Source organism: Syngnathus scovelli, chromosome 19 (assembly GCF_024217435.2).
Source record: "Syngnathus scovelli strain Florida chromosome 19, RoL_Ssco_1.2, whole genome shotgun sequence".
In the NCBI taxonomy this organism is placed as follows: domain Eukaryota; kingdom Metazoa; phylum Chordata; class Actinopteri; order Syngnathiformes; family Syngnathidae; genus Syngnathus; species Syngnathus scovelli.
Genome location: NC_090865.1, coordinates 8,241,032 through 8,360,726, shown reverse-complemented (window position 1 = coordinate 8,360,726; position 119,695 = coordinate 8,241,032). Strand labels below are relative to the sequence as shown.

The 119,695-nt window shown below is 48.4% G+C and overlaps 9 protein-coding genes and 1 long non-coding RNA gene across 19 annotated transcripts; 9 read left to right on the top strand and 1 right to left on the bottom strand.

The window, feature by feature from the left end:
• The first annotated feature begins 2,235 nt into the window (after positions 1–2,235).
• LOC137839546 (ankyrin repeat and IBR domain-containing protein 1-like) lies at positions 2,236–11,693 on the top strand. The gene is made up of 15 exons (XM_068649065.1): positions 2,236–2,423; positions 3,124–3,295; positions 3,379–3,510; positions 3,590–3,784; positions 4,054–4,171; positions 4,263–4,483; positions 9,419–9,507; positions 9,585–9,729; positions 10,304–10,464; positions 10,544–10,632; positions 10,717–10,847; positions 10,926–11,060; positions 11,127–11,213; positions 11,330–11,396; positions 11,545–11,693. Exons 1-15 carry the CDS (start codon positions 2,236–2,238, stop codon positions 11,691–11,693), a joined length of 2,079 nt encoding a protein of 692 aa, XP_068505166.1.
• A 16,127-nt stretch (positions 11,694–27,820) lies between these two features.
• On the top strand, positions 27,821–42,167 carry LOC125987507 (ankyrin repeat and IBR domain-containing protein 1). Its single transcript, XM_049751925.2, has 20 exons — positions 27,821–28,008; positions 28,709–28,880; positions 28,964–29,095; positions 29,175–29,369; positions 29,639–29,756; positions 29,848–30,068; positions 34,976–35,064; positions 35,142–35,286; positions 35,861–36,021; positions 36,101–36,189; positions 36,274–36,404; positions 36,483–36,617; positions 36,684–36,770; positions 36,887–36,953; positions 37,102–37,247; positions 37,700–37,878; positions 37,952–38,003; positions 38,127–38,183; positions 38,297–38,420; positions 38,519–42,167. Exons 1-20 carry the CDS (start codon positions 27,821–27,823, stop codon positions 39,499–39,501), a joined length of 3,471 nt encoding a protein of 1,156 aa, XP_049607882.1. The 3' UTR covers positions 39,502–42,167.
• Positions 42,168–45,737: 3,570 nt separating this feature from the next.
• Positions 45,738–53,936, bottom strand: LOC125986945 (uncharacterized). The gene is made up of 2 exons (XR_011085831.1): positions 50,755–53,936; positions 45,738–50,568 (listed from the first exon to the last, which is right to left on the bottom strand). It is a non-coding gene; the product is annotated as an uncharacterized lncRNA (long non-coding RNA).
• Positions 53,937–57,532: 3,596 nt separating this feature from the next.
• Positions 57,533–59,296, top strand: snrpd1 (small nuclear ribonucleoprotein D1 polypeptide). The gene is made up of 4 exons (XM_049750884.1): positions 57,533–57,691; positions 58,077–58,153; positions 58,655–58,846; positions 59,043–59,296. Exons 1-4 carry the CDS (start codon positions 57,678–57,680, stop codon positions 59,117–59,119), a joined length of 360 nt encoding a protein of 119 aa, XP_049606841.1. The 5' UTR covers positions 57,533–57,677; the 3' UTR covers positions 59,120–59,296.
• A 249-nt stretch (positions 59,297–59,545) lies between these two features.
• LOC125986921 (gamma-glutamylcyclotransferase) lies at positions 59,546–71,944 on the top strand. 3 transcript variants are annotated; one of them, XM_049750881.2, is made up of 5 exons: positions 59,546–59,777; positions 60,336–60,481; positions 60,551–60,686; positions 60,842–60,993; positions 69,695–71,944. In XM_049750881.2, the coding sequence occupies exons 1-4, from the start codon at positions 59,652–59,654 to the stop codon at positions 60,971–60,973; spliced, it is 540 nt and encodes a 179-aa protein (XP_049606838.1). In that variant the 5' UTR covers positions 59,546–59,651; the 3' UTR covers positions 60,974–60,993; positions 69,695–71,944. The 3 variants fall into 3 exon arrangements, with proteins under 3 accessions (XP_049606838.1, XP_049606837.1, XP_049606836.1); XM_049750880.2 differs by lacking the exon at positions 69,695–71,944 and adding an exon at positions 61,071–63,261; XM_049750879.2 differs by lacking the exon at positions 69,695–71,944 and having other exon boundaries at positions 60,842–61,036.
• Positions 71,945–73,012: 1,068 nt separating this feature from the next.
• LOC125986909 (antizyme inhibitor 1) lies at positions 73,013–81,056 on the top strand. Of its 2 annotated transcripts, none has more exons than XM_049750855.2 (11): positions 73,013–73,246; positions 73,976–74,119; positions 74,201–74,418; positions 74,561–74,734; positions 74,818–74,990; positions 76,202–76,415; positions 76,609–76,683; positions 76,958–77,123; positions 77,257–77,369; positions 79,643–79,863; positions 80,270–81,056. In XM_049750855.2, the coding sequence occupies exons 3-11, from the start codon at positions 74,314–74,316 to the stop codon at positions 80,331–80,333; spliced, it is 1,305 nt and encodes a 434-aa protein (XP_049606812.1). In that variant the 5' UTR covers positions 73,013–73,246; positions 73,976–74,119; positions 74,201–74,313; the 3' UTR covers positions 80,334–81,056. The 2 variants fall into 2 exon arrangements, with proteins under 2 accessions (XP_049606812.1, XP_049606811.1); XM_049750854.2 differs by having other exon boundaries at positions 73,014–73,246; positions 77,254–77,369.
• A 1,009-nt stretch (positions 81,057–82,065) lies between these two features.
• Positions 82,066–87,304, top strand: adnp2b (ADNP homeobox 2b). 4 transcript variants are annotated; one of them, XM_049750817.2, is made up of 5 exons: positions 82,066–82,518; positions 82,981–83,101; positions 83,161–83,280; positions 83,426–83,932; positions 84,086–87,304. In XM_049750817.2, the coding sequence occupies exons 2-5, from the start codon at positions 82,994–82,996 to the stop codon at positions 86,177–86,179; spliced, it is 2,829 nt and encodes a 942-aa protein (XP_049606774.1). In that variant the 5' UTR covers positions 82,066–82,518; positions 82,981–82,993; the 3' UTR covers positions 86,180–87,304. The 4 variants fall into 4 exon arrangements, with proteins under 4 accessions (XP_049606774.1, XP_049606773.1, XP_068504953.1 ...); XM_049750816.2 differs by having other exon boundaries at positions 82,067–82,361; XM_068648852.1 differs by lacking the exons at positions 82,066–82,518; positions 82,981–83,101 and having other exon boundaries at positions 83,175–83,280; positions 83,426–83,462; positions 83,753–83,932.
• A 3,820-nt stretch (positions 87,305–91,124) lies between these two features.
• Positions 91,125–97,809, top strand: LOC125986912 (V-type proton ATPase subunit C 1-A). 2 transcript variants are annotated; one of them, XM_049750860.2, is made up of 13 exons: positions 91,127–91,332; positions 92,074–92,257; positions 92,376–92,443; positions 92,699–92,784; positions 92,860–92,954; positions 93,026–93,117; positions 93,188–93,286; positions 95,068–95,136; positions 95,236–95,328; positions 95,411–95,504; positions 95,575–95,672; positions 96,671–96,794; positions 96,884–97,809. In XM_049750860.2, exons 2-13 carry the CDS (start codon positions 92,126–92,128, stop codon positions 96,980–96,982), a joined length of 1,149 nt encoding a protein of 382 aa, XP_049606817.1. In that variant the 5' UTR covers positions 91,127–91,332; positions 92,074–92,125; the 3' UTR covers positions 96,983–97,809. The 2 variants fall into 2 exon arrangements, with proteins under 2 accessions (XP_049606816.1, XP_049606817.1); XM_049750859.1 differs by having other exon boundaries at positions 91,125–91,332; positions 96,671–97,809.
• A 219-nt stretch (positions 97,810–98,028) lies between these two features.
• Positions 98,029–100,197, top strand: si:ch211-215i13.3 (brain and acute leukemia cytoplasmic protein). Its single transcript, XM_049750882.2, has 3 exons — positions 98,029–98,379; positions 98,747–98,880; positions 99,328–100,197. The coding sequence occupies exons 1-3, from the start codon at positions 98,250–98,252 to the stop codon at positions 99,436–99,438; spliced, it is 375 nt and encodes a 124-aa protein (XP_049606839.1). The 5' UTR covers positions 98,029–98,249; the 3' UTR covers positions 99,439–100,197.
• Positions 100,198–100,371: 174 nt separating this feature from the next.
• Positions 100,372–117,244, top strand: spire1a (spire-type actin nucleation factor 1a). 3 transcript variants are annotated; one of them, XM_049750828.2, is made up of 19 exons: positions 100,372–100,905; positions 108,076–108,110; positions 109,817–110,071; positions 111,245–111,370; positions 111,625–111,699; positions 111,775–111,939; positions 112,010–112,096; positions 112,165–112,294; positions 113,388–113,435; positions 113,543–113,676; positions 113,740–113,818; positions 113,906–114,054; positions 114,185–114,205; positions 114,491–114,523; positions 115,194–115,331; positions 115,411–115,481; positions 115,565–115,592; positions 115,658–115,815; positions 115,881–117,244. In XM_049750828.2, the coding sequence occupies exons 1-19, from the start codon at positions 100,626–100,628 to the stop codon at positions 116,146–116,148; spliced, it is 2,280 nt and encodes a 759-aa protein (XP_049606785.1). In that variant the 5' UTR covers positions 100,372–100,625; the 3' UTR covers positions 116,149–117,244. The 3 variants fall into 3 exon arrangements, with proteins under 3 accessions (XP_049606785.1, XP_049606786.1, XP_049606787.1); XM_049750829.2 differs by lacking the exon at positions 114,185–114,205; XM_049750830.2 differs by lacking the exons at positions 114,185–114,205; positions 114,491–114,523 and having other exon boundaries at positions 100,373–100,905.
• Positions 117,245–119,695: the final 2,451 nt, after the last annotated feature.

The window sequence follows — 119,695 nt, the reverse complement described above, 5'->3', positions numbered from 1 at the left end:
GCAGGGTGAAGAGCAGTGGACTGAGCACGCAGCCCTGGGGGGCCCCTGTGCTCAGCGTGATGCTAGCGGAGATTTTGTCGCCAACACGCACCACCTGAGGCCTCTGACAGAGGAAGTCCAGTATCCAGTTGCAGAGGGAGGTACTGAGGCCCAGCTCGTCGAGTTTGCGGATGAGTCGCTGCGGCACAATGGTGTTGAAGGCAGAGCTGAAGTCCACAAACAGCAACCTCACATATGAGTCCTTTCTCTCCAGGTGGGTGAGGGCCGAGTGGAGGGCAGAGCAGATGGCATCCTCAGAGGACCGCTTGGCACGGTACGCAAACTGGAAAAGGTCAATGGTGGGGGGGAGAACGGACTTGATGTGCTCCATGACCAGCCGCTCAAAGCGCTTCATGATGATGGGCGTCAGTGCCACAGGGCGGTAGTCATTGAAGCAGGACGGTGCAGGTTTCTTCGGCACAGGAACGATGGTGGCAGCCTTGAAACACGAGGGGACGATGGCCTGCTGCAGGGAAACGTTAAAGATGTCCGTGAAGACACCCGACAGCTCCCCAGCGCAGTCCTTCAGCGCTCGACCCGGGATGTTGTCAGGGCCCGCCGCCTTACGGGTGTCAATAGCGGCAAGCGCCCTCCTCACAACGTCGGCAGAGAGACGCAGGGGCTGCTCGTGTGGGGGGGGAGTGGACTTCAGCGGGCAAGTGCTGTTCTGGGCGTCGAAGCGAGCAAAGAAGCGGTTCAGATCGTTCAGCAGACGGACGTCGCCCTCACAGCTCCTCGGCGCGGGCTTGTAGTCCGTGATGGTCTGAATGCCCCGCCAAAGGCTACGTGCGTCCTTGCTGTCCTTGAAGTGGGTGGAGACCTTGCACGAGAACGCCTTCTTCGCTTCTTTGATGCCTCGGGACAGGTCGGCCCTCGCTGTCCTCAAGCCAGCCTCATCCCCCGCTCTGAAAGCCTTGTCCCTGGCCCTCAACAGTCTGAGGACAGCCCCCGTCAGCCACGGCTTCCAGTTCGCGCGAGTGACGACGGATTTCGAGCAAGTCACATCATCGATGCACTTCGTGATGTAAGAGGTAACAGAGTCTGTATACTCCTCTATGTCCGTCCAATCGTTGTAGGTGGCTGCCTGCTTAAACAAGTCCCAGTCAGTGGTGTCGAAGCAGTCACGAAGTGCATCGGAGGCACCCTCAGGCCACACTCGAACCTGCCTCCGAACCGGCCTGGATGCCTTTACCAATTGTCTGTATGCGGGCAAAAGCAAAACGGTGAGATGGTCAGAAAGCCCCAGATGGGGGAGGGGGGTGGCTTTGAAAGCTCCCTTTTGCGCCGAGTAGACTAGGTCCAGGAAGCTGTCTCCACGTGTCGGAAAGGGAACATGCTGGTGAAGCCTCGGGAAAACAGACTTCAGGTTGGCATGATTGAAGTCTCCAGCGAAGATGGTGAAACCGTCAGGGTGCGCTGTTTGCTGTTCACTGACAGCCTGGTACAGTTCACCAAGCGCCGCGATCCTGTCTCCTTCGATGTTGGAAGGCGGGATGTATACCGCGACTAGCAGAATCGCGGTAAATTCCCTCGGCAGATAAAAAGGACGGCAGTTAATGATCACAAACTCCACAAGCGGCGAGCAATGCTTACATACCACCACAGAGTCCCGGCACCATTCTTCTCGGATGTAGACGCATATTCCACCTCCACGCGACTTTCCCCCTCGTACAATGGCACGGTCCGCCCGATAGCACGCTAGCCGCTCCAGATGCACTGCAGAGTCCGGAATGTTGTCACTCAACCAGGTCTCGGTGAACACGAGCACACAGCAGTTCCGCACCGTCCGATTCGTAGACCTCAGCAGGCGAACGTAATCCATTTTGTTGTCCAGCGATCGAACATTCGCCGGTAAGATAACACGCAAAGCTGATAGATTGATATATTCGTCTGCTGCCTCCATCTTTTTTTTTCGCCGCCTCCTTTCCTTCACCGGTTTCTCTCATCTGTCTTTCCATTTTCTTGATTGTCTAATCACACTGACTATGCTACGCCTCTTTTGCGCTGTCTCACTCTCCCTCGCTCACTCTTGTGCTCTCTCTCTTGCTCACTCTTGTGCTCTTTCTCTTTTTTCCCCTTCTCAGGGCAGGGCAGGACCGCCGAGCCATGTTGCAGTGACTTGTGAGCTGTTCCTGAGCAGGGGAAGCGGAGGGCAAAGAAGAACTTTGCCACTCATCCCGCCGGGGCGCCGGCGCCATGGGCAACGCGGCCACCAAGTTCCGGAAGGCGCTGGTAGGCGGTGACGAGGCGCTGGCCTGGCAGCTGTACGAGGGCAACCCGCAGTTCCGTGACGGCCTGGACCCCAACGCCTCATACGGCGAGCAGTACCAGCACAACACGCCGCTGCACTATGCGTGCCGTCACTCCATGACGCGGCTGCTCAGGTGAATGGGACTTTTTGCTCGCTAGCTCGCTTTGGTGGCTGAAGCCGGGCCACACGCTAATAACCAGTTCGGCGGGCCGCCCATATTTGACTGAATGAGAATTAGCAGTTTAACAAAGAGGCGTATCCTTTTCTCGCACTTTTTTTACTCTCACGCTGGCTTCCCTGCACGTTACATTCGGTCCACTTGCACAGTTTAAGGTAATGAGCTGACTTCATGAAAAATGGACAATGGATGAAATTTTTTTCAGCTCAGCTGTTAAAATTGTACAACAATTTCTTTGCCATATGTTTCATTTCTTCCCAAATACAAAATGTGTTTTAGTTCCTGTAGATTTAAGAAATAAAACAAAAAAATGTTTTCGTGTACATTTTAGTCAGAATCTGGCCACATTTTCCCCATGCAAGGTATATTTATATTTTATCTCACTTTAACAAAAGTTTAAAAAATATATATTGTTCACCACAGTACATGTTGGTTTCGGACAACCTAGTAACACACATCTTTTTTTTCCCTGAGGTTTAAAACCAAAAGTCTGTTTCATCTCGAGGATCTCTCTTTTCTCCTAGACAAATGGAAAGTCATAATTGGGAGCGCGTCGGGCCTCATGTCAATTATCTTGGAGATACAAAAGAAGAAGCATGGCCGCAACTCGTCGCGCTATGTGCCATCAATCTCCATCTGCTCCTTCCTTGCGCAGGTCCTTTTTATTCAGCAAGGAGGGCAACCCCAACAAGCGAAACGTGCGCAACGAGACGTGCCTCCACGTGCTGTGCCAGAGCCCACTCATCCTGCTGTTGCCCGAGGGGGCCCTGTCGCCACGCCTGGTCCGCCCTCAGCGGGACGAGCAGCGGCGGGCCGACTGCTTGCAGGTACGACCTGCAAAACGAAAAGCCATCGAGGGTAGGAGGTCATGTTACGTTTTGGACCGCGCTTTTTGGGGACTTTGCGCCAGATGATCCTGAGCTGGACGGGGGCTCGGCTTGAGGGAGGCCAGTATGAGAAGGCCAACGTCAACGCCACTGACAACCGCCGCAGCACATGCCTCCACTACGCCGCCGCGTCGGGCATGAAGAGCTGCGTGGAGGTGATTCCTTTGCGTTGTCCACTTGTCTGTAAGCATGGTGTAGAGCGGCGTGATGTTTCATTTTGCCCGCGTCCTCCAGTTGCTCATCCGGAGCGAGGCTGACCTGTTCATCGAGGATGACGACAAGCTGACTCCGTGCGACCACGCCGAGCGCCACCACCACACCGAGCTGGCTCTCAGCCTGGAGTCGCAGATGGTCTTCTCCTCGTCGCCGCTAGCGACGCGCTCGGACGCAGACGCGCGCGGCCAAGTCAAGCTGCTGCAGCACAAAGAGGTGAGCGGGCTGGTGAAGGTTTGTTGCTTTAAATTTATTGTCATGCATTAGTTTTGAGATTTTCTAACATATTTATAGTAAAATCTCTAAATCACTACAAATATTATAACTTCTTTTTTGTGTTAAATTTATTGTACTTCAGTTATGTATTTTTTCTTTAATTGATTTAGTTTATGATCCAGAAACACTATTAAGGGTCTTTTGGAGGATGAGTAAGTAGAAATTTAACAATAGCCACATTTAATTTCGTGTGACAAAATGTCTTGTAGCCGTACGAGGGCCTGAAGCTGCAAGACCTTCGTCGGTTGAAGGACATGCTGATCGTGGAGACGGCCGACATGTTGCAAGCACCCCTCTTCACTGCAGAGGCCTTGCTGAGAGCGCACGGTACGCTCCGCCCCTCTTGCAAATCTCTCTTTTTTTTTTATTTATTTAATTTTTTATGGTTTTTCTGACCGCACTCAACTATTGTCTCCAGACTGGGACAGAGAGAAGCTGCTGGAGGCGTGGATGTCAGATGCCGAGGGCTGCTGCCAGCGCTCGGGCGTGGCCATGCCTACGCCGCCGCCTAGCGGCTGCAACGCCTGGGACACGCTGCCCTCGCCTCGCACTCCCCGTACGCCGCGCTCGCCCGTCACGCTCACCTTCACCTCCCCCACCGACAGCTGCCTCACGCCTGCCGACGAGGGCATGGCCACGGTGAGACCCAAAACGAAAACTGAGTAAATACAGTAATCCCTCGTTTATCGTGGATAATTGGTTCCAAAAAACACCCGCAATAAATGAAATCCATGAATTACGGTCACCAACAAGAAGGACTGGGCTGGCTAACGAGTTAGCGGAAAGATGCTAACACGCGAAAACGGACTTCTAAAGGAATGTAAACGAACATTTGGAGCAATACTCCATTCAGGGATGAGAATCTTACACGGATCCACGGATTTCCGTGTTTTTTTCCGTCGGGAGTATCATTTTCGTGAATTGTGTAGATCCGTTGAGAAAAAAAAACATTTATATGGGGGGGTAGCGGCTGGCAGCAGTATTGCAACAACAGCCGCTTTATTTTCAAAAGTCAAAGTCTGCTTTATTGTCAATTCCTTCACATGTCAAGACACACACAGAGATCGAAATTACGTTTTTCGGTAGCATTTTGGCGCTACTTTCGTCACATCATTTGCCTACTCATTTGCCTAATTCGCAAAAGTTTTACCCAGCATGGCGAACGTTTTAGAGAAAAAAGACGAAGATCCATCCATCCATCCATCCATCTTCTTCCGCTTATCCGGGGTCGGGTCGCGGGGGCAGCAGCTTTAGGAGGGACTCCCAGACTTTCCTCTCCCCAGCCACTTCATCCAGCTCATCCCGGGGGATCCCAAGGCGTTCCCAGGCCAGCTGAGAGACATAGTCTCTCCAGCGCGTCCTGGGTCGTCCCCGGGGTCTCCTACCGGTGGGACATGCCCGGAACACCTCCCCAGGGAGGCGTCCAGGAGGTATCCTGATAAGATGCCCGAGCCACCTCATCTGGCTCCTCTCAACGTGGAGAAGTAGCGACTCTACTCCGAGTCTCTCCCGGATGACCGAGCTTCTCACCCTATCTCTAAGGGAGAGCCCGGACATCCTGCGGAGAAAACTCATTTCGGCCGCTTGTATCCGAGATCTCGTTCTTTCGGTCACGACCCATAGCTCGTGACCATAGGTGAGGGTAGGAGCGTAAATCGACCGGTAAATTGAGAGCTTTGCCTTTTGGCTCAGCTCTCTCTTCACCACAACGGACCGGTACAGGGTCCGCATTACTGCCGACGCTGCACCGATCCGCCTGTCGATCTCACGCTCCATCCTCCCCTCACTCGTGAACAAGACTCCAAGATACTTGAACTCCTCCACTTGGGGCAGGATCTCATCCCCGATCCGGAGAGGGCATTCCACCCTTTTCCGATCGAGGACCATGGACTCGGATTTGGAGGTGCTGACCCTCATCCCGACCGCTTCACACTCGGCTGCGAACCGTTCCAGCGAGAGCTGGAGATCACGGCCTGAAGAAGCCAACAGCACCACGTCATCTGCAAAAAGCAGAGACGCGATGCTGAGGTCCCCAAACCGGACCCCCTCAATGCCTCGGCTGCGCCTAGAAATTCTGTCCATAAAAATTATGAACAGAATCGGTGACAAAGGGCAGCCTTGGCGTAGTCCAACCCTCACTGGGAACGAATCCGACTTACTGCCGGAAATGCGGACCAGACTCTGGCATCGGTGATACAGGGACCGAACCGCCCTTATCAGTTGGCTCGGCACCCCGTACTCCCGAAGCACCCTCCACAGAACCTCCCGAGGGACACGGTCGAACGCCTTCTCCAAGTCCACAAAACACATGTGGACTGGTTGGGCGAACTCCCATGCACCCTGGAGGATCCTGCCGAGGGTGTAGAGCTGGTCCACTGTTCCACGGCCAGGACGAAAGCCACACTGCTCCTCCTGAATCCGAGGTTCGACCTCCCGACGGACCCTCCTCTCCAGCACCCCTGAATAGACCTTACCAGGGAGGCTGAGGAGTGTGATTCCCCTGTAATTGGAACACACCCTCCGGTCCCCCTTCTTAAAGAGGGGAACCACCACCCCAGTCTGCCAATCCAGAGGCACTGTCCCCGATGTCCACGCAACGTTGTAGAGGCGTGTCAGCCATGACAGCCCCACAACATCCAGAGCCTTTAAGAACTCTGGGCGGATCTCATCCACCCCCGGGGCCTTGCCACCGAGGAGTTTTTTAACTACCTCAGTGACTTCGACCCCAGAGATTGGAGAATCCGCCTCAGTCTCCAGGCCCTGCTTCCTCAATGGAAGGCGTGTAGGTGGAATTGAGGAGGTCTTCGAAGTATTCTCCCCACCGACTCACGACGTCCCGAGTCGAGGTCAGCAGCACGCCATCCCCACTGTAAACAGTGTTGACGTTGCACTGCTTCCCCCTCCTGAGACGCCGGATGGTGGACCAGAATTTCCTCGAAGCCGTCCGAAAGTCATTCTCCATGGCCTCACCGAACTCCTCCCACGCCCGGGTTTTTGCCTCAGCAACCGCCGAAGCCGCGTTCCGCTTGGCCATCCGGTACCTGTCAGCTGCCTCCGGAGTCCCGCAGGCCAAAACGGCCCGATAGGACTCCTTCTTCAGCTTGACGGCATCCCTTACCGCCGGTGTCCACCAGCGGGTTCGGGGATTGCCGCCACGACAGGCACCAACGACCTTACGGCCACAGCTCCGGTCGGCCGCCTCAACAATGGAGGCACGGAACATGGTCCACTCAGACTCAATGTCCCCCGCCTCCCCCGGGACGTGGGAAAAGCTCTGCCGGAGGTGGGAGTTGAAGCTCTTCCTGACAGGAGATTCTGCCAGACGTTCCCAGCAGACCCTCACAGAGCGTTTGGGTCTGCCAGGTCGGACCGGCATCTTCCCCCACCATCGGAGCCAACCCACCACCAGGTGGTGATCAGTTGACAGCTCCGCCCCTCTCTTCACCCGAGTGTCCAAAACATGCGGCCGCAAATCCGATGACACGACTACAAAGTCGATCATCGAACTGCGGCCTAGGGTGTCCTGGTGCCAAGTGCACACATGGACACCCTTATGTTTGAACATGGTGTTCATTATTGAAAATCCGTGTCGAGCACAGAAGTCCAACAATAGAACACCGCTCGGGTTCAGATCAGGGGGGCCGTTCCTCCCAATCACGCCCTTCCAGGTCTCACTGTCATTGCCCACATGAGCATTGAAGTCACCCAGTAGAACGATAGAGTCCCCAGAAGGAGCGCTCTCCAGCACTTCCTCCAGGGACCCCAAGAAAGGTGGGTACTCTGAGCTGCTGTTTGGTGCATAGACACAAACAACAGTCAGGACCCGTCCCCCCACCCGAAGGCGGAGGGAGGCTACCCTCTCGTTCACCGGGGTGAACCCCAATGTACAGGCGCCCAGCCGGGGGGCAATAAGTATACCCACACCTGCTCAACGCCTCTCACCGTGGGCAACTCCAGAGTGGAAGAGAGTCCAGCCCCTCTCGAGAGGGCTTGTACCGGAACCCAAACTATGTGTGGAGGCTAGTCCGACTATATCTAGTCGGAATCTTTCTGCCTCGCACACCAGCTCGGGCTCCTTTCCAGCCAGAGAGGTGACATTCCATGTCCCAAGAGCCAGCTTCTGCAGCCGGGGATCAGACCGCCAAGGTCCCCGCCTTTGGCTGCCGCCCAGCTCACATTGCACCCGACCCCTTCGGCCCCTCCCACAGGTGGTGAGCCCATGGGAAGGGGGACCCACGTTTCCATTTCGGGCTATGCCCGGCCGGGCCCCATGGGCGAAGGCCCGGCCACCAGACGCTCGCCTTCGAGCCCCGCCTCCAGGCCTGGCTCCAGAGGGAGGCCCCGGTGACCCGTGTCCGGGCGAGGGAAAACTAAGTCCATTTATATCACTCATCATAAGGGGCTTGGGTGAGCCGTGCTTTGTCTGACCCCTCACCTAGGACCCGTTTGCCATGGGTGACCCTACCAGGGGCATGAAGCCCCCGACAACATGGCTCCTAGGATCATAGGGGCACGCAAACCCCTCCACCACGATAAGGTGACGACTCGCGGAGGGGAGACGAAGATCGTGCCAGGAAAATAGACAAGTCGAACGAGATCAGGAACTGCTTTAGATGGGCATGGCTCGAGAGCAGCGTCATCTTACAACTCGGAACACAGTCCGTAACCACCTGCCCGACGGAACATATCCGTAAATTAGATGTCCCGGGGATGGTTTTGTGCATTCTTTGTCAAGATGTGATAAGCTATGGAGGTCGCGGCGCTTCGAACATTAAGGAGCACATCAAAACAAAAAAAAACACAAAGGTACGTTTTTACTTTTACAAGCATGTGGGTAACATGTTATATGTAAGCTAATGTTAGGCTATTGTCATGATATCGTTAAAGAATAAATCTTCATAGATAGATAGATAGATAGATAGATCGATAGATAGATAGATAGATAGATAGATAGATAGATAGATAGATAGATAGATAGATAGATAGATAGATAGATAGATAGATAGATAGATAGATAGATAGATAGATAGATAGATAGATGTTGCAAAAAATTAACAATTTTCATCAAAAGGAAAAACTCCAGGATTGATTGTGCCATTTTGATGTATTATATTCACCTTGGTAGCCCACCAAGCAGGAATATTTTTTTAACAAAACTGTTGAAATTGAGTGATGAAATTAATGATTTGGGGGTTTCTATACTGCCAAAATCCAGGAGTTTCCAGGGAGCTTTGCCCCCTGAGCCCCCTCTGGGGCGTTGCCCCCTGCGGCCCCCAATGGGGACCTGTGGGTCCTGTGGCCCCCAATAGGGTCCTGTGGCCCTTTGGGGCCTGCGGCCCCTGGCCCACTGCGGCCCCTACTTCTCAGTGTTTTTTTTTCATTTGCCGTTCTCATCCCTGTACATTATCCTAAAGGTTAGACACGTTTCCTCAATTTTATTTTGACTTTTAAATGTTTTTTTAATTTTGAAAAAAAATCCGCGATCTGGTCAAGCCGCGATAAACAAAACGCGAAGTAGTGAGGGATCACTGCACCTCAAAATTCAGGAAAATAGCTAACAACATATTTCTACAGTGTGGCATCTGCCTGTGCTCCATCTCCGTCTTTGAAGATCCTGTGGACATGTCCTGCGGCCACGAGTTTTGCCGGGCCTGTTGGGAGGGGTACGTGTAAACCCTGCAATGGCTTCTGTGCAGCCCACGTCGACGCCATTTAACATTGCCCCATCCTTCTGTCGCAGGTTCCTGAACGTGAAGATCCAGGAGGGCGACGCCCACAACATCTTCTGCCCCGCCTACGAATGCTACCAGCTGGTGCCTGTCCACGTAATCGAGAGCGTGGTCTCCCGAGAGATGGACCAGCGCTACCTGGAGTTTGACATCAAGGTGCCACCGCCACGAACAGCTACAACGGTTGAATTAGTATTTGTTAGAGTGGTGCTCACTCTAACTTATTTTTGCAAGAACCACACGGGAGACAGTATGCCCTTTTTAAGCACTTGCAAGTGGAGAGTCATTCGTCGCTGTGCGTACAGCGATGATCGAATGAGGTCTGACTCAGGCCTCTTGCAAGAGCATTATTGAGAGAAACAGGGTGGGGGTGAGAGTGGAGGTGAGAGTGGACAGGATGGGGTTGAAGCCCCTGGCCTCTGGTCAAAGCATAGCAGGGTTTTTTTACGACGTTGTGTAAACAGAACAACTTTGATTGCTTCCTCTGCAACTGGTCAATCAGTTCAAAAGATCTTAGCATTTTGTTCTACTACTTTTGCTAAGACAGGACAAGCTAGGTTAATTATTACAGGTTACATTCCAACATAAGCATAGGATCAAACTAATCTATCAACCCTAACAGTATTTTAATTAGTATTTATCATTTATTAAAATTAATATGCTAGTAGGACAAAATTATTATACAGTTTGTTTTCTCTTTTCCATTCTCAACCTTCTTCCTGGACTGCAGGCCTTTGTAGAGAACAATCCGGCCATCCGCTGGTGTCCGGCGGCGCGCTGTGAGAGGGCCGTGCGACTTACTCGGCCCGGCCCGGGCGAGAGCGACCCGCACGGCTTCCCGCTGCTGCCCTCCCCGGCCGTCGACTGCGGCAAGGGCCACCTCTTCTGCTGGTAAACTCCCGATTCCAGCACCGGATCTGATGTCAAGACAAGACACTGCAGAATCAGCTATTTCTTCCGCGCTCCCCAGGGAGTGCCTCGGCGAGGCCCACGAGCCATGCGACTGCCACATGTGGAGGAACTGGCTCCAGAAAGTCACCGAGATGAAGCCCGAGGAGCGTAAGTGTCGCCAAAGATGGATGGTGTGGCGGCGTGCCGCTTTGAGATCCCTCAAATGTTCGCGTATACGCGTCCTGCCGCCAGTGGCAGGTGTGAGCGAGGCTTACGAGGATGCTGCCAACTGCCTGTGGCTGCTGTCCAACTCCAAGCCCTGCGCCAACTGCAAGTCCCCCATACAGAAGAACGAGGGCTGCAACCACATGCAGTGTGCCAAGGTGAGATTGTGCCAAGGAACGCGACGCACACATGCACATGCTTTGTTTTTTTTTAACGCTGTGATGACACTCTCCCAGTGCAAGTATGACTTCTGCTGGATCTGCCTGGAGGAGTGGAAGAAGCACAGCTCATCGACGGGAGGCTACTACCGCTGCACGCGCTACGAAGTGATCCAGCAGCTGGAGGAGCAGTCCAAAGAGATGACAGTCGAGGTTGGCAAACACTCACGTGCCAACCTTTGTCTTGTAATATTATGACGTCTTCAAAAATGTTGATAGGCGGAGAAGAAGCACAAAAGCTTCCAGGAGCTGGACCGCTTCATGCACTACTACACTCGATTCAAGAACCACGAGCACAGTTACAAGGTGACCATCACATGTGCACGCGCGCATGCACACACATACACACTCACACACACACTTCACAAAATCATGTCGTATCTGTGGACCCTTCAAAATCATTTTCCCCTCATGTTTGCTAGCTGGAGCAGAAACTGCTGAAGACAGCCAAGGAGAAGATGGAGCAGCTGAGCAGAGCTTTCATTAGTCGTGAGTCGCTTTCACTCCCAACAAAAAGTTGTTGTGGGACTGCTTTACTCCGCCCAGCCCAGAGTGTTGTCAATCTCTTCTGAGAAATGTGTGTTGCCCACCGGGCCAATATTAAGGCGCGTCCTCTCAAATTGTGTGTCTGCACAAGGTGAGGGTGCCCCGCCAGACACGCGCTTCATCGAGGATGGCGTCAGTGAGCTGCTGAAGACGCGGCGCGTGCTCAAGTGCTCGTACCCGTACGGCTTCTTCCTGCAGCAGGGAAGCACCTCATCATGCCCGTTTGCGCTGCAACTCTAAAGTGTGAACCCCCCCCCCACCCCATACACACACACACACACACACACACACACACGTCTTTAGCGCGACTGCATGAAAACTTGAGGTGGGAGTGACAGAGGAGGGCGAAAAAGACACTCCCAATGTCAAACAGGTACATACACAAAGGGCGCGACTGCTTAGAGGAATGCGCCAGAGGCATCTCGCCACACCTTCCCCCCCCCCCCCCCCCCCCCCCCATTCCTCGGCCCTCCCTCCTGCCATCTTGCCTCGGCTGAGTCACCCGCTCAACCAGTATATGTGCAAGTACGGGCTGGAAGTCCAAATCCCGACTGCACACGCCTCCAAATGCAAGCATACTTGAAAAGTGGCTGGCTGGGGTGGCCGTTCCTTTACTACTTAACTGCAGCTGGGACAGCCGTCTATTTGGGAGTTACCCACACACGGTGTACCTTTATTTACGATTCAAGTCCAGAGTACTGCAGGATATCGTTTTTCACCTGCTGAACTTCCTCATCTGCGTTCCCCACCCCTCTGCGAGCTTTCCCAGCATGCCTTTCTCATGCTGTAATGTCACACCTGAGTATAAGGTGACTCTGCACAGCCACGGGTCATCTTGACACCATTCTAGCGCCAAGCTCCATTTGGTCCCCTTTAACGAGCCTGCAGTCTGCGCGACGCGCGGGGGCGGATGCCGGGCCACATTTTGTGCCAATTAACACCATATGGGAAACGCGAGCTGCCAAATAACAGAGACCCTCTCAACGATAAGATCTCAACTAACCTAACCCCCCCCCCCCCCCCAGGCGTGTTAAAGGACAGGCGAATGGTGCGAGGCCAAGCCCACGGCCCTAAAGAAGATTAATAAGGTTAAGAAAAAACAAGCAAAAGGAAAGACACCTGAGGTTAGTGATGGAAAATCATCAAATGGGAAGTGCATTTTCCCCATTTATTACATTCTCACAGTGCAGGGAGAAGCAGCCGTGTTATACTGCTCCCTATTGTGCATAACTGGCATCCAAAAATTGTGAAAATGTTTTGGGTTACTGAAATCAAGCCTATCGTGTAAATAATACGATAAAGGAAAACACGTATTTGCAAATGTGAACGCTTCTAAAATGTGTTGAATTGTTTGCAGTAGTGCTTGTCATATTTTAGTAACACTCTGGAGCAAATAATTTAACTTATTCATCCGATTTTACTTGCACTTGTTATTATGAACCTATTAATCACTGTGAGCTCTCATGTGATTATATAGCTATGCAATTATATGAAAATGTACAGATTATATGTTTTTAGTAATGCAGCCATAAGCCAGTGCCTTTCCTGTGCCGGTCCCAAGCCCGGGTAAATGCAGAGGGTCGCGTCAGCAAGGGCTTCCGGCGTAGAAATTTGCCAAAATTTCTCATGCCGCGAACCCAGTCTGTTATTTCCAAACCATGGAAACAGATGGTTCGCTGTGGTGACCCCTGAGGGGAAAAGACGAAAGGAAAAGGAGATCTACATATTTTTAGTAGTTTCTATTATTTTACTGGTTCTTTTATCACAAACAAATTATGTAGGTTTCATTACCTGACATGTTTCGGCTATCACTTCCGCGAAACATGTCAGGTATCAGGTAATGAAACCTAAATAATTTGTTTGTGATAAAAGAATCAGTAAAATAATTGACAATTGAAAACAAGATGAACATAGTACAACAATTTAGTAGCGTCTATTTTGCTTTGTTTTACTTTGCTGTCTGCTACCACATTGGCATTGAAAATGAGAAGCTGCTCTCAATCACCGTTACTTGGCGGAGTTATTTTTTTTTTATTATTATTTATTTTAATCTTCGAATAGGTGCCGAACCGCCAGTATGTGGAGGTCTAATCTAGACAGCGGGCCGAAGGCGATTTAAGTGAACTTGATCGATCTGCATCGAGGGAGTACACAATTCTTTGTGTGTGATATCTAGATATTATATTAAGTAAAAAAAAAATAATGTTGGCAGCTAATTTTTGGTCATCCTTTTTCACAATCTTACATTTTAATGAAATGTTTTTGCATTCAAATCGATGGACACCTGTAGCTGATAAACCAATGACAATTCGCCTACGGCAGACCCGGGCAAAATACGGCCCGCGGGCCATATCCGGCCCTTTGTGCGTCTCTGTCCGGCCCGCAATCGTAAATTACATTTGATTGCATCTTAATAAATTTAAAAAATCAGTGTCGTACATGCAATACAACTGTGCTGCTTTTATTTTGAAAGGCGTCGCACTTCCGTGTAGCGTGCGTGCATGTGAGCTGTGCGTGTAGGTGAACAGCGCGAAGTAATGCTGCCCTCAAAATGTGTGCTGACGCGAAGAAAAGAAAAGTTGACAAGAAGCGCCGTGTTTTCAACAAGACATGGACTGCCAAGTATTTCTTTACAGAACTGAAAGGTAAAGCCGTGTGTCTGGTTTGTGGCACACAGGTCGCTGTGTTTAAAGAATATATTGTGAGTCGCCACTACACGACCAAGCATGAGGAAAATACAGAAATCTGTCTAATAAAGAGCCTGATGCATTGCTAGCAAAACTGCAAGCCCAACAAGGACTTTTTATCAAACTTCACACCCACAGAGATGCAGCGGTCAGGACAAGTTTTGTCATTTCCTGCAAAATTTCCAGAAAACGTAAGCCGTTTACTGACGGAGAGTTTATTAAGGAGTGCTTATTGGACTCTGTTGCACTTATATGCCCGGAGAAAAAGAGCGCATTTGAGAATGTGTCACTCTCCCAACGTACCGTAACAAGGCGGGTTGAGGTCACATTGATATGTTTCTATAAATGTGTTGTAATTCACAGTTTGAGGAAAAGTTGAAGTTAAGAATAAATTGTACTGATTAATGATTTTTTTATTTGACCTATACACCACAATTTCACATAGCCTAATATAAATATAAACAGAATAATTGTATTCTTCTAATTACCAGTGCCAGCCATTTAAAATATAGTGCATATTACAATGGAATAAAGTTGAGCAGGTTTAAGTTATTGTTGGTGTGGCCCTCTGACATAACTCAGGTTTTTCATGTGGCCCCTTGTAAAAATTAATTGCCCACCCCTGGCCTACGGGGATTAAGGACACCCCCCCCCCCCCCCCCCCAAATGTAAATAAGACGGAACTGCATACTGTCATTGGAAGACAGTAAATACAATTCTAATAAAACTTTCAAGACTATGATCCAACTTGTGTAGTGTTTTTATTAAATTCTACTGAGATAGTTAGCTTGCTTGCAATTAACCTACCGTAATTTGCGGTGTATAAGCCGCGACTTTTTTCCAAAATGTTTAACCCTGCGGTGGCTTATATAATATTTTTTTCGTGATTTTGGTGATGACTTGATCACTTTTACTCTTAACACTATTATATACAGTAAAAGCTACAAAACAAACTGACAAATAACTCGTTTTCAAATCAGACAAGTAAAAACCGGTCAAATATTTAAAAACAAAGATATTATTAAAAGTGAAGACAATTTGCAATTCCAGTAATGACACACGAATTTGATGCACAATTTGTCTTCGCGGGCCACATAGAATGATGTGGCGGGCCGTATCTGGCCCCCGGGCCTTGAGTTTGACACCTGTGCTCTAAACCCTTTCTCTTACTCTGCCATGTGACTCAGAGATTACACAAAGCAGTGGCGCTGTTTGGACCATCTGCATTGTATTAAAACCCAATCAATCAGCATTTAAATTCAAATTTTCTGACATTTTGCTCACCAAAAACAAGTTGTAATGAATGTGAACTTTTAATGTATTTTATTCAGAAGGTTACTTTGAACCCTGAGGCTTAAATGGCGGCGCGGCGTACTTATGGATTTTTCCGGCCTCCAGGGGGGCGCTCTAACAGGAAGCAAGAGCGAGACAGGCGAAGAAGAAATAATGCGCCGAAGAAGACGTGCTAGTTTGTGTTTACAACATTTCGCGCATCACGTAGAACGCGATCAAGGCGGACATTACTGAAAGGAAGCTTTTATACACGAACCGTCATTATGGGGGACAAAAGAAATGCATATGATGCCGCTTTTAAGCTAAAGGCAGTCGATGTTGATGACATTGTGTTGCGGCACCCTTTTCTTTATTTCGTGGTCCCGTCTACTCTGGAGCGACACGTGTCGCTCGCTAGTTTAATGTAATTTAGCGCTTCGTGCATGAATAAGATTAGCATGAACAGGAAAATGCTAGAAGAAATGGATGAAAACGACGACGAAAGAGATACTGAGAAAGTGTGTGGCGAAGGATATCTAACGCTATTCCAATCAGAAATTGAGGAGGAAGACTTCGATGGTTTCACTGCACAGGAGGAAGATGAAGACGATGAAGCTCTTTTTTTTTACGTTTACTTTAACCAGCCCTGTTAGTGCTGTGCTACCGCCGCGCCTCAGTGACTTTTACCGGTATGTTTTATTTAATCAAACCCTATTAGTGCTGTGTTACTTTCGTGTTGCTGCGGTATTACTGCCGCGTCACAGGCAGTGTTTGGAAAGAAATGTTAAGGTATGTTATTAAAACTTTAAAAAAGCTTTCTGTGTCCAGAATTTCTTTGTTAATAACTCGCGTGCACACTTCCGTGTTGCTGCGGTACTACTGCTGCGTAGCAGTAGTACCGCAGCAACACGGAAGTGTGCATGCGAGTTTAGAACGTTTAGAAAGACATGTTAAAGTATGTTATTAAAACTTTTTCCGTGTACTGTCTTTCGTTGTAAAAAAACGTGTGTGCACGTGCGGCTTATGTAAGAATTTTTTTTAAAAATTCCCGAATTTTAGCTGGTGCGGCTTATACACCGGAAATTACGGTAGATGGCTAACGTTAACGTGATATGAACGGTAGTGCTTGTGACGTTACTAGGTGGCATATTTATTTAGGTATTTACAGTGAGAACGATGGAGTGCTGCATGCATGTGTGCAAATCCTGTAAAGAGCCCACTAAAATAATTCCTTTTTCACGGATAAACTGGGAGAAATGTATTACTTGTTCTTTGCAGTGGGCTAATTTGGACGGCCCAGAGAGTGCAATAGCACAATTTGCAATTAAAACATTCAATTTAAAAGTTAACAGCCCGATTCCGGATGCTCAAGCTAATGCAGGTTACCACAGGGAATGCTACGTGCAATTCGCAAATGTACGGAATATAGAGCCTGCCCGCAAGAGGAAGAAAAAAATGACAGTGACAGCAAAAGGTTCGTACCAAATGCACTTTATTTCAAAAATTTGACACATGATTACTGTATTTTATTTTACTGGACTGGGCGTAAAATTTGCCCTGGTTTTTCTTTTCAGGAGAAAGCTATCAATATGGGTGTGAGAGATGTGTATTAGTCTTGTAACATGGACACAGCATCTTAATCCTGTAACATGGGCACAGCATGTATGAGTCATGGTCATATCTAGCCTGGAATAGACAGGAATCAACAGAATGTTGATTTTGTGATGTGTAACTACAGTGCAGGGGTGTCCAGCTCAATCTTTGATCTTGCAAGATTACGAACCCCTCAGGCTATTTTAGATTAGATTAGGCCTAGAAGATATCTGTAGTGTTGTCCAAGGATGAGCATCTGGGGAAACAGACAAACAATACATTTTGGAGCATTGCTACTACAATACAAAGTTAGTCATCACATTATCTCTATCTACCCCCCCCCCCCAAACACCATTTTTTTCCCCTTTCAAATGTAGAAGACGCAGAGGCACACGTAACTGAGCATGATACAGGACTACCAAAGAGTAGACTCCTCCGCTCAGCAACGACCACTACCACCAACAAAAAAAATCCCATCTCCTTCCAGTCTTATGCATAATATGCAGACGAGATAAATACTGGAAGAAGGTCAAAGATGAGAGGCTCACATCTTGTGAAACATTGACAGCTAGTAGGCTGTGTGATGCAGCAGAGGCCCGCAAAGATGAGAACCTGCTCATCCACATACGTGGGGTAGATCTGGTTGCTGCAGAAGCAAAGTACCATTTTAGATGCTACAGAGACTACACACGTTTTCTGCACAAGAGAAATGACCAAGACAAGAGCACAGGGTACACACTGTATCAAAAAGGATACAAGCACTTTTGTGAAACGGTGGTGGAGGAGAGGTTTTTAAAGGAACGGAAGTTGCTTAAGCTCTCAAAGTTAACAGCCCTGTTTAGGAAATCTGTACTTGACACCGAAGGCATTGACATTTCCTCTTAAAAATCTGCTTCCTTGAAAGTGAGACTCCAAACCGCCTATCCTCTTCTCAAATTCCAGAAGCTGTCAAAACATGACTTTGTCTTTGTTGAGGATTTGACACCGTATGATGTAGTCCACTATAAAATACAAATAAAAGGATAAAAGGAGACTTCTTTGAGATTGACTGGATGTCACTTCCTCCAGCCCCAGTCGGAATCCTGAAACTTGTGTACTGCTCCTGCAAAACAACACAATGTATGAACGGGAGATGCATGTGCAAATCAAACGACCTACCTTGTACAGACATACGTGTGTGTGTTTGGAATGTCCGAACATTGTTAATAATAAATGGTAATGTTATTGTGTTACAAATATAAATGTTCTCTACCACTATGATCCTCCTCTCTTTGGTCTTGTTTAATGGTATTCCACTACCCACAACATGCTAGCGTAACACCCAACAAGAATGTGAAACAACTATTATTAGCATTGGGTTAGGGTTGTTTGACTAACGTTTATGTTAGATTACTATCTGAGAAAGACTGTAAGGCAAAACCAGGAGTTATTGCAGCTACTATCTGTAACGAAAATTAGTGATGTGTGATCTCTGAAGCCAAAATGGACTCCATATAAACTGCTGATGACTCCTAACATCCGATCACATTTTAGGGCTTTTCACACTGCACGTTCTTAGCCCCGGGGCTATCCTTAGCCATTTTCAATATGAATTTATATTAAATAAGAACTTACCAAGTGGGATCAAAGTCCATTGTTGTCAATCGAGCGGAGGCAATATTTACTTCCTTGTTCCTGAGTTGGAGGAATGCCATTGGGAGACACCTTATGAGTTTTGATTGGTTCTGCAACAAGGACCCCTTTGCAGCAGTGCCTGTTGCGTTTCGAAATTAAACATTGATTTTCATAAAACGATGACCGAAAAACAGCTACCAACAATCAGAAATGTGTTAATAAAAATCAATGTAGGTCATATTAAAATATCACATCCTCCCTTTAACCAGATCAATCATTTCACAAAAGAAAGCCTCTAGCGAGCTTCGGCCCGCCACCTATACAAGTATTTACAGTAACTGAGCGTAACCAATAAGACAACGCCACCCGCGCATGCGCCCTTGCTCTCTTCCTCGCAGCAACAACAGTGAAGCGGACAGCAGTAGCATCAGCAACCGTAACCCACTCCGGTCAACCGCCAGTCTCGCCTATCTGTCAGCAACCACCTCACCGTCGTCGCCACCCTAACACCGCCCAGCCCCGCCCGCCCGCCGGCCGGCTGCCTCCCAGTGGCTGCGAGAGCATGCTCGAGCGGAGGAGCTGTGAATGACGGCGAGTTATGAGCCAGCAATAGCTTTCAGTTCTACTACTGCGGAGCAAGTGAATAGGGCGCCAAGGGTGAGTTGAAAACGGCTGTGATTTCATGTCGAAGGGCTAGCGCAACACGTTAGCATCCGGAAGCTAACCAGCAGATAGCAGCTCCGGTCCCTTTTTCGGGCTTAGGAGAGCGCACGGCCGGCTGGCTTGTTGAATAAAAGCGCGTGGCCGAGTGGAAACAGACGCCCCGGGAGACGTGCATAATTGTCGGGCTTTTATTACCCACTTTACCACCATCACGACTAACCCAATTTTTTTTAGCATACGTTGCTAAACTGTTGTTGCTAACCCTATGGCTAAACGAACTTTTTAACAACACAACACGCCAACGAGACGTTAGCTATTTGTCTTTCATGTTGTGATGCATCAAAGCAAGCAAATATTTGTTGCTTGTCAAGCCATGTGGTCGGTGTGCAACATTCGTTGTTGATGAAAGGAGCACTTGGCATGAGGCTCGGAGCTGATTGACACCTTTAGAGAAGCGTTGTTGTCGTGGTTGTGCGACTGCACTGCATTAGAACGAGTGGTTCCAATAAAACAAAGAATTCCAAAAGACATTACTAATAAATATCAGTCAAAACTGCAGTGTGACGTATTCATTACCTAATAAGAAAAGCCTCCAACAGTGTTTCCCAACTCTTATTGACATATTTTCATTTACATAGTAAAAAAAACAATAACTCAGGAATCTGCTTACAGTGACTTCTGATCTCAGTTTATTCTTTAATTGACTATCTAGACCAGGGGTGTCCAAACTCTTTGCAAGGAGGACCAGATTTGATAAAGTGAAAGGCCCCGGGGGCCAATAGTTTTTTCAGGACATTTTTTAACTACAAAAATTTCATGCAAATACACACTGTTTTAAAACAAATTTCATTGTCCCAATTGTCTTTTTTTTTTTAATGACAAAATAACCAAATATAAGCCACTCAGACAGATGTGCACAACTCTAAAAACACAAATTCTGCCTTTCATTCATATTTGAAGAGTCAGATAACATTGAACAAACTGTATGAAATATCTTAAATTTACATGAGTTTAAAATTATTTTTGCCTCATGAACATTTTAAACGGGAGTTATAAGTAATCCAAAGTTGTCTGTTATTATTAAAACTTAAAACAAGTGAATTTTGCTCTTGTCAGTTACTCTTTTGACTCACAGCCCTGCGTGAAGAATTGCTGTTGAGATGCCACTTCCGCTTGAAGCTGCTTCACTTTATCAGTGTGGTCACTCCCTGTTAGCTTGTCGTATAGGTTAGCATGTTTAGTCTGATAGTGTCTCTAGGTTGAAATCCTTAAACAAGACAAATTTTTTACAAATTACAAATGAACACAATTGCCTTGAGTTTCAGTGAAGAAGTATCATAATTCCCATTTCTCTTGAAAGCGACGGCCCTCAATGTCAACTTTCCTCGTTTTCTTTGCAGTGCCATCCCAGAAATGTGCAGAGATGGGTGGTGCTGCCACCCTTTGGTAATAGGAGGAATTACAGTTTCAAGTTTCATGATTTTATTATTCAGTTTGACAGTGCAGGCGGGCCATAAATAATATGTTATAAGACCGAAGCTGTGAGCCGTATGAAATCTGACCGGGGGCCGGATTTGGCCCGCGGGCCGGACTTTGGACATGCCTGATCTAGACCTCTTGACGCATCCCAAGCTATTTTGCAACAAGTGGATACAGGTTAATTGTTTCTGCTGCCCTCTAGTGGAAGAGGGCTTCATTTTTTTGCCTGTCACTAAACATTGTTGACAAAGATGATCTTCGTAAGGTACAGTCAAGTGCAAATCAGTCGTGTCAGGTGCCTGATCTTGTTCAACTTGCGGCGTGTTTGGGCAATGATAAATACAGGGTCCGGCATAATGATCTAACATTTGTAGGTTTAATAAAATGCAAATAAATTAAAGAAACATAAAAGTTTTTTTTATTTTCAATATAATGCCGTTTTGTTTCGTTTCGTTTTTGAGTTATGTTATTTTGTTTCCTTTCAGTTGCTAACATGAATTGGACCGGTGAGCATCGCGCTTTCATTGTGGAAACGATTATCAAGAACGAACCTGTGACTGCAACACAACAAGTGTTCCGTTCCGTTTGCACTTCAGACTTGGTAGACATAATCCCATACTGGCTTGAAACACGATCTTGTTATGGGTTACCAACTTCAGAGCCAGTGGATCAGCATTGAAACAAAAATCAACCCACCGACCTCGCTGCGCCACAACTCCAGAAAATGTGGCAGCGGTAAGACCAAAATAACATTATTCGAAAATGAAATGGAACGGAACAAAACAAAATGGCATTGTACAGGACTGTCTCAGAAAATTAGAATATTGTGATAAAGTTCTTTATTTTATGTAATGCAATTAAAAAAACATGTCATTACAAATCAACTGAAATATTGCAAGCCTTTTATTATTTTAATATTGCTGATTATGTCATACAGCTTAAGAAAACTAAAATATCCTATCTCAAAATATTATAATATTTCCTCAGACCAAGTTAAAAAAAAGATTTATAACAGCAAAATAAAATCAAACATTTGAAAATGTCCATTAATGCACTCAGTACTTGGTTGGGAATCCTTTTGCACGGATTACTGCATCAATGCGGCGTGGCATGGAGGCAATCAGCCTGTGGCATTGCTGAGGTGTTATGGATGCCCAGGATGCTTCAATAGCGGCCTTTAGCTCATTTGCATTGTTGGGTCTGGTGTCTTTCAGCTTCTTCTTAGACTTAGACTTAGACTTAGACTCAACTTTATTAATCCCTCAGAATACCTCACAAATTCTCTATGGGGTTCAGGTCAGGGGAATTGACAGGCCAATCGAGGACAGTAATGCCATGGTCAGTACGCCATTTACTGGTGGTTTTGGCACTGTGGGCAGGTGCCAGATCATGCTGGAAAATGAAATCATGATCTCCATAGAGCTTTTCAGCTTTTCTGCTCTAAAATCTCTTGGTACACATCTGCATTTACTCTGAACTTGATGAAACACAGTGGACCAACACCAGCAGCTGACATGGCTCCCCAAACCATCGCTGACTGTGGGAACTTCACACTGGATTTCAAGCAACTTGGATTTTGCTCCTCTCCAGCCTTTCTCCAGACTCTGGCGCCTTGACTTCCAAATGAAATACAAAACTTGCTTTCGTCTGAAAAGAGGACTTTGGACCACTCTGCAACTGTCCAGTGCTTCTTTTCCATAGCCCTATTCAGACGTTTCTTCCGTTGTCTCGAGTTCAGAAGTGGCTTGACCATGGGAATACGGTTATTGTACCCCATTTCCCGGACACGTCTGTGAACAGTGGCTTTTGATACCTGGACTCCAGCTTCAGTCCACTGTCTTTGAAGCTCCCCCAAATTCTGGAAGCAACTCTTCTTCACAATGCTGTTAAGGCTGCGGTCATCTCTCTTGGTTGTGCAGCGTTACCTGCCACATGTGCTTTGAAACTGCCCTCTGTGAACAGCTTGCTCTTTGAGAAATTTCTTTTTGTGTCTTACCCTCCTGACGGAGGGTGTCAATAATGGTCCTCTGGACAGCAGTCAGATCAGCAGTCTTCCCTATACTTGTGATTTAGGGTGTTTTCACACTTGGTCCCTTTCAGCCCTCGAAGCGAACGCAGATCGATGACTCAGCATTTTTTGCGCAGATGTGAACGCGCCAACCGTACTCAGACCCCTTTAAAACGAACCGTACTGAGACCACCTCAGGAGGTGGTCTCAGTACGGTTCGCTAAAAAGTCAACGGTACGGTTCACCTAATCTGTGCATTGTGAACACAAAGCGCACTGGGTTCACTTCGCCTTTTTGCACTGTATTGTAACCTCCTTGGCTTGCCGTAGATTGGTAACGTGACTGCAGGCACAAAAACAAAATTGTAGAGAACAGAGAATCCAAAGTATAGCAGCAGCAAGTCATGGTCGTGACCGTGGTGTATGACATATTTGTTTTTTTAATTGCATTACAGAAAATAAATAACTTTATCACAATATTCAAATTTTCCGAGACAGTCCTGTATGTACCTACTTTTTGAAAATAAAAATAAAAACTTGTTTGTTTCTTTCATGTATTTGCATTTTATTAAACCTACAAATGTGTCCGATAATTTTGCCAGACCCTGTATAAAGGTCGATGGTGTATCTGTTATCAGGTGTGGTTGTCATTTAAAACATTGCTAAGCAAATATTTGGCTGTCAGTGAAAACACAGCGCCGTGACACTTCCTTATCTTGATTTGAGTGTCGATTATTAGAAGAGGCGCTACCTTGCCAGATTAAGGTTACCAAATCAGGTTAACACTTCTTGTTGCGTGCCCGCATGAATAGCGTCGCACAAGAATTTCAGCGCTGCTTCCAGCATGTCCAGACTTACTACCCCGGTTTAGCATGTACACGTGCACACACAGAAGAGTGAAGCGGACTAGAAGTTAAGTGGACGTGCTGGACTTTTCACTGCACCCACAAAAAAAAAAGACAATTTCCAAACATGTAGGGAAAGTTCTGTATGTGTCCCGTCTGGCGCTTGATGAAATGGAGAGGGGGAGGAGGCCTCGAGAGAAAAAAAAATGCAGGGCGGGTACACTTTGGCCGCTCGCTGCTTTATTCAAGCTGACCTTAAAAAAAAAGAGGCTCTTATTGAGAGGCCAGACAGATGGGTTTAGACCCAACACTGTAATGATGGCCTCTGCGCACACACAGTGGCGGAGAGGTGGGCACAGACGCGGGAAATGAAGCGAGAGGCGATCTTTAAAGATGGTGATTATGCTTCAGGCGAGTGACGAGAAGACCTTTTTTTTTTTTTTTTTAACTGCATCACGGAGCTGTTATTAAGCACATTTGTTTCTTTGTCACCAAAGGCACAGTAGCTGGGCGAGAAAGCAAATTTACATTTCATTTAGAAAGTAAAAGATTTTTTAAAATGGACTTGCCTTGAAAGGAAACTAGCAATGTAAAAGGGAGTGTCACTCATTTTCTAATCTCAAAAATAATCTTAAAGTAATACAAAACATGTCGATTGAATATAAACAGCTTATTTTATCAAAATGTATACATTCTTGGAACAAAAATGTGCTGGCAACACCTGTTGCAGGCACTCAACTCTTCCGTCTCGATGAAGAATCTAACACACACAGACACACAGATGCAAATCCAGTTGCGGTATAGAGCGTGTGGTGTCTTTCATCAATGCTGGGAGAAGAATGCATGGCGGGTGTATGATTTACTTCCCCCTCTCTTGCATACCCCGCTTTATAATTATCTGTCGTATTTTTTTCTTTCTCCTGCTACTTACCCAACCCTACCTTAGCTCGCCCCACGCAGTCTTTCAAAGTCAAAGTCAAAGTCAGCTATATTGTCAATTTCCCCACATGCCAAAGACACACAAAGAAACCGAAATTTCGTTCCCCCCTATCCCACGGTGACAAGACATGGCTCACAACAGACAAACAAGTAAACAAGTATAACAAAAGTGTGCTGAATAAATAATGAATAAATAACACAACAATGAATAAATAAATAAGGGGAGCAGAAAAAAAAAGGAGCAAGTGCGCGTACAGCAGACATTCCCGAAAATAGCGCAACAGTGCCGCACGCTACGCAGAAGGGGGTAGCGAGTTCAGGGCCCTAACAGCCTGGAGAAAGAAGCTGTTGGCGAGTCTGGTGGTGCGGGAGCGCAGGCTCCTGTACCTCTTCCCAGAGGGCAGAAGGTCAAACAAAGAGTGAGCCGGGTGACTCACATCTCTGGCAATCGAGGTTGCCTTGCGGGTGAGATGGGAGGTGTAAATGTCTTTCAGGGAGGGGAGCGAAGCACCAATAATCTTACCAGCCGTATTCACTATGCGCTGCAGTGCCTTCAAGTTCTGTTCAGTGCAGTTACCACCCCACACAGCGATGCAACTGGTGAGGACGCTCTCAATGGTCCCACGGTAGAATGTAGACAGGACTGCCTGAGGAGCACATGCGCGCCTGAGCTTCCGCAGGAAGTACAGGTGGCGCTGAGCTTTCTTTGCCAGTGACGAGGTGTTTGCGGACCAGGAGAGGTCCTCACTGATGTGCACCCCCAGGAACTTGGTGCAGCTCACCCTCTCCACCACAGCACCGTCAATGATCAGCGGCAGGTGTGTTGTGTGACCCTTCCGGAAGTCAACAATGATTTCCTTGGTCTTCTTGACGTTCAGCAGGAGGTTGTTGTCCCTGCACCACGTGGTCAGAAGGTCAACTTCCGACCTGTACCGAGTCTCGTCGCCATTCGTGATGAGACCCACCAGAGTCGTGTCGTCAGCAAACTTCACTATGCGGTTGTCGCTGTAGGTCGCAGTGCAGTCATGCGTCAGCAGGGTGAAGAGCAGTGGACTGAGCACGCAGCCCTGGGGGGCCCCTGTGCTCAGCGTGATGCTAGCGGAGATTTTGTCGCCAACACGCACCACCTGAGGCCTCTGACAGAGGAAGTCCAGTATCCAGTTGCAGAGGGAGGTACTGAGGCCCAGCTCGTCGAGTTTGCGGATGAGTCGCTGCGGCACAATGGTGTTGAAGGCAGAGCTGAAGTCCACAAACAGCAACCTCACATATGAGTCCTTTCTCTCCAGGTGGGTGAGGGCCGAGTGGAGGGCAGAGCAGATGGCATCCTCAGAGGACCGCTTGGCACGGTACGCAAACTGGAAAAGGTCAATGGTGGGGGGGAGAACGGACTTGATGTGCTCCATGACCAGCCGCTCAAAGCGCTTCATGATGATGGGCGTCAGTGCCACAGGGCGGTAGTCATTGAAGCAGGACGGTGCAGGTTTCTTCGGCACAGGAACGATGGTGGCAGCCTTGAAACACGAGGGGACGATGGCCTGCTGCAGGGAAACGTTAAAGATGTCCGTGAAGACACCCGACAGCTCCCCAGCGCAGTCCTTCAGCGCTCGACCCGGGATGTTGTCAGGGCCCGCCGCCTTACGGGTGTCAATAGCGGCAAGCGCCCTCCTCACAACGTCGGCAGAGAGACGCAGGGGCTGCTCGTGTGGGGGGGGAGTGGACTTCAGCGGGCAAGTGCTGTTCTGGGCGTCGAAGCGAGCAAAGAAGCGGTTCAGATCGTTCAGCAGACGGACGTCGCCCTCACAGCTCCTCGGCGCGGGCTTGTAGTCCGTGATGGTCTGAATGCCCCGCCAAAGGCTACGTGCGTCCTTGCTGTCCTTGAAGTGGGTGGAGACCTTGCACGAGAACGCCTTCTTCGCTTCTTTGATGCCTCGGGACAGGTCGGCCCTCGCTGTCCTCAAGCCAGCCTCATCCCCCGCTCTGAAAGCCTTGTCCCTGGCCCTCAACAGTCTGAGGACAGCCCCCGTCAGCCACGGCTTCCAGTTCGCGCGAGTGACGACGGATTTCGAGCAAGTCACATCATCGATGCACTTCGTGATGTAAGAGGTAACAGAGTCTGTATACTCCTCTATGTCCGTCCAATCGTTGTAGGTGGCTGCCTGCTTAAACAAGTCCCAGTCAGTGGTGTCGAAGCAGTCACGAAGTGCATCGGAGGCACCCTCAGGCCACACTCGAACCTGCCTCCGAACCGGCCTGGATGCCTTTACCAATTGTCTGTATGCGGGCAAAAGCAAAACGGTGAGATGGTCAGAAAGCCCCAGATGGGGGAGGGGGGTGGCTTTGAAAGCTCCCTTTTGCGCCGAGTAGACTAGGTCCAGGAAGCTGTCTCCACGTGTCGGAAAGGGAACATGCTGGTGAAGCCTCGGGAAAACAGACTTCAGGTTGGCATGATTGAAGTCTCCAGCGAAGATGGTGAAACCGTCAGGGTGCGCTGTTTGCTGTTCACTGACAGCCTGGTACAGTTCACCAAGCGCCGCGATCCTGTCTCCTTCGATGTTGGAAGGCGGGATGTATACCGCGACTAGCAGAATCGCGGTAAATTCCCTCGGCAGATAAAAAGGACGGCAGTTAATGATCACAAACTCCACAAGCGGCGAGCAATGCTTACATACCACCACAGAGTCCCGGCACCATTCTTCTCGGATGTAGACGCATATTCCACCTCCACGCGACTTTCCCCCTCGTACAATGGCACGGTCCGCCCGATAGCACGCTAGCCGCTCCAGATGCACTGCAGAGTCCGGAATGTTGTCACTCAACCAGGTCTCGGTGAACACGAGCACACAGCAGTTCCGCACCGTCCGATTCGTAGACCTCAGCAGGCGAACGTAATCCATTTTGTTGTCCAGCGATCGAACATTCGCCGGTAAGATAACACGCAAAGCTGATAGATTGATATATTCGTCTGCTGCCTCCATCTTTTTTTTTCGCCGCCTCCTTTCCTTCACCGGTTTCTCTCATCTGTCTTTCCATTTTCTTGATTGTCTAATCACACTGACTATGCTACGCCTCTTTTGCGCTGTCTCACTCTCCCTCGCTCACTCTTGTGCTCTCTCTCTTGCTCACTCTTGTGCTCTTTCTCTTTTTTCCCCTTCTCAGGGCAGGGCAGGACCGCCGAGCCATGTTGCAGTGACTTGTGAGCTGTTCCTGAGCAGGGGAAGCGGAGGGCAAAGAAGAACTTTGCCACTCATCCCGCCGGGGCGCCGGCGCCATGGGCAACGCGGCCACCAAGTTCCGGAAGGCGCTGGTAGGCGGTGACGAGGCGCTGGCCTGGCAGCTGTACGAGGGCAACCCGCAGTTCCGTGACGGCCTGGACCCCAACGCCTCATACGGCGAGCAGTACCAGCACAACACGCCGCTGCACTATGCGTGCCGTCACTCCATGACGCGGCTGCTCAGGTGAATGGGACTTTTTGCTCGCTAGCTCGCTTTGGTGGCTGAAGCCGGGCCACACGCTAATAACCAGTTCGGCGGGCCGCCCATATTTGACTGAATGAGAATTAGCAGTTTAACAAAGAGGCGTATCCTTTTCTCGCACTTTTTTTACTCTCACGCTGGCTTCCCTGCACGTTACATTCGGTCCACTTGCACAGTTTAAGGTAATGAGCTGACTTCATGAAAAATGGACAATGGATGAAATTTTTTTCAGCTCAGCTGTTAAAATTGTACAACAATTTCTTTGCCATATGTTTCATTTCTTCCCAAATACAAAATGTGTTTTAGTTCCTGTAGATTTAAGAAATAAAACAAAAAAATGTTTTCGTGTACATTTTAGTCAGAATCTGGCCACATTTTCCCCATGCAAGGTATATTTATATTTTATCTCACTTTAACAAAAGTTTAAAAAATATATATTGTTCACCACAGTACATGTTGGTTTCGGACAACCTAGTAACACACATCTTTTTTTTCCCTGAGGTTTAAAACCAAAAGTCTGTTTCATCTCGAGGATCTCTCTTTTCTCCTAGACAAATGGAAAGTCATAATTGGGAGCGCGTCGGGCCTCATGTCAATTATCTTGGAGATACAAAAGAAGAAGCATGGCCGCAACTCGTCGCGCTATGTGCCATCAATCTCCATCTGCTCCTTCCTTGCGCAGGTCCTTTTTATTCAGCAAGGAGGGCAACCCCAACAAGCGAAACGTGCGCAACGAGACGTGCCTCCACGTGCTGTGCCAGAGCCCACTCATCCTGCTGTTGCCCGAGGGGGCCCTGTCGCCACGCCTGGTCCGCCCTCAGCGGGACGAGCAGCGGCGGGCCGACTGCTTGCAGGTACGACCTGCAAAACGAAAAGCCATCGAGGGTAGGAGGTCATGTTACGTTTTGGACCGCGCTTTTTGGGGACTTTGCGCCAGATGATCCTGAGCTGGACGGGGGCTCGGCTTGAGGGAGGCCAGTATGAGAAGGCCAACGTCAACGCCACTGACAACCGCCGCAGCACATGCCTCCACTACGCCGCCGCGTCGGGCATGAAGAGCTGCGTGGAGGTGATTCCTTTGCGTTGTCCACTTGTCTGTAAGCATGGTGTAGAGCGGCGTGATGTTTCATTTTGCCCGCGTCCTCCAGTTGCTCATCCGGAGCGAGGCTGACCTGTTCATCGAGGATGACGACAAGCTGACTCCGTGCGACCACGCCGAGCGCCACCACCACACCGAGCTGGCTCTCAGCCTGGAGTCGCAGATGGTCTTCTCCTCGTCGCCGCTAGCGACGCGCTCGGACGCAGACGCGCGCGGCCAAGTCAAGCTGCTGCAGCACAAAGAGGTGAGCGGGCTGGTGAAGGTTTGTTGCTTTAAATTTATTGTCATGCATTAGTTTTGAGATTTTCTAACATATTTATAGTAAAATCTCTAAATCACTACAAATATTATAACTTCTTTTTTGTGTTAAATTTATTGTACTTCAGTTATGTATTTTTTCTTTAATTGATTTAGTTTATGATCCAGAAACACTATTAAGGGTCTTTTGGAGGATGAGTAAGTAGAAATTTAACAATAGCCACATTTAATTTCGTGTGACAAAATGTCTTGTAGCCGTACGAGGGCCTGAAGCTGCAAGACCTTCGTCGGTTGAAGGACATGCTGATCGTGGAGACGGCCGACATGTTGCAAGCACCCCTCTTCACTGCAGAGGCCTTGCTGAGAGCGCACGGTACGCTCCGCCCCTCTTGCAAATCTCTCTTTTTTTTTTATTTATTTAATTTTTTATGGTTTTTCTGACCGCACTCAACTATTGTCTCCAGACTGGGACAGAGAGAAGCTGCTGGAGGCGTGGATGTCAGATGCCGAGGGCTGCTGCCAGCGCTCGGGCGTGGCCATGCCTACGCCGCCGCCTAGCGGCTGCAACGCCTGGGACACGCTGCCCTCGCCTCGCACTCCCCGTACGCCGCGCTCGCCCGTCACGCTCACCTTCACCTCCCCCACCGACAGCTGCCTCACGCCTGCCGACGAGGGCATGGCCACGGTGAGACCCAAAACGAAAACTGAGTAAATACAGTAATCCCTCGTTTATCGTGGATAATTGGTTCCAAAAAACACCCGCAATAAATGAAATCCATGAATTACGGTCACCAACAAGAAGGACTGGGCTGGCTAACGAGTTAGCGGAAAGATGCTAACACGCGAAAACGGACTTCTAAAGGAATGTAAACGAACATTTGGAGCAATACTCCATTCAGGGATGAGAATCTTACACGGATCCACGGATTTCCGTGTTTTTTTCCGTCGGGAGTATCATTTTCGTGAATTGTGTAGATCCGTTGAGAAAAAAAAACATTTATATGGGGGGGTAGCGGCTGGCAGCAGTATTGCAACAACAGCCGCTTTATTTTCAAAAGTCAAAGTCTGCTTTATTGTCAATTCCTTCACATGTCAAGACACACACAGAGATCGAAATTACGTTTTTCGGTAGCATTTTGGCGCTACTTTCGTCACATCATTTGCCTACTCATTTGCCTAATTCGCAAAAGTTTTACCCAGCATGGCGAACGTTTTAGAGAAAAAAGACGAAGATCCATCCATCCATCCATCCATCTTCTTCCGCTTATCCGGGGTCGGGTCGCGGGGGCAGCAGCTTTAGGAGGGACTCCCAGACTTTCCTCTCCCCAGCCACTTCATCCAGCTCATCCCGGGGGATCCCAAGGCGTTCCCAGGCCAGCTGAGAGACATAGTCTCTCCAGCGCGTCCTGGGTCGTCCCCGGGGTCTCCTACCGGTGGGACATGCCCGGAACACCTCCCCAGGGAGGCGTCCAGGAGGTATCCTGATAAGATGCCCGAGCCACCTCATCTGGCTCCTCTCAACGTGGAGAAGTAGCGACTCTACTCCGAGTCTCTCCCGGATGACCGAGCTTCTCACCCTATCTCTAAGGGAGAGCCCGGACATCCTGCGGAGAAAACTCATTTCGGCCGCTTGTATCCGAGATCTCGTTCTTTCGGTCACGACCCATAGCTCGTGACCATAGGTGAGGGTAGGAGCGTAAATCGACCGGTAAATTGAGAGCTTTGCCTTTTGGCTCAGCTCTCTCTTCACCACAACGGACCGGTACAGGGTCCGCATTACTGCCGACGCTGCACCGATCCGCCTGTCGATCTCACGCTCCATCCTCCCCTCACTCGTGAACAAGACTCCAAGATACTTGAACTCCTCCACTTGGGGCAGGATCTCATCCCCGATCCGGAGAGGGCATTCCACCCTTTTCCGATCGAGGACCATGGACTCGGATTTGGAGGTGCTGACCCTCATCCCGACCGCTTCACACTCGGCTGCGAACCGTTCCAGCGAGAGCTGGAGATCACGGCCTGAAGAAGCCAACAGCACCACGTCATCTGCAAAAAGCAGAGACGCGATGCTGAGGTCCCCAAACCGGACCCCCTCAATGCCTCGGCTGCGCCTAGAAATTCTGTCCATAAAAATTATGAACAGAATCGGTGACAAAGGGCAGCCTTGGCGTAGTCCAACCCTCACTGGGAACGAATCCGACTTACTGCCGGAAATGCGGACCAGACTCTGGCATCGGTGATACAGGGACCGAACCGCCCTTATCAGTTGGCTCGGCACCCCGTACTCCCGAAGCACCCTCCACAGAACCTCCCGAGGGACACGGTCGAACGCCTTCTCCAAGTCCACAAAACACATGTGGACTGGTTGGGCGAACTCCCATGCACCCTGGAGGATCCTGCCGAGGGTGTAGAGCTGGTCCACTGTTCCACGGCCAGGACGAAAGCCACACTGCTCCTCCTGAATCCGAGGTTCGACCTCCCGACGGACCCTCCTCTCCAGCACCCCTGAATAGACCTTACCAGGGAGGCTGAGGAGTGTGATTCCCCTGTAATTGGAACACACCCTCCGGTCCCCCTTCTTAAAGAGGGGAACCACCACCCCAGTCTGCCAATCCAGAGGCACTGTCCCCGATGTCCACGCAACGTTGTAGAGGCGTGTCAGCCATGACAGCCCCACAACATCCAGAGCCTTTAAGAACTCTGGGCGGATCTCATCCACCCCCGGGGCCTTGCCACCGAGGAGTTTTTTAACTACCTCAGTGACTTCGACCCCAGAGATTGGAGAATCCGCCTCAGTCTCCAGGCCCTGCTTCCTCAATGGAAGGCGTGTAGGTGGAATTGAGGAGGTCTTCGAAGTATTCTCCCCACCGACTCACGACGTCCCGAGTCGAGGTCAGCAGCACGCCATCCCCACTGTAAACAGTGTTGACGTTGCACTGCTTCCCCCTCCTGAGACGCCGGATGGTGGACCAGAATTTCCTCGAAGCCGTCCGAAAGTCATTCTCCATGGCCTCACCGAACTCCTCCCACGCCCGGGTTTTTGCCTCAGCAACCGCCGAAGCCGCGTTCCGCTTGGCCATCCGGTACCTGTCAGCTGCCTCCGGAGTCCCGCAGGCCAAAACGGCCCGATAGGACTCCTTCTTCAGCTTGACGGCATCCCTTACCGCCGGTGTCCACCAGCGGGTTCGGGGATTGCCGCCACGACAGGCACCAACGACCTTACGGCCACAGCTCCGGTCGGCCGCCTCAACAATGGAGGCACGGAACATGGTCCACTCAGACTCAATGTCCCCCGCCTCCCCCGGGACGTGGGAAAAGCTCTGCCGGAGGTGGGAGTTGAAGCTCTTCCTGACAGGAGATTCTGCCAGACGTTCCCAGCAGACCCTCACAGAGCGTTTGGGTCTGCCAGGTCGGACCGGCATCTTCCCCCACCATCGGAGCCAACCCACCACCAGGTGGTGATCAGTTGACAGCTCCGCCCCTCTCTTCACCCGAGTGTCCAAAACATGCGGCCGCAAATCCGATGACACGACTACAAAGTCGATCATCGAACTGCGGCCTAGGGTGTCCTGGTGCCAAGTGCACACATGGACACCCTTATGTTTGAACATGGTGTTCATTATTGAAAATCCGTGTCGAGCACAGAAGTCCAACAATAGAACACCGCTCGGGTTCAGATCAGGGGGGCCGTTCCTCCCAATCACGCCCTTCCAGGTCTCACTGTCATTGCCCACATGAGCATTGAAGTCACCCAGTAGAACGATAGAGTCCCCAGAAGGAGCGCTCTCCAGCACTTCCTCCAGGGACCCCAAGAAAGGTGGGTACTCTGAGCTGCTGTTTGGTGCATAGACACAAACAACAGTCAGGACCCGTCCCCCCACCCGAAGGCGGAGGGAGGCTACCCTCTCGTTCACCGGGGTGAACCCCAATGTACAGGCGCCCAGCCGGGGGGCAATAAGTATACCCACACCTGCTCAACGCCTCTCACCGTGGGCAACTCCAGAGTGGAAGAGAGTCCAGCCCCTCTCGAGAGGGCTTGTACCGGAACCCAAACTATGTGTGGAGGCTAGTCCGACTATATCTAGTCGGAATCTTTCTGCCTCGCACACCAGCTCGGGCTCCTTTCCAGCCAGAGAGGTGACATTCCATGTCCCAAGAGCCAGCTTCTGCAGCCGGGGATCAGACCGCCAAGGTCCCCGCCTTTGGCTGCCGCCCAGCTCACATTGCACCCGACCCCTTCGGCCCCTCCCACAGGTGGTGAGCCCATGGGAAGGGGGACCCACGTTTCCATTTCGGGCTATGCCCGGCCGGGCCCCATGGGCGAAGGCCCGGCCACCAGACGCTCGCCTTCGAGCCCCGCCTCCAGGCCTGGCTCCAGAGGGAGGCCCCGGTGACCCGTGTCCGGGCGAGGGAAAACTAAGTCCATTTATATCACTCATCATAAGGGGCTTGGGTGAGCCGTGCTTTGTCTGACCCCTCACCTAGGACCCGTTTGCCATGGGTGACCCTACCAGGGGCATGAAGCCCCCGACAACATGGCTCCTAGGATCATAGGGGCACGCAAACCCCTCCACCACGATAAGGTGACGACTCGCGGAGGGGAGACGAAGATCGTGCCAGGAAAATAGACAAGTCGAACGAGATCAGGAACTGCTTTAGATGGGCATGGCTCGAGAGCAGCGTCATCTTACAACTCGGAACACAGTCCGTAACCACCTGCCCGACGGAACATATCCGTAAATTAGATGTCCCGGGGATGGTTTTGTGCATTCTTTGTCAAGATGTGATAAGCTATGGAGGTCGCGGCGCTTCGAACATTAAGGAGCACATCAAAACAAAAAAAAACACAAAGGTACGTTTTTACTTTTACAAGCATGTGGGTAACATGTTATATGTAAGCTAATGTTAGGCTATTGTCATGATATCGTTAAAGAATAAATCTTCATAGATAGATAGATAGATAGATAGATCGATAGATAGATAGATAGATAGATAGATAGATAGATAGATAGATAGATAGATAGATAGATAGATAGATAGATAGATAGATAGATAGATGTTGCAAAAAATTAACAATTTTCATCAAAAGGAAAAACTCCAGGATTGATTGTGCCATTTTGATGTATTATATTCACCTTGGTAGCCCACCAAGCAGGAATATTTTTTTAACAAAACTGTTGAAATTGAGTGATGAAATTAATGATTTGGGGGTTTCTATACTGCCAAAATCCAGGAGTTTCCAGGGAGCTTTGCCCCCTGAGCCCCCTCTGGGGCGTTGCCCCCTGCGGCCCCCAATGGGGACCTGTGGGTCCTGTGGCCCCCAATAGGGTCCTGTGGCCCTTTGGGGCCTGCGGCCCCTGGCCCACTGCGGCCCCTACTTCTCAGTGTTTTTTTTTCATTTGCCGTTCTCATCCCTGTACATTATCCTAAAGGTTAGACACGTTTCCTCAATTTTATTTTGACTTTTAAATGTTTTTTTAATTTTGAAAAAAAATCCGCGATCTGGTCAAGCCGCGATAAACAAAACGCGAAGTAGTGAGGGATCACTGCACCTCAAAATTCAGGAAAATAGCTAACAACATATTTCTACAGTGTGGCATCTGCCTGTGCTCCATCTCCGTCTTTGAAGATCCTGTGGACATGTCCTGCGGCCACGAGTTTTGCCGGGCCTGTTGGGAGGGGTACGTGTAAACCCTGCAATGGCTTCTGTGCAGCCCACGTCGACGCCATTTAACATTGCCCCATCCTTCTGTCGCAGGTTCCTGAACGTGAAGATCCAGGAGGGCGACGCCCACAACATCTTCTGCCCCGCCTACGAATGCTACCAGCTGGTGCCTGTCCACGTAATCGAGAGCGTGGTCTCCCGAGAGATGGACCAGCGCTACCTGGAGTTTGACATCAAGGTGCCACCGCCACGAACAGCTACAACGGTTGAATTAGTATTTGTTAGAGTGGTGCTCACTCTAACTTATTTTTGCAAGAACCACACGGGAGACAGTATGCCCTTTTTAAGCACTTGCAAGTGGAGAGTCATTCGTCGCTGTGCGTACAGCGATGATCGAATGAGGTCTGACTCAGGCCTCTTGCAAGAGCATTATTGAGAGAAACAGGGTGGGGGTGAGAGTGGAGGTGAGAGTGGACAGGATGGGGTTGAAGCCCCTGGCCTCTGGTCAAAGCATAGCAGGGTTTTTTTACGACGTTGTGTAAACAGAACAACTTTGATTGCTTCCTCTGCAACTGGTCAATCAGTTCAAAAGATCTTAGCATTTTGTTCTACTACTTTTGCTAAGACAGGACAAGCTAGGTTAATTATTACAGGTTACATTCCAACATAAGCATAGGATCAAACTAATCTATCAACCCTAACAGTATTTTAATTAGTATTTATCATTTATTAAAATTAATATGCTAGTAGGACAAAATTATTATACAGTTTGTTTTCTCTTTTCCATTCTCAACCTTCTTCCTGGACTGCAGGCCTTTGTAGAGAACAATCCGGCCATCCGCTGGTGTCCGGCGGCGCGCTGTGAGAGGGCCGTGCGACTTACTCGGCCCGGCCCGGGCGAGAGCGACCCGCACGGCTTCCCGCTGCTGCCCTCCCCGGCCGTCGACTGCGGCAAGGGCCACCTCTTCTGCTGGTAAACTCCCGATTCCAGCACCGGATCTGATGTCAAGACAAGACACTGCAGAATCAGCTATTTCTTCCGCGCTCCCCAGGGAGTGCCTCGGCGAGGCCCACGAGCCATGCGACTGCCACATGTGGAGGAACTGGCTCCAGAAAGTCACCGAGATGAAGCCCGAGGAGCGTAAGTGTCGCCAAAGATGGATGGTGTGGCGGCGTGCCGCTTTGAGATCCCTCAAATGTTCGCGTATACGCGTCCTGCCGCCAGTGGCAGGTGTGAGCGAGGCTTACGAGGATGCTGCCAACTGCCTGTGGCTGCTGTCCAACTCCAAGCCCTGCGCCAACTGCAAGTCCCCCATACAGAAGAACGAGGGCTGCAACCACATGCAGTGTGCCAAGGTGAGATTGTGCCAAGGAACGCGACGCACACATGCACATGCTTTGTTTTTTTTTAACGCTGTGATGACACTCTCCCAGTGCAAGTATGACTTCTGCTGGATCTGCCTGGAGGAGTGGAAGAAGCACAGCTCATCGACGGGAGGCTACTACCGCTGCACGCGCTACGAAGTGATCCAGCAGCTGGAGGAGCAGTCCAAAGAGATGACAGTCGAGGTTGGCAAACACTCACGTGCCAACCTTTGTCTTGTAATATTATGACGTCTTCAAAAATGTTGATAGGCGGAGAAGAAGCACAAAAGCTTCCAGGAGCTGGACCGCTTCATGCACTACTACACTCGATTCAAGAACCACGAGCACAGTTACAAGGTGACCATCACATGTGCACGCGCGCATGCACACACATACACACTCACACACACACTTCACAAAATCATGTCGTATCTGTGGACCCTTCAAAATCATTTTCCCCTCATGTTTGCTAGCTGGAGCAGAAACTGCTGAAGACAGCCAAGGAGAAGATGGAGCAGCTGAGCAGAGCTTTCATTAGTCGTGAGTCGCTTTCACTCCCAACAAAAAGTTGTTGTGGGACTGCTTTACTCCGCCCAGCCCAGAGTGTTGTCAATCTCTTCTGAGAAATGTGTGTTGCCCACCGGGCCAATATTAAGGCGCGTCCTCTCAAATTGTGTGTCTGCACAAGGTGAGGGTGCCCCGCCAGACACGCGCTTCATCGAGGATGGCGTCAGTGAGCTGCTGAAGACGCGGCGCGTGCTCAAGTGCTCGTACCCGTACGGCTTCTTCCTGCAGCAGGGAAGCACCCAGAAGGAGATCTTTGAGCTCATGCAGGTACGCCGTCGCGAACAAACACCACAATTAGGGAGTTCCTCAAAACTTTAGAATTGCCGTCAGTCAGAGTCAAAACACTAACTTGACCCCAAACTATGATCGAGACGCACTTATGTTGGCTTTCTGTTTGTGTAGCAGTTGTTCTCTTGCACACCTTTTCCATCTACTGTATTTTCTGGACTATAAGCTGCTCCTTTTTGCACAAGCTTTGGACCCTATGGATTTTTAATGATTTTTGTGCTGTCTAATATACTTATACACTCATTAGTAAAAAGGTTGTGGACCGCTGTTGTGCGGCACCGCTTTGCTAAGCGGAGGGATATGTGGGTCACTGGGGAGAAGAGTGGTGTGTTGATCGCATGTCTGTCCGCCAGGCGAATAGTGCCGCACAGTTGACACGATATATTTAGCGTTAGTGGCATCATGACGTTGCCGCCATTTGTCCCGGCCAGACGGACCTGGAGATGGTGGTGGAGGACCTGGCGCAGAAGGTCAACCGGTCCTACCTGAGGACGCCGTGCCATAAGATTGTCAGCGCCGCCCGCCTGGTCCAGCAGAAGCGGCAGGAGTTCTTGGCGTCTGTGGCCCGCGGTGTGGCACCCAACGACTCGCCCGAGCTCCAGCGAAGGAGGTAAGCAGCGGGGTAAACAAGGCAAATGGATTACCGGCCACTCCCATGAAATATCGCTTCTGTTTTGTTCCAGCTACGCCGGAGGATCGTGGGATTGGGAATACTTGGGCGTCGCCTCTCCTGAGGTAAACTCAGCTTTTTCCCTCCAGTATTAGTTGAAAGTGAATGGTTGTCTTTCTGGCGATGAAAACAAGATTATGTTTGAGAGCATTTCATGCTAAATGCTGTCGTGCTTGCGTGTGTCCTAGATGGGGAGTCGCCACTCTGTGCTGGCAGCAGGAGACCAAAGAGACCGAGCGTCACAGGTAGACTGCCTCCTTATTTTACTTTTTTTTTTTTTTTTTTTTTTTTTTTTGGGTCGTGTGTGTTGTTCTTGTCGTGTAGAAAATTGACTTATGGCTGCTTTGGCGCCTGTCAGGATTTTTCTGACATTCAGTATCGCCGGCGGCACCGAGCACGACACAGGGGAGACATGCTGAGTCTGCACACTCTTCGGAGCAGCAGCAACACGCCTGAAAGCAGCAGAAGGAGCGACAGCACAGGTCCTACATTTGCTGCACACGCGACCTCAAAACAGCCTCATGTGTGCGCCATATTTTCTATGAGCTTCAATGTTTTTTTTCCCCTCCACCCCTTCCAGATGGCCCAGAGAGGAGCGAGGGCCGGCGTAGAGCGCTGGGCTCCCTGGACGAGGACGACCCCAACATCCTGCTGGCCATTCAGCTGTCCCTTCAGGAGTCTCGGCGAGAGCGAGGCCCCGAGGGCAGCCCTGACTTGGAGCGCAGCCTAGAAGGTCCCCTCCCCAGCGATGTCCAAGCAGGAGCGACAAGGGGCTCGCATTCCCACCCCGACCCTCCACGCCCTCCCCACAGGACAGACCCCTTGTGTTGTTCTTCTTCAGCTCCGTTGTCTGCCACCTTACCCCTCCCTCCACCGCCTCCCCCGCTCAGCGCCGAGCTGCTGAAGCTGGGGGACAGCCTTATGAAACCCGGGAACCTGGCGTCTCCCACTGCGGACCCTCAGAGTCACTGCCTTGGAAGCGCACGTCCGGCCGAGGCTGAACACACTGCCCGCGAGAGTCCGACCGACTACGCGATCCGATGCTCCCCCGCCCAGTTGTACCTGCCGTCTCCGGAACTTGAACCCGAGCTGCTGCTGCTGTCACCTGTTATCCCGCCAGGGGGGGCGTTCACGCCCAGTGACCCGCAGAGCCTGGAGGCCCTGGATCCCGCTGCCAGCGCCCAGCTGCTGGACAACATCATGGCCTGGTTCAACCACAACATCACCCCACAGAACAACCCTCAGAGCCTGGCCCTCATCCCCTCGCCACCTACCACCGAGAGTGACTCATCCCCAGACGTGCTCACGGATGCGGGCGCCGAGAACGTCGCCGCCCGGCAGCCCCCAGAGGGCCAGCCAGACACGCCGCCACACTCTTGCCCAAGCAGACCCAGCACGCTGGAGCTAGACAACAGAGCAGCCCAGGAAGAGGAGGAGCAGAGTGGCGCAGGGGCAGTAGATGCGTCTCCTTATGGAGATGGCGCCACAGACTCTGACCTTGTCCTCATGCTGGAGGAGGACCTGTCCCCGGTAGAGTGGGAGGAGAAAGTCCACCTGGTGTGATCTTATAGAAGAGAGCTGCGTGTATTGTGATGATTCTCACTATTATCTGCTGAAATCTCGGTTCACAAATAAGATATTTTGCTTCGCTTTACAAACATTGCACGCTCCAAGTGTCACCTTTCTCACATGGAGCTATTTCATTTTTTATTTCATCCACATTCTGGCTCCTCTAAAACAAATGCAAAGAGCACATGACAGTGCACTTCGGAAGTCAAATCAAATTAGTGATGGAAAACAGAGGAATTAATAGCTAAATGTGGCAATGGCGTTTGTATTCCTGAGCTTCAGAATAGTTCATATATTTTTGAAAAAAACAAACAAATTGATCATAACGTTGTAGGGCTTCAACCCATGAATTCCATTAATTTGTGAACCAAGGTTTATTCTGATTCTAATGATTTATCTAATGAAGGATGTGAAGCATGCAGCAAAGCTGTCACAGGCAGGTTTTTTTCCATTTTTTATTTAGGTTTGTTTAAAAATCAAAACAAATCACGGCAAAGCTCTCAGTCACATAAAATGCTGCACATTGTTTTAATTTATTCCCGTGAATCATTTGTCCAAGTATAATCAAGTTTTTTTTTTTTTTTATCTGGAAGTGTTTTTCTCATATTTATTTTACTTCATATTTCCAGCTATAACAAAATTATTTCAATTAGAATGGTTGCTTATACATGATGGTGTCCATTTTAGTTTACGCAAAGCGTTGTGGCGTCTTTTTTGTTTTACCTACGAACGTTCAGTGCCTTGAAAGGCCCACATGCACCTAAGAGCTCTCTATTTGTCAACGTTGCATCCAAAAGCAGGCAGGTGGCGCTCTAACGCCTATAAATGTATTGGCCAGTGAGAAATCTGAAGAACGCTATTTCTGAAAGACAAAAAAAGACAATAGTATAACATAGTATAATATACATGGCACCGGAAAAAGTAACAATTTTCTCGTCTACCGCCCAAAAATCTATTTTTGAATGCATGTGTTTGTACCAGTGGGGCATCTGTGTTGATTTCCATCACTAAATATGGTTATTCACTTTTTGGTGTACATTCAAGGTTATTTTTTTTTCAAAATATTCATCTACGTGAGCAGTGTATGCCAAAGCAACTGTTGGCACTGTAACTCCTGTAAATGGAGGTTTCGTCCGATTAGCCATCTCAAGAAAAGGCACAAAACCTGAAATAACACAACAATAACAAACTTTCTTGGAAATGTGAACAATTTTCAAAAGTTTTTGGGATATTACTTTCTTTTATTTTCTCCAATACCTGTCTTTCTGTGGACATCGCCTCAAGTGTTCAGTGGTGTTTTGGTGCTTGAATCCAAACAATCTTTTTTTTTTTTTTTTTTTGGGCCCATCCTCCCCAAAAAAGGGGGTCCAACAATTAGCTTTTGAAGCTAACATTACCATTAGTTAGCGTACTGTACAATCAAGAGGGCCTCATTTTGATACTGGACCTTCAAGCACACTGTGCCTGCAAGAGATAAACACACACTGGGTTTGCTGTTTTGTTAATTGTTTTTCCCCCATTTTTGTTTGCCAACAGATCCACCACCTAGAAATACCACAGTTACAAGACCAGCCTTTTTTTTTTTTTTTTTTTCTGGAGGCTAGTGTCATTTCCCAAGTGCCATCAATCTTCATCTACACAATTGCCATTGGTGGAGTATTTTGATTGTAGCAATTTTTTTATGACAGATGTCCATGTTGCCACACAGTACCACAGTTTGCAAAAATGTCACTGCTTTTAGATTTGCAAGATTAAAAATTAAGCTGTCAGTTTTTTATTTAAATTTTTTGCCTCTGTACTAAAATGATAATGTTAATTGACATACTTTTGTCTGTGTGCCTTCTTTAAAAGTTAACTTCCTGTGTGCTTTTTTTTTTAAGCTATTGTTTGTTTTAAAACAGAATTTAACACTTCAGATTGCAGTGGGCCACAATATTCCTCCATGCCCCTGACTTGAACTTTTGGGACCAATCATGTAGCCTCAAAAATGTTTTTTGACGTCAAAATACAATTCTGTACTTTGATTTCCTCTTAAAAAGCCGGCAAATTTGGGGATTACGATGTGGAAATCAGAAATGTTAATTTCCAACAAGAACATAGGCAGCACGGCCCTTTCATGACTCGGGATTTTTGTCTGTTAAAGTGACATTGGTTAAAATATTTCTTTGGTAATTTGGTAACAGTTATTTTGCGAAACCTCAAATGTAACAGGACAGTCATTTCACGCTCACCTATGATACTTGATACATTCCCACTCGCATCCGTATGAATAGTTACAGCTCAGTGGCCTAGTAGTAGAGTGTCCGCCCTGAGACTGGAAGGTTGTGGGTTCAAACCCCGGCCGGGTCATACCAAAGACTATAAAAATGGGACCCAAAGCCTCCCTGCTTGGCACTCAGCATTAAGGGTTGGAATTGGGGGGTTAGATCACCAAAATGATTCCCGAGCGCGGCACCGCTGCTGCTCACTGCTCCCCTCTCCCCCAGGGGATGGATCAAAATCACATGGGGATGGGTTAAATGCAGAGGACAAATTTCACCACACCCAGATGTGTGTGTGACGATGATCATTGGGACTTTAACTTTAGTTCTTCAAGGTGTGGCTTAAAATAAAAAAGTGTCAAATGAAAGTTTACGTTCAATTAAAAAAATGCTCCAAGATGCTTGAGTGCTTTGTTGTGCTTTTTTTTTTTTATTCACACTAAAATAATTTTTTGTGCCATGTTTAGACGCACACTCCAAAAAGGTTGGGGGTTGAGTTACTGTTGCTTTAATCAACCTCATTATTACCTCCAAATTTTGCAAGACAAATTTCAGGAAGTGTTGAATGAAGATGCATTGTGAGAAATAATCAGATAACTCCAGACTGCACATTTAACATCAAAATGGCCTGTTACACTATACAGGACTGTCAGAAAATTAGAATATTGTGATAAAGTTCTTTATTTTCTGTAATGCAATTAAAAAAAACAAAAATGTCATACATTCAGGATTCATCGCAAATCAGCTGAAATATTGCAAGCCTTTTATTATTTTAATATTGCTGATTATGGCATACAGGTTAAGAAAACTTAAATATCCTATCTAAAAATGTTAGAATATCGCGAAAAAGTATACTAGTAGGGTATTCAACGAATCACTTGAATCGTCTAATTAACTCGAAACACCTGCAAGGGTTTCCCGAGCCTTGAAAAACACTCAGCTTGGTTCAGTGAACTAAATCACAAGTATGGGGAAGACTGCTGATCTGACTGCTGTCCAGAGGACCATCATTGACACCCTTCATCAGAAGGGTAAGACACAAACAGAAATTTCTCAAAGAGCAAGCTGTTCACAGAGTGCAGTTTCAAAGCACATCCACAAAAAGTATGTTGGAAAGAGGAAATGTGGCAGGAAACGCTGCACAACCAAGAGAGATGACCGCAGCCTCAACAGCATTGTGAAGAAGAGTCGCTTTCAGAATTTGGGGGAGCTTCAAAGACAGTGGACTGAAGCTGGAGTCCAGGTATCAAAAGCCACTGTTCACAGATGTGCCTGGGAAATGGGCTACAATAACCGTATTCCCATGGTCAAGCCACTTCTGAACTCAAGACAACGGAAGAAGTGTCTGACTTGGGCTATGGAAAAGAAGCACTGGATAGTTGCAGAATAGTCCAAAGTCCTCTTTTCAGTCGAAAGCAAGTTTTGTATTTCATTTGAAAGTCAAGGTGCCAGAATCTGGAGAAAGGCTGGAGAGGAGCAAAATCCAAGTTGCTTGAAATCCAGTGAGAAAGTTCCCACGGTCAGCGATGGTTTGGGGAGCCATGTCAGTTGCTGGTGTTGGTCCACTGTGTTTCCAGTCCAGAGTAAATGCAGCTGTGTATCAAGAGATTTTAGAGCACTACATGCTTCCGTCTGCTGAAAAGCTCTATGGAGATGATGATTTCATTTTCCAACATGATCTGGCACCTGCGCGCAGTGCTAAAACCACCAGTAAACGGTGTACTGACCATGGCATTACTGTCCTCAATTGGCCTGTCAATTCCCCTGACCTGAAGCCCATAAAGAATTTGTGGGGTATTGTGACGAAAAAGCTGACAGACACCAGACCCAACAATGCAAATGAGCTAAAGGCTGCTATTGAAGCATCCTGGGCATCCATAACACCTCAGCAATGCCACAGGCTGATTGCCTCCATGCCACGCCGCATTGATTCAAGTCAAGTCAAGTTTATTTGTATAGCCCTAAATCACAAACAGTCTCAAAGGGCTTCACATAGCCAAAATTGACAATTATTCTCAAAGCATCCCCTGATCTTAAGCTCCCAAAAGGGCAAGGAAAAACTAAAAAAAAACCTGCCAGGGGAAAATGAGAAACCTTGAGAAGGGACCACAGATGGAAGGATCCCCCTTTCAGGATCACCAGGTTGTAATGGATGCAGAGAGGGCACAAGTAATACATACCGTATTTGCCGGTGTACAGGTCGACTCGGTGTATAAGTCGACCCCCTAAAATTCGACGGAAATTTACGATTTTATGATATATTCTTTGTATAAGTCGAGCTCAATTGTTGCATTATATTAAACTTCAAAATTCAATATGCGAAATTTATTGACGAAATATGTTCAAATTCCGGGAGGCCGTGCGCATGCGGCTGTTTATAAGCACCGCGGAGGAGATCGCAGAGCCTCATTCGACTTCCAGCGGCCGGCGAGCTCGCGCACGCCGCCCGGCACTAATGGGAGGCCGGAAATAGCTCCAAGCCGAGCGGATCGGCACTTTATAAGCACCGCGGAGGAGATCGCGGAGCCTCATTCGACTTCCAGCGGCCGGCGAGCTCGCGCACCCGCCCGGCACATCCGGGAGGCCGTGCGCACGCGCCAAGTGGCCGAAAATAGCCCCCGCCGAGCGGATCGGCTGTTTATAAGCACCGCGGAGGAGATCGCGGAGCTTCATTCTACTTCCAGCGGCCGGCGAGCTCGCGCACCCGCCCGGCACATCCGGGAGGCCGTGCGCACGCGCCAAGTGGCCGAAAATAGCCCCCGCCGAGCAGATCGGCTGTTTATAAGCACCGCGGAGGAGATCGCTGAGCCTCATTCGACTTCCAGCGGGCCGCGCACTCGCGCACGCCGCCCGGCACATCCGGGAGGCCGTGCGCACGCGCCGAGTGGCCGAAAATAGCCCCCGCCGAGCGGATCGGCTGTTTATAAGCACCGCGGAGGAGATCGCTGAGCCTCATTCGACTTCCAGCGGGCCGCGCACGCGCCGAGTGGCCGAAAATAGCCCCCGCCGAGCGGATCGGCTGTTTATAAGCTCCGCGGAGGAGATCGCTGAGCCTCATTCGACTTCCAGTTGGCCGCGCACTCGCGCAAGCCGCCCGGTTCAAATTTTCTAAGTGCAACGCACAATGAGATGCATGAGAAACGGCCTTGGTTACCATCACATTTGAAGCGATGAATACGAAGTTAAATTTTATGACTCGGTGTATAAGTCGAGGTCGATTTTTTTCGGTCGATTTTGGATCGAAAAAGGTCGACCAATACACCGGCAAATACGGTAATATGAAAATCAATGAAAAAATGGATGTCGGAGGTGCCCTCGATTGTCCTGGCAGTGTCTTCAAGGAGGTTGAGCTGCAGTTTCTTCATCTTGAATTGGTCCCTGAGAATCCAGCTAGCCGCTATCAGCTTTTGAGCCACCTAACCCCCTCCCCAGCCAGGGAGGGGGTGGGCAGAGAGAACAAAACAAACTCCGGCCAAATCGGTTGATGCAGTAATCCGTGCAAAAGGATTCCCAACCAAGTACTGAATACATTAATGGACATTTTCAAATGTTTGATTTTGTTTTGCTTTTGTTTTTTTAACTTGGTCTGAGGAAATATTCAAATTTTTTGAGATAGGATTTTTGTTTTCTTAAACTTTAAGCCATAATCAGCAATATTAAAATAATAAAAGGCTTGCAATATTTCAGTTGATTTGTAATGAATCCAGAATGTATGACATTTTTGTTTTAATTGCATTATAGAAAATAAATAATTTTATCACAATATTCTAATTTTCTGAGACAGTCCTGTATATACAGTCGTATGCAAAGGTTTGGGCACTGTTAGGTTACGGATTCTAGTTATTGATCTGACTCCAAATTGCGATCAACACTTAACACATAAATTGCTATGTCCTAATCCACACACTGGCGCACCTAACAATTTTGCGAGTTCGTTCTGTCAAAGAGAAGACCAGTAGATCAATCAGACCAAATTTACCAATTATTTATTCCTGACAAAGCGCACTAATACAGGCCTGGGTCCCGGGTCCCTCACACTAAAACTCGTGCGTTTTTGTGACCACCAAAAGACGACACATTCTTCCGGGTTGGCCAGTTTTAAAGAAACACAATATGAATATTAAAGCATGCAAAATATTGTGAGATGATTGGTGGATGGCCATCTCCTCCCCGTGTCGGTGCTATCGCGGAGGTCAGGTGGTTGGAATTTCCCGCGAAGTCCGAGACACATAGACGTGCTGTTGTTCTCATTCCCGACCTTGAGATTATCTCGTCTGGTACTCCCTGTCTGGGCCTATACACAACACTTCCAAGAAAACAAGTTCATGCAGTTTGCCTGCACATTCTTCGCCCCCCCACCAATCCACACGTACACTCTAATACTAGATATTAATATGATTATAAGTTTGACACAACCTTAAAAAATATGTTTGCAAACTCCCAAAAGCACATTTCCCTTTATTCCCTCTCATGACCTCATTTATGAGGTCATCACCCTAGCAAACAGCTACCAGCGCGCTGTCGATCCTTCCTTCCCCCGGCTGCTCATGTTGAGTCACCAGGGTATATTGGCCCATCGGTGGCAACGGGTCAACGGTTTTCTCGATCAACCGGACAGTGAGTGACCTAATACATGGAATACAACAACAATCGCATAAAATCATAATTGTAGTAAAAATAGCTACAGCAACAAGCACAGACATGATGAGGCCTTTCCAGCTTCCGAACGTTTTCATCCAATCAGACCAAATATCGGTGTGTACACCTGAATGATCTTTCATCTTTTTGTTCAGTGTCCTTAGTCCTTCCAACGCCCTGGTCAGTCGGCCTCCTGGCGCCGTGTTGTTTGGGATGAAAGTACAACATGCATCACCAAACATTCCACACACACCATGTTCCTTAGCCAATAGCATGTCCAACGCAATTCTATTTTGGAACGCCATTAACGACGTTGCAGCCAATTGTTCATGAACTGCGGCGAATGATTCAGCTGTATAATTACCCAGCCGTTGGACATTGTAATGAACGTAATTAATACGGTCTACATTTTTATTGGGGGTGATCCATAGGAAGATACTTTCGAATCCCGAGGACACTTGATTAACGAGTTTATACTTATCTGGCACACCCCGGGGCACTCCTATAGTGTCAATATATGTTGGATCGTCGTCGCTCAACCACGGGGGCAAAATGTCTCTTTTGGCTCGCTTCAGGAGCCCCGCCAGTGGGGACTCCAGGTTCCAATTGAGATTCTGTATTTCAATGGGGACAACCACCACAGGCATTATCAACGACACGAGGACACAGATACCTGATGCATTCTTCGGCAAGCGATTCTATAATTTGTCATCTCCACACCACAACCAGATGTCACTGGTCTTCCTCTGCTCCTTCCATCATTGCTGGGTGAATTCTGGCATGTCCTGTTAAAGCTTGAAAGCAAGTGAGTTTGGAAAAACAACTTTGTATATCACAATTACAAATTGAAACCTACTCACCCATTTCTATTTTACCACTCCCCCCTTTTGACACATTCACCCAATGTGTCATTACGTATCAAAAGGAACCTGCAAAGCGTCCCCTCTCATCACCACACTCATTGTAGCCAGGCCCGCGGAACCTCTAGTTACCATCTGGGCCCCGGGACCATCACCCCAAGTCCTTGAAACTTGACTGTCCACCACACACACTCGGCAACACAAACAAAAATCATCGCACTGCTGTCAGTGAGCTTATAGCCCGGCTGACAGCGGACATTTGTACACACAAAAACAGACATCAAGTATCAAAATAAAAACAGTCATAAAATGAATCCTGGCGCCCACGGATCATGTCCTGAAAACCACGTCATCAACAAGTTCATCATAAAAACCAAAAGGGCAAGGGTTAACATATTCTTGTAAATCCAACACAAACTTTCCACGAATGCAATCGACAACCTGCAAGAATGAAAACAAGTTACGCAAGCAACGCGCAATCCGTTCCTTGGCTGGTGGCTGATGCTGCAAAAAAAAAAAAATCAAGTCACACAGAAAAACAAAGCAGAGCGTGCTATTATCGCAAACACGTTCAAGCGTCAAACAATTGGTCACTGTCCACCTAGTCCGTCACCCCGTCGGGTGAGCTCAAAGTCGTCACACGTCAAATCGTCCAAAGTCTTGCTGTTCGATACTAGTTCTGTCTTGTCTGACCATATCACTGAAATGGGCCTTCTCCATCACACCGTTTTGTTGTCGATGGTGCCCCTGATTGATCATTGAGCCATGGTTCCGGTCAGAACTCATCACTTACCAGTTCCAGACCCTCCACTCTGTACCCCCCTTCAGGTGAGAGGAATTTTATCCTCAATTGCAAACACATCACCCCAACTTCAGACCTCTCTGGCCAATCATACTGCGCACACACAGTCATAGATGATCACATGCGCACGCACCCATCCACACACTCGCAGACACACACATCCGTCTCTATCACTCAGCTCTCCTCCCACACTAAGCAAAGTTAGTATGTTAGTGTGCAGGCAAACATTGACTCCTAATAGTAACTCTTCACATTTGGACATACTTGTCAACATGACCTATTGTAAAATCTCCAATTCAATTTTCCATAAACTCGCCCATCAGATTCATCGCAAATTGTCATATATGTCTATCTGGGGGGGACGACTGTTGGACCCGCCTGTCAGGGGAGCCTCCATAACCTCAGATTGCTCCTACAAACTCGATCTCTATTAATTATCCTAATTAAATTCAATAAAGATGGGTCCGACTATTCCCTCTGGATTTTTACGTCATCATTTGGCTCTCCCCCTTTTTCCTGTTGTCTAGCTCAAATATGTTTCTCAGTCTGCTCCTCTTTATTGCCCCTCTTGGCGAGTCTAACTCGCCGCTTTTTCTCTTCCTAAAAATCCTGCCTGTCACACCATCCAGCACCTCTCCCTAGAATGGGCAGTTTTTAATGTAATTTACGTCATTGCTGTCCAGATCTTCTATCCTCTATCTCCCTTGCTGTCAATCCCTGTTAAAATGCCAAAATGCCCCTGTTCCTCTTGACTGAATCCAATTTAGTCCAAATGTCCTATTCTAAAATGTATCTAACTCGACTTCTACTTCTTAAGCCTGACGAGCCAAAATATCAGATCTCGCTCTTGTTTCTTACCGTTTTAGCCTATTTGTTTTATCCAAATCTGTTCAATCTCTGACTATGATGCTTTTCTCTGTAGCTCTACGCATTCTTCAATTTTTTATCAAATCTCCTCAGTTCTGTCAAACTCAGTGCACAATGAAGCTCCTGTCCACCTTGACCCAAGCTCCACCCAGTTTGGCAACGCCACAGCAAGGAGTGCGATTTGGCCGTCGGACACTTCCAACACCCCTGCGTCCCAGAGGCCACACAGAGTGTCTTCCATGCCTTGGTCCGCCTCTTTCGGCCAACGATATTGAGGCCGTTTGATAGGCTGCGTCTCATCCATTTGGAGATCAATAGGGGCCACCGAATGACAAAACCCGACATCAAATGAACCCTGGGACCACAGTGTGTCGGGCAAGGCCGCCAGCATTACTTCAGCGTCCTCATGATCAGTTAACTCCCTACCGTGTGTGCGGGACACCAACATCATCTCCAGCAATCCTGTGTCTGCTATGGGTTGTTTAATTTGGTATGCATTCTGAGACTCAGACCAGTACAAATTAGGAATGTGAGTTTTCCGCCAATCGGTCTGTTGCAACAACTGCTTGACCATTGAGCCCAATTCTCTGGCCTCGTGTCCTGGGGCAAGAGCCAGCGAAATGTGTGGCACCCCTTTCTCTGTCATTTTGAACCACTGCATTTGTTCATATGTCAATTCAGTTGCCGCTGCGACTCCCTCTTTACCAATCAAAATGCACGATGAAGTTAAATCCCACATGTGCCCTTCAATTTCTTCAAACAAATCCCGATATACATCATCACTTTCTTGGTCATAATATAGAGTGCAATGCAAAGGATCAACAGGTGGGTGGTATGGCGCCAGTGAGCAGATCCAGGGCTTCCACAGTAGGTAGGTCGAGAACACACCGCCACCAGCAGGGGTCTCTGGCTCCAGCCTGGCCCAGTAGATGGTTGCAGTTTCTGCTTCTGCCGGTAGGGGCGCCATCAGCCACCGACCATGTTGTTGTAGATGCTGTGAGCACTGGATGCTGACGCCATCTGGAAATTGAATAATCACTCCCTCTGGCCCACACAGAATTCTGGCTTGAACGGCTGACAGCAGGTCCCTTCCCATCAAATTGATTGGAGTGTCTGTGGAATGGATGTATTTGTACCACAGTCTACACCCTGTCCAGGTGATCACAGTTTCAAGTGGTTTGGTAAAAGGCAGAGTACGTGGTTGTCCCGAGAAGCCGACTAAAGTTGTTGTTTTCTTTGACAGTGAGGATACAGGAAGGGCAGTGTTTATTGATGAATAAGTTGCTCCTGTGTCCACCAGCATCTTCACAGGTTTTCCTTCCACTGTCACATGAAGCATTGGCTCCGCCGGGCCACTGCTTTCCTGGCTCCCCGGGCAGCCCTATTCAAATTGTCCACAGCAGAGATCATCATGTTGGTAGTACTGACCTCCGTGCGTTTGTGGGTGGGTGGCTCCGCGCGGTTGATACTGTGGGCATTCTTTTGCCCAGTGGTCGGTTTCGCCGCAGATGAAACATGCGTTGGGCGAATGGGGTTTGTATGCTGCCCTCCCCGGGTAAGCAGGTGCACTCCCTCCCCGGCCTCTGTATCCGCCCCGGAACTGGCCCCTTCCGCGCCCCACCACCTGAAGAGCCTGTGACATTTGCATTTCCTTTTTCTGTGATTTAGACTGTTTAGCTTCACCATGCATTTTTGCCAACTGTAATTTCAACAACTGTTTAGATAATGCGTCTGTCTCGTTTTCAACTTTAGCTTGTGACTCAGTGAACATTCTGCAGTGATGCAAAAGATGACGTTTAAATCGTTCTTCGGCACATACCAGAATGTCAGGATCTGACATTAGCTGCTTCTTCACATCTGGCGGAAGTCCATCCAGCAGCGCCGTTCGGAAGAGCACCTCTGCCTCGTGCGTGAGAGCCGGATGGCGACCTGTGGTTTCAATCCAACTCTCCACACATGTTACATAATGCTGTGCAGGTGACATTTTCACATCATAAGAAAATATAGTGGGGGCCAGATCGGTGGGTTGTGGGAAAGTCAATTTAATGTTTTCAAACAGGGGCGCTGCTACTTGTGGCAAGGGCACCTCCCTCCCCAGTCTCGCTGTGCCTGCTGCTTCCTCAATTGCCTGCAGTTGCACCAGGGAGCATGCTCCTGCCAACATATGGCGCATGTCACCGAGTGTACAGCTCTGCCCACTCATCAGAGCCAAAAATTTGTTCAGCCACACCTTGCCTCCTCTGTGAAGTGGAGGCATATTTTCCATCATCGTGGTCACATCACGGAGCACCATGGGCTCGTAGTGCTGGCCGCCCGATGTGGTCACCAGCGGACACATCAATTCATTTTTCAGCACCTCGGCCTGTGTCATCTGTCCCTGACCACTCCGCAAATTATATTTTCTCCGTGTCTCTCTCTCTCTCTCTCTCTCTCTCTGTTGACCATTTTAACATCTGCGCTTCCTGTCTACGCTGCTCATCGGCTTGATCAATTTTCTTTTTTAGCTCCTCATTCTCGGCAGTAAGTCTATGCCAGCTTTCTCCTTTTGTCACATTGGACGGTTGAGGGCTCGGACCGGGGGTGGAGGTGTCCACGCGGGATGTGTCCACGCGGGATGTGTCCCCCTCCCGGGCCCGTCGCCTCTCTTTATTTACTGCTTGTTCAATCAACTGTACAATACTCTGATCCGCCCTTTCGCCTTCGCCCTCGACATCCACTACCATCCTACCACCCAACGTCACCACCGGAGCCATTACTCCGGGGTCGCCGTACGGCGGCGGTCCAACATAGCTCACTCCGAGTTTCGGGGCACTCGGGTGTGTCACATCATGCAAAGATGGATAAATGCCCTTGTATTCATTTCTTTCCTTGTCTATTTTCACCGCTTTCTCTACCCTTCTTTCTCATGCTCTTGTTAGCCTGCAATTGTCCAAATCAAAAATGTTTTTTTCTTTTAACTGTCTTTCTTTTGAACCTCTAAATCGCTCGTGTTGCTAACCTAACCTAACCTTAAAGAAAGGACAAACAGATTACTCCCAATAGCTCCTCATTATTTACGAGTTAGCCCCCCTTTCTTGAACATTCTCTGATCCATGCCGTCTTCCTCCTCACACTGTGTGGGTGCAGCACACAGGGTGTGCCCATAAACGCACACACCGAGCGCGCACACAACCGCACGTACACACACACACACGCATCCGCACGCACGCACGCACGCACGCACGCACGCACAATCCATCTCTCATGTAGCTTCTTTGCCACTTTCTATCGGTCAATACCACTCACAATTTGCGCTTCCACATCAGCATATACATTCCTTCAATCTCACTGCTTCAAACATTCACTGAGAAACTCACACTGTCCCTGCCCCGCCCGGGCTATAGCACCCCCCGTGCGAGAGGGTCGCGGCATCAATGTTGACTGGTTACAGGCTGGCCATTTCCTGCAACAATCATGATGCCGGCCCACCGCCCGCACGAGCATAGCGCAGGCCCACGCGCACAGCCCAGACCCGCGACTACGCGCGAGTGCAGGCTCGCCCATCAGTCTCAACCTCTCAAAGGGCAGGCCAACTTTGCTGTTGCGCCCTTCATCATGTTCACATTCGACATCTTTCAATGTCTTCTACACAACATTTGTTGTCTCTTATTCTCATCCTATCAAGCCACCGTTCTAGTAACTTTCTGTCACACACCTTATTTTCTCTACTGCCACACCTTGCTCATCTTAGTTTCTCTAACCAACTTAACTTAAACACACCATTCTTCCATAGAACACACATCACTCACACACACTCATATGCACACCCACTCATGAGGATCCTCTGCGCGCACACACACTCTCTCCCCCCAATTTGGTTCATTTTGGATGTTTTAGCGGTCTGATCTCTCACAGGAGGAACTGTTACCACCGGATATTTTTTGAGGAGGCCTCAAATAACCCCAGCTATTTGAATACGATCGTCACCGCACCCTTGTCCGCCACGACGAAGCACTAGGTCCCTGACCTATCCTTAGTACGCGTAAGTCCCTGACTTTACCGTACACGTTACAGACGTAAGTTCCAAACTCATTCACCGTATGTATCTTAACTTCATGCACACCTTATTTGATCTGAACGACAGTCTCCTCTTAAATTTCCTCTTTCAATTTGCAGCATTTCGACTTATAGTAACAGGTATTCTGCTTACCTTATCGGTGATGAGCTCAGGGTTTAGGAGACGTTGTACCAGCTCAACGTTGTGTGCTTATTCCAAACGGTTCGCCGACCGGGAGACAGTGTCCCTGACACTGTCCGGTGTCTTGGCTAAAGACCACGAGTTGTCAATTACCCTTCTCTTGACATCACGTCGGGGTCACCAAGAAATTGTTAGGTTACGGATTCTAGTTATTGATCTGACTCCAAATTGCGATCAACACTTAACACATAAATTGCTATGTCCTAATCCACACACTGGCGCACCTAACAATTTTGCGAGTTCGTTCTGTCAAAGAGAAGACCAGTAGATCAATCAGACCAAATTTACCAATTATTTATTCCTGACAAAGCGCACTAATACAGGCCTGGGTCCCGGGTCCCTCACACTAAAACTCGTGCGTTTTTGTGACCACCAAAAGACGACACATTCTTCCGGGTTGGCCAGTTTTAAAGAAACACAATATGAATATTAAAGCATGCAAAATATTGTGAGATGATTGGTGGATGGCCATCTCCTCCCCGTGTCGGTGCTATCGCGGAGGTCAGGTGGTTGGAATTTCCCGCGAAGTCCGAGACACATAGACGTGCTGTTGTTCTCATTCCCGACCTTGAGATTATCTCGTCCGGTACTCCCTGTCTGGGCCTATACACAACACTTCCAAGAAAACAAGTTCATGCAGTTTGCCTGCACATTCTTCGCCCCCCACCAATCCACACGTGCACTCTAATACTAGATATTAATATGATTATAAGTTTAACACAACCTTAAAAAATATGTTTGCAAACTCCCAAAAGCACATTTCCCTTTAGCACCCCTGATCATTTTAAAGATTTTTCTTTGTTCGGATCAGCAATTTCTGTTAAATATATCTTGCAGCAGACAAACGCAGTGATATTTGTCAAGTGAAATGAGGTTTATAGGATTTGCAGAAAGTGTGCGATCATTACTTAAACAAAAGTAGGCAGGTGCATAAATTTGGGCACCCCTTCAGATAAATGATATCAATATTTAAAAGATCCTCCTTTTGCAGAAGTAACAGCCTCTAAAGTTTAGTGTTTAAAATCAGAAATCAGAAATCAGAAAACCTTTATTGTCATTCTACATAGTACAATGAAATTGGAGACCTCCATCCAGTGCATGAGAGGTAGATACAAGTAACATAGTCAAGTAAACGAATAATAGAAAACTAGATGAATAATCTGAAACAGTAGTGCGGACAAAGTGCGGTAGTAGTGCAGGAGGAAAGTGTCATCAATGTCGGCTGGAGTTGAGGGCGGCTATGGCTTTGGGAAAGAAACTGTTTTTGAGTCTGTTTGTCCTGGTCTTCATTTGCCTGTAGCGTCTTCCAGAGGGCAACAGGTCAAACAGGGCAGAGCCAGGGTGGGAGCTGTCCGCTGAGATGGCCTTAGCCCTGCTGAGGCAGCGGGTAGTGTAAATGTCCGTAAGGGAGGGGAGAGGGCGGCCAATGATCCTCTGAGCTGCCTTCACCACTCTCTGCAGCTTCTCCCTGTCAGCGGCGGTGGAGCTGCCGAACCATACTACGATGCAGTAGGTCAGTAGACTCTCGATGGAAGAGCGGTAGAAGGTCAGCAACAGGTCGGTGTTGAGGTTGTACCTCCTGAGGACTCTCAGGAAGTGTAACCGCTGCTGAGCCTTCTTGACGATGGTGGTGATGTTCTCTGACCAGGAGATCCGGTCAGAGATGTGGACGCCCAGGTACTTGGTGCTGTGGACCCTCTCCACCTGCTCGCCGTTGATGAAGAGGGGAGTTGGCTCAGGGCTGTGCCTTCTGAAGTCCATGATGATCTCGTTGGTCTTCTTGGTGTTCAGAGCGAGATTGTTCTCTGAGCACCAGTCGACCAGCTTCAGGACCTCCTCTCTGTAGGCTACCTCATCGCCCTTGGAGATGAGACCGACCACAGTGGTATCGTCGGCGAACTTGACAATCCGGTTGTGGTTGTCAGCCGGTCTGCAATCGTGAGTGTAGAGGCAGAAGAGGAGGGGGCTCAACACACAGCCCTGTCGGGAGCCGATGCTCAGCGTATGGGTGGAGGAGAGGCGGGAGCCAACTCTCACAGCCTGGAGTCGGTTGGTCAGAAAGTCATTAATCCAGGCACATGTGAGAGAGGGGAGTCCGAGAGTGTCCAGCTTTGTGGTGAGTCTGTCCGGGAGGATGGTGTTGAATGCCGAACTGTAATCCACAAAGAGCATCCGGACATAGCTCTGCTGCTGCTCCAGGTGGTTCACCGCACAATGGAGGGCTATGGCGATGGCGTCCTCTGTGGATCTGTTGGTCCGGTATGCAAACTGGTGGGGGTCAAAGTGTGGGGGAAGACAATCCTTGATGTGCTGAAGAACCAGCCTCTCAAAGCACTTCATGATCACCGGAGTGAGGGCCACTGGTCGGTAATCATTCAGGCTAGAGATGGCCGACTTCTTCGGCACTGGTATGATGGTTGAGGTTTTCAGGCAGGGCGGGACGGTTGCTAGGGCCAGGGAGCGGTTGAAGATCGTGGTGAAGGTGGGGGCGAGCTCCTCAGCGCATGCCCTCAGCACCTCGCCGGGGACCCCATCTGGGCCTGCGGCCTTTCTGGGATTCACTGCAAGGAACACCTTTCTGACCTTGTGCTCCTGAACAGTGAGTGGAGTGATGTCAGAGCTAGGTGGGGGAGGGGGCAGGGCAGAGACAGGGGAGTGCTGCTGGGATGTTCCAAACCGAGCAAAGAAGCTGTTTAGCTCCTCTGCCAGCTGTGCGCCTTGGTCTTCGACTTGAGCGGCACTGCCCCTGAAGTTGGTGATCTCCTGGATGCCCTGCCACACCTTACGGACGTTGTTGCTGGACAGGTGGGACGCGATGCGTTGTCTGTGGTCCGCTTTCGCCCGTTTGACTCCTCTCCTCAGCTCAGCTCTGGCAGCGCTGTACAGAGCTCTGTCTAAAGTCTAAACACTTCCCACAGCTTCCAAAGAGGGTCTGGATTCCGGTTGAAAGCATTTTTGATCATTTTTCTTGACGAAACATCTCCAGTTCAGTCAGGTTTGATGGTTTCCGAGCATGGACAGCCCGCTTTAAATCACACCACATATTTTCAATAATATTCAGGTCTGGGGACTGAGATGGCCATTCCAGAATGTTATACTTGTTCCTTAGCATGAATGCCTTAGTAGAATTTGAGCAGTGTTTGGGGTCGTTGTCTTGTTGAAGTATCCAGCCCCTGCGCAACTTCAACTTTGTCACTGATTCTTGAAAATTGTTCGCAAGAATCTGCTGATACTGACCGGAATCCATGGAACCTTCAAGTTGAACAAGATTTCCAGTACCTGCACTGGCCACACAGCCCCACAGCATGATGGAACCACCACCAAATTTGACTGTTTGTCCTGGAATGCTGTGTTCTTCTTCCGCCATGCATATCGCCGCTCATTATGTCCAAATAACTCAATTTTAGTTTCATTAGTACACAACACCTTATTCCAAAATGAAACTGGCGTGTCCAAATATGCTTCAGCATACTTCAAGCGACTCTGTTTCTGGCATGTGCGCAGAAAAGGCTTCTGCCGCATTACTCTCCCATACAGCACCTCCTTGTGCAAAGTGCGCTGAATAGTTGAACGATGCACAGTGTCACCATCTGCAGCAAGATCATGTTGATAGGTCTTTGGTGCTGCTCTGTGGGTTGTATAGGTTTTTGGAGCTGCTCTGTGGGTTGGCTTTGACTGTTCTCACCATTCTTCGCCCCTGCTTATCTGAGATTTTTCTTGGCCTGCCACTCCGGGCCTTAACTAGAATTGTGTCTGTGGTCTTCCATTTCCTCACTATGTTCCTCACAGTGCAAAGTGACAACTGAAATCTCTGAGCTCGCTTTTTGTATCCTTCCCCTAAACTATGACGTTGAACAATCTTTGTTTTCAGGTCATTTGTCAGTTGTTTTGAGGCTACCATGTTGCCACTTCAGAAAAGATGCAAAGAGGAGAACAACTTGTAACTGGCCACCTTAAATACCTGTAACCGGAGCTGTTGTGGAAAAAGAAGAATGGTCAAAATACCTTCAACCAGAATCCAGACTCTCATTGGAAGCTATAGAAAGCGTTTCGAAGCTGTTATTTCTGCAAAAGGACGATTTTTCTGTCGGGGTGCCCAAATTTATGCCTACTTTTGTTCAAGTAATGATTGCACACTTTCTGTAAATCCTATAAACTTAATTTCACTTCTCAAATATCACTGTGTTTGTCTGCTATATGATATATTTAACTGAAATTGCTGATTCGAACAACCAATGATTTATAAGGGAAAATCATGAAAATGATCAGGGGTGCCCAAACTTTTGCATACGACTGTATAGTATATACGTTCATTGGTGTGTAGTGTTTAGCTTTACCTTTTGGCGGCACTGTGGCTATGGAAACACCTTTTGGGCGCACTTAAATGACGTCAGCGTCCCCTACGTAAACGCAAAGTCGACTATTAGCGGCCCGCTGGTTTATATCAAATCGAGCGCCGTAATATTTTGGTACCCATACCTTTCTCTAAGACTTCTTGCGCCGGCATGAAACTCGTAAGGTAAGACGCTTTAAAATGCATCCGTGTGTCCGATAAGGTGATGTCTGATGTGCGAAACGAGGATTAGACGCCGGATGGAGTTAGATAAAATCGGTGGGAGAATTGTGTAGCGCGCTAGCTTGGCGGGAAGCGGCCTTTCCGATGAATGGATACCGTCAAGTTAGTCAAGGAAACGCATCGATACTTTTATGTGCTAATGTAATCTATCAAGATGTACGAAATTGAAGCCTATGTGTACTGTATTATCAATTTGTGCTATTTACGATAAAACTCTCCCACTTGTGCCTTCATAGCCATCAAAGATGCGTTAGCTTCTAAGTGGTACACTACAGGCTAACAAAGATAGCTAGTTGACATTGTGATTTGTTGGTTTGATTTATCCAAGGTTTTTGATGAAACTGAGCCACGAGACGGTAACCATCGAATTGAAGAACGGTACCCAGGTCCATGGCACTATCACAGGTAAAGTGAATCACCATCGGAGAAAACCGAAGTAGAGAGGAAAAAGTTTTTATTTACAATCTGCCACAATGCTGCCTTCACTCACAACTTGGCTGTTAGTGCAGAGGAGTTATGTTGGCTACATTTTTCCATCCATTGAAGGCCAAATTACTCCAGTAGGATTTCCAAGTCTTTATTTGTATATATATCTGGCTACTTTCACTCCTGCTCCATTACATGTACTAGATACTACCCATACATTTCCCTAATAATCTTGTTTAATCTGAAATAAAATGTGAAGAAATGCTTTTGATCAACTTAAAAAATCTCAATTGAAACCATTTTAAACATTTTACTCAATGACATTTAGTACCAGAAAGTGAAAGAAAATTGTTACTCGGTACATGTCAGATACCTGTTATTTTCTTATTTTTATTTTCTGAGATGCTTGTAATTTTAACTGAAGTATCACTTATTTATTTTTTTGTACATGATTGCGTGTGTGCTCACGCATGCGTACAGGTGTAGATGTCAGCATGAACACTCACTTGAAGGCAGTGAAGATGACGCTGAAGAATCGCGAGCCAGCTCAGCTGGAGTCGCTGAGCATTCGTGGCAACAACATCCGCTACTTCATCTTGCCCGACAGCCTGCCGCTCGACACGCTGCTTGTGGACATTGAGCCCAAGATCAAGTCAAAGAAGCGGGAAGCCGGTAAGCCACTCTTGCCATATTTACAAGTTATTCAAATACAAAGCCTTTATTTTCACACCAAAATGTCAGGAATAACGAACTCAGTCCACCCAAAATCATGCTCATAGCCATATTAAACCTATCAAGCATGTTTTTCATTAACTCACACGTTTTAGTTTGAATGTGCTTCTTCAATAATTTGTATGTGTTTGTGCAGTGGCTGGACGAGGCCGGGGCAGAGGTCGAGGGCGCGGCAGAGGACGGGGACGAGGCCGGGGGGGTCCGAGGAGATGATCAGCTCCTCCTCAAAAGTGCTCGTCACCTGTTTTTCCACATTCACTGTACAGGATTCTTCTTTTTCTATGATTTTTTTTGCCTCCCTTATTTTGTACACAGTTCTGTTGATGCCTCATTACCACTGGTGTGTGAGTTTTGGTTTCTTCATCATTAAACTTCACAATTGCGTGCAAATTGCCTAATTGTTATAAATGATCAAACTAGTAAAACTGTTTTTTATATTTTTTTCATTCATGTAATTTACCACTATCGAATGCAGCATTGTTACTTCATGAGTCTTCTGTGTCACTACATGTAGCAGTCTATTTGAATGTGAACGATTATCCTTATAACTACGCAGAAGGTTCCCCCAGTGAATGCTAACTTTGCACATTTATTCCATTTTAGATTTGTTCTGTGACGTCATGCGTGAGAGTAGGAAGTAATTGGCTGGTTTGGTGGCTGCGTGTTGTTTAGCTGGCTAACTATTAGCTTTTCACTTGCTAGCGGAAGCGGTGACGAGACATTTAAAGACCTCATACATTTCCAAATGGCACCTGAGCGGACCGACAGCATCAGCACGTTCGCGTATTTCGCTTTCGGGAGTAATATGTTGAAGGAGAGACTGTGCCTGGAAAACCCATCGGCAACTTTCCTCGACATCGGTCGACTCAAGGTCATTAAAATATTTTTTTTGGGTGCGTGCTATTTGTCGCTACCTGTTTCACCGCCGTTTAGCTGCGGTTTTCCTTTTTTTTTTTATATTGCCCACTTTTTGTCGCTCAAATGTCGGAATGTTGATTTGTGCTCAATAGTAATGTCGACTAAAATAGATTATTAGGCAGTAACCGCAAAACACGCGTAGGCTTTTCTTCATAACAGCATGGTCTTGAACGTACCATGTACAGGTAACTAAACTGTACTTTACAGGCAAATTATAAGTACATCGGTACTACCACTAGAACGCAGAACTATACTTTCGGGTTCACTCTTTAGTCCACGTGGTACTTTAAAAGATGACCACCAGATGTCCCCAAAAACTGCTTTAGTCGCATTTGTACAGAGCCCCAAAAGTTACATATTGGCCAAAGGTAAAATATGTGCGTGTTTGCTGAGTTACATAGCTATTAAGTTAGATTCATCAGATACACAAAGTACTCTGACAGTGACCGAAAGTCAAACTTCACATGTTCAAACGTAATAAAAATAAATTTCACATAATGTGTGCGTGTAGGACTATCGGCTGGATTTTGGCCTCTGGGCTGAAAGTGTAGCGAGCAGCTGGCACGGTGGCGTGGCCACCATTCGACAAAGTCCTGGCTCTGAGGTGTGGGGCGTCATCTGGACCATTAGACGAGACCAACTGGACAACCTGGACTAGTCAGTCAGACACCCAACATACACTACGCACACCGCATATCATTATGCTATTGCTGTGCACACTTTCAGTCAGGAAGGCATCCATGAGGGCCTTTATTCCCCGTTGGAGGTGACCGTGGAGAGCAGCAACCACGGAGAGATGCTGTGCAGGACGTACCAGATGAACAACTTTCACGCTTTTCCGACCTCGCCGCAGTACAAACATGTATGTGTCTGTATTTTACATGGGTGTGTGTTTTTGCATATGTGCCACTGTAGCCATGCATCCATGATGCGAACTGTCCGGCAAAAAGCACAAATCTCCCACATGTAATTGAAGAAGCCGTTTGAAGTGATAATGAGCGACTGTCTTGTGCAAAGGTGGTGTGTTGGGGCGCTGAACAGAACGGACTTCCCGGCGATTACATCGGCGGGCTGCAGGCGGTCAAGACCAATAACTACATGGGACCTTCGATGCTGGATTGCATCGAAGTGCACACCAATTGGGAATGAGACGGCGCTTGACAATCAACGTACGTCATACCTTGCAACAAACATAAACATCATCAAACAGAATGCTTCAAATGTTCTGTCGTTACTTTTACTCTAGGGGTGTCCAAACTTTTTGCAAAGCGGGACAGATTTGCTGAGATGAAAATGTTTAGGGGCTGACCATTCACATCGACATTCCTCGAACCATCCATCCATCCATTTTCTATACCGCTTGTCCCCATGGGGGTCACGGGCGTGCTGGAACCAATCTCAGCGGTCATCGGGCAGTAGACAGGGGACACCCTGAACCGGTTGCCAGCCAATCGCAGGGTACACAAAGACAAACAACCATCCGCACTCGCACTTAGGTCAAGTCAAGCCAAGTTTATTTGTATAGCCCTAAATCACAAACAGTCTCAAAGGGCTTCACATAGACAAAAATCGACAATTATTCTCAAAGCATCCCCTGATCTTAAGCTCCCAAAAGGGCAAGGAAAAACTCAAAAACCCCTACCAGGGGAAAATGAGAAACCTTGAGAAGGAACCACAGATGGAAGGATCCCCCTTTCAGGATCACCAGGTTGTAATGGATGCAGAGTGGGCACAAGTAATACATAATATGAAAATCAATGAAATAATGGATGTCGGAGGTGCCCTCGATTGTCCTGGGAGTGTCCTCAAGGAGGTTGAGCTGCAGTTTCCTCATCTTGAATTGGTCCCCGAGAATCCAACTAGCCGCTATCAGCTTTTGCGCCACCTAACCCCCTCCCCAGCCAGGGAGGGGGGTGGGCAGAGAGAACAAAAACAAACTCCGGCCGAATCGGCCACTACAAGTTGGTTAAAGGCCATCTCATAGAAACGTGTCTTAAATGTTTCTACTGAGGTAACAGTTCTAATATCCATTGGTAGGACATTCCAAAGCTCTGGAACCCGAATAGAGAATGCTCTAGAACCTGCAGACATTTTCTTGGCTCTCGGTGTAACTAAAAGACTAGCGTTTTGCGAACGAAGGTTACGAGACGGAACATAAGGAACGACTAGGTCGACGAGATATGAAGGCGCTAAGCCAGTGATTTATAGGTTAGTAGAAGAACCTTGAAGTCACATCTTAAATGGACCGGGAGCCAATGTAAGTTGGCTAATATGGTAAGGCAATTTGGAGTGCTCAATTGGCCTACCAAGCATGTTTTTGGCATGTGGGAGGAAACCGTAGTGCCTGGAGAAAACCCACACGGGCACAGGGAGAACATGCAAACTCCACACACGGATGGTCGGAGGTGGAATCGAACCCGCGCGCTCCCAACTGTGAGGGGGACGTGCTAACCAGTGCACCACCAAGCCACCCCTTCTCGAACCATTACCATTACAAATGAACTTGTAAATATATCCTCCCTCTGCATGTCTTCAAGACATTAAATCCTGGTTCACCTCAAACTTCCGTAAACTCAACTGTGACAAAACTGAAGTAGTCCTCATTGGTTCCAAATCATCCCTCAACAAACAGCCCAGTCTTATGCTCACAATTAACAACTCTTCGGTTTCCCCCTCCCCTTAGGCTAAGAGCCTGGGTGTCGTCCTCGACAGCACCCTATCATTTAGCACCCACATCAACAACATCATCTGTTCCTCCTATTTCCACATCCGCAACATCAACCGCCTCCGTCCGTCACTTACTCCGAACAACAGTGCTATCCTGGTCCACTCTCTCGTTACCTCCCGTCTGGATTATTGCAACTCCATCCTTGTTGGCCTCCCCCACAAAGTCCTCCATAAACCGCAATTGGTTCAAAATGCTGCTGCTCGCATCATCACCAGAACCCCTGTCCACATCACTCCTGTACTGCACCAACTTCACTGGCTTCCTATAAAACACCGGATTAACTATAAAATCCTCCTCCATTCATTTAGGGGCATCTATAACCACGCCCCTCCATACCTGTCTGACCGCCTCCACATTAACATTCCCACCTGGTCTCTAAGGTCTGCATCTACTATTACCCTCACTGTCCCCCCATTCCGTCTGTCCACTATGGGGGCTAGAGCCTTCACCTGCTCTGCCCCTCGTCTCTGGAACTCTCTCCCCCCTGACATTAGAAACATTGACTCCATTCTACAGTTTGCATCCCACCTAAAAACCCACCTCTTTAAGTAGGCATATACTTGAACCCATCATTCTGCTGCAGATGTTTCCTTGCTTTTATACTGTTTTTATATTTAACTGTGTATGCAATTTTATCTCTGTACGGCAACCTTGAGTGCCTTGAAAGGCGCCTTACAAATAAAAGATATTATTATTATTATAACTAGTATATACTTTGCTGCCTGCATTTATGTTGATATTGCAAATGAGAATCTGTTGTCAATTGCACTACCAGAAAAGTTAAAAATTAAAATAATATTAAATTAAATAAACAATTTTACGAAAGTTGAATTAATTTTTTATTAGATGTATTAAGTTGGGCGGCTCGGCGGTGCACTGGTTAGCATGTCGGCCTCACAGTTAGGAGGGTGCGGGTTTGATTCCACCTCCAACCCTCCCTCTGTGAAATTTGCATATTCTCCCCAAACCCGCGTGGGTTTTCTCCAGGCACTCCCACATCCCAAAAACATGATTGATAGGCCGATTGAGCACTCCAAATTGTGCGTAGGTGTGAGTGCGAGTGCAGATGGTTGTTCGTCCCTGTGTGCCCTGCGATTGGCTGGCAACTGGTTCAGGGTGTTCCCCGCTTACTGCCTGATGACCGCTGGGATAGGCTCCAGCATGCCCACGACCCCCGTGGGGACAAATGTGACCCGCGGGCTGGACTTTGGACATGACTGTTTTACTTAATGTGAAGAAAACGTGCAATCACAGGAATTAGTCACATTATTTGTTTTGTAATTGAGAGGCTTGTGTCAGGCGCGGAGCAGGGAGAGGACTCGAACGCAGAGTTTCCACTGTCCAAAGATGTGTTTATTGTCTCCACTGGTAGTAATAACAAAAAGCGTCTCAATATGAGGGAAAAAAAGGGGAAACTAAGGCGCCTCGAACCAAGGGAGAAAAAAGGGGAAATCAAAGCGCCTCGAACCGAGGGAAATACTATAACAAGATAGCGATGTAACCAAGTTACCATGGGTGATCAAACAAGGCTTCTAGGCGGGACTCGAGGATTTCGTGATCGCTAGTGTTCTTTCACAAGGCAAGACGCACTGGCACTGGACACGGGGAAAGACGCGGGTTATATGGACACAAGAGGGGAACGCAGGTGAAGACATTTGGTCATTGACGCAGGTGCACACACTTGGGAATCAGGGGTTCACGTGACCGGACGCACAGGGGAAGGACACACCGACTGGAACGAGAGGAAAAGTACACAATAAAACAGGAAGTGATCCGGACGACACATGACAGCATAACATAACCCCCCCCTCTAGGGCCGGATCCCAGACGGACCCGGAGCATCGGGGTGAGCCGCGTAAAAGTCATCTAGTAGCCCGGGATCCAGGATATAGCTACGCGGCACCCATTGCCGCTCCTCTGGTCCGTAACCCTCCCAGTCCACCAGGAACTGCCAGCCCCGGCCCTTCCGGCGCATGTCTAGCAACTTCTTAACCGTGTAGGCAGGCCCACCTCCCACCGCCTGCGGAGGCGGGGGTGCCGTGGGAGCCGGCACCATCCCACTCTCCCTAACCGGCTTGACCTTCCCGACGTGGAAGGTGGGATGCACCGCAAGGGACCGAGGCAGACGGAGTCGCACAGCCGCCGGACCGACGACCTTGGATATCGGGAACGGCCCCACAAAACGGGGGGCCAGCTTCCGGGAGCCCACCTGGAGGGGAAGGTCCCGGGCGGACAGCCAGACCCGCTGGCCTGGCCGATAGGCGGGCGCCGGACGTCGTCTCCGGTCAGCCATCCTCTTCACCCGGTCGCCCTGGCGGACCAGCGTGGCCCTGGCCGCCGCCCAGATGCACCGACAGCGTCTCACCACGGCGCGCGCCGAGGTAACTGACACCTCCGGCTCACTGTCGGGGAAGAGCGGGGGCTGGTATCCAAATACGCACATGAAGGGGGACATCCCGGTAGCCGTGGTGGGAAGGGAGTTATGGGCGTATTCTACCCAGGTCAGGTTTTGACTCCACGACGAGGGGTTTTGGGTTACCAAGCAGCGGAGGCCTGTTTCCAGCTGCTGGTTAATGCGCTCTGCTTGACCGTTCGCCTCCGGGTGGTAGCCCGAAGTGAGGCTCACGGTGGCCCCTATCAGCTTGCAGAATGCTTTCCAAAAGCGGGACACGAACTGTGGGCCCCTATCTGACACGACGTCCCGAGGCAATCCATGACTCCTGAAGACGTGGTCCATGAGGACTACTGCCGTACGTTTAGCCGAAGGTAATTTGGGCAGGGCAATGAAGTGGGCCATCTTGGAGAATCTATCCACAACGGTGAGTATCGTCGTCTTACCGCTAGACACTGGCAGCCCCGTGACAAAATCCACAGAGATGTCGGCCCATGGTCGAGAGGGAATGGAGAGAGGTTGCAGCAACCCCACACGGCTGCCGGGAGTGTTCTTACTTTGTGCACAGATGTAACAGGCTGCAACATACTCCCTGACGTCCGCCCCCATGGAGGGCCACCAGAATCTTTGTTGGATGACGTACAGGGTTCTTCGCACGCCCGGGTGACATGTGAGCCGGGAGGTGTGCGCCCAGTGGATCACTTGGGATCGTAGCTCGGGCGGAACAAACAATCTATTCTCGGGACTTCCCCTAGGGGGTGGATCGTCGTGGTTTGCCTGCTTCACCAAGTCCTCTATGGGCCAGGTTACGGCTCCCACCACGCAGTGAGGGGGGAGAATGGGCTCTAGCTCTGTGGACACCGGGTCTGGGCTGCAGATGCATGACAGAGCATCTGGTTTGATGTTCTTGGCCCCCGGTCTATAAGACAAAGTGAAATGGAAACGGTTAAAGAACAGGGACCAACGAGCTTGGCGGGAGTTCCATCGCTTGGCTTCCTTGATATATTGCAGGTTCTTGTGATCGGTCCAAACCAGAAAGGGATGTTGGGCTCCCTCCAGCCAGTGTCTCCATTCTTCAAGAGCTTGTTTGACCGCCAACAATTCTCGATCTCCGACGTCATAGTTCTGCTCCGCGGGGGTCAGGCGTCGGGACAAAAAGGCGCATGGATGGAGCTTGTTGTCGGCCTGGGATCTCTGAGACAGGATGGCGCCGATTCCCTGACTGGAGGCATCAACCTCCACCACAAACTGACGAGACGGGTCGGGCAAGGTGAGGATCGGAGCGGTGGTGAACCGCCTCTTCAGCTCCTGGAAGGCGGCTTCAGCCTCCGCCGTCCAGCGAAAAGGAATTGTCGGGGAGGTGAGAGCGTGCAGGGGAGCCGCGATGGCGCTGAAGCCTCGTATGAACCGTCTATAAAAGTTAGCAAATCCCAGAAATTGCTGCACTCTTTTGCGGCTATCCGGTACCGGCCATTGGGTCACCGCGCTTACTTTAGCTGGGTCCATCTGGACCTTCCCTGGGGCTATGATGAAGCCAAGGAATGATATCGTCTCTGCGTGGAACTCGCTCTTTTCGGCCTTTACATAAAGTTGATGGTCCAGGAGCCGTTGCAGGACCGATTTAACATGCCTCTCATGGGTCTTCAATTCTGGTGAATAAATTAAGATATCATCCAGGTAAACGAAAACAAAGTGGTCTAAGAAATCACTCAGAACGTCATTGATCATGGCCTGGAAGACCGCGGGGGCATTGGTGAGGCCGAACGGCATTACCCGGTATTCAAAGTGTCCCCTGGGGGTGTTGAAGCCCGTCTTCCACTCATCACCTTCCCGAATGCGCATGAGGTGATACGCGTTACGCAAATCCAACTTGGTGAATACCCGAGCCTGCTGCAACTGATCAAACACGGCCGAAATGAGTGGGAGGGGATACCGATTTTTAATAGTGATCTGGTTGAGGGGACTGTAATTTATGCAGGGGCGCAGGGTACCGTCTTTCTTACCCACAAAGAAAAAACCGGCCCCTGCAGGCGATGATGACAGCCTGATCAGACCCGCTTTAAGTGACGCATCAATATAGTCATTTAAGGCCGTCTTTTCGCGGCCCGAAAGGGAATAAAGTCTCCCCTTGGGTATCGTAGCCCCGGGCAATAGGTCTATGGCGCAGTCGTAAGGACGGTGGGGTGGTAAGGAGCTCGCCTTGGCTTTGCTAAATACCTCCGCGAGTTGATGATAGCATACGGGTACTTGGTTTAGATCCGGAGCTCTGAACTCTGGTTCAGGTGACGCAAAGTCAGAGGGAGAAGTGCGTGTAGAATCGATCGAAGGGTTCGGTTTGATACACGATTCTTGGCACTGGGATGCCCACCCCTTTATCTCCCCTGACTCCCAGTTTATGGCAGGGTTGTGATGTTTTAGCCACGGATAACCGAGGATAAGCGGATTCAGGGGGGAGGTGACTACATGCAGTCTTACTAGTTCATGATGAGTCCCAAAACACAGTGAGAGGAGTTCGGTTATATAGGATACGTCGAAAAGGGCTTGTCATATTAAGTGCCTTAGCCTTTATGGTCGTGTTCAAGGGTTCGGTCTTTACACCTAAGCTGCGAGCGAAAGCACAGTCAATCAGATTCTCATCGGCTCCAGAGTCAATCAACACTCCGAGCTCGATTACCTTGCCTTGGCAGGTTAGCGTCCCGACGGGTAGAACCCTATTCTTCTGCCGGACCACGGAGAAGGTGCTTACCCTCAGCGCCTTCCGCTCCGGGCAGGAGAGGCGGAGATGACCAAGCGCCCCGCAGTAGTAGCATCTGCCCTCCTGGCGTCGACGCTGTCTTTCCTCTTCGCTCAATTTGGCCCTGCCGAGCTGCATGGGTTCCGTCCCAGCCAGTGGCAATGCCGGGGTCGATCTTTGGTGGTGCGTCTCGTGGGATGACAGCCCGCCCACTGATGCGGGAGGAGTGACGATCGCGCCCTGGCTTGCGCGCTGCTTCCTCCATTCCTGTAGTCGGTTGTCTGTTCGGATGGCCAACGCGATGAGAGCGTCGAGTTCAACAGGAAGATCGAGGGGAATGAGTTGGCCCTGGATGGTCCCGGAAAGACCCCGGAGAAAAGCATCGTACAGGGCCGTCGAGTTCCATCCGCTTTCCGCGGCCAGAGTGCGGAAGCGGATCGCGTAGTCGCTGACCGTCTCTCGACCCTGGGTGATATGGCACAGCTCCCGTGCCTTCTCTCGGTCCGTGGGAACTGGATCGAACACCATGCGCAGGGCCTCGATGAATCCGGAGAATGAGTGACAGGTAGCGGAATTCTTGGCCCATTCTGCCGTCGCCCACGCCCGGGCTCTTCCCGTCAAATAGGATATCGTGTATGCCACACGGGAGCGTTCCGTTGGGAAGTCGCCTGGAGCTCGCTCGAACTGCATCTCACAATTGGTTATAAAAGCTCGGCTCAGCCCGGGTTCACCTGCATATCGTTCCGGGGAGGCCAGTCTGATCCCACTCGCCATAGGAGCGAGCGCCGGGTGGTCCACAGGGGGCGCCGCTGTGGAACTGTGCGTCGCAGCTCGCCCCGTGGTCAGCAGCGTGAGGACGTCTTGCATTTGACGACTCAGCGAATCCACCTGGGCGGCCACCGCCTCTCTGAAGCCTTCCTGGTTCTTCACCAGTTCTTGGACACCAACACTCAGAGCGTCTACCTGCTTCTGTTGTTGGCCCAGCTGCGACGTCTGGGAGCGTACTTGGGCGACCAGCTGCGCTGTCTCTGCCGAGTCCATGTCTGGCCAGTGCGTAATGTCAGGCGCGGAGCAGGGAGAGGACTCAAATGCAGAGTTTCCACTGTCCAAAGATGTGTTTATTGTCTCCACTGGTAGTAATAACAAAAAGCGCCTCAATATGAGGGAAAAAAAGGGGAAACTAAGGCGCCTCGAACCGAGGGAGAAAAAAGGGGAAATCAAAGCGCCTCGAACCGAGGGAAATATGGACACAGGAGGGGAACGCAGGCGAAGACAGTTGGTCATTGACGCAGGTGCACACACTTGGGAATCAGGGGTTCACGTGACCGGACACACAGGGGAAGGACACACCGACTGGAACGAGAGGAAAAGTACACAATAAAACAGGAAGTGATCCGGACGACACATGACAGCATGACAGCTTGACTCTTAAAAGGCAGCCTGGAAGCAAGAACTTAAGGGATCAGTGACATTTAGATTAAGAAATGTCAACAAAAATAGTTGGATTAAAAATATTATTCATGAAAAATGATTGGATTTTGAAAAAACAAAATAATGAATAAAATAAAAACTGTCATCGTAAAGAGGGAACAAAAGATGGATTTACTGCATTTTTTTTATCTAAAGCCCAAATGTTGGCAGGCTGCAAATGACATTAAAACCCTTCTGAGAATATTGTGAAAAAAACATTTTAGAGATATTTATGAGTTCCCTGTGACTCTGCGTCTGTCATGCAGTTGGCTCTACCTGATCCCAATATAGAATGATCTTCCTTACAACTCGTCATAGTGAAACGCTATTTAATCAATTATGCCACCAATCTGAATTCATTATTCACACCACTTTGTTGATTTCCTTTTCCCCATGCTAACATGATTTTAAAAAAAAAAAACTATCTGCATGTGACAATACCAGAGGAGCACATGTCACTGCCGTGTTGTTTGTGGCCGCCGAAGTAGCACGACAAACGCCACAAGTATGTTTGCTAAAACCTCTTGTTTCGTCGTTACCCCGCAGGCCCTCTGAGCCTGAACTCCTGACCAGCAGCACGCCTAATGAAGCCAAACCTGTCACGACTCGTCCCCAATCATGTCCATGTTGTCATAGTTTTGTCTGCGTGCTTGCCCCTCCCCTCCGGTGAGCCCATGATCAGTGTGATCATTCTCACCTGCCTCTCATTACCTGTCTCGTATTTAAGTCCTGTCTGCGTGTCACTCCCCTGTCGGATCATTGTTGTGTGTTCATGACATGATGTATTTTTGGTTCCTGTTCCTGTCACCCTGTCTTTTTGTTTCACGTCTTTTTGGTCAGTCACGTTGTTAGGTTTTGTTAAGTCATGTCAGTTGCCGAGTCTGTTAGTTTGCGTTCTTCAATAAACCCTGGTCCAAGCTGCACTTGGTCGTCCTGCTCCATTTCCATCCGATCCTGACAGAATGATCCGACCACTACAACAACCAGCACTTGGACCCCCCTCCTCCATCAGATCCTGCTGCGATGCCCAATCCACGACCGCCAATTCGTGCATGTTCCAGCGCCATGGGCTTTGCGGCAGCGTTGGGACTCTGCTGCCGCAACGCCGGACCCGTGGCCGCCATCGGACTTTGTTCCGGCGACACCGGACCCGCGGCCACCATCTGAGTGCTTCTGGCGTCAGCGGCTTTGCGGCGGCGATCGGACGCTGCTGCCGCGACGCCGGACCCGCGGCCGCCATTTGAGTGCCTCCCGGCGTCATCAGACTCATGGCCGCCCTCGGGCTCCACCCCAGCGTTGCAGGACCCGCGGACGTCAGCAGACATCCAAGCCAGCTGCGCCGGACCCGCGATCGTCCCTGGCTCCGCTCCCACTGCTGCGGCGCGTGATGGCTCTTGGCGCTGCGCACAGCCCCCGCCTTCCAAATGCCGCCGGTTGCGGTACGAACTTCCAGAGTTGCCGCCGATTGCGGTACAGACTTCCAGAGTTTGACGCCGATTGCGGTACAGACTTCCGGAGTTGCCGCCGATTGCGGTACAGACTTCCAGAGTTGCCGCAGATTGCGGTTCATGTTAGAGTTGCCGCAGAGTTGCCGCCGATTGCGGTACAGACTTCCAGAGTTGCCGCAGATTGCGGTTCATGTTAGAGTTGCCGCAGATAGCGTTTATGTTAGAGTTGCCGCCCGAGTGCAGTTCATGTTAGGATTGCCGCCCGAGTGCGGTTCATGTTAGGGTTGCCGCCCGAGTGCGGTCCATGTTAGGGTTGCCGCCCGAGTGCGGTTCATGTTAGGGTTGCCGCCGGAGTGCGGTTCATGTTAGGGTTGCCGCCCGAGTGCGGTTCATGTTAGGGTTGCCGCCCGAGTGCGGTTCATGTTAGGGTTGCCGCCCAAGTGCGGTTCATGTTAGGGTTGCCACCCGAGTGCGGTTCATGTTCGGGTTGCCGCCTGAGTGCGGTTCATGTTTGGGTTGCTGCCCGAGTGCGGTTCATGTCCGGGTTGCCGCCTGAGTGCGGTTCATGTTGCCGCCTGAGTGCGGTTCAGGTTCCCTAAGTACCCGCCAGAGTGTGGTTCAGGTTCCCCAAGTACCCGCCAGAGTGCGGTTCAGGTTCCCCAAGTACCCACCCGAGTGCGGTTCAGGTTCCCCAAGTTGCCGCCCGAGTGCGGTTCGGTTCCCCAAGTGGCCGCCCGAGTGCGGTTCGGTTCCTTAAGTGGCCGCCCGAGTGCGGTTCGGTTCCCCAAGTGGCCGCCCGAGTGCGGTTTGGTCCCCAGTGTGTGCCGCCCGAGTGCGGTTTAGGTCCCCAGTGTATGCCGCCGAGTGCGGTTGTTTCCCCAGTCGCCGCCGAGCGCGGTTCAAACTTTAACAGACAAGTGGGGGTCATCTGGACTGGTGCGCTTCCCCCCCCGCGCTTCGTGGGGGTTTGATTTTTGGGACATCGGGAGCCGTCCCTTGTGGGGGGGTTCTGTCACGACTCGTCCCCGATCATGTCCATATTGTCATAGTTTTGTCTGCGTGCTCGCCCCTCCCCTCCTGTGTGCCCATGATCAGTGTGATCATTCTCACCTGCCTCTCATTACCTGTCTCGTATTTAAGTCCTGTCTGCGTGCCACTCCCCTGTCGGATCATTGTTGTGTGATCATGACATGATGTATTTTTGGTTCCTGTTCCTGTCATTGGTAATGTCACCCTGTCTTTTTGTTTCACGTCTTTTTGGTCAGTCACGTTGTTAGGTTTTGTTAAGTCATGTCAGTTGCCGAGTCTGTTAGTTTGCGTTCTTCAATAAACCCTGGTTCAAGCTGCACTTGGTCGTCCTGCTCCATTTCCATCCGATCCTGACAGAATGATCCGACCACTACAACAACCAGCACTTGGACCCCCCTCCTCCATCAGATCCTGCTGCGATGCCCAATCCACGACCGCCAATTCGTGCATGTTTGACAACCCTGACATATGCCAACTAAAGCGGATGCATGACCAGGACTAAACGAGGGAAATAACCCATTGGAGGTTTCTTTCTCTCTACCACGAGATAAAAAAAAAAAAAAAAACATGCATGAATGTTTCACACACATTGACAGCAACTGGAATCAACTGCTAATGTTTGCCACTAATTAGCCAGAACCAAAAGTCAGCCTACGGTTAGTCCAAGCATTGGGGTCCACTGTAAGTGGTCGCGAGTTAGTTATCAAAAGTAGTCTCTTTTTTTTCTGAGGAGAATTTAAGAAAACATGTCTAAAAAGTTGCCAGTAAATTTGATTTAAGGTTACTGGGAGGTCTCGGTTTAACCCTACAATGGTAGAATTCCATTTGTATTCTCACTGGAGAAAAAACAAATATGTTCCACTCGTAGTAATTGTTTTGCTTCAGGCTTCAACGGGCCTCATGAGAACTTGACAAGTTTCCTCTTTCAAATTTAACAAACAAAAAAAGACAACCAGCATGGCTGATGCGAGCTTGATTTTGCATTACTTTTGCTTGAGTATTTTTGTGAAGCATTTTACTCAGTTACAATGAGCTACTTGGATATTCTATCAATCAATTGCTTGCACAATCTGTTTTGGTTCACAAAGAAATGTGTGACATGGCAACTTTTAGAAGCGAGCTTCTGTGAATACGGCGTCCAAAAGCACAAAGTAAAACACACGAATGATACTCTGGGTGTATGGATTACCAGTGTTTGTGACGGGCCTGACGAAAACTCGCACAAAAGCCATGAATGACAGCGGCGAGTGTCCTTTCAACTGGGAAGTGCATCATTACGTAAAGCCGACAAAGCGCAATCCCGATTTGTCCTTTCGGAACTACATTTTTGGTTTGGCCCGCTCCAAACGCCGTGCGCTGATTGGCCCGCCGCCCAAGAGAGGCCGCGCCCACGAAAAGCTTGCTGAGCTTTTGCTACTTTCTGCCGCCGCTGTCGGTGTAGATCTGCTGCCACCGACGAAGAGACAAGACTACTACAAGGACCCTGCAATCCCGACGATTCGACGAGCCATATGGCCGCAGCAGCCGCCGTTCATTCTTTTAACTTGGGGCCCACTACTCTTTAAAAATTCCGCCGAAAAAGAGAAGACGATTTACTGAAACCTTCTGGCCGTTATCTCACGTAAGGAGATTGCCAAGTGTGTACGAGTGTCTGTGGAGTTAACATGGCGGGTTGCTCTTTCCGCTTCCATTGCCCCAAACATTACAGTCCCAGTCAATGTGGTTTACCGTTTACTCGAATGTCATTAACGTGTGCTTCAAATACTCAAAAGGCTACCCAGCTAGGCTAACGTTACAGTCGGCTATTTAATACGTTGTGTAGCCCGACGGCAATATAGGCTTTGCTAGAGTTATTTATAACGTGAGACGTAAACGTCAGTGTCTATGGCGGCGCCACAACATTCATCTGTTCGTTTTCTGCCGACAAATTTCCTATTTTCCATCCTGTCGCCGTCTCAATTGAACAGCTACGCGGCATTGATATTTTTTAATGTGTGTTCGGCTATGGTGTAGCCATTGAATCGCGAATCTCATTTGTTAAACTGTTTGGTGCGCATGCGCAGCTGGCTTTTCTTGGACGTGGCCATTAAAGTAGTTTTAAAGGGCAGACCTTTTCCCAAGGCTGGAAAAAATGTTTTGCCTTTTGACAAAACCCGATTTGATAGAATGTCACAATGACAAGACACACGTTGCTGTGACAAAATAATTTTCCCTCTTGGAGTGAAGTAATTCTTTGAGGCCTTATGTGAGTTGTGATCTCTATCAATAAAAAAATGACAACATTGGCTTGCCATATTGATTTCCATGTGAGGGTTTGTCGTGACAGTGTTGTATCTGCACGTGTGTGCAGGGCTCCCCCATCTCTGCACAGGTGTATGAGCGCTATCCAGAGGGCCTAGGGGCGGCTCTGTACCGGGAGCACTTTGACTTCAACGCTGAGCCGCCTTGGGATCCTAGCTGATAGCGGTACAAGTCCATCTCCAGACTTGTCCATGTGAGTCTGCCACGCGAACGCATTGTTGTTTCTCCCAACATTTATATAATCATGTGTTTTTTGTTTGCCCTCCCCTCCTAGTTTGTTGCATAACCGGTAGGACCCCCCAATTGGCTCATTCGTGACCCGCTCGCCACAAACTAGCCCTCACTCGTCGTTCTTTATGAGTTTTGGCTCGCTGGAATACGGATAAGATGAAGGGATTCACCGACCGACCCGACGGCTACACCGTCGAGCTGCTGGAGAGCGGCGCAACCCTCAATGATGTCATTGACGAGCGCATTTGCCAACAGGCCCTGGTTGGTACACAGACTGGGAATTTTCTGCGTTTTTCTAAATAGCAGACCGGCCGTTAAATTACTTGCCTGGAGATGGGAACAGAACGTCTTAATTTTTCTGGAATAAGTAGTAGTTTGAGCCCAAGTTGTTTTGTGTTGACAGGCGGAGAAGAGTGCCTTCATGGTGGCTGATTTGGGCGCTCTGATGCATCAGCACGCCCGCTGGAGAAGCACCGCGGCACGCCTGCAGCCGTACTTTCCGCTCCGGTGCAACCGCAGCCCGGCGGTCGTCGAGGTGCTCGCCTCTCTAGGCCTGGGCTTCGTCTGCGCCAGCAAAGTCAGCACCCGCATTAATTGCATAGGTTTCAACAAACTTGGAGCTCATTTGGAGGGTTTTGAATCATGTTGCATCGCTCGCAGGCCGAAGTCAACCTGGCGCTGGAGCACGGCGCATTGCCTGACAACATTATCCTGGCGGGTGTCTGCAAGCAGCTGGCGCTCGTTAAGGCCGCCGCCAAGCATGACGTGCGACACCTTGTCTGCGAGAATGAGGCCGAACTGGCCAAGATCGCGCGCCTCCACCCACGTGCCAAGTAAGTAGAAAGCACCATAAACTCTTAGCATAGCGTATTTTCCGCACTATTAGGCGCACTTAAAAACTTAAAATTTGCACAAAAAAAACCCACAGTCCGCCTTATAATGCCTTATATACATGGATCAATTGATGAAATTGTTGATCCATACTGGTTGTACACAGCGCTCTGCCAAAATGTTTCAGTACGTTTTAGTACGACTAGTACAGCATTACGGCAACCGTGGTCAGGAGCGTCACTGAATAGCTGTTGTACCCGTGAGGCTATTTAATTTCAAAATAGGCTGTTCCGTTAATGTTTTCCAGTACGTTTACGGATCAATATGCAACGGAATCATAAATAAGCAGCACCGATGTGTTAAATCGGTATTTAGACTGTTCCGATCGCTTATATGGGAGAGGGTTTGAGAAACGTGATTGTTTACGGGGGGCTCATGGGAGTCTGCGAGCTGAGGCTCATGGGAGTTTGCGGGTGGCTAATGCTGTGATCAGGGGGCGTCACTGGGGGCGAGCTGTTGTACATTTCAAAATAGGCTGTTCCGTTAATGTTTTCGAGTACGTTTACGAATCAATATGCAACAGAATCATAAAGACCGATTTAACACATTGGTGCTGCTACCAGTGTGTTAAATCGGTCTTTAGTCAGTTCCGATCACTTTTATGGGAGAGAGTTTGAGAAACGTGATTGTTTACAGGGGGCCGCTATGACACTTTGCTGAGGCTCATGGGAGTCTGCGAGTTGAGGCTCATGGGAGTTTGCTGGTGGCTAATTATAAGCCATTATAATGATAGCTGCTATACGCACGAGGCTCTTTCATTTAAAAAAAAGGCTGCTTCGTTAATGTTTCGAGTAAATTTATGGATCGATATGGAAGGGAAACATAAGTAAGCAGTACCAATGTGTTAGATCGAACTTTAGTCGGTTCCAATCACTTTTATAGGAGATAGTTTGAGAAACGCGATTGTTTACAGAGGGCTCGTTGGTTATTGGCGATTGGATGCATACCGCAACCCTAGTCAACCTCAATTTGATGCAGTATAGCTTCTATTTTATATGCCTTTTATTCCGGTGCGCCCTATATATGAAATAATTTCTAAAATGAAAAATTCGATGAGGGTGCGCCTTATAATCCAGTGCGCCTTATGGTGCGAAAAATACGGTAATTGTTTAAGACAAGAAACGACATTGAGCTTTTGTGACTCACCTTGCAGATTGCTGCTGCAGCTGAGCACGGAGGCCCACGCTGCCGAGACCAGCGTGGCCTTTGGGGCCACTCTGAAGAGCTGCTGTCACCTGCTGGAGGTGGCCAAGACGTTCGGCGTGCGGGTGGTGGGGGTGGCCTTCCATGTGCCGACCTCCTGCCAGGAACCGCAGCGGGCCTACGGTCATGCCCTGGCCGACGCTCGCTGCGTCTTTGACATGGGGGTAAGTGCCTGCCGGAGATTTGACCGAAAGCATATCCACATTAAATGTTGCAACTCAAAATTTCACGCACAACGTTTAAGGCTGACAACAGAAAAAAAAGCCATTCGAAATGGGGAGCGTAGAAAATAATTTCTGAGCTGTCTCAGCCTTCAGCCCTTATCAGAGGCTAACGTCAGGTTGTTACTTGTTCCAGGCGGACCTGGGCTTCACCATGAACATCCTGGACATTGGCAGTGGATTCAATGGCTCTGAATTCCAACTCAAAGAGGTCAACACCTTGAATGTCATCTTGAGCTCAGACTTTGACCTGATTAATGGCAGCCAGGCTGCACGCAGATAAGACTTGTTTAACTCTTGGAAGGTTTTGTCACTCAAGCTGTGTTTGGCAGCGATGGCCATCGTCGCCTTGTTTGAGTGTCAAGCGGCCACTTTCCGGAATCACGTGCATGTAACAGACGGACGACATGGTCACCATTTGTGTCCAAGTGAAACACGGTGGCAGTTTGACTTTTGCCATCCATGTGCCCTTGTTGCGTGTGCAGGTGGAAGCTGCCGTCAGCCCGCTCCTTGACGTGTACTTCCCGCCGTTGTCTGGTGTGCGCGTGCTGGCCCAGCCGGGCTCCTTCTACGTGGCGTCAGCCTTCAGCCTGGCCGTCAGCGTCATCGCCAAGGAGGTGGTAACCCGCCGCTGGGACGCCTTCGGTCAAGGTGGGTACACTTTGTGACTCGCACGCCCCGCGTGGCCATTGAGTAACGCCTGTTGCGTAATCTGAATACATGGCTGGAGCTCAAATTCCACTCGGTTGTTCTTATTGTTGTTCCACATTTCTGACCTCAGCAGGCAACGACGACGATGAGTGCGCCGAGTTCCTGTACTACATGAACGAGGGAGTTTATGGCCCGTTTGGCGCAAAGCTCCTGGGGAACACCATCACCGCCCCGGCGGTGCACAAGGTTTGACCGCCGCCCACCTGACAGCCTGAACATATCGCCTGAAAGTGGGTTAACTTTATGGCAGGAACTTGACATGAGCAATGTGCGTTGACCTTTTACACCGTCATGTTTTGTACACACGTCCTACTCCGAACCGAACAAAACAAGGACCAAAACTTTGCGCAATGTTTTCCCACATTTGAAACAGTGAACAACATGGAAACATTTTTTTTAGTATAAAATAATAAAATGGGTTGCTGTTGATTAGTCTTGATTGATTAAAACTTTATTGATCCCCGTGGGTGGGGAAATTCAGGCCCCAGCAGCATTCATACCACAGAACAGGTAAATAAAAGACGCACAGATGATATACTGTATTTATTATAATTATCGCCCATATTCTAATAATCACCCAGTGTGTGTTAGCGATGACATAAATAAAAAAAATTGATACCTCTATCGCCCATGCTGCTAAAAATTCCCCCCAAAACTTACGTTTTCCTCCGCGACCGCATGCCAACGTCATTGCGCAAGTTTAAATATGACTGATTTGACAGCACGTCGAATGTCCCTTTCAAATTGTTTTTCTCCATAAACTATGATACAATTACACTCGTCACTCTGCTACAATAGCCTCACACAATTACGTTATCGGGGCGTGTGCTCGAACAAGACGATAACATGACGTGCGCAACATGTGATGTGCGACGGTAACGTGTCGCATCAATGGAGCGTCAATTGACGCACCCCGCTGTTAAAGGTAGATCAAAACAGCCGCTGTTCTAGTGTTAAGAACACCAGTGAGATGCAGGTATTGCATACTACATAAGGGAAATATACATATCGCCCATTTCAGTGCCCCTTGGCGATCGGACAAAAAGTGTTCTCTATTAATCATATATCTATATATATATATATATATATATATATATATATATATATATATATATATATATATATATATATATAGATAGATAGATAGATAGATAGATAGATAGATACACATACACACACACACACACACACACACAGTGGAGCCTCGGTTTTCGAACGTCCCGGTTTTCGATCAAATCGGTATTCTAACAAAAAATTCGAGATTTTTTTGCTTCGGCTGTCGGACGAAATTCGGTTGTCGAACCTCGCGAGATGAGCCAAGAGGACCCAACTGACTCCGATCGCTATTACGATCTCGTTACTCTGAGGATTGCATCAACTCTAATCATGCCTCCAAAGGAAGCAAGTGGGAGCAATAAAGCCATCCTAAAATACAAAGACGCTCCTAAAGCAATGCGACACTGAGCGTCCCGCGCGCTGCGGTTGCGCGATCGGACTAAATTAAGCTCCCTGCGCACAGAGGTCCACTTCAATTTTGGAAAGTACATCAGGACTAAAAATATTTTCTAAATTTCAGTGACGGCTCTGTCACAATAATACGATCAGCACGGTGCAGTTGCGCAGTCGGCGACGCGTTATGTTTGCGCGTTCGGCGGTGCGCTACAGTTGCGCGATCAGACAAAATTAAGCTCCCTGCACATTTAGGTCCACTTGAATTTTGGAAAGTACATCAGGAGTTTAAAAATATTTTCTAAATTTCAGCGACGGCTCTGTCACAATAATGCAACCAAGGTGGTGCAGTTGCACGGTTGACAGTGCGCTTCAGTTGCGCGATCGGACAAAAACGTGCAAATGAAAAAATGCTTAAAAAAGTCCTGGAACGGATTAAAATTTTTTCCATTATTTGTAAAATAGATTCTGAATTCGACCGATTCGCTTCTTGAACCGCCTTCTGGAACGGATTGTGGTCGAAAACGGAGGCTTGACTGTATTATGTATATTCACTTTGGTAGCCCACCAAGCAGGAATATTTTTTTAACAAAACTGTTGAAATTGAGTGATGAAATTATAATGGTTTTGGGGTTGCTGTACTGCCAAAATCCAGGAGTTTCCAGGGAGCGTTGCCCCCTGAGCCCCCTCCGGAGCATTGCCCCTGTTAGGGGGCCTGTGGGCCCTGTGGCCCCCATTGGGAGGGGCCTGCGGCCCCTGGCCCCCTGCGGCAAGTGGGGGGGGAGGCACAGGCCCCCCCCAGTGGGGCATGCGGTCCCCAGACCCCTGCTACTTTTCAGTGTTTTTTTTTCATTTGCCGTTTTCATCCCTGATAAAAGAAAAGTTAAACTAAGAAAATAAAACCCAAACTGGGTTCACCGAATGTGTTGCAATTGACTTTGGGATGACCAAATGCCCGGTAGGAGACTTGATGCTTGTGTTTTACATTCTTGCAATTGTTTTGCATGCAGCAGGCGCCGTGCGCCGCCACTGCGGCGTACCCAAGCCGTCTGCGGGGTCCCACGCTGGACCAGATAGATCTGGTCGTGGAGCGCTGCCTCCTGCCCGAGCTCAGCGTGGGTGACTGGCTGCTCTTTGCCAACATGGGCGCCTGCGGCCTGGATGTCCTCACCGGGGACACGTGTGCCTCACCGCAGCCGCCCGTTTACTACGCCGCCACCTCCTCCGACTGGTAAGGTGTTCTTTGGACAGGCCATTGGGGTTGCAACCCCACCCCTACATAGAAATCCACATTAAAACAATTAGTTTGAAAAAAACCCCCAAATGATTTAAATCAAACAAAAACAAGTCTAATAATTGAATTAAACCTCCCAAAATTGTGATTTTAATTATTTATTTCAATTAGGGAAGAAAATATTTGAATTACGCCCTAAAATAAAACACAATCCAAATCAACCCTCCAAATTACAATTGAGATCAATACTATATATAAATAAATAAAATAATAAATACGTTTGCCAAAATATCATACTGTTTTTTGTCATAAACAAAGACCTTTTTTCTGTGACGTTCTTTGTGTACTTCTTTGTATCAATTTAAAGAAATGTCTGACACTGACAACTGGTTGTGGTCTGCAGGTACAAAATGCAGGAAGTGGGCGTGACGCTGGAGGGCGCCGTCAAGACCTTTGCCTTTGTGTAGTAGCCCTAAAAGCCCCCCTCACCACCCCCAAGCGTCTCGCTGTGGTCGACATTCCAGCCAGCGTTTTATCACAAAATACTCCCTTCCTCCCACCATTCTTTTTTTTTTTTTGCCCTGCCATGTCCAATCAATCCCGCCCAAGTGATGTTATGCAACAAAATGGACGACTCCGGAGATGGAACCCTCCCCCACCACCGCCACACTAACCCAGGACTGGATGGGGGGGTTCCACTCATTATTATGATCATAATTATAATCCGTTTTACAAAATTCCTAATTGTGTGTGCGAATGTGTGTGTGTGTGTGTGTACATTCTTGAAGAACATTAATGTACCTCAGACCCTAGCATAGCTAAAATGAAATTATTTCAGATTTTTTGTGTATTTATTGGATCAAGTTGTGGCTGTGGCGACTGCTTTCTCCTAATATGTTGTTTTTGTTTGTTTCCTAAATGGCTTCTGATGTTCTGTGACTGTCATTTCTCACCTGAAAATGGCCACCGACTCATCCCCTGGCCCATTTGTACAGTTCGCTTCATGAAAGGCAACCCTTCTCTGTGTGCCTGTGTTGCAAAAAGAACAACTCATATATTCAGAATGATTTTCTGTTTAAAAGCAAAAATGGACCACACCCTGTTTTTTTGTTGGTTGGTTTTGAACTGTCAGTTGTGTTTATTGAAGTAATGAAAGTGATTAATTTAATACATTACAGACTGAAATCATTCATCCTGTGTCAGTGATTGATTTATTCCGTCAATGTAATTGCCATATGTTTGCAACTTGTTAATTGTAATAGGTGCTACGTTATGTAGCACACAGGAATCCTTTTTGACCAAAATTATTTCAATGCTAAAATATGATTGCATTAGTTTTGCAATTTGACTCTGCTAGTATGTTTTGGAAGTGGTGAGGTTATTAACATTTTGCTTATTGCCTAATCTGTGAACATTGTAGATTGGAGGTGTTGATTTTTGGGAATTTTTATTTTTTTTACTGAATGTCATTTTGAAATATTAGCCATTCTCGCTCGAAGGTAAAATATATTTGTTTAATGTTAGTGAAAGTTATATTTTAAACGTTTTGTCAAACTTAAGTTTCTTGTAAAAACACTTGGGTACACACTGTGAACATTTAGGTAAAATGATGACGTTAGAAATGAGTTATGCCTCGTCAGTACAGTTGTGATATTTGCGTAAATATGCAAGTTGAGTTTTTGTAGAGAAACATTGAAAGTTATGATTTTATATAAAAAAAAAGACGTTAACTTGCTACTGTATTTTAAAAAATATTTTTGGTCTTATTTGAAAACGTTTTCGTTTTTTTGCAATAGCTAGCCTCAAAATTTGTCAGAACGCTTAGCTTTCATTTGCTCCAGCAAAATGATGACTAGCGTATGATTGGCTAATAAAAGTAGCCTGATATGACATCACTGAGGATAGGCACCGCCCATTTAGCTCGCTTTTCTTGCCTCCCATTGGCCGGGCTCAGCAGTGAGCCACTGCTCGCTCACACAGCCCTCTTAGCCATGCCCCCTTCACCAAGCTAACACGGTTAACCCTCAAAACCAATTAGCGAGTCAGGAAATCAATAAAAGTCCAAAAGTCAACTAAAAACTCGTGTACTCGAACTCTGAAAGTCACTCAAACTCATTAGTAGGCTAGTAAAAAGTTATTTAGCTAAAAAGCTAGGAGGCCTCCTATTGGTCAGTTCAGGTGGTATGCAAATGAGGAAGCCTACGTCACATCCTGAACTTGAGCGCCATTTTTTCCGTAACGGCGAAGAAAGGGGACAAAAAGCCGCGTGAAAAAAATCGATGATGCCCTCACACGCGGCTCACTAACGAAGCACTTGAAACCCCGGAGCGCCCCACAGACGCGCGGGATGCAGCTCGGCTGAGCGTGCCGGCGACGGCGTAGGAATACGGAGAGAATTCGGCGGGCCGACTAGAGTTGTCGCGGGGGGACGAGTGGAGGAAGTGGGGCGAAGGCGGAGCGAGCACAGCCGAACCCTACCTCATAGCCCAGAGCAGGTAGACGTCCGCCGGCAGGGTGTCGATTGTTAGGGGCAGGGAGGAGGCTCCTGTGACCCGGCGTGATGCTGTCACCGCGGCGTCCAATCACTTGGGCACGCACACGTAGACACAACACGCGCGCACGCTTGTTTACAGTTATGGCTGCCCAGTCAAGGTAACATACTATAACATACATGCACGTTGAGATTTTGTGTCACATAACTTTGCACAACTCTATGACAGTCCGTTTCCATATTGATAGTAATATAATCAATTTAATACACAGATATCTTTTTATATTGTCCAGGGATTTATATGATAATTGACAACAATGTCCCTGTATGGCTGCTGGAAAATTCGAGCACTTACCAAGCGTCCAGTCAGATGGCCGTGATGTCATCAGCTACGCCGCTTACAGCCACCAGGGGACAATAATGCGACAAGTCAGTTTAGGATGCTTTTGTAAAACAAGAAAAACGCGACAAATGCAACAAGCAAGGCTCAGTTTACCGTGATTCGGTTTTTGGAGATGACCACGACCAATGATATGCTATGCTAGCATGACAATCCATTCTTTGATTGGTCCAAGAAATGAGCACCAAATGAATGGCATAAACCGCCTTACCTGTGTCTGAAGGACGTGAGCAAGAATGTATCAACTCCCGCTGACCAATTTGGAGAAAGTACGCAAGGCACGCAAGGCGGTGAAGAACGTGCTCAGTGAGATTGGCCTGGAAGACTGCAAGAACCTCCTCAAGGTACTCGTTTATACCTCAATATCAAAAATAAAAACAATATTTAAGTTTTGTTGCTTCAGGAGCTTGATGGTGAAAATGTTGAGAAAGATACAGAGGAAGACTCAGAGGAAGAAGATCCTTTACTGGGCACCGAGTGGACCGACTTTACCGACGGATACAACGGACGACTACACAAGAAGGTGACTTGAGCAAATAGCTCACCTGAGCAAACATTGAAATGCCTTTTTCATTTGTATTGACAGTGTGAAAGAGTTTAAAAGAAAGGTTTTTAACATTAGTGTTCCACCCCCAAGGACTAACTGGCTTGCCCCCTTGTCCCTGCAGTGGCCTTACCGCTCTCGCACCTTGTGCTGCGTCATGTGTAAGTACTCGTCCAAGAACATCTACCACTACCGCAACCATGTGGCGCGCTGCCACGAGTACTTGCAGCGCCTCTGCACACTCGCCTCCTGCCAGCGATGCGTCTTTGTGGCGGCCCCGCGTGTCGTCAAAAAGCACATCCTACTCTTCCACGGGGGCCGCGCAACTGATCCGGTGGCATCGGCCGGGGCGGCGACCCCGGCGCAGCCCGCCGTGGCCCAGCGAGTCGTTGAGCGCTACAAGTGCAGGAAGTGTTCTTACCCGTCGCACTCCGTGTTTGCCGTCAAGAAGCACATCATCCTCAAGCACCTCGAGGGCGTGGCTGAACGATACATTGGCTACCGACACCCAATAGCGGGTTCCAACGCCAAGCTGTACTGCTGCAAACTGTGCACGGTCAACACGGGCAACCTGGACCAGATGCTGCACCACCTGCTGGTGGACCCCAAGCACTACAGCATCAGCACGCAGGTAAACAGATTTTGTGTAAGTGAAGCGATACCTTGACTTACTGTATGAGTGCCTCCAGTGTAGCTGATTAAATTATATTCCCCACAATTCCAAACCGTAAATCCTCATGTAAGTGGAACGGAAATGCTCAGCCCTTTGTAATTTTACTCACAGGTGCAGGCGATGATTTATGACAACAAGGCGGGCCCCGCCGCTGCCCCCAGAGCCATCTCGGCGGCAAACAGCAACGGTTTTTACGTCACGCTTCCCAGTCTGGCGCCAAAGCCCGTCAACAAGTCCTTAGTGCCGCCTAGCAACGGGCAGCCCAGTGGCAGAACTGTGGTGGCGCTACAGCAGCTGCAAGGGGCGCCCAACAGTGCCACCCTGATCTGCGCCCCCGGGAGCAACCAGACTTTCCTGCCCCCGCAGGCCTCTGCGCTGGTCCAGTTGGCGAGCGCCGAGGCCAAGGGTTTGCTCCAGCCCAGTGCCACCATCTCCCTGCGAGGATCATCAGTGGTGCAGTATCCTGCCGTGAAGCCGCCGCCGGTGGCCTCGCCTCAGACGCAACAGCTCCTGATCCCGGCGCCAAAACCAGCCGCGGCGCAGATACCGCCGGCCACCCAGGTGACGCTCCAAGGCACCATGCTCACCTCCCAGTCTCTCCTGAGCCATCTCATCCCAACTGGCAACCGCGTCAACGGCATGCCCACGTACACCTTCGCGCCCCTCCAGGTAGCTGTGCCCATCACGCAGAGCTCTGCCAAGCCCACCGAGCAGACCGCCACCCAGGCCAAGAAGTGGATCACCTGCCCTCTCTGCAATGAACTCTTCCCCAGCAATGTCTTTGACATGCACATAGAGGTAGCCCACCAGAACAAGTTGGCCGTGGCCCGTACGGAGAGCCTGGCGGGCCGAGCGGCCTTCCTCAGGAAGATGCCCGACAAGACCATCAAGTGTCTGACGTGCAAGGTGCTGCTGTCTGAGAAGAGCGTCCTGCAGCACCTGCTCCACGGCCTCAGCTGCCTCTACTGCGCCACCTTGTTCTTCTCTGTCAAGCAGCTGGCCGAGCATGTCAAGAAACACGACCCCAGCAGCAAACTCTACTGTGACTTTCTGCGCCAGAACTACAAAATCTACAGCAAGGCCACCTCCGGCATTCTCATACCCTACTTTGACGTCACCACTGAGGCGCCGCAGGAAATCCTGGGCGAGTGCGAAGTCGACCTGGCTCTGGTCACCAGCTCGCTGGAGCTCATCTACGTCAAGCTGCTGCCCACCACCCACTCCCAAGTCTCCCCGGCGCCTGTCAAAGTCAACACCTCCTGCTGCCCCTTCTGCGACGAGAAGTTCCAGGAGGAGGCCAAGTACCTGCAGCACCTGAAGCAGAAGCACCTGGTTGCGCCCACCATTCACGCCATCCTCAAGACAGACGCCTTCAAGTGTATCTACTGCAACGGCGTCTACACGGGCAAGGTGACCCAACAAGCCGTCATGCTGCACATCCAGCGGTGCCGCTGTTCCCCAAAGCCCCCGCGGGCTCCCAAAATCACTGCCCCGCCTCCTCCGCTCCTCGCTAAACCTGCTCAGGCGCCTCGCCAGCCCTCGGGGCTCTTCTTCCTCCAGGTGCCCCAAGGGGTGACGGTCAAACCGCTGCAACCCAAGCCGCCTCCTCCACCCCCACCGCCGTCGCAGAACAAGGAGCAGCTGGAATCCACCAAGAGACTGGAGGCCGCCTTGAAGCAGGTCATTGAGCTAAACAAGCGAGAGCGCGAGCAGAAGGCGGCTGTGCGTAGGAAGGAACCGCCGGAACCCGAAATCGTGGCGGACTCTAAGGTCAAGCTGGCGCTGGAGCCGATGCCGCCAGACCGCCGCGGCCATGAAGAACGCCGTGACTTCATCGCACGCTACTTCAATGCCAGGCCGTACATCACCCGCGTCGAGGTAGAAGAGCTGTGCCGCCGCCTGTCACTCAGCAAATCGGAGCTGGTGGCCCTTTTCAGCGCCAAGCGTGTCCGGTGCATGAAGAGCTTCAACGGAAGCACCGCCGCCGTGCTCTTGGGCTTCGACATGACGCAACTGACGCGGTTGCGACACCCGCTCGAAATACCCGAGCAGAGGGTTGTCGAGTCAAGGGAGACGCAGCTGGACGAGCTGCCGGAGGTACTGGCAGATGCCAGGGAGGCGCCGCTTGAACCACAACCGGGACCCAAGGACGAAAGTGGCAATGACAAAACAGCTGCTGAGGTGCCTATGGAGCAAAATGATTGACAGGAGGAAAATAATTTCCAAACTCTGCCATGCCAAGCCAAAATCCGTGTGTAAACTCACACCATGCCCTGTAAAAAGGTTCATGGCTGCCTCGAAATGTCGCCAAGTGGCAAGCAAAGTGTTACTTTTCAATTATACGTGGCTTTGGCGCTATCTTGTGACAGCTTTGTGCTCATTGGCGACAGCACAGACAGAATAGTCGGGTTTTCAACAAATAACAAAATATTGTGTGCATTTTGAATTACGTGCATATTTCTTTACTTTGTAGCTACAATTGAGCATTTTGTATGTTCTTGGGGTCTCAAAGTAATTTGTCACGTAAGTGAGCCTCTGTCTGCCTCCGAACCTTGCAGTTAATTGTGAAGTAAATTATATCCCCCGCCCACAAATCAAGTTGAAATAATGTTCTATGCTAGCAAAGCCCTACTTTTGTCCAAATTAAGCTCCTCTACTTACACAGATGGCATTGAGCACTTTTTATGCTTTGGCCCAAGCAGAAAAACAGCAACTAAAGGATTGGTATCGAAAAACATGTTCAAATGCTGGCTGCACTGTAATTTTGATTGTATCAGGGTAAACAGTGACGTTTATTAATAACTGTCACGTGGTTGTAGTATTTTTGTTGTTCACCCAGGGGTGTGGTGACTGAAAAGCACTGACTTGCTCCTCCTGCTTTGACTTTCCATGCCCACTTTTTGTGATAGGAATGTGCTCAGTTTTGTTACTATGTTAACACGTAAATAAGTAAAAAAAAAAAATTGTATTTACCTATTCTCTTTTCCACAAGCGTCCAGATCTAATTCACGCCCCCTTTATAATTATTTTTTTATTTAATTTTTTTAAATGAGTAATGTAAACGACTTGATGGAAATAAACGCACGTATAGTTTTGGTCACCACACACGGATTTTGAGTTCTGCAGTGTATACTATGGTCTGTCGTGTTCTTCTGACACAGCTGCTTCCTTTTTTTTGTACTGTATTTTAATTTTGGACATTTCCCAATGAGTGTGTGTGTGTGTGTGTGGGGGGGGGGGGGGGGCACACACGGCGCAGGCTAAAACCATCCCTTTTCTTTCCTCGACTTTCCGCAACGTTGTCGTACTAAGATTAAAATGTTTTCATTACTTGTTTGTGCTTTTATCATCTTTACTGCACTGCATTAGTTGTTGTTTCCTAGGCATAAATCATTTTGAGGTTTATTGATTGATTGATAGAACTTTATTCATCCCACAGCGGGGAAATTCACTTGCCACAGCAGCGCATACGAGAGCAAGAATAAAAAAAGTTCCAGAATTACAAAAAGGGTAAATAACAGACAAGGATAAACACAAGTGCTGCTAGTAGAGACAAAACATTTTATCATTTTATAAACACATCATTTTATCAGGTGGTATGCATGTTGTAAAGTCTGACAGCAGAGGGAATGAAGGACCTGCGGAACCGTTCCTTCCTACACCGAGGGTGCAAAAGTATGCCGCTAAAGGAGCTGCTCAGGGACCGCACAATGTCATGGAGGGTGTTGTCCATGATGGATTTTACCTTAATCAACGTCCTCCTCTCACCCACAACCTCAATGGAGTCCAGGGGACAGCCCAGGACAGAGCTCGCTCTTCTGACCATCTTATTCAGTCTCCCTGTTAGAATAATTGTTTTTGCAGAAGCGCTGGTCGGCCTGAACCGGAGGCCTCATATGTTTGCTTAAACAAAGATCTCTGTCTGGCTCCGGGGAGTTCTTAGACTCCCTTCCTTTCTTATCTGTGAGAGGCCCTCACTAGTTATGAACAGAACACCTTTTTTCTTTGTTTAGTTCGAGAGAAGTTCTTTTTCTTTAAAACCTTGTAGTTTCTATTCATAAATTGTTGTTGACCGGGACAGTTTTTCTTTGATATAAAGTGTTACAGAGAAGACATATATTGAAGTAGTTGCACATAAGTTATCCCATATTTACTCAATGTTGGGTTAAGTAGACTTCATGATTATTTACTTATTATTGTATGAAACTTAGCAAGAAAGTCTAGAGCATTTTTTTTACAGGGACACGGCACCCAGCACGTTTGGAGATCGCAGCCTAGGACGAGGCTGCCAACCAACCAAAGACAGACTCTGCATTGCTGGGGTCACGAATTGGCCAAGGCCTCGCACCACACAACATCCTTTAGTTAGCTAATCAGCGTTGCTACAGCCACAATGTCCCCTCCCTTTAGTGTAGCAACGCCTTTTGTAACCAGGGCAACCCAAAATAAAAAGAGGAGATAGCGGAAGAGGAGTCAGAATTGGTGGAGGACTGTAACTGGGCCTTCTACGTAATTCTCCTCGTGAGCAAAAAGAATACTGGTTGTCTTCTCTTCTTTCAGTGTGTAAAATAATGTCTGATGGTACTTAGACCTGACACTCCCCCTGTCCCGGTCAGTACTGCCCCCACCCCAGCAGACCACAGCGTACAGGATGGCTGAGGCCACCACAGAGTCATAGAAGATCCGGAGGAGAGCCCTGCACACACCGAAGGACGTCTCCTCAGCAGGTGGAGACGACTCTGGCCCTTTTTGTACAGGGCGTGGGTGTGATCACTCCAGTCCAGTTTGTTGTTAAGGCGAACACCCAGGAATTTGTAGTTCTCCACTACCTCAATGTCCGATCCCTGGATGTTCACCGGCGTGAAAATGGGTGCTGTCCTCCCGAAGCTCACAATCAACTCCTTTGTCTTGCTGGTGTTCAGCTGAAGCTGGTTGAGCTCACACCAGCTGACAAAGTCCTTGATGACCGTCCTATATTCCAGATCGTTCCCCTCCGAGACATATCCAACAATGGCCGTGTCGTCGGAGAACTTCTGGATGTGGCAGTGAGCGGTGTCGTGGGTAAAGTCTGAAGTGAACAGGGTGGAAAGGAAAGGAGAGAGCACCATACCCTGGGGGACACCTGTGCTGCAGCGCACCACGTTGGACTCACAGTGATGTAACCTCACATACCGGGCGGTCAGTGAGGGAGTCTGTTGTCCATGCAGCCAGGCGCTGGTGCACACCCGCCTTCTCCATCTTCACCCTAAGCCAGGGGTCTCAAACTCCAGTCCTCGGGGGCCGCATTCCTACACGTTTTCCAAGTTTCCCTCGTTAAACACACCTGATTCAAATGATCAGTTCATCCTCACGTTCTGCAGAGCCTGATAATTGAATCAGGTGTGTTTAACGAGGGAAACTTGGAAAACATGTACGAATGCGGCCCCCGAGGACCGGAGTTTGAGACCCCTGCCCTAAGCAGTGATGGCTGGATGGTGTTAAAAGCGCTGGAGAAATCGAAGAACAGGATCCTCCCAGTGCTCCTGTTGTCCTCCAGGTGAAGCCGTGTTCTGTGCGGTAAATAAATCACTGCATCGTCCACCCCAACACCAGGCTGGTAAGCAAACTGCAGGGGGTCCAGCTGCGCTCCCACTTGTGAACGCAAGGTGACCCAGGATGATCCTCTCCTTAGTCTTCATCAGGTGGGAAGTCAAGGCAATAGGCCTGAAGTGGTTAGGCTCCTTGGGGCGCGGCACATTTGGTACGGGGACCACGCAGGAGGTCTTCCACAGTCCTGGGACCTTGTTCAGGCTCAGGCTCAGGTTGAACAGGTACCTGACCACATCACTCAGCTGGTTCGCACAGTCCCTGAGCAGTCTCAGCCAGATGCCATCTGGGCCCGGGGCCTTCCCTGCCTTGATCTTTCTGAGGTGACTCCTCACCTGAAGATCTGCAAAGGAGAGGGGAGAGGAGGTATGATTCTGTCCATGGTTACGATCTTTTAATTGTTCTCATTTCAATGGCATTTTATTACTGAAAATTTCCATTTTCAAAATTGGTAAATTATAGATTTAAAATGAAATATTTCAGTGATAGGCGGCTCGGTGGAGCACTGGGTAGCACGTCCGCCTCACAGTTAGGAGGGTGCGGGTTCGATTCCACCTCCGGCCTTCCCTGTGTGGAATTTGGATGTTCTCCCCGGGCCCGTGTGGGTTTTCTCCTGTCACTCCGGTTTCCTCCCACATCCCAAAGACATGCTTGGTAGGCCGATTGAAGACTCCAAATTGTCCCTAGGTGTGAGTGCGAGTGCGCATGCGAATGGTTGTTTGTCTCTGTGTGCCCTGCGAATGGCTGGCAACCGCCTGCTGCCCGATGACGGCTGGGATAGGCTCCAGCGCACCCGCGACCACCGTGGGGACTAAGCGGTTCAGAAAATGGATGGATGGATGGATATTTCAGTGATAATTTATAAAAATTTTGTTACTAAAAATTTCCATTTTCAAACTTGGTAAATTATAGATTTAAAATGAAACATTTTAGTGATAATTAGTGTTCTACTTTTTTTTTTTATAAATAAATACAGTCAAACCTCGGTTTTCGAACGTCCCGGTTCTCGAACAAATCGGAATTCGAACAAAAAATTCTACGCTACGGTTGCGCGTTCGGCGATGCGCTGCAGTTGCGCGAGCGGAAAAAAATGCGCAAATGAAAAAAATGCGTTTTCCTGGAACGGATTAAAATTGTTTCCATTATTAGTAATGGGAAAAATAAATCCAGAATTCGACCAATTCGCTTCTCGAACTGCCTTCTGGAACGGATTGTGGTCGAAAACCGAGGTTTGACTGTAAATAAATAAATAAATAAATAAATAAATAAATAAATAAATAAACGCTAAAAGTGAGGAGGCAGCATTATTGACGCTTACTGTGTTGCAATGCTTCAATCTCACCAGGGGCATCACTGCCGAGTCGAACTCGCTGGCGGTCAAAACGATAAACTTGGATGTTTTTTTTTTTTCTAAACACTGCTGGAACAAAATATTATTGTATCTTAGACACAGTTGCACTTGTGTCAACATTGCAGAGCTTCATTGTCTGCGTAATTGAATGCAAATATGTCGTGTTCCTTTCTTAGACATAGCTGTTAAATTCACCAAGCCATTTCGGTCCCTGAAGGCAGCACAGTGACGTGCGCATGTGCAAGCCATCTCCGTTAATCAGCTGATCGGAGATGCTAGCTAGGCTGAATTGAAGGACCTCTGAGTCGCAACGCCGCAATTATCAGTCATATATGATCATTTTCTTTGATATGAATGGAAACCTGCGACTGTTTGACTGAATCTCACCGAGTCAAGAACGGTGAAGTCTGTAAACGTTTCGGTAAGGACGGCGACGAACCAATTGATAATCGTCGTGACACGACTAAATACTAACAGTACCGAGCACATATTGGTTACGTATCGTTTCAATGTGTTTGTTTCGGACTATTTTTATGTCCAACATACGTCGAGGACCTGTACATGTCTTCATATCTGCATGACTGTCATATGACAGTTGCACTTCTCTGACGTCATCACCATGCTGCAGAGGTTGAATGTAACGAGAAATAATAGAAGCGAAAAGAGGAACAAAGTCATGTCGTGAGGATTTAAAATTGCTCACAAGAGGACGTAAAATTAGGTACAATTGCATAAGCGATTGCCATCCGATAATGAAATGAAAGCTACCTACCTATAATAGTGCTCATTTTTTTTGTTTACATCAGGGGTCTCAAACTCCAGTCCTCGGGGGCCGCATTCCTACATGTTTTCCAAGTTTCCCTCGTTAAACACACCTGATTTAATTATCAGGCTCCTGCAGAACGTGAGGATGAACTGATCATTTGAATCAGGTGTGTTTAATGAGGGAAACTTGGAAAACGTGTAGGAATGCGGCCCCCGAGGACTGGAGTTTGAGACCCCTGGTTTACATTGTTGTGGGAGTAGTATGCAGTGATTTGCAGCTGTTATGTATCAGCTGTTGTTTCTTGTTGTTGGCCAATGAACAGATTTTGAAAAAAGATACAATTTTAAATACCAGTTGTTTAAAAAAAAAAACATGTTTTGCCCCCAACCACTACAGTGCTCCTCCTGCATTAGTTGAAGCCTCCTCGAAGCCCAGCAGCACAGCAGCCATGACGGAATTCTGGTTGATCTCAGCCCCGGGTGAGAAGACGTGTCAGCAAACGTGGGACAAGCTGATGGTGGCCACCACGCGCACCAACAACCTCTCCACCAACACAAAGTTCAACATACCCGATCTCAAGGTGAACCAAATGAACTCGTGCAGTCCCCCAAAAAATACACAGTGGCTATGACAGCGACGCTAACGTAGCCAAGGTGGCATCTGTAGAGCTGAAGTTCTGATTCTGGTGTCTGTGACAGGTGGGCACGCTGGACGTCCTGGTGGGTCTCTCGGATGAGCTGGCCAAGCTGGACACGTTTGTGGAAAGGTGACAAAAACTAAACTGAGCGAAGGCCTGAAATTGTTAAGATGACTACCGATAACGACGTGGAAATGCTGTGAAAATAAACATCCAAAGACATGAAACATAATAATGAAGTAATTCAGGAATAGCAGAAAAAAAATTGTTTTTTTGGTTAGACCCTTTATTTGCATAACAACACATGTATTTTTTGTATCTTTAATGTTTAAGCTTAAGAACATTATTATTTTTACCATTCTCTTTTTTTGTGTGTGAACGTAGTGTGGTAAAGAAGGTGGCTCAGTACATGGCAGATGTCCTAGAGGACAGCCGAGACAAAGTGCAGGAGAACTTGCTGGCCAACGGACGTAAGACACAGCAAACCCGTCCTTGCGTGTTCTTTGCAAAGCACTGGCCAGTGTTGACTCGTTGTCTTTGAGCAGTGGACCTGGTCACGTACATTACCCGATTCCAGTGGGACATGGCCAAGTATCCCATCAAGCAGTCGCTGAAGAACATTTCCGAGATCGTCTCCAAGGTGGGTTGGGGAACATCTCCACGTTGTTCCTAGATTTTTCCTCTTCCTTTATATTTCTCGTGATTTGCCAGCAAGCGACACAGATCGACAACGACCTGAAGGCCCGAGCGTCGGCCTACAACAACCTGAAGGGGAACCTGCAGAACCTGGAGAGGAAGAACGCGTTAGTCTTTGTTTGGGAAGTTTGTTTGCTTTTGCCAACTTGACTGTAAAGTGCTTGTGATGTCCACCAGGGGGAGCCTGCTGACCAGAAGTCTGGCCGACATTGTGAAAAAAGACGACTTTGTGCTGGACTCGGAGTACCTGGTCACCATGCTGGTGGTTGTTCCCAAGTAGGTGCACATTTTATTGCAGTGTGTGAGTCTCGTTTGTCTACACGTGTAGCCGTATCATTTGTGTTCAATCATCTCGAGCTTAAAGGCCTAGAGACATCCCTTTTTTTTTTTTTTTCAATTAGAATGGAATTTGATAGAATGTGTAAAGTGAACACATTTGCCGCATTGGAAATTAAAAATGGACACCAATTACTAAGAATAAAGCTAAAATGAAATGCCAGTTTATCGATCGGGTCCCGCACGAAGCCACACCGGCGGCGCCATTACTGTGACGTCACAAGTTGTACATCTGGATGTCAACAAACCCAAACAACATGGCAGATGATAGCGACAGCTCCGTTTCTAGCGGTAATATTAGCATCATTTTATCAGATTCAGAAACCTCTTTTGACGCAGAATATGATGAATCTAGCCGTTCACTTGGGCTGAGCTGAGCACATTTTCTGAATTGTGCCCCTCCTCTCACTCTGGTTAGGTTGGCATAGTAAAAAGTGCTCTTGGGGGCTTTAGTGCCGAGTTGATCTCGGCACATGAAGACATGACCACCTGCAACGTTTGGTTTAGGTTTTATAAACATTTTTAATTTTATTGCTTAAATCGCATTTTCTCGACGAGCTGAGCACGTTTTCTGAATTGTGCCTCTCCCGTCACTGTGGTTAGGTTGGCATAGTAAAAAGTTCTCAGGGGGCTTTAGAGTGCCGAGTTGACCACTGCGCATGGAGAAATGAACATCTGCAGCGCTTGGTTTAGGTTTTAGGCGCATTTTTTATTTTATTGCTTAAATCACATTTTTTCGACGAGCTGAGCACGTTTTCTGAATTGTGCCCCTCCCGTCACGCTTCGACATACTTTTCAAAGTCAAAGTCTCAAAGTCTCCTTTATTGTCAATTCCTCCGCATGTCAAGACACACAAAGAGATCGAAATTACGTTTCTCACTATCCCAGGGTGACAAGACAGAGTTCACAACGCACATACAAGTAAACAACACAGGAAAATTAAAAGAAGAAGATGAACAATAAGAGTGATAGCACGCCAGCCGCTCCCGATGCACAGCAGAGTCCGGAAAGATGACAGTCAACCAGGCCACTGTGAACACGAGCACACAGCAGGCACGCACTGTCCGATTCGTGGATCCTATCAGGCGAACGCAACCCATCTTGTCGTCCCCCGAACGAACGTACGCCAGGAGAATGGAAGGCACGGCTCGGCGAGCTGGGTTGGCCGCAAACCTGGCCCGACGTCTCCGCGCTGGCCCCTCTTCTCTCTTTGTTTACATTCACTGAAGCTAAACGCGTACAACTTGAGACGTCATGAGACGTCACTTCCGGCTGGCGGCTTGGTGCAGTCAAAGTCGTCTGCGCGGCAAATTTAAATGATACTTTTTCAGAGCAACAGCTTCCTTTTCGTTGTTTCGATCGTCAATTTATATTTATAAGCCCATAAGCTAACTAAAACCGATTTATACATATACCGGTGTCTCTGGGCCTTTAATGGGTTATGATGGTAATTTTGTGAGGCATCCTGTGGTGCTTTCTTTGCATATTGTTTCAGCATTAAGCTAGCAGACTTTGATCAGACAAGGTTGTTGTGGTCTTTGCTAACCTACTGCTATATTTTAGTTTCCTCAAGGTTTTTTTTGCAGATCTTGCAAGAATTATTTTTCTCCCAAACTGCAAACTTAATTTTTTTCTAATTTGTTCACAACTCAAACATGAAAATCAGCCATGCAAAAAGGTGCTGAAAAAGCTTGAAACTGCTTTTTTTGTGCCGCAATCAGAGCAAGCTTCGTGGACTGGCAGAAGACATACGAGACCCTGGCGGAGATGGTGGTGCCGCGTTCCACCAAGTAGGCCGTCCGCCTTTCAGACGCGTGCCAGCGTCGAGTGCCTGCCGTGGGCGGAGCCCCGACGTGCATTGCCGCGCTAAGCAGCTCATCTGTCCGCAGGTTGCTCTTTGAGGACAACGACAGCGGCCTGTTCAGCGTCACGCTCTTCCGCAAGGCCGTGGACGACTTCAAGCACAAGGCCAGGGAAAACAAGTAAACATGCTTTTTTCCAAGATTCCCATTCTGACGAGACCGCTGCCTCAATGGCTGACAAACTGCCGTGCGTCATGTTCAGGTTCACCGTGCGTGACTTCCAGTATAACGAAGAGGAGATGAAGGCCGACAAGGAGGAGATGACGCGCCTGTCCACCGACAAAAAGAAGCAATTTGTGTGTTTGGCGCTCGCATGCACGCACGCTCTCGCTCCTTGCTGCACTTCACCGGTGTCCTCCATTTTAGGGTCCGCTGGTGCGGTGGCTCAAAGTCAACTTCAGCGAGGCCTTCATCGCGTGGATCCACATCAAAGCACTGCGCGTGTTCGTAGAGTCGGTCCTGAGGTCAGCCTGTCAAAAATAGGAACTTAATTTTTCAATATCAAAAAATAGGACACTTTAGCTTTTCTAAAGTCCTGATTAAAAATAATTGTATACATTTTTAAAATATCTTTAAAATAAATATATTTTTAAGTATTCTACATACATATATACCAGGGACGTAGGTCAGAGGAAGACCTGCTGTCATGAAAAAGGGAAAAACTAATTCAATTGTTTTTATTATAAAGTCATTTTCCTTTTAATTTCAATAATTTTGTATCATTTTGAACCAAAATCGCAGAATTTTTAGTTATTTTTAAAACGGAAGACGATTCGTTCGGAGGAGCCAACGTCCTGTCTAGCCTCCTCTGAGGATTGCGTAATCACACGGCTGCCTATGTTGACAGGCTATGCAGTTCGACTGAACTGCTCTCTGTCTTTATGTGGCTGTTTAAGTAATCAAACACTGTGGCTATATTAATTAATTTCTGTAGTTAAGCTGGTGTATATAATATCTTGTGTTTTTTGCCATCTGTCTGTAACGTCATGTTTTGTTTTTTTAGAATCTAAAAGTTTGGATGAACAAAACGGCTCTGAAAAGAGATCTCACGGAGGCTACGAAAAAAGGTTCTCCGGCCTTATGGCAGGGGCTGCTAGTGATCCCGGGATGCTTCATGCGCCTACCTGTATAATAAGAGATCTCCAGTTCAAATTTACAGTGATCAACTGAGGAGCAGTCGTCCATTTGTTTCGTTTTACATTCGTTTTTTTACCCCGTTTTTACATTTCGTTTTACAATGGAGGATTACATTCCCCAACTTTTTATGTGACACGGTTAGGTGCCGGACAGTGATGTCAGTACCTCCCCAGTCATGAACTTCACCGCACGTCACTGATATATACATACATTTCCCTATGTTGTTTGTCTCTGTTAATACACTGTCAATAATTTTTTTTTTTTAATATTAACAAAATACTGTATCGGCACTGCAAATGGGACGTTGCTTGCATTGTTCTTCCAGGTACGGTCTTCCAGTGAACTTCCAGGCCATGCTGCTGCAGCCCAACAAGAAGAACATGAAGAAGCTGCGGGAGGTTCTGTACGACCTCTACAAGCACCTGGACAGCAGCGCTGCCATCATCGACGTGAAAGCAACCGCCTCGTCGCCATTTTGGGTCAATTGCCGGTCTCGCAGTTTTAGCATTCTTTTTCTTTTTTTAATCGTCCCTCACAGGCCTCCATGGACATCCCCGGTCTGAACCTGAGCCAGCAGGAGTACTACCCATACGTTTACTACAAGATCGACTGCAACCTGCTCGACTTCAAAATTTAGAAGGCGCCGTCGTGCCCATTTTACATTCCCGCCCTGGTTTGCTTCCTCTGTCCGCTGTTCATCATTGTCTAACTTTGGTTGCCGCTCCTTTCCACGTATCAAAACCAAGGGGCATCAATTAAAAGTGACCAGACGGTGGCTGTGCAACCTTCCCAACGTGCCCTCCCGCCATCCAAAGATGTTAACACTCCATTGATATCGTGGCTTCATCAAGAACATCCTAAAGAGACACAAATGGAGATGTACATGACAAAGTATTTATTTTAAGCCTCTAATGAGTCAGTGAAGATTTTAGTTGACAGTGACGTGCGTTCTTAGTGTTTGTTTACAGTTAGAAGTTGATCATCGTGCCCCAGTGAAAGCAATATATTTGCTAACTGTGCTAACTTGATTCTGTATATTTGATCATTCATCATAGTTTGCGTGGCTACTGTAATGTCGCTCTCATAGAAATGTCAACATATTTAAAAAGAAAGCAAAATAGTAATAAATGTGAAAACAATTACTGACATGTAAATCTGATTGCTTAATTTGATTTTTTTTTTCAATACTTCCAAGCTGAAAATCACAAGACAAAAATGCAAACAATGAAGTAAGTTTTTATTTTTCTCTCAAGGAAGAAATGTTTGTTCTAATTTACCATTTCATGGCATTTAAATATTTTTAGTCATTTTATTTTTTTAATCTTAGGACTTGATTCTTATATTTAATATATCACCTGTACCTAATAAATTAGCCCAGGCGTTATTGTTGTGCAATGTACTGAATAACTAAGACCAGAGTATTATTTTCATTGGGTGTGTCTAATAAATTCTTTCAAGCATGAACTTTGTGCGGTGATAATATGGACTAAACATAAGTAGCTTTCTAGGTTGTACCAAATTATTCTGCGCATTAGCTTTGTAGGGTGTCACAAATAATATAATAATAATAATGATAAATTTGCCTTGGTTAAGCGTCCCGAATGTTTTGTCCAGTAAACCGATGACAACAGCGATGACTGTGACGACATTGACGAGTTCAGCAAATCAGCGTCACCGGGTTGACTCAGCCCCGCCCCTCGCACTTCTCGCTCGGATGACGCACGGCGTGTGGTCAGGCGGGTCAACCGATGTTATCCGAGGGACCAGCATCACCGCTGCAGCAGCAATCCCAGTAGAAGTGAGCACACCCTCCCACGGACGGTGGACGAGCGCGTCCGCGACGTCGTCATGAAGCTCGCAAGAACGTGAGTCGGCCCAGGCCGCCTTGGGCGCACCTGTGGCGGATGATGGGCTGCGGGGGGAGCAGGGCGGATGCGATCATCGAGCCCAGGTACCACGAGAGCTGGACTAGGGACACCGAGTCGACGTGGCTCACCAACACCGACGTGGAGGCCCCTCTGCCGGTTGCTACGAGTAAGAATGTCGTCTTTTTTTTCTGTTATAAAAACACCGCTTTTAACCTCTTGTGGAAAGCAGTGGCGTGCAACTTGGGCCCAGTTAGCTGTATAGTGCCTTCCAACTGTTTGCTCGTCATCATTTTAAGACATTTTTAGCCAGTCAGGCTGTACTATTTTTATGCTTTCAGCCAATTAAATGGTTTATTGAGCTTGTGGCAGGTAGATGTGGATGAGGAAGGTAAGTAACGATATAGCCTACTGTCTATATTCATTTTTTGAACCAAGGTATTTATCAGGCAGGCAAAAAATACTTTACAGTAAATGCTGCTAAATGGAGCAAGACATTTTCCTCTGTTCAGCCAGCAGTTAATTGTTGTCAGCAGGTAAGGATTTCGAGGCAGGTCTGCGTGAGAAGAGAATGGTGACCACAGGCACCCAGTGCGGGAAGCAGACTCTCACCAACACCGCTAGCGTGGGCTGCAAGCACCATAGGATACCCAGACGCTCCTTCAGTGAAGTAAGGCTTTCCAATACTCCACCAGCTCAGTGGCCTAGTAGTAGAGTGTCCGCTCTGAGACTGGAAGGTTGTGGGTTCAAACCCCGGCCGGGTCATACCAAAGACGATAAAAATGGGACCCATTGCCTCCCTGCTTGGCACTCAGCATTAAGGGTTGGAATTGGGGGGTTAGATCACCAAATGATTCCCGAGCGTGGCACCGCTGCTGCTCACTGCTCCCCTCTCCCCCAGGGGATGGATCAAAATCACATGGGGATGGGTTAAATGTAGAGGACAAATTTCACCACACCCAGATGTGTGTGTGACGATGATCATTGGGACTTTAACTTTAACTTTTGTTCACATTACCACAGTGGTTTTGAATGATTGAATTAACATTCAACCTTTTAAAGATAACTTTGAAGTTAATCTCTGTGTGCAGGTTCTGAACTTTCTTTCTAATTGCAGCAAGCCAGTCGTGATTATAAGCGCAAGACCTCCAAGCAGACCGGCGCTTTGAGCAAGGATGGTCAGTCCATCAGTGGCGGCAGCGGGGATGACGAGCCTGTCAGTGTGTGACGAGACGTGAACGCTAACCGCAGCTCCGCCGCCGTCGAGATGACAATAGCCCAGAAAGCCCCGGGGTCACTCGGGTCTCCAAAGGGCTTGGAATGCTGCCATCTTGTGTGCCCCCTTGCGAGGGGCATACCAAAGCAAAGCTGGCAGTCAGGGAGCGGATCACTGTGCCACACCGCTGCAACGGGCTTCACTTCTGTGCGCACGTGTTCCCCTTTTCAAAAGAAACCAGAAGTGCTGTCTTTTTTTTTAAAGACTCTGCAAGATGTTGAAAAGCACCCGCATGTGCCTACACTTCATCTGAACAAATCCTTGTGCTCACAACGTGTGTGTGTTTTCTGCTTTTGTTGGTCATTGGGACTGTTGTGTCTGTACATTACATTGTTGTAAACACAAAATACAAATTTGTGCATACTAAACATTAATTTGTGCACACACAATACCACAAAAATATAAGAAAGACTTATTTATGCGCACAGAAAACTACCAAAATACCTATTTGTGCGCTCGGAAAAGTACTTCTTGTGCACACAAATGTATATTTATTTCTATGTAATTTATTTCTATGTCATGTCTGGGGATGTGCAGTCATGTTTTGTGCATGTCAAAAAATGAAGGCAAAACCTGTTTGAGCCACCAAAACAAACTGGTGGCATGTGCAGTGTGGCCACTAAACGGCGCTAGTGTTTTTCTTTGACAGGCAAATCCAATGGCCGCTTTTAGTTTAGCCAGATATTTAATAAAACGTAAAAAGAGGGGTAACTGTGTGATTAGTTATTAATCTACCGTTAAAATAATCGTATCACAAACAAATGTCACAGGACGAAAAGTGTATTTAATTTTTTTTTCATTAAAGTTTCCCTATTACATAGAATGGAAGCGTGCATTTCCGTTTCGGTTCTCGCGAAAGATCGGCACTAGGACCACGCTGTCAGCTAGCTTGTATTGACTCCCTGCAGTCGATTTACCATCTCGCATTCGAGCAATAGCTAACAGTTGAGTAGCAACATTCGTATCTATCTCCGCGTCAAAACGCCCTAAACCGAATTTATTTGCAATCGATCTTTCATCGCCGTCGGTATGCTGGTATATCCAAGCGACCTGTTATCAACGACGGGCTGCTGACTTCACAGAGCTTTACCCGCGTCTTCGCCGCCGCCTTGAACTCCTCCTCCGGCGGCGACGTCAACATGGACGCGGCGGGCACCGAGGAGGCGCAGGTGGAAATGGAGAAGATGGACGTTTCCCTGGCCCAAATTCTCGCTCTCTACAACCAGCCCATAAACGAGGAGCAAGCCTGGGCGGTGTGCTACCAGTGTTGCCGGACGCTGGCGGCGGGGCGGCCCCGGCGAAAGGGTTCCAAGAGCTGCGGCGGTGTTGGAGGGGAATCCCTGCGGAGGATCGAGGGACCAGGGGACGTATGGCTTGGCCGGGACGGCACCGTCACGCTGCACTTTGAACGTACCACAGGTGACACAAACGCACAAATCTTAGACGGCGCATTTTTACCTCACGACAGATAGTTTAAAATTTGCAGAATGTTGTGATTTGATGGAGTGGTTGTCCGCTTGATGGTCAGTAAACAATGTATCACGTGATGGGGGCATCTTGTTTGACAGTCTTTAGCAGGAAAAAGGCAGCGAAGCCAAAAACAGCCCGAAAGCTAACATGCAGAAATATCTCCAATACTAGTCACGAATGTCAAGGTTACCATTTTGCGCGTATAAACGTGCGTTCAAAACCTTTGCAATCACGTCAAACATAACAGAAACACGTTTAGTATTGTTTAGACTATGTCATCAACGTTTGTCAGTTGGAAAGACATTTTGTTTAAAAGAAAAAGAAAAAGGAAACAGCCCGAAGCCAATTTCACTAGGCAACACAGACGCACACGTCTACCTAAGTTTGTCATGACTTCAAAAAGTAGTTACGCTTGAAACACATTAAAAGCTTGACAGTTGGTTTGGAGCAACCATTTTAGGATAACTTGCGGGCGTTCTTCAAAGTCAAACTTGTCTCTAAATGTAGCCCCTTGAGCTAATTGTACTTGGAAAGATGTGTCTATCATGAGTAGCCGCACAAAAAAGTCTCAGGAAGCCACGTTCCAAAAAACATAGGAAGTCTGACATTTTGGTTTGACAGTTTATTCCCACAAGTCCTTCAAACTCAAACTAATCAGCGCCTGGATCTATTTGTCTATTTCAATAGAGGCTATGCACTGACGTCACAGATCGGGGCGGCCATTATTGTTTGGGCGTCAAAAAGCCTCGTCCGCTGCCACTAGACTCGTGAGGATGGCGGCCTGGGTTGGTGTCGTGAGTGATTATTTCGTCCAGTTGGACTAAGAAAGCCGCAAGAGATTCATTGAAAAGATTGAAAAGTTGAAAAAATATAACATTCGTGTTGATCCGCTGTGGAAACCAAGTAAGAACGCCACCAGCTCAAGCGTAACAGGAGCTGGGACAGCAAGCGTTTGGTCCTCTGATAAGGCGACTTTTCCGCCAGTAACATATCCAGACATTTACAACTATTTGATAGATTGTTAGGCGGCTCGGTGGCGCACTGGGTAGCACGTCCGCCTCACAGTTAGGAGGGTGTGGGTTCGATTCCACCTCCGGCCCTCCCTGTGCGGAGTTTGCATGTTCTCCCCGAGCCCGCGTGGGTTTTCTCCGGGCACTCCGGTTTCCTTCCACATCCCCAAAACATGCTTGGTAGGCCGATTGATCACTCCAAATTGTCCCTAGGTGTGAGTGCGAGTGCGAATGGTTGTTTGTCTCTGTGTGCCCTGCGATTGGCTGGCAACCGGTTCAGGGTGTCCCCCGCCTACTGCCCGATGCCGGCTGGGATAGGCTCCAGCACGCCCGCGACCCCCGTGGGGACTAAGCGGTTCAGAAAATGGATGGATGGATGATAGATTGTTCAAGTCCATATACCAAGGAAGACCTCAGAGCCTACAAGAGTTTGCAACGATATCGCTACCTGACGGCTGGTTATGTCCGTTCCGTTGAGTCACAGCCAGTGGAGCGGAACGGAGAAGATGCCAGCCATGGCAGTACATAATATAATAATAATAATATAATTGTAGATATCTGAACAATTTAATTATTAGAAACTAGCAATTGGGCAAACATAATGTCATGAAGCTGTGTAATCATGCATTCCTTAGGTCATAGCTGAGTAGCAGCAAGAAAAAGGGAATATCCGAGCAATAATAATAAACTTTATTACAGGCTCTTGGCCCACAGGGTAGAAAACAAACATCACATATATTAAAATAAATAAAGAGTACATTTCAAATGTTATGAGAAGCACTCATGCCAGTGTCCTCTGATGGTGGATGTGTACCTTATAGCACTACATCCAGTATACCTCAAAGATGAATGTTGACGTCAATAAAACAAAATTACATACTTCCCACAAAGTGATCTGAGCAGATGTAAGAATGATAGTTGGCTTCCAAAGCTTGGAGCTTGCGGCCATGTTCCGCCCTACGAAGCGCCGCCACCCAGCTATCCTTTCCGGTCTGGTCCGCAGGGAACCGATACAGCTTCTTGGTATCGCCTTTTTGGAAGTGATAGGCACATCCTATGGCACAACAAGTCTTCACCATGGTCAGAGTTGCACCGTAACAACTCTGCCACCATCTGCCACCGATAAAATGCTAAAAAAATGCCCCAGTACACGTATCTCTAAAGCTCAATTCAGCCTTGGCCCTATTAGCGTCCGCCGCTTTTTGCCACCCAAACAAACCGTCAGCCGGTCTGTGACGTCACATGCATATCCGCTATAGGGGCTGAAACACTCGGAAGTTGCAGAATAAATAACATGTCCACTCTGTCATAGGAGTGAAATGTCAATTGACATAAAAATGGTACACCAGTATGGTCAGCTTGCCAACTGAATGATGTTGCTAAGTGAAGCACAACAACAAAAATGCTAACAGTAGACAAAAATGTCGAACCTGTCATTGTCCACCCTGTTAGCAAGCTCACATTTTGCTGTTTGCACAAGCTTGACAAAAATATTTCTGTTTGCGTTGCTTCCTATGGGAAAATGTTCTCCGTGAGGTGGACTCTGCCAACACAGGCAACACAGAGCTCCCTGTGTCGTCGTGGCCCCCGCCTTTCCAACGACCGTTAATGGATGACTCTTTTATTTTCTCTACCGTCTCAATTTGCAGCAAGGGAGCTCAACTGAGCTGCATGGGAACAAGATTCACATGATTGTAATCCAACGTTGGGATGCAAAAGGAAGCACGGCGACGTACGCAGAGGTCGGGTGTGAGGTGGCACCGAGGTCATGCAATCACTTCTCTACTTTTAGCCTACTTTTACGTTCTGTCCCTGCAGCTGCTGCATTATTTTTAGTGTCCATTTCAAACTTGTAAGAAATACTTTTGATATTCAAAATGACATGTACCGGCATCTCTGAGTGCCCGCCATTGGCATTGACACGCACAAATCCGCTGAAAAGGCTTCATGAATGCACGTCTAAAGTACAAGTGTCAGTCATTTGCTGAATGAGAAAAGACAGCTTTAAGATGAAGGGTTTTGAAAATTTTTCATTGAGGTGCGGCTTCTCCCACCACGGGTTGGTCTTTTCTGAACGGACTCAGTTATATATATATATATATATATATATATATATATATATATATATATATATATATATATATATATATATATTTTAAAAACTTTTCCTCACCCCCCGTGGGTGGCCTCTTTTTCCCTTCAAGCTCGGGTCCTCTACCAGAGGCCTGGGAGCTTGAGGGTTCTACGCAGTATCTTTGCTGTTCCTAGTACTGCACTTTTCTGGACTGAGATGTCAGATGTTTTTCCTGGGATCTGTTTCAGCCACTCCTCCAGTTTGGGGGTTACTGCCCCTAGTGCTCCAATGACCACAGGTACCACTGAAGTCTTAACTCTCCAGGTCTTCTCCAGCTCTTCTCTGAGCCCTTGATATTTCTCAAGTTTCTCATGTTCCTTTTTCCTAATGTTACCATCATTTGGGATGGCTATGTCAACCACAACGGCTTTCCTCTGCTCTTTGTCCACCACCACAATGTCCGGTTGGTTCGCCATTACCATTCTGTCTGTCTGGATCTGGAAGTCCCAGAGGATCTTGGCTTGGTCATTCTCTACCACCTTTGGAGGTGTTTCCCACTTGGATCTTGGGACTTCCAGTCCATACTCTGCACAGATGTTCCTGTACACTATTCCAGCTACTTGGTTATGGCGCTCCATGTATGCTTTACCTGCCAGCATCTTACACCCTGCAGTTATGTGCTGGATTGTCTCAGGACCTTCTTTGCACAATCTACACCTGGGGTCTTGTCTGGTGTGGTAGATTTGGGCCTCTATTGCTCTGGTGCTCAAGGCCTGTTCTTGTGCAGCCAGGATCAGTGCCTCTGTGCTGTCCTTCAGACCAGCTCTTTCTAGCCATTGGTAGGATTTCTGGATATCAGCTACTTCAGCTATGTTTCGGTGGTACATCCCATGTAGGGGCTTGTCCTCCCATGATGGTCCCTCCAGCACCTCATCTTCCTTTGATGCCCATTGTCTGAGACATTCACTGAGCACGTCATCCGTTGGGGCCTTATCCCTGATGTACTTATGGATCTTGGATGTTTCATCTTGGATCGTGGCTCTCACGCTCGCTAGTCCTCGGCCTCCTTCTTTACGGCTAGTGTACAGTCTCAGGGTGCTGGACTTGGGATGGAACCCTCCATGCATGGTTAGGAGCTTCCGTGTCTTGATATCTGTGGTCTGTATATCTTCCTTTGGCCACCGTACGATTCCTGCAGGGTACCTGATTACTGGTAGGGCGTAGCTGTTAATGGCTAGGGACTTGTTCTTGCCATTGAGCTGACTTCTTAGGACTTGCCTTACTCGATGGAGGTATTTGGCTGTGGCTGCTTTCCTTGTTTCCTCGTCAAGGTTGCCATTTGCCTGTGGAATTCCAAGGTATTTGTAGCTGTCCTCAATGTCTGCTATTGTTCCTTCTGGGAGTGAGACCCCCTCTGTGTGGATTACCTTTCCTCTTTTAGTCACCATGCGGCCACATTTCTCAAGTCCGAATGACATTCCGATGTCAGAGCTGTAGATCCTGGTAGTGTGGATCAGGGAGTCAATGTCCCGCTCGTTCTTAGCGTACAGCTTTATGTCATCCATGTAGAGGAGGTGGCTGATGGTGGCCCCATTCCTGAGTTGGTATCCATAGCCCGTCTTGTTGATTATTTGGCTGAGGGGGTTCAGTCCTATACAGAACAGCATTGGGGACAGAGCGTCTCCTTGGTATATACCACATTTGATGGTCACGTGTGCAAGTGGCTTGCCATTGGCTTCAAGTGTGGTTTTCCACTGTTTCATCGAGTTGGCGATGAAGGTTCTCAGAGTCCCATTGATGTTGTACAGCCTCAAGCATTCAGTGATCCAAGTATGTGGCATTGAGTCATATGCTTTCTTGTAATCAATCCAGGCAGTGCTCAGTGCTGTCATTTGGCTCACTTCTCTCCGTGCTATCTTGATTTTGGCCTCCAGCCTTCTCTTCCATGGTGGGCACTGTTGTGGTCGCATATGGTCATTCTTCTTGTAGCCAAGCATTTCTAGGATCACTGCTGCTGAGGTGTATATCAGCTCATTGGTTTCAGTGATGGTAGCGGTAGGAATTGTTGTCAGTGCTGCATTCACATCTTCTAGGAGACTTTCTGAGGGTACTTCACTTAGCCTCTGCAGTGTGTATCTAGGTTCCCGAGCATTCATTCTCACCGTGATCTTGTTCTTCAGGTCAGTTGCTGCCTCGTTCAGCTTGATTGTGCTTATTGGGGTTTCGTACCCAACCTCTGGACTTGTACATGGATTTAACTCGTCTCTGACCTGGTGCTCTGGTTGACCTTCGCTATGGCATTTGTGTTGTATCTCATCAATCTCGAGCTGTGATAGCAGGTGCCGTTTATGGATATTGGAACATTGAGCTACTAGTTGCTTGGCCGATAGTGTTGACTGTGGGTATCGAAGTTGCCATTGTTCCCGCATTCTCCGCATGTAACCCCTCTCGCTTGGGTTGCTGGAGTAGTAGCATTCCAACAGATCCTTATTCTCGCATCTCGCCCATTTGTGTCTTGTTCCAGTAGCCCATTTTTCATCAGGGTGCTCTGGTTCCCCAGCACCTGACGCAGACCTTGTTTGTCCGGGCGACGTCTGAGCCGGCATGTCTTTCGTTTCTTGTACTCTCATTATCTCTGAGGTAGGCGGTATCGTTAAGGGTCTTGCCTAAGGACCCACACTGACTGTTGGTAAGGTAATCGCTCATTGCTCATATTGTGCCCCACCCGGGAATCGAACCCGGGTCTGGTGCGGTTTATAATCCGGTGCGGTTTATAGTCCGGAAATTACGGTAGTTTTAATAATTTTTTCTAAAATAGTTTTACAAAGGTATATTTTGAATCAAAATTAAATCCAAGAAACTCTAGAGCAGGGGTCACCAACCTATCTTAAACCGAGAGCTACTTCCTGGGGCGGCTCGGTGGCGCACTGGGTAGCACGTCCGCCTCACAGTTAGGAGGGTGCGGGTTCGATTCCACCTCCGGCCCTCCCTGTGCGGAGTTTGCATGTTCTCCCCGAGCCCGCGTGGGTTTTCTCCGGGCACTCCGGTTTCCTCCCACATCCCAAAAACATGCTTGGTAGGCCGATTGATCACTCCAAATTGTCCCTAGGTGTGAGTGCGAGTGCGAATGGTTGTTTGTCTCTGTGTGCCCTGCAATTGGCTGGCAACCGGTTCAGGGTGTCCCCCGCCTACTGCCCGATGACAGCTGGGATAGGCTATAGCAAATCGGTCGAATTCCGAATCTATTGTTCCCATTACAAATAATGGGAAAAACTTTAATCCGTTTCAAGACAAAAAAAACCCGCCTTTATTAAGCATTTTTTCATTTGCGCATATTTGTCCGATTGCGCAACCGTAGCGCGTTGCCCACCGTGCAACTGCACCGCGCTGGTCGCATTATTGTGACAGAGCCGTCGCTGAAATTTAGAAAATATTTTTAAAGTCCTGATGTACTTTCCAAAATCTAAGTGCGCAGGGAGCTTAATTTTGTCTGATCGCGCAACTGCAGCGCGCCGGGCGCTCACTGTCGCATTGCTTTTAGAGCGTCTTTGCGTTTTAGGATGGCTTTACTGCTCCCACTTGCTTTTTTTGGAGGCATGATTAAGGGTTAATACAATCCTCAAACTAACGAAAATATAATAACAATGGAGTCAGTCTGCATCTGGGCAGGCGCGGTTCGGTTTTCTCGGGTCCTCCCGGCTCATCTTGCGAGGTCCGACCTCCGAATTTTGTTCGACAACCGAAGCAAAAAAATCTTGAATTTTTTGTTCGAATTCCGATTTGTTTGAGAACCAGGACGTTCGAAAACTGAGGTTTGACTGTAATATAAATAGATGCAGCTCACTGACAAGTGCCGCTATTTGAGCTAATTTTAGAACAGTCCTGCGGTGGTGCCCGTGGGCACCGTGTTGGTGACCCCTGCTCTTGAGCTTTTGTGTTCTGGAATGTTCCGCACTCACTGTTCTGTCATTGCACAATTGGGCATGAATAATACAAATAACAGTTGGCGTGTTTCTTTTTGTTGTGCTCTTTCAGATGACTACGTATCGGCGCCGCCGTCGTCACTGGAGGTGAGTGTCACGCATGCTCGCCCTGCGCGCACCACACACAACATGGCTGCAGGGGTGGAGTCGTCCGAACATAGACAGAGAAAGGTTTCCAGAAAGCTGAAAAGATGCAGAAAGTCGTCTATTTGAAAGTTTGCACGTCTGAGCTTGAGTGCTGCGAAGCGAGGCGAACTCTTTGTCTTGCAGCCTTTTCAACTCAATCGATCGATCCACTCGTGTTTCACTTTGAGCTCGTATTAGCCCAGGCCTGTCTCGCCTTTGTGCATACGCGTCAACATCTGCAAAAAGCCCCGGACGAGTGGCTCGAGTAGCTCCAAATCAGTTGCGGTGTTCAACTAGCTAAATCGCTGCTCCTTTAACTTGTATTATTTATTCATATAATCGTTGTAAATTAGGCCCGTGTCTCGGTGCATCGTGAGGTTTTGGAAGCCACGCCAAAAGATAATGTGGAACCAGTTTTTCGGTTTCTTGAGTGTTTCTCTTCCTTGTTCTTGACATGTGACTCTCCCTTCTGTGTTGTGTCTAGTCTTTTGTCCTATGGATTATGCAATTATATAATATGAGAATGAGCGATATGGTATTTATTTCTCCAGGCAAGGATTATGCAGAGATAAATCATGAAAAATGTTGCTTTATAGCCTTAAAGGCCAGGGGAGGGTTTGATGCCCTCATGCTTGGAGGAGACCGTAGCCCACTGTTATGTGTTGTGGTGTTCCCCAGAGAACCGACCTTAGCCCACTCTTCTTTGAGTCCAAAGAATAGACTCTTCAAATTAATTAGCTTGCTGACGAGTTTAGCCCACTATCATTTATGATTAAGACTTGATTGAATCTTTTTGTTTGTGAAAGCAGAATGTCAGAAATAATCCAAATGCACAAAAGCCAGAAAATCATGTTGACTCTTAAGCACTGACTTTGAAGGCAAACTCGATAATCTAGAGGAGAGTGCGATAGTGGCAATTTCTCTGCTTGTCAACAATTCAGCGACTTCTTTAGACAAGCAAGTCAACGCCCTGTGACTTACACTCCTCTGCCAGTTCCTGCTTCCTGGCACAGCCAACCTAAACATTGCTCTGCCACGCCCCCTTGCACCTGGCGTTGCCTTGCTAGCACAAGGTTGGAAGCGTCTTGTTTCATTTGGCTTTGTTTAAAATCCTGTTGAACACTGCAAGTGCGCCGACTTTGCCCACTTGAGACGTATGTAAATGAGACAAATCCTACCACATCGTATTGAAATTTCATGTGCAGATTGAAGTGAAAAATGGGTTGCTCAACAGGCATGGGGATTTCCTTTTCTTATTCAACCGCTTGACAAAATGTCAGCCATGCTATAGGAACAATGGAAATATGAGGCAGAACCGGTTCTGCGCATTCTTTGCAAGGTTTGCCACCTAAGTGCTCCTTTCTTCTGAAAGATTCCAAAATTAGTCTCGAGTAATCTTTTGTAAATAGATTTCAGATGAGAGCCATGAGGAAGTCTGTCAAATTTAAAGAGGTCCCTACAAATGCCAGTCTGTTCTTTTCTACCCCAAGGACCAAAACCATAGCTGTTGTTTATGCTCTGGTATTCCTCAAGGCTCACAGCTTGAGCCACTGCTTTTTATGTTGTGGTGTCCCACAAGGATTCCTTCTTAGCATGCTGTACTTGTACATGTAGTCTCAATTCAATTCAGCATCTTCAGCCTTGTTGTGTCCTTTGCATCGCCACAGGTGATCGACTCGCTGGGTGTGATGATCTACAAGGCCCTGGACTATGGCCTGAAGGAGAACGAGGAACGTGAGCTGAGTCCACCGTTGGAACGCCTCATCGACATGATGACCAACGCGCAGGAGGCGCGGAGTGACGACACCTGCCCCGATGAGGGCTACGAGGCCACCGAGGAGGAGGAAGAAGACGAGGAGCTAGCCGTCTCAACTTCGGCCGGTGCCGTCAGCCAAATACGAAGCTACCGCGACTTGATCTCGGTACGACTTGAACTGACAGTTAGCTCAAGTGGCTACTAGAACACCATTAAGCTGTGGCCTTCCATAAGCTCACTATTTATGGTGTGTGATCACTCCTTAGCCCACAATTATTGCTTATGTTAAAAATTCTGTCATAATGTGCAATTGAGCTCAAACTTGGTTCAAAGAGTTTTTCTTAAGTTACATCACAATTACCTTGGCGTGAATGCCCCCTCCAGTCCCTCCTTCCCTCCCTCCCTCATTCTGCCGTGTTCTGATAGCGCCTGTCACGCTGTACATTCCAGCCCGTAAACACACTTGGTATTTCCAGCACAATAAGCTGAGGGAATATTCACAGGCTTAGTTCCTCATAGTGGACGCTGTGTCATGGCACGCACACACACGCATTGAATGGGTGTGCGTTGCGTTGCATTGCATTGGCATGACTGCATTGGCTGAAATCCTGCGCTGATGTCGCTTGTGTAACACTTAGCTTTTGTTGTATTTTTGTATGTATTACAAGTGTTTAACCCAAAGTTTGATGCTTATCTATCGTGGGAAGCCTTTAAATATTCCTCCGATAGTTCTTCTGTACAGTTCGCATTGTTCTAAAGCGGAGCTCGTCACTTCAGAATGTGTCACAATCTTCGAGCATCGAATTCCGAGCCAGATCAACAGCTTGCCTTGTCATTTGCAATTGAGCTCTACGTCAGGGTAAAGATGCCTTACGGCAATGGGTGGTTCCTTAAGTTTGGCCTGCCTCCTTTCTCAAAGGAACATTTTTGGTGCACAGTCACAACAGTCACACGTGATGCAACGGCAAATGTCTCAGCTGTGACTTTGTCCTTGTTGGCTATTGTTGCAATGATTGCTGCTAAGCATCTTAAAGGGCAAACTTGTCACTGTGACAGGGTGCTCAACTTATTCTTTCACATGATCTCTATGGCACAGTCTGAAGTTTTTAATTTCAATGACATTTTGACATGACATCTAATGTGCTATTGCTATAGCAAAAAAAAAAAAACACCATTGCATAATGATCTTATAATTGAATTAGATTGTGTATTAGTTTGTTTATTAAAATGTCAATTGTTTTTGGGGGGGATCACAAATTGTGGCAAGTATTTGACTGAGTTCTTGTATGCTCCATTTCTCATTCATGATATGTTATTATTTTTGGGCCCCCTTTTTCAGCTGTGTTCCTCGCACCTGCTGAGCCCCTCGGATGCCCCGGACCACTACCAGGCTGTGTGCCGCGCCCTCTACGCCGAGTCGCGGGAACTGTGCACCTTCCTAGAGAAGATCAAGAATGCCAAGGAGGTAAAAAGTCAAATGCATGCCAAGTTTCAGCACTGAAAGATGGCGGCCGACGTGACCAGCGGGTCACCTTCTGACAACTATTTGAGTAGCTTAGCCAAGCTGCCCCGTCAAGTGATGCTAATAAGTAGCCACGCAGTTGCGCATACCAGTGAATTAAAATGTTACACAACAGGGCCCTCAGTCACCTGTTGTTTTTGTATATTTGCTAGAATTTGGTATTCTTTTAACTTTACCTTGGTGCCGCCGTTTGGCAGAATCTTCGCAAAATGGAAGGCGAGACCCTCCAACAACCTGCTCGAGACTTGGATGAGCTCCAAAATGCAGATTGGGCAAGGATAACACACACACATCTATCTGGTACGAGAACAACAAATATCTTGACTGTTGTTTCCCCCGTGCGACAGGCCCGGTTCTGGGTCCAGGTGATGCGAGACCTCCGCCACGGCGTCAAGCTTAAGAAGGTGCAAGAGCGTCAGTACAACCCACTGCCAATTGAGTACCAACTGACGCCTTACGAGATGCTCATGGATGACATCCGCTCCAAGCGCTACAAGCTTCGCAAAGTCATGGTAAGCACTTTGTTTTCATCAACCATTTCTGTTAGCAATGAGGCAATGACGATATATTTTGACCCACCAGGTGAACGGCGACATTCCACCAAGGCTTAAGAAGAGCGCCCACGAGGTCATCCTTGAGTTCATCAGGTCACGGCCGCCTCTGAATCCAGTGAGTCAACGCGCACCCTATTGCGACTCGATGACACGCACGCTGAGCTCTCGGCGCGGTTTTGTCAGGTGTCGGCCCGCAAACTGAAGCCTACGCCGCCCAGGCCGCAGAGCCTCCACGAACGGCTGCTGGAGGACATCAAGACGGAGAGGAAGCTCAGGCCCGTCTCGCCGGACACCACCCGCCGGACCCGTCTGGGTGAGGGCGCGCACACCCTTCGTTAGCTTTATTCTTGAGAAATACACAATAAAAGGCCTCGCCCTCAATCGGCATTTGCTTGCCGTCCGCGCTTGCGTAAATCAACTATTAGTTGCTAATTAGATTGCGAGGGCATCATTGCGCCTCGTGCTGGTGCCGCTTGTTGCATAATACTGCGTATGGAAGCAGTTATGAGAAGCGACGCGTGTTCACTTGGCCTTGTTTTTCCTCCAACCTGCAAACAAACGTGTCAGTCGTTCGTCCGCTTATCACGTCTTACAGCTTTGACTCGTCAGGTAAAAAGTTTCCCACACCGCCGTCGCCTAGCGCACCTTCTTGTTCTGCTATTCTTAGGCCCAGCTTTTTCTGTGCGTGTGTGTTTTTTTTTTTCAAGACACAAACACACCCTTGTTTGTGTGTCTGGTGCGTGTTGTCCAAGTATGTGCGTTCGACACACCCGCGGCGTCTCAGCTCCACTCAAAACGTTTGGAGTCGTTAGAGCTCCCGAAATTGTTTTGCCATTTTGATGTCATCATCAGAATTCCAAATTTTGTACATCCACCTATCATTATGACGAGACCCACACAAAAGAAATACACTGGAAGTCTGCCATTTTGCTTTGTGGCCAGTTTAGGACAATTTGGCCATTTGCAGCCAAATGAGCGACCAAAAACGTGAGCTTTTGTCATGTCGTAGCGGTTAAACCCAAAGGCAGAATTGTGGAATTGTTCTGTTTGAAGCACGCCTTCCAGTGGTCTGGAGGAACTTTAGCTCCCTCAAACGTGTCACAACAGACAGATTACGCATGACGGCTGTCTGCTCCAGCCAGCCGTTGCCGTAATCCACACCCGCCAAAGAATATGTCCTATTACGTAATCTGCGTGTGCGCCTGAGATGCCGATGGGCCGCAACGCATCACTGCGCCGACCTCAATCCTGACCAGTAAGCGGGAAGAAGCTCTCGTTCCCCGGCTTGCATCCCTCTTGTGTCTGCCACCTCCCTTTAGACACTCCCAATGATTGTTGACTGGCCACCCAAAGCACCGATCTGATGCGGGAGAGCCATTTTGTCTCATGATTGTTTTCATTCACAGGTGCCGGGAAAAGCATCAGCACGCCTCACAATTTGTGCCACACTTCAGGTATACAACAGATAAAAACACTCACTTTTGACTGATGGGGGGAAAAAAAAAAGCAGACAATTTTGCAGCATTGTTGCTAACGAACTGCTTTTGCCTTTGCCTCTCAGACAGCCCCGACGCTCCCCGCCAGATGGCAGTCAGCACTCAGTCGCTGGTGCGGGGCTCAGCCAACCAGCTCAGCCAAAGGAAGAGACTCCTGCGGGCGCCCACGCTGGCCGAGCTGGAGAGCTCCGACTCTGATGTAGGACGCCGCCGCCATGACCTGCTTCCCTTGCACATTTGAATTGAGCTAGCTTGTCCGCAGGAGGAGACAACGCAGAGCAGGTCCAGCGCCACCACGTCCATGATGGACATCTCGCCCGATTCTACCAAAGGCAAGAAATGTAAGCGTGACAACGTGGTTGCAAGCAGACGATAAGCGACGGTGTCGGCCTCTCCTCATAATTCGAAGCGGCGCTTCCTATTTGCAGCTCCGCCCACCTTCCTGCCAGCGTCCACCATGCCGCTTCGTGACAAGCGCCAGCCGTCTGCTTCCTTACGTCGCCACTCCATCGAAAAGGAGGCGCCGGCCAACGCCGCCCCCTTGGTGGCGCCGTCCAGACAGAGCTCCAAGTCTCTGGTACGTACATGGCTGCTGACAAAACGTGTCGAGCTCGTGTAAAGCAATGACGGCAGCGCGGACGTCACATTTGCTCTGGCATTGCTAAGCCATTGCGTTGACTGGCCCACTTACTGTTTTCACACTGCAGCTGATGGACAACAGCGGCAAGGTAACGTCCACCCGCCCTGCTAAGCCCCCCCCCCCCCCTTCTCAATTATGCTCATCACGGGTCTGCACTGTAATGCGCTGCAGCTCCTTTCGAATTACAAAGCATAAAATGCGTCTTGAAAAACATGACAAGTTTATGGAAGTGCGCCTATTAGCTCCACTCTGACTCTAATTATGACATCATGCGAGAGGTATTAGTACATTCAAAGTGCAACTTTGATGTCATTCAAAAGGCTCTCTTGCTTATTTTGTGAATGTTGTTGTCGTCCCTCCCTGTGCGGTTCAGGTCCAAGCTGCCAGTAGTGCTACTCAGGGCACGGTATGTCAAACAAAAAAAAAACCCAAATCATTTGCGCACTTTGGCCCATCCCACTTTGCACGATCCAAATCACCGTCCTCATTTTGTCATCACAGCAATTAATCGTCCTGTTATTTAAATGATCATCGTCACGCACACATCTGGGGGTGGTGAAATTTGTCCTCTGCATTTAACCCATCCCCATGTGATTTTGATCCATCCCCTGGGGGAGAGGGGAGCGGTGAGCAGCATCGGTGCCGCGCTCGGGAATCATTTGGTGATCTAAACCCCCAATTCCAACCCTTAATGCTGAGTGCCAAGCAGGGAGGCAATGGGTCCCATTTTTATAGTCTTTGGTATGACCCGGCCGGGGTTTGAACCCACAACCTTCCAGTCTCAGGGCGGACACTCTACTACTAGGCCACTGAGCTGGTATATATATTTTGGACCCAATCATCAACACATCCGCTAATGTTTTTTTGGGGATGTTTTGAGCGTGGTCGCAGCACAAATGACACTCGTGTCTCAAGGCACGGTCCAATTTGCCTTAGGAGCAGAACAAAACGGTCGATTAATTGCCCTTGAACGAATCATCTGCTTTGGTGCCGGTGCCGCTTTTCTCCTCCGCTCGCGCGGGCTTGTTGACCGGCTGGTCCCAGCGTGATGCAAAGACTCTCGTGCCGTCCCTCAGGAGGAGTTCTGCTTCCCGGTGGAGTGCCTGGCGCTGACGGTGGAGGAGGTGATGCACATCCGCCAGGTGCTGGTCAAAGCCGAGCTGGAGAAGTTCCAGCAGTACAAGGACGTCTACTCGGCGCTCAAGAAAGGGAAGGTGCAAGCCAGCCAGCGCCACTCTGCTCTGCTTTTTGCTGCACCCTGGCATCCATTAATGCAGATTGTTTTGTTTTTAGCTTTGCTTCTCGTGTCGCGTGAAGAGGTTCTCCTTCTTCACTTGGTCGTACACCTGCCAGTTCTGCAAGAGGTAAAGGCAACTCGTTTTTTTTTTATTATGATCAAACTGCTGTTGAGAATGAAAAGTGATGACTGATTCTGGGTTTTTTCCAGGCCCGTGTGCTCGCAGTGCTCCACAAAGGTAACAGTTTGTTTTTGTCAGACGTGTCAGATCTCGTAAATGTTTTACGGCAAACTTCTCCTTAGATACGTCTTCCTTCCAAGCCCTACGCCACGTTGCCCATCTACACCTTGGGGCCCAGCGCGACAGCTCAAGACGTAGCAGTAGCATGTTCGGCCTCGTCCGAGACGGGGAAGCAGTCGTTCGGGTCGGCCCAGAACCGCCGCAGCCTGCGCATCTCTAAGTCAGTTTCGATACGTCAAATCTATGAACGCAAATGACTCGATGACGAACGACTATCTTCCTCAGGTTCTCCAAGGACGGCGAGGATGACGTGTCCCCTCCGCCGCGGGACAACCTGGACCTCCCCAAGGAGTTGACGGACGACTGGGCCTCCACAGAGGTGTGCGTGGACTGCAAGAAGTTCATCACGGAGATCATCTCGTCCAGCAAGCACAGCCTTAGTGCGGCCAGCAAGCGGGCACGCCTCCACCGCCAGAGCCGCTCCTTCTACCGCAGCTCAGCAACGTCTGTCGACTTCCGGCCCTCGCCGCGCATCGCCATCCACGAGGCGTAGACCGCCGCAACAGAAAAACACGCTTGCCAAAGTCGCTGCCCCTTGTTCTGGGAAAAAAAACACTGGAGAATGTAAAAGCCGAATGATGAATGAAAGATGGACACTAGTAGTTGAACATAGCGTCCCACCAAAGCCCGGCAAGTTTTCCAAGTAGCACTCAGGAACAACAAGCGATCGTCACCACCCTCAGGTTGCCTCCCTCCACCTTCGTCTTCTCTCTTTTACCAAATCGCCCTTGTTGGGGTTTTTTTTTCATTCCGCAATTTCTCAACTGCATCTCTTTGTCATTAATCCAATTATACTAAATAAGCTTTTGTTGACCACGTCTCATGATGTAATAAGATAACAAGAGAATTCCAGATTTTCTTCAAATATGCCCCCAAAAAAAATCAAACTACACCAAATGATTTGGGAGGGTGGACATTTTCCTGCAAATGCTATGTATTTAATAAGTACTCCCATTTTACGTAGCTCTCGTTTACAGATTTCGCCCAATTTATTTTTCTACTTCTCCAACGTTTTGTCAACATTGCATTTTGAAAAGCATGCCTGGTGCCAAATTGCTCTTTGTTTTCTTGTTGTACATAGTGTACATGTATTGAGTGCTATGGAATGATGACCGGCTGCTGCTTCTGCTTCCGTTTCTGCTCTGATTGTTGTACATGCCGTATAGCTCAAAACACTCTGGATGGAAAACAACGTTTAAGAGGATCAAGAGGATGATTTGTCAAATCATAGTCTTTATTTTGTGTTCAAAACAACCCCTGCGTCTTATATTTAATTGTTTAAAAATAAAAAGCAAAAGCTTAATAATGATTGGTTTTTGTCAGTTTTTCAAGCCCATGATTCCTCCATGGACACAAAGCAAACTTGATTGTTGAAGACATTTAAAAGCGTTGAATGACCTTTTGTGACTCAACAACAAACAAAAACAAAACAACAAAACCAGCTAGTCTTGTTCTAGAATGACGCTTATGTTCTCATCAAACCTGATTTTAGGCTCCTGCCAAGCATGTGTGCATGCTTCGATTGTCTTTTTATTTTTTGTTTTGTTTTTTCAATGGAAGAAATTAACAATAAAAACTTGGATTTCTCATGTTTGACTCAGGATGTATAATAGGCATAGACACGGTGTACCATTTTTAAGCTGTATAGTATGTAGAATAGAGTAGAATAGAATGACCCTTATTATCATTTTACAATCAATTGTACAACGAAATTGGAGAGCTCTCCCTTTCCAGTGCAATAAGAATGAAAAAGAAATCCCAAAGATTAAACATTAAAAAAATTAAGAAGTATAAAGGAGGCATAAAGAATTAAAGTGAAAGAATCTTATTTACAGTATATACAATGTGGCTATTTATATAAACATGAATAAGTTATGTACAGGAAGTAAATAGTAAATACCGTATTTGCCGGTGTATTGGTCGACCTTTTTCGATCCAAAATCGACCGAAAAAAATCGACCTCGACTTATACACCGAGTCATAAAATTTAACTTCGTATTCATCGCTTCAAATGTGATGGTAACCAAGGCCGTTTCTCATGCATCTCATTGTGCGTTGCACTTAGAAAATTTGAACCGTGCGGCGTGCGCGAGTGCGCGGCCCGCTGGAAGTCCAATGAGGCGCCGCGATCTCCTGCGCGGTGCTTATAAAGTGCCGATCCGCTCGGCTTGGAGCTATTTCCGACCTCCCGTTGGTGCCGGGCGGCGTGCGCGAGCTCGCCGGCCGCGATCTCCTGCGCGGTGCTTATAAAGTGCCGATCCGCTCGGCTTGGAGCTATTTCCGACCTCCCGTTGGTGCCGGGCGGCGTGCGCGAGCTCGCCGGCCGCGATCTCCTGCGCGGTGCTTATAAAGTGCCGATCCGCTCGGCTTGGAGCTATTTCCGACCTCCCGTTGGTGCCGGGCGGCGTGCGCGAGCTCGCCGGCCGCGATCTCCTGCGCGGTGCTTATAAAGTGCCGATCCGCTCGGCTTGGAGCTATTTCCGACCTCCCGTTGGTGCCGGGCGGCGTGCGCGAGCTCGCCGGCCGCGATCTCCTGCGCGGTGCTTATAAAGTGCCGATCCGCTCGGCTTGGAGCTATTTCCGACCTCCCGTTGGTGCCGGGCGGCGTGCGCGAGCTCGCCGGCCGCGATCTCCTGCGCGGTGCTTATAAAGTGCCGATCCGCTCGGCTTGGAGCTATTTCCGACCTCCCGTTGGTGCCGGGCGGCGTGCGCGAGCTCGCCGGCCGCGATCTCCTGCGCGGTGCTTATAAAGTGCCGATCCGCTCGGCTTGGAGCTATTTCCGACCTCCCGTTGGTGCCGGGCGGCGTGCGCGAGCTCGCCGGCCGCGATCTCCTGCGCGGTGCTTATAAAGTGCCGATCCGCTCGGCTTGGAGCTATTTCCGACCTCCCGTTGGTGCCGGGCGGCGTGCGCGAGCTCGCCGGCCGCGATCTCCTGCGCGGTGCTTATAAAGTGCCGATCCGCTCGGCTTGGAGCTATTTCCGACCTCCCGTTGGTGCCGGGCGGCGTGCGCGAGCTCGCCGGCCGCGATCTCCTGCGCGGTGCTTATAAAGTGCCGATCCGCTCGGCTTGGAGCTATTTCCGACCTCCCGTTGGTGCCGGGCGGCGTGCGCGAGCTCGCCGGCCGCGATCTCCTGCGCGGTGCTTATAAAGTGCCGATCCGCTCGGCTTGGAGCTATTTCCGACCTCCCGTTGGTGCCGGGCGGCGTGCGCGAGCTCGCCGGCCGCGATCTCCTGCGCGGTGCTTATAAAGTGCCGATCCGCTCGGCTTGGAGCTATTTCCGACCTCCCGTTGGTGCCGGGCGGCGTGCGCGAGCTCGCCGGCCGCGATCTCCTGCGCGGTGCTTATAAAGTGCCGATCCGCTCGGCTTGGAGCTATTTCCGACCTCCCGTTGGTGCCGGGCGGCGTGCGCGAGCTCGCCGGCCGCGATCTCCTCCGCGGTGCTTATAAAGTGCTGATCCGCTCAGCTTGGAGCTATTTCCGGCCTCCCATTGGTGCCGGGCGGCGTGCGCGAGCTCGCCGGCCGCGATCTCCTCCGCGGTGCTTATAAACAGCCGCATGCGCACGGCCTCCCGGAATTTGAACACATTTCGTCAATAAATTTCGCATATTGAATTTTGAAGTTTAATATAATGCAACAATTGAGCTCGACTTATACAAAGGATATATCATAAAATCGTAAATTTCCGTCGAATTTTAGGGGGTCGACTTATACACCGAGTCGACCTGTACACCGGCAAATACGGTAGTTATTGCACAGTGTTTACAGCAGCAGTGACAATGTTAGTGTATGTATTTAGATTGTAATTTTTAATTTTAAAGTATCAAACTCAAGTCGTTTATCCCAACATTTGACTTAAATATATTTTATATATTTTTAAAAAAAACTTGTTTATAGAGCATCTCCATCGATAAACATAATTTTGATGATTTTAATGCTCTCTAGTGGCGGAATAAGTCTCGTAAAAAAAAAAAAAAAATCTCAAAAATCGTCTTTTTGGAAAAAATAAAATCGGACGAAATATAAAAAAAATGCTTTA

Coding starts and splice junctions, on each gene's coding strand:
- si:ch211-215i13.3 (XM_049750882.2), top strand. CDS start 98,250: ATGATGGGCTGCGGGGGGAGCAGGGCGGATGCGATCATCGAGCCCAGG. Junction 98,380..98,746: donor CCCTCTGCCGGTTGCTACGA/GTAAGAATGTCG, acceptor TGTTGTCAGCAG/GTAAGGATTTCGAGGCAGGT. Junction 98,881..99,327: donor CCAGACGCTCCTTCAGTGAA/GTAAGGCTTTCC, acceptor TTCTAATTGCAG/CAAGCCAGTCGTGATTATAA.
- LOC125986912 (XM_049750859.1), top strand. CDS start 92,126: ATGACGGAATTCTGGTTGATCTCAGCCCCGGGTGAGAAGACGTGTCAG. Junction 92,955..93,025: donor TTTCCGAGATCGTCTCCAAG/GTGGGTTGGGGA, acceptor GTGATTTGCCAG/CAAGCGACACAGATCGACAA. Junction 95,673..96,670: donor TTCGTAGAGTCGGTCCTGAG/GTCAGCCTGTCA, acceptor TTGTTCTTCCAG/GTACGGTCTTCCAGTGAACT.
- LOC125987507 (XM_049751925.2), top strand. CDS start 27,821: ATGGGCAACGCGGCCACCAAGTTCCGGAAGGCGCTGGTAGGCGGTGAC. Junction 36,022..36,100: donor AAGGGCCACCTCTTCTGCTG/GTAAACTCCCGA, acceptor CGCGCTCCCCAG/GGAGTGCCTCGGCGAGGCCC. Junction 38,421..38,518: donor CAGAAGGAGCGACAGCACAG/GTCCTACATTTG, acceptor CACCCCTTCCAG/ATGGCCCAGAGAGGAGCGAG.
- LOC125986921 (XM_049750881.2), top strand. CDS start 59,652: ATGGCACCTGAGCGGACCGACAGCATCAGCACGTTCGCGTATTTCGCT. Junction 60,482..60,550: donor CAACTGGACAACCTGGACTA/GTCAGTCAGACA, acceptor GCACACTTTCAG/TCAGGAAGGCATCCATGAGG. Junction 60,687..60,841: donor CCTCGCCGCAGTACAAACAT/GTATGTGTCTGT, acceptor TCTTGTGCAAAG/GTGGTGTGTTGGGGCGCTGA.
- adnp2b (XM_049750817.2), top strand. CDS start 82,994: ATGTATCAACTCCCGCTGACCAATTTGGAGAAAGTACGCAAGGCACGC. Junction 83,102..83,160: donor ACTGCAAGAACCTCCTCAAG/GTACTCGTTTAT, acceptor TTGTTGCTTCAG/GAGCTTGATGGTGAAAATGT. Junction 83,281..83,425: donor ACGGACGACTACACAAGAAG/GTGACTTGAGCA, acceptor TTGTCCCTGCAG/TGGCCTTACCGCTCTCGCAC.
- LOC137839546 (XM_068649065.1), top strand. CDS start 2,236: ATGGGCAACGCGGCCACCAAGTTCCGGAAGGCGCTGGTAGGCGGTGAC. Junction 10,848..10,925: donor ACCACATGCAGTGTGCCAAG/GTGAGATTGTGC, acceptor ACACTCTCCCAG/TGCAAGTATGACTTCTGCTG. Junction 11,061..11,126: donor CCAAAGAGATGACAGTCGAG/GTTGGCAAACAC, acceptor AAATGTTGATAG/GCGGAGAAGAAGCACAAAAG.
- spire1a (XM_049750828.2), top strand. CDS start 100,626: ATGGACGCGGCGGGCACCGAGGAGGCGCAGGTGGAAATGGAGAAGATG. Junction 112,295..113,387: donor CACCCGCCGGACCCGTCTGG/GTGAGGGCGCGC, acceptor TTTCATTCACAG/GTGCCGGGAAAAGCATCAGC. Junction 114,524..115,193: donor GTAGTGCTACTCAGGGCACG/GTATGTCAAACA, acceptor GCCGTCCCTCAG/GAGGAGTTCTGCTTCCCGGT.
- LOC125986909 (XM_049750854.2), top strand. CDS start 74,314: ATGAAGGGATTCACCGACCGACCCGACGGCTACACCGTCGAGCTGCTG. Junction 76,416..76,608: donor GCTGCGTCTTTGACATGGGG/GTAAGTGCCTGC, acceptor TACTTGTTCCAG/GCGGACCTGGGCTTCACCAT. Junction 76,684..76,957: donor CTGAATTCCAACTCAAAGAG/GTCAACACCTTG, acceptor TTGCGTGTGCAG/GTGGAAGCTGCCGTCAGCCC.
- snrpd1 (XM_049750884.1), top strand. Junction 58,154..58,654: donor GGTCCATGGCACTATCACAG/GTAAAGTGAATC, acceptor GCATGCGTACAG/GTGTAGATGTCAGCATGAAC. Junction 58,847..59,042: donor GTCAAAGAAGCGGGAAGCCG/GTAAGCCACTCT, acceptor GTGTTTGTGCAG/TGGCTGGACGAGGCCGGGGC.